This window comes from Engystomops pustulosus, chromosome 4 (assembly GCF_040894005.1).
Source record: "Engystomops pustulosus chromosome 4, aEngPut4.maternal, whole genome shotgun sequence".
Classification (NCBI taxonomy): domain Eukaryota; kingdom Metazoa; phylum Chordata; class Amphibia; order Anura; family Leptodactylidae; genus Engystomops; species Engystomops pustulosus.
Genome location: NC_092414.1, coordinates 200,467,865 through 200,606,254, shown reverse-complemented (window position 1 = coordinate 200,606,254; position 138,390 = coordinate 200,467,865). Strand labels below are relative to the sequence as shown.

The following is a 138,390-nucleotide window of genomic DNA, read 5'->3' as shown; positions in this document are numbered from 1 at the left end:
GGCTGCAATGCTTCTTGGGAGAAGGCCCACAGAGAAATCCTGGAACTACCCTTCTGGCCACTTCCCCCTCATTTCCTTGCTGGTACTAGCCTGGGCCTCCTGTCAGCTGCAGCTTCCTCATTTCCTCTCCCTACTCCTTCTTCATCTTTTTTTGTCACTGGAAATAAAGTCTCCTGAGAGACCATCAAAAATTGCCAATGCTGACTATATTTCAAGTCATCATGGCGGGGTATTGGGAAAAGTTTTCAACTAGCAATAACCGCGCCTCGGATAAAACCTCATGGGCTACAGTACTGCCACTGCGCAAAGCTAATTATGCAAAGCAAGGGGGTGACAACCTTAGTTGCAAGAGCTCTTTTGAAGCTAAGGCGACAAATACAGGGGCAACGCCCAGCCTTTCAGGCTGCAATGCTTCTTGGGAGAAGGCCCACAGAGAAATCCTGGAACTACCCTTCTGGCCACTTCCCCCTCATTTCCTTGCTGGTACTAGCCTGGGCCTCCTGTCAGCTGCAGCTTCCTCATTTCCTCTCCCTACTCCTTCTTCATCTTTTTTTGTCACTGGAAATAAAGTCTCCTGAGAGACCATCAAAAATTGCCAATGCTGACTATATTTCAAGTCATCATGGCGGGGTATTGGGAAAAGTTTTCAACTAGCAATAACCGCGCCTCGGATAAAACCTCATGGGCTACAGTACTGCCACTGCGCAAAGCTAATTATGCAAAGCAAGGGGGTGACAACCTTAGTTGCAAGAGCTCTTTTGAAGCTAAGGCGACAAATACAGGGGCAACGCCCAGCCTTTCAGGCTGCAATGCTTCTTGGGAGAAGGCCCACAGAGAAATCCTGGAACTACCCTTCTGGCCACTTCCCCCTCATTTCCTTGCTGGTACTAGCCTGGGCCTCCTGTCAGCTGCAGCTTCCTCATTTCCTCTCCCTACTCCTTCTTCATCTTTTTTTGTCACTGGAAATAAAGTCTCCTGAGAGACCATCAAAAATTGCCAATGCTGACTATATTTCAAGTCATCATGGCGGGGTATTGGGAAAAGTTTTCAACTAGCAATAACCGCGCCTCGGATAAAACCTCATGGGCTACAGTACTGCCACTGCGCAAAGCTAATTATGCAAAGCAAGGGGGTGACAACCTTAGTTGCAAGAGCTCTTTTGAAGCTAAGGCGACAAATACAGGGGCAACGCCCAGCCTTTCAGGCTGCAATGCTTCTTGGGAGAAGGCCCACAGAGAAATCCTGGAACTACCCTTCTGGCCACTTCCCCCTCATTTCCTTGCTGGTACTAGCCTGGGCCTCCTGTCAGCTGCAGCTTCCTCATTTCCTCTCCCTACTCCTTCTTCATCTTTTTTTGTCACTGGAAATAAAGTCTCCTGAGAGACCATCAAAAATTGCCAATGCTGACTATATTTCAAGTCATCATGGCGGGGTATTGGGAAAAGTTTTCAACTAGCAATAACCGCGCCTCGGATAAAACCTCATGGGCTACAGTACTGCCACTGCGCAAAGCTAATTATGCAAAGCAAGGGGGTGACAACCTTAGTTGCAAGAGCTCTTTTGAAGCTAAGGCGACAAATACAGGGGCAACGCCCAGCCTTTCAGGCTGCAATGCTTCTTGGGAGAAGGCCCACAGAGAAATCCTGGAACTACCCTTCTGGCCACTTCCCCCTCATTTCCTTGCTGGTACTAGCCTGGGCCTCCTGTCAGCTGCAGCTTCCTCATTTCCTCTCCCTACTCCTTCTTCATCTTTTTTTGTCACTGGAAATAAAGTCTCCTGAGAGACCATCAAAAATTGCCAATGCTGACTATATTTCAAGTCATCATGGCAGGGTATTGGGAAAAGTTTTCAACTAGCAATAACCGCGCCTCGGATAAAACCTCATGGGCTACAGTACTGCCACTGCGCAAAGCTAATTATGCAAAGCAAGGGGGTGACAACCTTAGTTGCAAGAGCTCTTTTGAAGCTAAGGCGACAAATACAGGGGCAACGCCCAGCCTTTCAGGCTGCAATGCTTCTTGGGAGAAGGCCCACAGAGAAATCCTGGAACTACCCTTCTGGCCACTTCCCCCTCATTTCCTTGCTGGTACTAGCCTGGGCCTCCTGTCAGCTGCAGCTTCCTCATTTCCTCTCCCTACTCCTTCTTCATCTTTTTTTGTCACTGGAAATAAAGTCTCCTGAGAGACCATCAAAAATTGCCAATGCTGACTATATTTCAAGTCATCATGGCGGGGTATTGGGAAAAGTTTTCAACTAGCAATAACCGCGCCTCGGATAAAACCTCATGGGCTACAGTACTGCCACTGCGCAAAGCTAATTATGCAAAGCAAGGGGGTGACAACCTTAGTTGCAAGAGCTCTTTTGAAGCTAAGGCGACAAATACAGGGGCAACGCCCAGCCTTTCAGGCTGCAATGCTTCTTGGGAGAAGGCCCACAGAGAAATCCTGGAACTACCCTTCTGGCCACTTCCCCCTCATTTCCTTGCTGGTACTAGCCTGGGCCTCCTGTCAGCTGCAGCTTCCTCATTTCCTCTCCCTACTCCTTCTTCATCTTTTTTTGTCACTGGAAATAAAGTCTCCTGAGAGACCATCAAAAATTGCCAATGCTGACTATATTTCAAGTCATCATGGCGGGGTATTGGGAAAAGTTTTCAACTAGCAATAACCGCGCCTCGGATAAAACCTCATGGGCTACAGTACTGCCACTGCGCAAAGCTAATTATGCAAAGCAAGGGGGTGACAACCTTAGTTGCAAGAGCTCTTTTGAAGCTAAGGCGACAAATACAGGGGCAACGCCCAGCCTTTCAGGCTGCAATGCTTCTTGGGAGAAGGCCCACAGAGAAATCCTGGAACTACCCTTCTGGCCACTTCCCCCTCATTTCCTTGCTGGTACTAGCCTGGGCCTCCTGTCAGCTGCAGCTTCCTCATTTCCTCTCCCTACTCCTTCTTCATCTTTTTTTGTCACTGGAAATAAAGTCTCCTGAGAGACCATCAAAAATTGCCAATGCTGACTATATTTCAAGTCATCATGGCGGGGTATTGGGAAAAGTTTTCAACTAGCAATAACCGCGCCTCGGATAAAACCTCATGGGCTACAGTACTGCCACTGCGCAAAGCTAATTATGCAAAGCAAGGGGGTGACAACCTTAGTTGCAAGAGCTCTTTTGAAGCTAAGGCGACAAATACAGGGGCAACGCCCAGCCTTTCAGGCTGCAATGCTTCTTGGGAGAAGGCCCACAGAGAAATCCTGGAACTACCCTTCTGGCCACTTCCCCCTCATTTCCTTGCTGGTACTAGCCTGGGCCTCCTGTCAGCTGCAGCTTCCTCATTTCCTCTCCCTACTCCTTCTTCATCTTTTTTTGTCACTGGAAATAAAGTCTCCTGAGAGACCATCAAAAATTGCCAATGCTGACTATATTTCAAGTCATCATGGCGGGGTATTGGGAAAAGTTTTCAACTAGCAATAACCGCGCCTCGGATAAAACCTCATGGGCTACAGTACTGCCACTGCGCAAAGCTAATTATGCAAAGCAAGGGGGTGACAACCTTAGTTGCAAGAGCTCTTTTGAAGCTAAGGCGACAAATACAGGGGCAACGCCCAGCCTTTCAGGCTGCAATGCTTCTTGGGAGAAGGCCCACAGAGAAATCCTGGAACTACCCTTCTGGCCACTTCCCCCTCATTTCCTTGCTGGTACTAGCCTGGGCCTCCTGTCAGCTGCAGCTTCCTCATTTCCTCTCCCTACTCCTTCTTCATCTTTTTTTGTCACTGGAAATAAAGTCTCCTGAGAGACCATCAAAAATTGCCAATGCTGACTATATTTCAAGTCATCATGGCGGGGTATTGGGAAAAGTTTTCAACTAGCAATAACCGCGCCTCGGATAAAACCTCATGGGCTACAGTACTGCCACTGCGCAAAGCTAATTATGCAAAGCAAGGGGGTGACAACCTTAGTTGCAAGAGCTCTTTTGAAGCTAAGGCGACAAATACAGGGGCAACGCCCAGCCTTTCAGGCTGCAATGCTTCTTGGGAGAAGGCCCACAGAGAAATCCTGGAACTACCCTTCTGGCCACTTCCCCCTCATTTCCTTGCTGGTACTAGCCTGGGCCTCCTGTCAGCTGCAGCTTCCTCATTTCCTCTCCCTACTCCTTCTTCATCTTTTTTTGTCACTGGAAATAAAGTCTCCTGAGAGACCATCAAAAATTGCCAATGCTGACTATATTTCAAGTCATCATGGCGGGGTATTGGGAAAAGTTTTCAACTAGCAATAACCGCGCCTCGGATAAAACCTCATGGGCTACAGTACTGCCACTGCGCAAAGCTAATTATGCAAAGCAAGGGGGTGACAACCTTAGTTGCAAGAGCTCTTTTGAAGCTAAGGCGACAAATACAGGGGCAACGCCCAGCCTTTCAGGCTGCAATGCTTCTTGGGAGAAGGCCCACAGAGAAATCCTGGAACTACCCTTCTGGCCACTTCCCCCTCATTTCCTTGCTGGTACTAGCCTGGGCCTCCTGTCAGCTGCAGCTTCCTCATTTCCTCTCCCTACTCCTTCTTCATCTTTTTTTTGTCACTGGAAATAAAGTCTCCTGAGAGACCATCAAAAATTGCCAATGCTGACTATATTTCAAGTCATCATGGCGGGGTATTGGGAAAAGTTTTCAACTAGCAATAACCGCGCCTCGGATAAAACCTCATGGGCTACAGTACTGCCACTGCGCAAAGCTAATTATGCAAAGCAAGGGGGTGACAACCTTAGTTGCAAGAGCTCTTTTGAAGCTAAGGCGACAAATACAGGGGCAACGCCCAGCCTTTCAGGCTGCAATGCTTCTTGGGAGAAGGCCCACAGAGAAATCCTGGAACTACCCTTCTGGCCACTTCCCCCTCATTTCCTTGCTGGTACTAGCCTGGGCCTCCTGTCAGCTGCAGCTTCCTCATTTCCTCTCCCTACTCCTTCTTCATCTTTTTTTGTCACTGGAAATAAAGTCTCCTGAGAGACCATCAAAAATTGCCAATGCTGACTATATTTCAAGTCATCATGGCGGGGTATTGGGAAAAGTTTTCAACTAGCAATAACCGCGCCTCGGATAAAACCTCATGGGCTACAGTACTGCCACTGCGCAAAGCTAATTATGCAAAGCAAGGGGGTGACAACCTTAGTTGCAAGAGCTCTTTTGAAGCTAAGGCGACAAATACAGGGGCAACGCCCAGCCTTTCAGGCTGCAATGCTTCTTGGGAGAAGGCCCACAGAGAAATCCTGGAACTACCCTTCTGGCCACTTCCCCCTCATTTCCTTGCTGGTACTAGCCTGGGCCTCCTGTCAGCTGCAGCTTCCTCATTTCCTCTCCCTACTCCTTCTTCATCTTTTTTTGTCACTGGAAATAAAGTCTCCTGAGAGACCATCAAAAATTGCCAATGCTGACTATATTTCAAGTCATCGTGGCGGGGTATTGGGAAAAGTTTTCAACTAGCAATAACCGCGCCTCGGATAAAACCTCATGGGCTACAGTACTGCCACTGCGCAAAGCTAATTATGCAAAGCAAGGGGGTGACAACCTTAGTTGCAAGAGCTCTTTTGAAGCTAAGGCGACAAATACAGGGGCAACGCCCAGCCTTTCAGGCTGCAATGCTTCTTGGGAGAAGGCCCACAGAGAAATCCTGGAACTACCCTTCTGGCCACTTCCCCCTCATTTCCTTGCTGGTACTAGCCTGGGCCTCCTGTCAGCTGCAGCTTCCTCATTTCCTCTCCCTACTCCTTCTTCATCTTTTTTTGTCACTGGAAATAAAGTCTCCTGAGAGACCATCAAAAATTGCCAATGCTGACTATATTTCAAGTCATCATGGCGGGGTATTGGGAAAAGTTTTCAACTAGCAATAACCGCGCCTCGGATAAAACCTCATGGGCTACAGTACTGCCACTGCGCAAAGCTAATTATGCAAAGCAAGGGGGTGACAACCTTAGTTGCAAGAGCTCTTTTGAAGCTAAGGCGACAAATACAGGGGCAACGCCCAGCCTTTCAGGCTGCAATGCTTCTTGGGAGAAGGCCCACAGAGAAATCCTGGAACTACACTTCTGGCCACTTCCCCCTCATTTCCTTGCTGGTACTAGCCTGGGCCTCCTGTCAGCTGCAGCTTCCTCATTTCCTCTCCCTACTCCTTCTTCATCTTTTTTTGTCACTGGAAATAAAGTCTCCTGAGAGACCATCAAAAATTGCCAATGCTGACTATATTTCAAGTCATCATGGCGGGGTATTGGGAAAAGTTTTCAACTAGCAATAACCGCGCCTCGGATAAAACCTCATGGGCTACAGTACTGCCACTGCGCAAAGCTAATTATGCAAAGCAAGGGGGTGACAACCTTAGTTGCAAGAGCTCTTTTGAAGCTAAGGCGACAAATACAGGGGCAACGCCCAGCCTTTCAGGCTGCAATGCTTCTTGGGAGAAGGCCCACAGAGAAATCCTGGAACTACCCTTCTGGCCACTTCCCCCTCATTTCCTTGCTGGTACTAGCCTGGGCCTCCTGTCAGCTGCAGCTTCCTCATTTCCTCTCCCTACTCCTTCTTCATCTTTTTTTGTCACTGGAAATAAAGTCTCCTGAGAGACCATCAAAAATTGCCAATGCTGACTATATTTCAAGTCATCATGGCGGGGTATTGGGAAAAGTTTTCAACTAGCAATAACCGCGCCTCGGATAAAACCTCATGGGCTACAGTACTGCCACTGCGCAAAGCTAATTATGCAAAGCAAGGGGGTGACAACCTTAGTTGCAAGAGCTCTTTTGAAGCTAAGGCGACAAATACAGGGGCAACGCCCAGCCTTTCAGGCTGCAATGCTTCTTGGGAGAAGGCCCACAGAGAAATCCTGGAACTACCCTTCTGGCCACTTCCCCCTCATTTCCTTGCTGGTACTAGCCTGGGCCTCCTGTCAGCTGCAGCTTCCTCATTTCCTCTCCCTACTCCTTCTTCATCTTTTTTTGTCACTGGAAATAAAGTCTCCTGAGAGACCATCAAAAATTGCCAATGCTGACTATATTTCAAGTCATCATGGCGGGGTATTGGGAAAAGTTTTCAACTAGCAATAACCGCGCCTCGGATAAAACCTCATGGGCTACAGTACTGCCACTGCGCAAAGCTAATTATGCAAAGCAAGGGGGTGACAACCTTAGTTGCAAGAGCTCTTTTGAAGCTAAGGCGACAAATACAGGGGCAACGCCCAGCCTTTCAGGCTGCAATGCTTCTTGGGAGAAGGCCCACAGAGAAATCCTGGAACTACCCTTCTGGCCACTTCCCCCTCATTTCCTTGCTGGTACTAGCCTGGGCCTCCTGTCAGCTGCAGCTTCCTCATTTCCTCTCCCTACTCCTTCTTCATCTTTTTTTGTCACTGGAAATAAAGTCTCCTGAGAGACCATCAAAAATTGCCAATGCTGACTATATTTCAAGTCATCATGGCGGGGTATTGGGAAAAGTTTTCAACTAGCAATAACCGCGCCTCGGATAAAACCTCATGGGCTACAGTACTGCCACTGCGCAAAGCTAATTATGCAAAGCAAGGGGGTGACAACCTTAGTTGCAAGAGCTCTTTTGAAGCTAAGGCGACAAATACAGGGGCAACGCCCAGCCTTTCAGGCTGCAATGCTTCTTGGGAGAAGGCCCACAGAGAAATCCTGGAACTACCCTTCTGGCCACTTCCCCCTCATTTCCTTGCTGGTACTAGCCTGGGCCTCCTGTCAGCTGCAGCTTCCTCATTTCCTCTCCCTACTCCTTCTTCATCTTTTTTTGTCACTGGAAATAAAGTCTCCTGAGAGACCATCAAAAATTGCCAATGCTGACTATATTTCAAGTCATCATGGCGGGGTATTGGGAAAAGTTTTCAACTAGCAATAACCGCGCCTCGGATAAAACCTCATGGGCTACAGTACTGCCACTGCGCAAAGCTAATTATGCAAAGCAAGGGGGTGACAACCTTAGTTGCAAGAGCTCTTTTGAAGCTAAGGCGACAAATACAGGGGCAACGCCCAGCCTTTCAGGCTGCAATGCTTCTTGGGAGAAGGCCCACAGAGAAATCCTGGAACTACCCTTCTGGCCACTTCCCCCTCATTTCCTTGCTGGTACTAGCCTGGGCCTCCTGTCAGCTGCAGCTTCCTCATTTCCTCTCCCTACTCCTTCTTCATCTTTTTTTGTCACTGGAAATAAAGTCTCCTGAGAGACCATCAAAAATTGCCAATGCTGACTATATTTCAAGTCATCATGGCGGGGTATTGGGAAAAGTTTTCAACTAGCAATAACCGCGCCTCGGATAAAACCTCATGGGCTACAGTACTGCCACTGCGCAAAGCTAATTATGCAAAGCAAGGGGGTGACAACCTTAGTTGCAAGAGCTCTTTTGAAGCTAAGGCGACAAATACAGGGGCAACGCCCAGCCTTTCAGGCTGCAATGCTTCTTGGGAGAAGGCCCACAGAGAAATCCTGGAACTACCCTTCTGGCCACTTCCCCCTCATTTCCTTGCTGGTACTAGCCTGGGCCTCCTGTCAGCTGCAGCTTCCTCATTTCCTCTCCCTACTCCTTCTTCATCTTTTTTTGTCACTGGAAATAAAGTCTCCTGAGAGACCATCAAAAATTGCCAATGCTGACTATATTTCAAGTCATCATGGCGGGGTATTGGGAAAAGTTTTCAACTAGCAATAACCGCGCCTCGGATAAAACCTCATGGGCTACAGTACTGCCACTGCGCAAAGCTAATTATGCAAAGCAAGGGGGTGACAACCTTAGTTGCAAGAGCTCTTTTGAAGCTAAGGCGACAAATACAGGGGCAACGCCCAGCCTTTCAGGCTGCAATGCTTCTTGGGAGAAGGCCCACAGAGAAATCCTGGAACTACCCTTCTGGCCACTTCCCCCTCATTTCCTTGCTGGTACTAGCCTGGGCCTCCTGTCAGCTGCAGCTTCCTCATTTCCTCTCCCTACTCCTTCTTCATCTTTTTTTGTCACTGGAAATAAAGTCTCCTGAGAGACCATCAAAAATTGCCAATGCTGACTATATTTCAAGTCATCATGGCGGGGTATTGGGAAAAGTTTTCAACTAGCAATAACCGCGCCTCGGATAAAACCTCATGGGCTACAGTACTGCCACTGCGCAAAGCTAATTATGCAAAGCAAGGGGGTGACAACCTTAGTTGCAAGAGCTCTTTTGAAGCTAAGGCGACAAATACAGGGGCAACGCCCAGCCTTTCAGGCTGCAATGCTTTTTGGGAGAAGGCCCACAGAGAAATCCTGGAACTACCCTTCTGGCCACTTCCCCCTCATTTCCTTGCTGGTACTAGCCTGGGCCTCCTGTCAGCTGCAGCTTCCTCATTTCCTCTCCCTACTCCTTCTTCATCTTTTTTTGTCACTGGAAATAAAGTCTCCTGAGAGACCATCAAAAATTGCCAATGCTGACTATATTTCAAGTCATCATGGCGGGGTATTGGGAAAAGTTTTCAACTAGCAATAACCGCGCCTCGGATAAAACCTCATGGGCTACAGTACTGCCACTGCGCAAAGCTAATTATGCAAAGCAAGGGGGTGACAACCTTAGTTGCAAGAGCTCTTTTGAAGCTAAGGCGACAAATACAGGGGCAACGCCCAGCCTTTCAGGCTGCAATGCTTCTTGGGAGAAGGCCCACAGAGAAATCCTGGAACTACCCTTCTGGCCACTTCCCCCTCATTTCCTTGCTGGTACTAGCCTGGGCCTCCTGTCAGCTGCAGCTTCCTCATTTCCTCTCCCTACTCCTTCTTCATCTTTTTTTGTCACTGGAAATAAAGTCTCCTGAGAGACCATCAAAAATTGCCAATGCTGACTATATTTCAAGTCATCATGGCGGGGTATTGGGAAAAGTTTTCAACTAGCAATAACCGCGCCTCGGATAAAACCTCATGGGCTACAGTACTGCCACTGCGCAAAGCTAATTATGCAAAGCAAGGGGGTGACAACCTTAGTTGCAAGAGCTCTTTTGAAGCTAAGGCGACAAATACAGGGGCAACGCCCAGCCTTTCAGGCTGCAATGCTTCTTGGGAGAAGGCCCACAGAGAAATCCTGGAACTACCCTTCTGGCCACTTCCCCCTCAATTCCTTGCTGGTACTAGCCTGGGCCTCCTGTCAGCTGCAGCTTCCTCATTTCCTCTCCCTACTCCTTCTTCATCTTTTTTTGTCACTGGAAATAAAGTCTCCTGAGAGACCATCAAATATTGCCAATGCTGACTATATTTCAAGTCATCATGGCGGGGTATTGGGAAAAGTTTTCAACTAGCAATAACCACGCCTCGGATAAAACCTCATGGGCTACAGTACTGCCACTGCGCAAAGCTAATTATGCAAAGCAAGGGGGTGACAACCTTAGTTGCAAGAGCTCTTTTGAAGCTAAGGCGACAAATACAGGGGCAACGCCCAGCCTTTCAGGCTGCAATGCTTCTTGGGAGAAGGCCCACAGAGAAATCCTGGAACTACCCTTCTGGCCACTTCCCCCTCATTTCCTTGCTGGTACTAGCCTGGGCCTCCTGTCAGCTGCAGCTTCCTCATTTCCTCTCCCTACTCCTTCTTCATCTTTTTTTGTCACTGGAAATAAAGTCTCCTGAGAGACCATCAAAAATTGCCAATGCTGACTATATTTCAAGTCATCATGGCGGGGTATTGGGAAAAGTTTTCAACTAGCAATAACCGCGCCTCGGATAAAACCTCATGGGCTACAGTACTGCCACTGCGCAAAGCTTATTATTAGAGATGAGCGAGCACTAAAATGCTCGGGTACTCGTTATTCGAGACGAACTTTTCCCGATGCTCGAGTGCTCGTCTCGAATAACGAACCCCATTGAAGTCAATGGGAGACTCGAGCATTTTTCAAGGGGACCAAGGCTCTGCACAGGGAAGCTTGGCCAAACACCTGGGAACCTCAGAAAAGGATGGAAACACCACGGAAATGGACAGGAAACAGCAGGGGCAGCATGCATGGATGCCTCTGAGGCTGCTTAATCGCACCATTATGCCAAAATTATGGGCAACAGCATGGCCATGACAGAGTGACAGAATGAAGCTAGATAGCATCTAAAACATGCAATAATTGACCCTGACACTATAGGGGACGGCATGCAGAGGCAGCGGCAGCAGGCTAGAGAGTGGCATGGCGACATACCCTAAATGGACTCAGGCTTCAAACCAATGGGTGGCAGAGAGGAACCAAAGGAGGTGAGCAAGAAGCGCTCAAATAATATCGGTACATGATAAAAGTTTGCCAGTATATTTTGTGGATTACACAGCAGGGTGGCGACAAAGTTAACATGGAAGCCATGAAAACAACCCAAAATTCTGCCAGACACAGCTCGTTTGATAAGGGGACCATGTATGGAGGCAGTGAACTAGTAGTAGATTAAAGGTTCTGCAGTTAAAACTATGTTAGTTGGATCTTGGCATGGAGTTGGCGCTCCGCTGCCAGGCGAGCTTTCGCCAATCCAAGCCCCTGTCTCTAGGCTACTCCCCAAACAGCACTTCTAAGAACCTTTTGTATAAGATCAAGTGTAGTAGCGTTCTTATAAGTTTAGGATATGGCGGGTGAGGGGAATGTAAACAGATGCGCAAGAAGCGCTGAAATAATATTGGTAAATGATAAAAGTTTATTAGTATATTTTGTGGATAACACAGCTGGGTGGCGACAAAGTTAACAACTTTGATGTGGAATCCATGAAAACAACCCAAATTTCTGCCTGACACACCTCGTTTGATAAAGGGACGATGTATGGAGGCAGCTATATGGACGACTTTTGGAGGTAGCAATGGAGACAACGTGTGGAGGCTGCTATGGAGACAATTTAATTTGGATAGTGCCTGTATGTGGCAGTCCCAAAAATTTTTCAAACCAGAGGAGCAGGTAGGTGGCCCTCCAGAAAAATAGAATAGATTGAGTGCCTGTATGTGGCAGTCCCAAAAAGTTTTCAAACCAGAGGAGCAGGTAGGTGGCCCTCCAGAAAAATTGAATAGATTGAGTGCCTGTATGTGGCAGTCCCAAAAAGTTTTCAAACCAGAGGAGCAGGTAGGTGGCCCTCCAGAAAAATTGAATAGATTGAGTGCCTGTATGTGGCAGTCCCAAAAAGTTTTCAAACCAGAGGAGCAGGTAGGTGGCCCTCCAGAAAAATTGAATAGATTGAGTGCCTGTATGTGGCAGTCCCAAAAAGTTTTCAAACCAGAGGAGCAGGTAGGTGGCCCTCCAGAAAAATTGAATAGATTGAGTGCCTGTATGTGGCAGTCCCAAAAAGTTTTCAAACCAGAGGAGCAGGTAGGTGGCCCTCCAGAAAAATAGAATAGATTGAGTGCCTGTATGTGGCAGTCCCAAAAAGTTTTCAAACCAGAGGAGCAGGTAGGTGGCCCTCCAGAAAAATGGAATCGATTGAGTGCCTGTATGTGGCAGTCCCAAAAAGTTTTCAAACCAGAGGAGCAGGTAGGTGGCCCTCCAGAAAAATAGAATAGATTGAGTGCCTGTATGTGGCACTCCCAAAAATTGTTTAAAACAGAGGAACGGGTCGGTGGCCCTCCAGAAAAATTGAATAGATTGAGTGCCTGTATGTGGCACTCCCAAAAATTGTTTAAAACAGAGGACCGGGTCGGTGGCCCTCCAGAAAAATTAAATGCATAAAGTACTATAGCAAGAGCCAGTGGGCCCTGTCAAAAAATAGCCAGTTTCCTCTGCTTTACTGTACAAAGAGGAGGAGAAGGAGGAAAATGAGGAGGAGGAGGAGTGGATCAATTATTCAGGTTGAGCTTCCTTCACCTGGTGGAGATTGGAAATTATGAGAAATCCAGGCTTTATTCATCTTAATAAGCGTCAGCCTGTCAGCGCTGTCAGTCGACAGGCGTGTACGCTTATCGGTGATGATGCCACCAGCTGCACTGAAAACCCGCTCGGACAAGACGCTAGCGGCAGGGCAGGCAAGAACCTCCAAGGCGTACAGCGCCAGTTCGTGCCACATGTCCAGCTTTGAAACCCAGTAGTTGTAGGGAGCTGTGTGATCATTTAGGACGATGGTATGGTCAGCTACGTACTCCCTCACCATCTTTCTGTAAAGATCAGCCCTACTCTGCCGAGACTGGGGACAGGTGACAGTGTCTTGCTGGGGTGACATAAAGCTGGCAAAAGCCTTGTAAAGCGTACCCTTGCCAGTGCTGGACAAGCTGCCTGCTCGCCTACTCTCCCTCGCTACTTGTCCCGCAGAACTACGCACTCTGCCGCTAGCGCTGTCAGAAGGGAAATACTGTTTCAGCTTGTGCACCAGGGCCTGCTGGTATTCATGCATTCTCACACTCCTTTCCTCTGCAGGGATGAGAGTGGAAAGATTTTGCTTGTACCGTGGGTCCAGGAGAGTGAACACCCAGTAATCGGTGCTGGAATAAATTCTTTGAACGCAAGGGTCACGGGATAGGCAGCCTAGCATGAAATCTGCCATATGCGCCAGAGTACCAACGCGTAAGAATTCACTCCCCTCACTGGCCTGACTGTCCATTTCCTCCTCCTCCAACTCCTCCAACTCCTCTTCTTCTGCCCATACACGCTGAACAGTAAAGGACTCAACAATGGTCCCCTCTTGTGTCTCACCAACATTCTCCTCCTCTTCCTCCTCATCCTCCTCCACCTCCTCCGATATGCGCTGAGAAACAGACCTAAGGGTGCTTTGGCTATTAACAAGGGAATCTTCTTCCCCCGTCTCTTGTGACGAGCGCAAAGCTTCCGACTTCATGCTGATCAGAGAGTTTTTCAACAGGCCAAGCAGCGGGATGGTGAGGCTGATGATGGCGGCATCGCCACTGACCATCTGTGTTGACTCCTCAAAGTTACTCAGCACCTGACAGATATCAGACATCCACGTCCACTCCTCATTGTAGACTTGAGGAAGCTGACTGACCTGACTACCAGTTCTGGTGGAAGTTGACATCTGGCAGTCTACAATGGCTCGGCGCTGCTGGTAAACTCTGGATAACATGGTCAGTGTTGAATTCCACCTCGTGGGCACGTCGCACAACAGTCGGTGAGCGGGCAGTTGGAGGCGGCGCTGCGCTGCCCTGAGAGTGGCAGCATCTGTGCTGGACTTCCTGAAATGCGCACAGATGCGGCGCACCTTCGTGAGCAAATCTGACAGATTGGGGTATGTCTTGAGGAAACGCTGAACTATCAGATTTAACACATGGGCCAGGCATGGCACATGTGTCAGTCTGCCGAGTTGCAGAGCCGCCACCAGGTTACGGCCGTTGTCACACACAACCATGCCTGGCTTCAGGTTCAGCGGTGCCAGCCACAGATCAGTCTGCGCCGTGATGCCCTGTAATAGCTCTTGGGCGGTGTGCCTTTTATCGCCTAGGCTCAGCAGTTTGAGCACCGCCTGCTGTCGCTTAGCAACGGCACTGCTGCTGTGCCTAGAGCTACCGACTGATGGCGCCGTGCCCACGGATGGTAGTTCGGAGGAGGAGGTGGAGGAGGGGTGGGAGGAGGAGGAGGCATAGTAGGCCTGAAACACCTGGACCGAGGTAGGCCCCGCAATCCTCGGCGTCGGCAGTATATGACCAGCCCCAGGGTCAGACTCGGTCCCAGCCTCCACCAAGTTAACCCAATGTGCCGTCAGCGATATATAGTGGCCCTGCCCGGCAGCACTCGTCCACGTGTCCGTGGTCAGGTGGACCTTGTCAGAAACGGCGTTGGTCAGGGCACGGGTGATGTTGTCTGACACGTGCTGGTGCAGGGCTGGGACGGCACATCGGGAAAAGTAGTGGCGGCTGGGGACCGAATACCGAGGGGCGGCCGCCGCCATGAGGTTGCGAAAGGCCTCGGTCTCTACTAGCCTATAGGGCAGCATCTCCAGGCTAAGCAATCTGGAGATGTGCACATTAAGGGCTTGGGCGTGCGGGTGGGTTGCACTATATTTGCGTTTCCGCTCCAGCGTCTGGGGTATGGAGAGCTGAACGCTGGTGGATGCTGTGGAGGATCGTGGAGGCGACGATGGGGTTTTTGTGGCAGGGTCCTGGGCAGGGGGCTGACTATCAGCTGACACAGGGGAAGGAGCAGTGGTGTGCACGGCCGGAGGTGAACGGGCTTGTTGCCACTGAGTGGGGTGTTTAGCATTCATATGCCTGCGCATACTGGTGGTAGTTAAGCTAGTAGTGGTGGAACCCCTGCTGAGCCTGGTTTGGCAAATGTTGCACACCACAGTCCGTCGGTCATCCGGTGTTTCCTTAAAGAACCTCCAGACTTCTGAAGATCTAGCCCTCGCCGCAAGAGCCCTCGCCACGGGAGCTTCACTAGTTGACACATTTGGCGCTGATGCACCAGCTCTGGCCCTGCCTCTCCGTCTGGCCCCACCACTGCCTCTTCCAACCTGTTCTGGTCGAGGACTCTCCTCCGTCTCAGAAGCACTGTGTTCACCCGGCCTCTCAACCCAGCTTGGGTCTGTCACCTCATCATCCTCCGATCCCTCAGTCTGCTCCCCCCTCGGACTTCCTGCCCTGACAACAACTTCCCCACTGTCTGACAACCGTGTCTCCTCATCGTCGGACACCTCTTTACACACTTCCACTACGTCAAGAAGGTCATCATCACCCACAGACTGTGACTGGTGGAAAACCTGGGCATCGGAAAATTGCTCAGCAGCAACCGGACAAGTGGTTTGTGACTGTGGGAAGGGTCCAGAAAACAGTTCCTCAGAGTATGCCGGTTCAAATGCCAAATTTTCCTGGGAGGGGGCAGACTGGGGGGGAGGAGGCTGAGGTGCAGGAGCTGGAGGAGTGGCGATTTCGGTGACATGGGTGGACTGCGTGGAAGACTGACTGGTGGACAAATTGCTCGAAGCATTGTCAGCAATCCACGACATCACCTGTTCGCACTGTTCTGGCCTCAACAGTGCTCTACCACGAGTCCCAGTAACTTCAGACATGAACCTAGGGAGTGTAGCTCTGCGGCGTTCCCCTGCTCCCTCATCAGCAGGTGGTGTCTCACCCGGGCCAGGACCACGGCCTCTGACCCCTGCAGTAGTTGGACGCCCACGTCCCCGCCCTCGTCCTCTACCCCTAGCCCTCGGGTTAAACATTTTTAAAATGAGAGTTATAGCTTTAATTTTTTTTTAACTTTTTTTTGTGTTTTTTTTTTTTTTTGTGTTTTTGAGTTTTTAAAACCAAACAATGCTATCCTATTGCTATTTTCTAGCCAAGTATGAAAGCACACTACTATGCCAGATGAGATGACACCGAGTTATTAAACAAAATAAACGTAAAATAAAAAAGGACAAATGGCAGACTGTGCCTAATTGAAATCCAACCCCTACTAAATTTTCCCACTTCGGTCTTTGCAATGGATATGTGCGTCACTAAGCGCAAAACACAGCGGTCGCAAGTCTCACTACAAATTGCTGACAATTGGCTAGTAGATGCACTGCAGCAAGTACAGCCACCAGCAGATCAACCAGAAATCAAATATATAACGCTACTGTAGGCGTAAGCCGTTTGGATTCTCCTATGGCTATTTTCTAGCCAAGTATGAAAGCACACTACTATGCCAGATGAGATGACGCTGAGTTATTAAACAAAATAAACGTAAAATAAAAAAGGACAAATGGCAGACTGTGCCTAATTGAAATCCAACCCCTACTAAATTTTCCCACTTCGGTCTTTGCAATGGATATGTGCGTCACTAAGCGCAAAACACAGCGGTCGCAAGTCTCACTACAAATTGCTCACAATTGGCTAGTAGATGCACTGCAGCAAGTACAGCCACCAGCAGATCAACCAGAAATCAAATATATAACGCTACTGTAGGCGTAAGCCGTTTGGATTCTCCTATGGCTATTTTCTAGCCAAGTATGAAAGCACACTACTATGCCAGATGAGATGACGCTGAGTTATTAAACAAAATAAACGTAAAATAAAAAAGGACAAATGGCAGACTGTGCCTAATTGAAATCCAACCCCTACTAAATTTTCCCACTTCGGTCTTTGCAATGGATATGTGCGTCACTAAGCGCAAAACACAGCGGTCGCAAGTCTCACTACAAATTGCTGACAATTGGCTAGTAGATGCACTGCAGCAAGTACAGCCACCAGCAGATCAACCAGAAATCAAATATATAACGCTACTGTAGGCGTAAGCCGTTTGGATTCTCCTATGGCTATTTTCTAGCCAAGTATGAAAGCACACTACTATGCCAGATGAGATGACGCTGAGTTATTAAACAAAATAAACGTAAAATAAAAAAGGACAAATGGCAGACTGTGCCTAATTGAAATCCAACCCCTACTAAATTTTCCCACTTTGGTGTTTGAGGTGGATATGTGTGCCACTAAGAGCTAAACACAACGGTAGCAAGTCCCCCTGCTAATTCCTCACAAAATGGTACTAGATGCAAATAAAAAAAAAAAAAAGTAGAACGTTATTGTAGCCCTGAGGGCACTGTCACACGTTGCGTTTGCAAACGCAGACGCAGACCAAACCGCGCCCACCGGGGCGGTCCGCGGTCCAATCGCATCAGCGTTTCTCTATGTTTCTATGGAAATCGCCGATGCGATCGGACCGCGGACCGCCCCAGTGGGCGTGGTTTGATCTGCGCCTGCGTCTGCAAACGCAACGTGGGACAGCGCCCTAAGAAGGGCTGTTGGGTTCTTGGAGAATCACTCCTGCCTAACAGTAAGCTAATAGAACACCCTAACGCTTTCCCTGACCAGCAGCAGCTCTCTCCCTAGCGGCATCCAGACACAGAATGATCCGAGCAGCGCGGGCAGCGGCTAGTCTATCCCAGGGTCACCTGATCTGGCCAGCCAACCACTGCTATCGACGTGTAAAGGTACCACGTCATGCTGGGTGGAGTGCAGAGTCTCCTGGCTTGTGATTGGCTCTGTTTCTGGCCGCCAAAAAGCAAAACGGCGGGAGCTGCCATTTTCTCGAGCAGGCGAAGTATTCGTCCGAGCAACGAGCAGTTTCGAGTACGCTAATGCTCGGACGAGCATCAAGCTCGGACGAGCATCAAGCTCGGACGAGCATCAAGCTCGGACGAGCATCAAGCTCGGACGAGCATGTTCGCTCATCTCTACTAATTATGCAAAGCAAGGGGGTGACAACCTTAGTTGCAAGAGCTCTTTTGAAGCTAAGGCGACAAATACAGGGGCAACGCCCAGCCTTTCAGGCTGCAATGCTTCTTGGGAGAAGGCCCACAGAGAAATCCTGGAACTACCCTTCTGGCCACTTCCCCCTCATTTCCTTGCTGGTACTAGCCTGGGCCTCCTGTCAGCTGCAGCTTTCTCATTTCCTCTCCCTACTCCTTCTTCATCTTTTTTTTGTCACTGGAAATAAAGTCTCCTGAGAGACCATCAAAAATTGCCAAAGCTGACTATATTTTAAGTCATCATGGCTTTATTGAATGAGCATAAGTCAAAGTTTCATACATTTGCACAGACATACAGCGTTTACTGTGTCACAGCACAGACCATGACACGACATTTACAACAAATTAAGATTCATACATAGTGTTGACAGCACACAGGAGTATAATCCTCAACCATGGCATGAAAACACTATACTTGCACACTGCTCTCTCAATTGACCTAACTAAACACGCATTGCATTTCAATTATGGCGACGACAAAGTGTAAAAACGGAAAAGGGTGCGGGGTGGAAGGGGAAGGGGTGGGGGTAACACTTGCCCGAAGCTTTATTGAAAGACAGACACAGAAGGGGAAAAACAAGGAAGGGAACCTAGCAAAAGTCCACTTCCTGGTTTGGGCCATTTGCATAATGTATGCGTGACCCAGAATCCCCTGTAAAAGTCCAAATCCAGTGGAAAGTGAGTGTTTTCTGGTATTTGCCAGATAAACACAGCCTGTAATTCCTAACACACCTAATCTAAGCAAAGTCCAGCATTTCATACAAAAGTCCTGAACTTGTGCGAAGCGTAGATGTCTTGCAAAGTCCAAAAAAGCGGCTTTCGCCTGGATTCTCCCTGAGGGAGGCGGTGGGCGCCTGGGGAGGCGATCCTAGCTCACAGCAGGGGGTCCAAATCCAGCTAGGCGTTAGCCTGTCTTGCTCTTACTGTGTCCTCACACAGATATGACATTGACTCCTGCTGAGGCACTGCAGCGTCGTTGTCGCCGCTCGGTATACCTCAGCAGAGGGGGGAGGAGCCTCTGGTAAAAGGGGGCTTCTCCTTCTTGTCATTGTCTCCCTGCTAGGGAGTAATCCAGCAGGCTGTTGAGGACAAGTCTGTAGCGATCTGGCGTCGTCAAGGCTGTCTTGTGCCAAGTGAGGAGTCACCTGGCGTACCAGATGGCGTCCTTATAGCAATTTATAAGGAGCCAGGCGGCCTGGATGTCCTCAATGGCATGAGTGCCCTGGAACAGCCCATAAAGCACTGCATGGTGCGTCATGGAGCTCCTTGGCACAGAGTCTTGGAAATGGGGCTCCAGGGTGTTCAACAGGCTCTGAGCAAAGGGGCACCCCCAAAACAGGTGCAGGGGAGTCTCTTCCTCCCAGGGGCATCTGGGGCAATAGGGGGTGTTGCTCAGTCTCCGGGCATAGGTGAAGGCCCGCAGGGGCAGCCCCCCTTGGATGGCCATCCATGAGATGTCCTTGTGCCTGTTGTGCTCTCGGGCCCAGGACACGTTGGCCCAGACCGCCTGGGCCGTGTCCTGGGTGACTCCTGGGACAAATTCCAACAAGTCTTTGGCTCGGATGAGCTTGTGCACGGTCTTTGGTTTCCACAGGTTGGGCTTGAGTCCCTCCAGTTGGTGCTCCCTCACAAAACGGACGGTCTGGCCATAGTACCAGGGCGCGTCCCAGTTGTAAGGGATGGAGCTGTCCCACTTGTCCCAGCCCAGCCCCCTCCAGAGGGGCAGGAGGAAAAAACGGGACATGGACTTTCTCGCGGACCTTGCAGAGTTCCTCAGGGTCCTGCGCACGCAGTCGCAAAGAAAGAAGATCCAGAGCAAAGTGGAGATGTCGGGGACACCTTTGCCCCCCCTTGCTTGGCTCCTTGAACATGACCGCTCGCTTGACCCGCTCCATCTTTGAGCCCCAAACAAAATGAAAAACGGTCCTGGTAACGGCCTTGCAGACAGGGGCCGGGCGCGGCCACGCCTGAGCTGCATACTGGAGTACGGGCAGCACCTCGTTACGCAGGACGAGCGTCTTCCCCTCCAAGGAGAGCTGTCTGAGGCTCCACAGGGTGACTCTGGTGTTGACTTTGGCCAAGCGTTCTTGCCAGGTCTTCAGGGCTGCGCCTTCCTTCCCGAACCAAGCTGCCAGGACCTTCATGAAGTCCCGCTGAATGGTGAAGGGGAAGGGGGCAGAAGAAGCAAGCTGCCAGTCTCCGAAAAGCATGGCCTCCGACTTCCCGCAGTTGACTTTTGCCCCCGAAGCCTGTCCGAACTCCTCGCAGGTCTGGACGAGCGCCGTCACCGAGCTCCGGTCGGAGCAGAAGACCGTCACGTCATCCATGTACAGTGAGCACTTGACCTCGTCGCGTCCGGGTCCCGGTGCAGTGATCCCTCTGATCCCTTTGTTCTACCGGATAAACTCTATAACGCAAACAAAAAGAAGGGGTGAGAGAGGAGAGCCTTGCCTGACCCCCTAAAGCACAGTGAAGGGGTCAGTCTTCCAGCCGTTCACCAACACCGAGCTGTGGATATCAAGGTACATTAGGTCAACGTACGAGCAGAACGTCTTACCCAACCCGAACCTGTGCAGGGCCTGGCTCATGAAGCGGTGAGAGACACGGTCGAAGGCCTTCTCCTGGTCCAGGCTGACCAGGGTGTCCCTCACCAGGGCCAGGTTGTCAGCGATCCGGCGGCCAGGGACGCCGCAGGTCTGGTTTGGGTGGACGATCTCTCCGATGACTCCCTTCAGCCTGTTGGCGAGCACCTTGGCCAGGATCTTGTAGTCCACGTTGAGCAGAGAGATGGGACGCCAGTTCTTCAGGTCACATCTCTCTCCCTTGTGCTTGTACAAGACCATGATCAGTCCCTGCCTCAGGGACGGCGGCATCCTGCCCTCCACCATCTACTCGTAGAGCTCCAGCAGGTCCGGGCAGATGAGGTCCCCCACCGCTACGTAGAACTCGGCCGGGAGACCGTCACTGCCCAGAGTCTTAAGGATTTAGCGGCAGAGAGCAGCTCGGCTGCCCTCAGAGGGGCATCCGTGGCCTCGGCACCTGCAGGATCGAGGGTGTTAGCGATACCTGACAGGAACCTCTCGGTGGCTTCGTCGTCCGTGGGCTTGTGGGAGTAGAGGTTGCCGTAGAAGTCGCTGATGACTCCCATGATGGCGCTCTTCCCCCTCTGCATGCATCTGCTTTCGTCTCGTAGTTCAGTCAGGGGCGTGTGGCCGGCGTGGACTTTCCTGAAAAAGAAAGAGTTACACTTCTCACTCTTCTCCAGGTTGTCCACTTTGGCACGAAAGATGATTCGCCTGGATTCCTCCTCAAAGTGCCTCTTCAGGCCCTTCTTGGTGTCCTCCAGCTCCTCTCTGACGTCCCAGAGGTCTCTGAGTCCTCTCTTGGCTGTGGCCGCCTGCCTTTGTCCTGAAAGAAGAACGGATTTCAACTTTAGCATATTCCCTCCGTTCGCTTACGGTTTCAAATAAACATTTGTCATTTCTCAAAAAACGGTTAAGTTAGCTATCATGAGGGAAGAAAAAGAGGGTTAGGTTGGGACGATACCGCCTTAGTTACCCGTCCGGTCGGGCGGCTTGCCTTCAGTTTCGTCCGGAATCTTTTTGAGGTTCTCCAGCACCTCGTCCAGATGCTGTTCTTCCGCGGTCAAGTCGATGGAGCTGGAGAGGGGGTCGTGTTCCCTGAAACCAGCTTCCAGCTCCTCGAAGAACTCCTCCTTTTTGTCCTTTTCCGCTGCCTGGGACAGCTCTGTCGCCTCCTCCAGCAGGCGGGGTATTGGGAAAAGTTTTCAACTAGCAATAACTGCTTTAAAAAAAAGAGCATATTCAAATTGGAGTCATCTGCACAATATTTACAAGGGAACATATGGCATATACTGTTGCCAGCATGGACTTTCCTCAAACAAGCATTTTTCATTCCTCAGAACTATGTAGATGTCTCTCAGCTCCACCTGAATTCCCTTATTCTCCAGGAGGGCGCACTGCAGCTTCCAGGAACCCTGACACAGCAGGGAGCAATCGCCAAAGGCACTCCAAACCTGCACAGCGCTGTGGTTGGATAAGATGTAGGGGACCATGGAAAACCTATACTGACTTGATTGCTCTAGAGATGAACACAAAGTCAATCTTAGAACAGGAAGCACCTTCCCCAAAGGCGTCTGTCAGGGATGCTTCCATTACCATGTTTAGGAGCATTTGGACGTGACATAAAGTTTGCACCACTCTTCCTCGATGACGGAATTGGAGTCTCTGGCCAATGCTACCTCCTTTGTGGTGGTGAGTTGTGGCCTGTTTCCCTTTCTGCTTGTGTAAGGGGTGACAACAACACTGTCCAAGAAGGAGTCTATGGGGGACATTAATCATAGTGTGTCTCAAGTTTGCCTATTTTTGCACTTAGTTCCTTTTCTTGGCTTGTTATTTATGTTAGTTGGTGTTTTGCCTTATCAAATGCGTTTTGAATTGTCGCACAGCCGATTCATTTGCGCCTAACATATTTTTTTTAAAAAAAATTCTTTCTCATGGAGTCTGATAACACTTTATCCAATGTCTTTTCCATCAATAAGTCTGTGACTTTTTTATTATAAAAAATGGAGTATAATAACATTTTTAGATCAACACATTAAGATTGACAATAATCCCACTCAAAAAGACAATTCTTTAGAAAATGATGAAGTCGTTACTTGAGAAATTTTACATGTTAAAACTGCGCTGAAGTATTTTATCATGTTGCATTCAGTTAATTTTTCATTTGGGATGCAAAAACTTTGTTTTTATTTAAGGTGCAAAATTGTGGTAGATGCAGTGCAAACATCTGCAGAACAGATATCTTCATGTTAGATAAGGTGCAGAGGCTCAAAAGTACTGAAAAAGTTGCAAATTAGAGACAAAATTAATAACTGTGCCAAAAAAATTGCACAAAAAATGGCAGAAACATTGATTATTATCAATGTCCCCCTATATCTTTACTTTAAGCAGTGAAACCCACCCCCTGCTGTGAGCAGGGACGACCCCCCCCCTGGAGCACAACACCTTCCTCGGGACGAATCCCGGCAGTGGTACCGTCCGACTCCCATCAAAAACCTCCATTTTGCACTTGTTTTGGACTGCTCCAGAGGATTGTGAATATCGCAGAAATCATGCAAACCAGAAAGCGGATTTTTGGCAACTTCCTATTTATCCCCCTTGTGTGTCTGTATTTCAATAAAGCTTTGGACCAGTGAATCCCCACCTTTCCCATTTTGACTTGGTCACCGATGTAATTGAAACGCCATGTGTTTTTAGTTAGGTGCATTAAGGACGCAGCCATTTTGTAGCTTAAAGGGGTATTCCAGGAATCAGCATAATTCATATACAAGTGGGCACTCAAAATATAAGCTAATGTGTAATTAGCTGTTATTTAAAAATTTGCTCCCCTTAGCAGAAAATGCTGGTGACATACACTGTAATGAAGAATTAAAATGCTACCGGCCCTTTAATCAGTCCGTTAATTTCCTCCGCGCGGTCCGTCGCAGAAAAGAAGATGGCCGCTGGTCACATGTCCACATCACATGTCCTGCACCTGCCTGGGCAGGTCATGTGATCACCACTACATTTGGCTGTAGTCGGTTGGTTGCAGTGCATCCAGTATGGTCAGTGTTGTGGTGATGGCAGTTACACATCATTACTATGGTAACAGAGCAAGAAAACCTGTTACATCATCACTGTTAGCAGAGCATCAGAGGGAGGAGGAGTTACTGAGAACTAAAGCATCATGGAACTTGTAGTTTCCAGTGGCGGCCATCTTAGTGATAACTCCACCTACTTTAGAGAGGCCATAAATTTTGTAAATCATAAAATCATATTATTTTAGCTCCGTTTTGTGACTAATGACATTGAGTATTGTTGTATTCATTTATTTATATCATCAAGGGTTTTTGTGTCAGACGTTCATATTCCCGGAATACCCCTTTAAGGCTCAGCCCCATTTTTTGGATTCTGACTTGCGTCGCTTTATATGGTTATAACTTTTTAGCACTGTTACTTATCAGAATGATTCTGAGATAGTTTTTTCCCCACATATTGTACTTCATTTTAGTGGTAAATTTTGGCTGATAAGTTTTGCGTTTATTAGCAAAAAAAAGAAAAAATGATGAATCTTTCGAAAAATTTGCCATTTTCGAAAATTTGAAATCATTGCGTTTCAGGCAGATAGATTTACCACCTAAATAAATTGCTGAATAACATTTCCCATGTGTCTAATTTACATTTTCATAATTTTTTAAATGTCTGGATAATTTATTTTGATGTCATGCGGCTTACAAAAAGAATATTGATTTTCCGGATTTTCAGAATTGACTATTTTGGGGATAAATACAGTTTTGAATGAAATTTTACATATTTAGCATCAAAACCCCCTATAAAATCAACCTATTTTCAAATCTTCACCCCTCAAACTATTAGAAACAGCTTTTAGGAAGATCTGGAGATCTTCATAGTAATTGAATTAAAATGGAGGTGAAATTTGGATTGGTCAAATTTTTACGGTTATACGTTCATTTAGCCCTAAAATTTACACATTTCCAAAAGATAAAAAGAGAAAACCCACCATACACTTTGTTCTACAATTTCTTCCGAGTACAGAGACCCCCCACATGTGGCTGTTACTTGTTTTATGGGCACACACCGAGGTACAGAAGGGAAGGAGCGCCCTGCAGCTGCCAGGATTTTAGTTTCCTCATTGGCCCCTTTTGTAGGCTATTAAATTTTAGCTTTTGCGTTATTGGGGCCATGTGATGCCATTTTTTTGCGGGATGAGATGCTTTTTGGAGTGTTTATAACAGTTCTTTTTAACGGCGTACATCGTGCGGGTTCAATTATTATTTACTGTTATTTTACAAGTCATTACGGACGCAGTAATACTATATATGTGGGGTTTGTGTTTTTTTGCATTATATGTCTCTTTATATGTTATGGGGCTTATGGGCATTTTTATTGATTTTTTTCTTTATTTTTTATTGAATAACCTTTTTTTTTTTTACTTTTTTACAGTACCCATTATAGGACATGAACAAGCAATCATCTGATTGCTTGTTCATGATTATACTCTGCAATACTGATGTATTGCAGGGTATTAGCTGTGTCAGCCTATGCACATGCATAGGCTGACACTGTGGGGCAGATTTAACACACAGTCTGAAAGTCAGAATATTTCTAGTTGCCCATGGCAACCAATCACAGCTTCCCTTTAAAATATTCATGAGCACTGGTAAAATGAAAGCTGAGCTGTGATTGGTTGCCATGGGCAACTAGAAATATTCTGACTTTCAGACAGCTTGATAAATCTGCCCCTGTGTCTGTAAGATGACGTCACAGACGACATCTTACAGGCAGTTCTTACAGGCAGCTCTGGGGTCCTGATCGGACCCGAGAGTTGCCAAAGCAACGATCGGCCCCCTCCGAAATTGGTGCGGGGGGGGGGGGGGAGCAATCGTGGGGGAAAGAGCACGGAAAGGCAGTTAAATGCCGCGGTCGCACTGACCGCGGCATTTAACGGGTTAAACACCCGCGATCAGAATTCACTGGGTTGCCAGCTATCAGTCACAGCCGCCACCCCGTGTTTCCCGATGCCGGTTCGGCTCAAATCTTGAGCTGAAACGGCATTGGCTCTGCGTCTGATATATTGGACGCAGAGCGGGAAGGGCTTAACTGAGCAGTGTGTTTGTTTAGCATTTGCATGGCAAACTGGAGGTATAAGCATCTGTGTGTTGTCAATGCTGCAGCTGGATGTAGTGCTGGAGCATCTCATCTCATAGTTTCGTTGTCAGACTGCACTTACTTACCTTGCCTCCCAGTTGTGCAATGTGTACATGTTATAGGGATGTGGTCTCCTCTAGGTCCTATGACCATCTGGCCAGGCAGTGGAGTCACCGTCCTTCCTACTGGAAGGGGGATTGACTTCATGCTTGATTTCGTCCAGGAGCTTGTCTGCAGCCGACTTCAGGCCGTAGACAGTTCCTGGAGGGCTGAGCGAGTGTGGTTAATCAGCGTGTACACTTCCCATGACATGGGTGAGCACCTGGAGCTTTTCCAGAACTTCAGACTGCAACTCGCCACCACTAGGACAGTGATGTTGGTCGGTGACTTCAACTGCATCATCGAGGAAGATTGGCGTAAGATGAATGTCACATCCAAACTACTCCTGTAGATAGTAATGGAAGCATTCCTGAGGGACGCCGTTGGAGCTTACTCTGTGAATTACACTTGGAACGGCCCCCATGGTGCCTCCTGTTCGGTCTACACCGGCCTCTGTTAGAGGTCCGGGTATTTTGGAGCTGTGGGAGCTGCTTAGACCAAACCATCCCTCTACTCCTGCTATTGGCTTCAATTAGCCATACGATTCGGAACCCCTCCCCGGGGTGGGCTACAAATTGCATTGTAAAAAGGTGCTTTCAGGTGAGCAGTACTCTCTTCTCTCACCAACCATTGATCCCAACAGTATTACACGAATGTTTGAATATTTGCAGCGGTATACATCAGGAGGCTTCTGGCCCTTCCCCTCATGGATTGGCGGTTGGGGCAAATAATCACAAGTGCTAACCATAAATAAATATACCCCACAGACTCTATGTCCAAGAGCACCATGACGTATCACGGGGTACTTTATGGACTGTTTCCGGGTATTCATACCATTGAGGACATTCAGGATGCCTGGCTATATATAAATTGCTTTAAGGATTCCATCCCGTACGCCAGGAGACTCCTCACTTGGTACAAGATGACCCTTTCTACATTGGACTGTTACAGGCTGGTCCTTAGCAACGTGCGGGACTGCACAATAGCAGGTAGACAGTGAGACAAAGAAGAGGAGGTGATCTATGGTGGGAGTCCTTCCCTCTCTGCTTGTGCAAGAGGCGGTGGCGACGGCCATGTTGCCCAAGCAGGTATCAGTCTATATCTGTGTGCTGTTAATGCTTAGTGTGAATCTTAATTTATTATGTTGCAGTTTGTACTACAACAAAATATACATCCCCACTGGGGTCTGGTGGGAGCTGGCTTATGTGGCCTTGGGCACAGTCCGAAAGACCTGGCAAGAACACTTAGGGCCTGTAGGGCCACAGACAACTCTCTATGGAGGGGAAGACTCTTGTCCTGCGTAGAAGTGCTGCCCGTACTCTAGTACGCGGCGCAGGTGTGGCCACCCCCGGCCCTTGTCTGCAGGGTGGTTACCAGAAATGTTTTCCACGTTTTGGGCTCCAAGATAGACAGAGTCAAGCAAGCGGTCATATTCAAAGAGCCAAGCAAGTGGGGAAAGGGAGTCCCAGACATCTTCACCGTGCTCTGGATTTCTTTTGTTTGCTCAAAGCTGAGGAACTTTGACAGATCTGCAGGAAATTCCATGGGGGTCATTTATCTTTTCTTTTTTTTCCTTGCCGTTGGTATTTTTGCGTTTTTTGCTGCGAAATGGCTGTTTTGTGTCTATTTTGCGCTTTTTTGGAATGTTATGCCTCATTTCGCTGTGTGTTTATGCGCCCTATTTGTCATTACATTGCGCTTCTTTACCAATGTTTCGGCTCGATTTATTATGCTATAATATATACGATACTATACTATGGCCGCAAATAATTGCGCAATAACACGTCAGTCATGACCATGCTTAGGATAGACATTGGTAAGCAAAAAAACCTGCATTTGACAAGGAGCCAAAATGACAAAGACAAATGAGGTGCAAAAAATAGACTCACTACAGTCACAAAAAGGGCACAGAGAAGGTGGAAATAATATGAATGAACCCCCATGTCTAGTATTTTTTCTCCTGTCCCTCTGGATGGTGCCCAGCTGGGACAGCTCCGTCCCCTTACAACTGGGACGCACCTTGGTACTATGCCCAGACTGTCCGTTTTGTGAGGGATCACCAACTGGAGGGACTGAGACCTGATCTGCATGTTGCCCAAGCAGGTATCAGTCTATATATGTGTGCTGTTAATGCTTAGTGTGAATCTTAATTTATTATGTTGCAGTTTGTACTACAACACAATATACATCCTGGAGGGAGCTGGCTTATGTGGCCTTGGGCACGCTATAGTCACAGTGCTTGGCATTGGGACCATAAGACAGGTCTACAGCCTGGCAGGTCTCCAGCAGGTGGTGTGTAAGAAAGATGGAGAGAGAGGCTGATGGAATAGGTTTCTCCCTGGGGCAACCCCTGAGTGATGAAGGATGGCCAGCCCATTATGGTGAAGCAGCCCTGATCCAGGGATCACACGGTGGCATTTTGTGCAAATCAACTCACTGTGCTTTATTTGAAATTGAACAGCAGGTTCAGCAGGCTGGAAAGCTGGTGGGAGATAGCTGATCCGCAGGAAAGGTTGCTCACAGCATGATAGTAGCTTCAGGCTGGGCTGGTAGATGGAGCCGAGTCCGGACAGTAGACCTCTGCTATAGCCTAGTCTCCTGGCTGGCTATCGGTGTCAGGCAGCTTGTCTGAGAGACCTCTGCTCCCTGGTAGTGTGACACTCTCCTCTGCTTCGACTGACTTTATCTGAAGACCCTGTGCTCCCACCCACATGGGGCTTTATACTCCCCTAGTGAAGTTGCAGCACTCTCCAATCAGCTTCCAGCTTGCTTTTTGATTGAAAGAGCCTTTATTCACAAGTACGCAGTAAAACTTACAGACAGTGTGTGCCATGACGCAGCAGGTACAAAGCACACAAAAAATTAAGATACACTCCTAGCACCTATCCTAACACTATGGCAGAATAAGTCTGCCTACTCTAGCATACTAGCTCAGGCATCAAAAAACACACATTTTTCAATTAAACCAACTACCTGCAACAGGGGATACAGATGGGAGGGGTGGGGACGGAGTAAGTTGTAACAGGCCTATAGCTTTATTGAAAAATCACAGGTACATGAGAGAGGTAGGGGGGGGGGGGACTAGAGGATGGTAAGTCTTCTTCTTCCTAAATGCCTCAATCTGTGAAGAAAGAGGCAAAGTCCCATAACTCCCTAAATAAACTCCATAATCACAATAAAACAAAATGCAAAGTCCACAAGAGAAAGATGAAGAAGAAGCTTGTTAGTCCTCTTCTTCCAAGTCCACCCTGCTGTCAAGGGAGGCGTAGTCTCCGAGCTGGCTCAGGACTAGCCGGTGACAGTCCTGGATGGACAAAGTTTCTCTGTGCATGGTGAGGCGTCTCCTGGAGTACCACAAGACGTCTTTGAAGCAGTTCATAAGATGCCAGGCATCCTGGATGGCCCCCTCCGTGTAGGTGCCTTGGAACAAACCATAAAGTGCAGCATTGCACGTCATGGTGTTCCTGGGCACAGAAAGAAGCAGTTCGTGATATAGGGCTTTCAACAGGCCCCGAGCAAAGGTGCATTCCCAGAACAAGTGCAATGATGTCTCCTCAACATAGGGACACCGGGGGCAGTAAGGGGTTTTGCTCAGGTTGCGGGCTGCCATAAATGACCGGGTGGGGAGGCCTTTCACACGACATTTTGGACCACACAGTGTCCATGGTGCTGGTGGTCAGCCCTGGAACACACTCCAGAATATCCTTGGCTCTGATGAGTTTGTGGATAGTTTTAGGCTTCCACAAATCCGGCTTGAGTCCCTCCAGATGTTGATCCCTCACAAATTTAACTGCCCTCGCATAGTAGCAGGGAGGATCCCAGTTGTAAGGGAAGGAATTGTTCCACTTGTCTCAACCAAGCCCCCGCCACAGGGGAAGAAGGAAAAAGCGGGACATGGACTTTCCAGCAGAGTCCCTTGGTGTTCGCAGAGTTCTTCGGACCACCTCACACAAGAAAGAAATCCAGAGCAGAGTGGGGATATCAGGGATGCTCTTACCCTCCTTGCGAGGCTCCTTGTACATGACTTACCTTTTGACTCCATCTTTGAACCCCAAACAAACTTAAACACGGTCCTGGTAGTGGCCTTGCTGACTTCAGCCGTGGACTGTAATGTGACTATTCTCTTTCAATAAAGCATTCTTTGATGCATTGGGTTCCTCATCACTTGTCCCTTCTTCGCCAAGGTCTGCAACATGTATCCAGCCTCCATCTCTTGTCTTCCAGCCTCCTCCTGTCCCCCAGCCTGGCCTGCTGGGGAGGGGGTGAGCACAATAACAGGGGGAGCTGCTGGTTGCATACAATAAGAATGGAAGCTGCCGGTGGCACATTAACAGGAGGGACTGCTGGGGGTTCATAATAAAGTGGTCACAATAAGATGGGCAACTGATGGGGGTTACAATAACAGGGGGAGCTGCTGAGGCTACAATGGCCAGTCTACAATGTGAGATCAAAAACACTATGTCCCAGATATATTATTCTGGCTGTGCCAGTTTTTTGTTTAACCCCCTACCGATGTGTGATGTCACACGTCAGCTGCCACTGTATGGAGAGGGCTCATGGGCTGAGCTCTGCTGTGGACATTTCATTTATAGGGGACTGTTCCTGCTGTGGCAGTTTCATTAAAGGGGGCATCTGTTGTGGCCATTTAATTAAAGGGGACATCTGCTGTGGGCATTTTAATAAATGGGCATCTGCTATGGGCATTTCTTTAAAGGAAAGCTCTGAAGTAGCCATTTCATTAAAGGGGGGCTCTGCAGTGGACATTTCATTAAAGGTGGGCTCTGCTGAGGATATTTTTTTAAAAGGGGCATCTACTGTTGCCATTTCATTAAAGGGGGCATCTGTTGTGGACATTTCATTAAATGTCTCTGCTGTGTTCATTTCATTAAATGGGGGCTCTGCAGTGGGTATTTCTTTAAAAGGGAGGTTGTACTGTAAACATTTAGTTAAAAGGGGGCTCTGCACTGGACATTTCTATAAAGGGGGGCTCTGCTGTGGACATTTCTGTAATGGACGGCTCTGCTGGGGACATTTCTGTAAAGGGTGGCTCTGCTGTGGACATTTCTGTAAATGGGGGCTCTGCTCTGGAAATTTCTGTAGAGGGGGTGCTCTGCTGTGGATATTTAATTTAAGGGGGCTATGCAGTGGACATTTCGTTAAAAGGGGGTATCTGCTGTGGCTATTTCCTTAAAGGGGGCATCTGCTGTGGCCATTTCATTTCAGGAGGCATCTGTTGTGGGCATTTCTTTAGAGGGGGCTCTGCTGCAGACATTTAAAGGAGAGCTCTGCAGTGGCCATTTCATTAAAGGGGACATCTGCAGTGGCCATTTCATTAAAGGGAGCCTCTGCAGTGGCCATTTCTTTACTGTGGACATTTCATAAAAGGGGGGCTCTGATGTTGTTATTTCCATAAAGGGGTGCTCTATTGGGGACATTTCATTAACAGGAGCCTCTGCTATGGAAATTTCATTAAATGTGGGGCTCTGCTGTGAACATTCTGTAAAGGGGGGCTCTTCTATAGAAATTTCTGTAAAGGGGGCAAGTATGAACTGTGGTAGTGTCATTGAGCGGAGGAGATTAGCCCACGGGGCACATGTTGGTTTGGTCACTGGGGGGACCTTAGCTGTGTGAACAGCCCAGGGCCCAAGGGACACTTAATCCACCACTGTTGACTTCTCTTACCTACATGTGATCCTTCCATCTACCATCTAGCCAGGGAGGCGTCGCATTGGTCAGTGGAATAACAAGGAAAGGCAGGGTCCAGTAGCAGACTTATGCATGGGGCCCCCTTCCGGCTTAAAAATATACATATTACACTCATTTATACACACATTTATATACTTATATAGATAAACATACAGTTCTTCACTCATACACACACATGTATACACTCTTACACATATACACACACTTACAGTGCCATATACAGCCGTAGAGCATATATACACCCATACAGTATATGCACACCATACACACATACAGCATATACATATCACAGATATACACACATATTCAGCATACATAATCACACATATGTTATATACATATTATGCAGTACAATGTTCACTATATAATGGTGCACATCCTCCATTCTTTAGTGTCAGGTCGGAGGACAGGGCCCTGTAACACTGTGGACCCCATAGCGGCAGATATGGCTAGTAGCCCTGTAGTTGCGTCCCTGACTTTTTCCCTCCGACAAAATTTGAAAAGTATGACCAGCCCATACACCAGTAATGAGGTTATGATCTATACATCTTTCACACATTGTTAAGGGGTTAAAACTTGATAAAACAATTTTGCCGCAGCTGGACTTGATCCATTTTAGGTTTCTCTTTTACTCTCCCCTTCTCTAGCTTTGCCCCTGCTATGACACTACATATTGGGCTGAGCACATTCCTAGCATGCTCCGCAGCAGTTACAGCACTGAAAGACGCCTCCCACCCCATGTGCATGCTGCAGGCGTTGGTGGTATAGTGGTGAGCATAGCTGCCTTCCAAGCAGTTGACCCGGGTTCGATTCCCGGCCAACGCAGCAATTTTTTTTTTTTTAATTATCTTTATAAAATCAAGTAAATGTAACTATTATCCTAATTTTCTTACTTTTTAAATTTTTTTTATATAAATTATGTTGTCATTTTCCGTCAACGTAACAGAATTCCCCCGACTTCCTTAAAGCACTTTAATATTATTACAGCTCAGAGGCAGCTGGAGGCTCGGGGGGAATATAAGGGGTTAAGTGAGCAGTCACTTCCTCTAAGATTCCCTGCTGTGCAGATCCTGGGCGTCGTCCATTAATCCGGCATCAAGGTGAATGAGCTTTATGTTTGTATCCTATTAACTACAATGTATCACAACCCTCCGATATGCAAGATGTCATTATATGTCATGCACTAAATCTGGAGCAAACTTTTCAGAATTTATATGTAGATTTGTTAAGATTTGATATTGCTGTAAATTTTGCTATTTTGTTCATTGCATAAAATGACATCCTATGGAAATCCACCTTTGTATATACACACTTGCTGGGTCACATATGTATCTTAATCTATGATGTCCATAAGGTTATGTTACATGGCGGGTTTTAGGTTTGTTTCAGTATTTTCCCTGGTAGGAATCCAAGGCTGATGCTCTGGTCTTTGATGGATCCACCTGTTGTTCGGCTGCTGCCATCATGGGGGTCTGTTCACATTATCGTTACCACCACCAGTGGTGTATACTATGGAACCAATGCTAAATCTGTGCCAGGCCCCGTTTTGTTATGTACAGGCGGTCCCCTACTTAAGAACACTCGACTTACATATGACCCCTAGTTACAAACGGACCTCTGGATATTGGTAATTTATTGTACGTTAGCCTTAGGCTACAATAATCAGCTGTAACAGTTATCACAGGCGTCTGTAATGAAGCCTTATTGTTAATATTGATTCTTATGACAACCCAACATTTTTAAAATCCAGTTGTCGCTGAGGTTACAATGATAAAATATACAGTTCCGACTTGCATACAAATTCAACTTAAGAACAAACCCAAAGACCCTATCTTGTATGTAACCCGGGGACTGCCTGTACTGGTTTCTATATATGTGGAAGACACATCAAATGGAGCCCCTCTTGGCTTCTGGGTCTGGGGGGCGATCACACCCTCTGCACACCCTGCTGTTGCCACATAATCTGATATTAATAACTCTGGTTAAAGATGCCTTATGGGTAGAGATGAGTTGACCCTGCCATCTAGTATACCTGACAGGAATACGTATCTTCCTTCTGGGTCACAACTTATATCTGAGGCTTGGAAGGCAACGGATCTGTGAATCAAGATAGAGACTCCTCTAGAGAATGATGAAAAGACAGAATTGTATATCTGACTGGCCCACCTCCTTTCTACCAGAGCCAAAGATTCCCTATCAAGATGTGTCTCCAATAAGATAACAATCGCAGGGAGTTGTTTAACTATGTAGTCAAAGATAATGCAGCGTTTCAAACGATCTTTAAGCCCTCTTATATTCCATACTATAAACCTAGTACCCATCTATTATATCTAGACAAAAAACACCAAAGGGCACAGCAGCATGCTCTAACCAGACAACATCCCCAGCATCGGCTTTTCCCACCCCCCCCAAATCCCACCACCTGTTCTACCATAGTACAACTCTTCCTGCTTCAGCCACTTTCCCGCCCCCCCTTCCCACCTACCCCCCATTGCTGACCCGAAATAGATGTAATGGCCTAAATATTCATATTCAAAGACCTTTTTGATCCAACCAATCTGAAACTTGTTCTGGGGTATTGAAAAACTGGGACTGGCCTTGAAAAATAATTTTTAATTTGGCCGGAAACATTAACGAATAAATGATACCCTTGTCTCTCAACCTTTTTTTTACCTCCAAAAAACTCTTCCTCCTCTGAAGAGTGTCCTTAGAAAAGTCCGGGTATATTGCTACTTTAGCCCCTTGTATTGTAAGGTCTTTTAGATCACGTGCTCGTTTCAGTATCATATCCCGATCTCTCGAGAGTAATGTTTTGCATATAAGGGTACGGGGAGTATTCCCCGGAATATAGGGGCCTGCCGGAATTCTATGGGCCCGCTCAATATCAAAATGCGGGGAAAGATGCTCCTTCCCTACTTCCTTCAAAAACCATTCTTTAATGTAGCTTACGGGGTTATCCCCCTCAGCTTTTTCTGGAACCCCTATTAATCTTAGATTCGCTCTTCTTGAGCGGTCCTCCATATCCGCTATTTTCCCTTTCAGGGCCTTGTTCTCTACCTCCAGACGCGAGGTGACTTTTTTGAGGGTACAGACCTCTTTCTCAATATTAGTAATTTTATCTTCTGCCATTTTTTGCTTATCTCTTAGCCGGTTCAGCTCTTCCCTCATAATGGAGACATCTCCTCTCAAGGCCCCGACCTGGTCTGTCAGCCCCAGTATTGCTGAATTACAGGATTTTATGGAGTCTAAGATCTCTTTTAGCATTTCGTTTTCACCTCCCATGTTTGCCTCGCCTCCGTCCCGATCCTCCTCCTCTGCCGGGCCCGACCTCGAGCCCTGCGGTTTGGGATCTACAGTTTCATTTTCCAAGTTTTTCTGACTCGATAATCCTGTCCTAGTTTTAACTGGGGGAGATTTCCATAATTTGTCCAACTTTGCGGAGTTCTCTCCTTTAGCCCCTCCTTTCTCTTTTTCTTTGGGGGATGCTGTTCCCAAGGACTTCCTTGCAGCATTTTTAGGAGGCATCTCTGCTACGATAAATATACCCCAAAGCACGGTGTTACACAGCTAGGAAAAAATACATATACCCAAATTGAGGCGCCTATAAACCGGACCAGGTGTGCTAACCCACTTGACAATAGCAATTGACAATGAGTAATATTAAGTTATTACAATACACAAATCACTTAAACAATAGGAGGAAAGATCGGAGATTGACACAGAAAACCGCAAACTATTCAGTAAGCCGGACGGGCTGATACTAAAACCGACACATAGGCAGAACCGGAACCAATTACCCTAGGGGAGGTAAAACAGTTTTAAGTCCAGAGATAGTATATTACGTATATTCCGTTGTAGCTCTCCTATAATCCTGTGGATATGATGCCCCCGAGGACACCGAGTAATAAAATTCCAACTTGCTCTGACAAAATTCAAATAGTTACATAATAAGTGTAGATATTTGAGATCGAACGATCAGATCAGAAACCAGTAGCAAGCAGATGTCCAACAGATGTTAGTGTAATTAGCAACAGAGCAGAGTTAGTAGCATATGCAAGCCAATGTCAAGCTAATGTTAGCACGATTAGCAATAAGTCAGAGTTATCACCATATACAGATGAATTAGTACACGGGTAAGGAAGATTGAGGCCAGGTACATCTCACCCATCTTGGCGAACCGCTACGCGCAGCAGGGGAATCAGTCCAGGTACAGGCACATCTCACCCGTCCACGGGAATTGTATCAGCACGGATTCGTCACCAGCTTGCCACCCAGGGACCAAACACGATGAACTGCTTACAGCCTTTATCTCCGGTCGCGCCGTCATCCAGGGAAACTCTCCAACCCCGCCGCCTCGGCAGCGGTCTCAGAATGCACCCCTCCAGGTCAGCGCGTTTCCGGGACCGGGCGTCTTCGTATCGTCTGTCCCTCGGTCGTCTTCATCTTGGAGCCATCTAGGAGCCAGCACACCCCAGGACCATAGGCTTTTCGGCGCTTGGATTTTCGGCGTTTTGGGCGCCCGTGCGCCACACTCCACAGCACGCGGGGGACCGCTGCAGCCACCGACTATGGCGCCCGGACCTGCGCCCGAGTCCTCCGCTCTCTCTCCTTGGGCCAGGACCGGGACCCGGAGCTTGAGTCAGGTCAGCGTGGGGAGCGGGGGTAGGGAGAACGGCGGTGCAGCGCGACGTGCTACGTGCTACGTCATGCCGTTACGCTCCAATCCCAATCCCAATAAATGCGTTTTTGCAGGAGTCTATATACCTCCCCCTTTTAGATATCAGGTCCTGATAAAGCTACTGCGGTTTATTGAAAGGGTGGGGGATTGCCCGGTCTTGATTATGGGCGATTTTAACGCTGTAATGTCTGAGGAGAAAGATCGTACAGGTGGGAAAAAAAACCTGGGAAGGATAGAGAATGGAGATACCCCCTTTGCTAGGTTCTGCCAGGAAGTGGGCTGGAGAGATGTCTGGAGAAGTTTAAAGGGGGAACTTCAGATTTTCTCATGCTACAACCGTTCCCATAACACTTTTTCCCGGATTGACCTAGCATTGGCTAATGATTTGGCCATTGATTGGGTAGGGAAAATGCGGTATGATAACCGTTCTATCTCCGATCATTCCCCAATGGTTCTCGAGTTGTTGGGATCAAGGAACCCGCCTCTCAAGTTCTGGAAGCTCAATGCGCATTGGTTAGTGTTATTGTCAGATGAGGATAAAATCAAGGGAGAGCTTCATAGATTTATTGTGTCAAACAGAGCCGGGGTTAACCATGGGCTAATGTGGGATGCCCTGAAATCCTTTATTAGAGGGATACTAAATTCAGAAATCATTTATTTGCGTAAGCAATGGGCCAGTAAGGAGAGGCTCTTAAACAAAGAGCTGAAAGAAAAAGAAAGGGCCTATTTGGAGAGTGGTTCGAGGGAGCGGCGTAATAGTTTTATTGGGGCACAAGAGGAATATAATAGATTCATGGCAGAGAAGGCGACACAAACTATTCTTTTTGGACCAAAGGGCACATTGTGAGAGTGGTATGCCGTCAAAGGGGCTCCTGCAGAAAGTTAAAAAACAACAAGAGGATAATAGAATAACAGCCATAAAAAACAACTTTGGGGAAACAACTACTAACGCTGAGGAGATTAGGGATACCTTTTTACAATTTTTTCAGGGTATATATACCTCAGATTTGGAGGTCTCATTAGATGATATAAGATCCTTTTTAGGTAAGGTTCAAATTCCCGCGATTTCGAGGGAAGGGGTAGAGGCGCTATCGCGCCCGATAACGATCGAAGAGCTGGAGGAGGCCCTTGCTTCCTCTAGACGTAAATCCGCCCCGGGTTTGGATGGGCTCCCTTTAGAAATTTATAGTAGATTTGGTGCCATTCTTTTACCCGTTTTGATGGAGACCTGGGAATTTTCGCAAAGGGAGGGTAGGCTACCTGACTCGTGGTATGAAGCCAGCATAGTCTTGATTCGGAAAAAAAATAAAGATCCTTTGGAGGCGGAATCTTATAGGCCGATTTCGCTTATTAACGCAGACGCCAAGCTGATGGCCAAGTTAATTTCAAATAGACTCAAAGAGCGCGCCCCATTATTGATACATGAAGACCAATGTGGCTTCTTGACTGGGCGACAGAGTAAGACCAATATAAGAAGGCTCTTTGCGGGTCTCCAGATGGGTCGGGGGGGGTCTCGCTCCATCCTGTCTTTGGATGCCTCTAAGGCCTTTGACAGGGTGGAGTGGGACTTCCTCTGGGAGGTATTGTCTAGATTCGGGTTGGGCGACCGGTTTTTGAGCTGGGTTAAACTCTTTTATAAATCCCCGAAGGTCTGCGTCAGGGTTAATAGTGATTTCTCCCCTTTCTTTACACTATCTAGAGGGACAAGGCAGGGTTGCCCCCTGTCCCCGCTCCTATTTGCGTTCTTTATAGAGCCCCTAGCAATAAAACTGAGGGCAGACAGTGTGATAGAAGGGGGAGGAATAGCTGGTGCTGAGGACAAGATAATGTTATATGCTGATGATGTCCTTCTCTTCCTCAAGGACTCTGATACATCGGCTCCAAGGGCCCTAAAGGTTATTCAGGAGTATGGTAGGTTTTCTGGTTTTGAGATAAATACCCATAAGTCAATCATGGTGCCTCTGGATGAGGACTCCCATCCTAACTATTTGTTGTTTGGACTTAAGATCTCCACTGCTTGTGAATATCTTGGCTTAAAGATCACTGCCAAGGTTGACGACTACATCTCCTTGAATCTAGTGCCCTTATTAATAAAAATTAAAAATAAGGTGAACACTTGGAATACGCTACCATTAAATCGTGCTGAGAGAGTAATACTTATAAAGAGCGTTCTGCTGCCCCAAATTTTATATGTTATAGCTAATGCTCCATGTTGGATAGGCAAGAAATGGTTCGGGTTTATCCGTGCTATTATAAACAAGTTACTGTGGGGGAGGAAAAGGGTCCGCATCAAGCAAGAAACCCTAATGCTGAATAAGGAAAGGGGTGGGCTGTCGCTTCCCTCTTTCTATCACTATTTCTTGGCAGCCCAGACCCAGTTCATTTTGGAAAACAGACAATCCAATATATTTTTGGCGCTCACCTTGTTGGTGGAACGTAGATTTGATTCAATGCTGGCACTATTAGAGTCAGGCCAACTGAAGCGTTTGAACGCTAAGAGATTCCCTTTGGCTCGGCTATTGCTGTATACTTGGAGAGATCTTAGGAGGTTATTTGGTATTACTGGAGGTTTTAAATTTACTCCGTTGTGGAGTAATCTCAACTTTGCGGAACTAGCTAAGATGGACGATGTCGGGTTCTGGGAAAGAAAGGGAATTACGTCCTTGGGACAGTTGGAGGAAGATGGGACCTTGCCCTCCTTTCAGGACTGGTGTATGAGGGACATGCTTGAGGAAAGGGATTTTCTTAGGTACCGTCAAATCGAACATGCGTATAGGAAAGAGACACAGCACGATAGGTTTAGGACGCACATAGGGGGTAAATTTATAGATTTATTAGATTTAGATGTAACTCGAATTAATTTAGCAAATATTTATAGGCTTCTTAGGTATACTATAGATCAGAAGTTTAGTCACGTATCTCAATTGAAATGGGCAAACCAGGTCGGGTTTATCACTGGGGCACAGTGGCGTGATATTTATAGGAATGTGGTAAGAGCAACAATTAATCTAAATCACAGATGCACACAATTATACATTTTATATAGAATTTATTTTTCACCAGATTTAATGTTTAAAATTGGTTTAAGGGAAAATGCGAATTGTAGGAGGTGTAATTGTTCACAAGCAGATATTTTACATGTTCTATGGGATTGTCCTAAGATCAATCCCTATTGGGAGGAGATATTTATGAGATTAGAGGCCCAGTTCCAATGCTCTTTCCCGCGAGTCCCCACCTTTGGGCTCCTGGGCTTGATACCGATCTCCTTAGATGACAGATTAAAAAGGGATCTGGCCCTGAAGACCATGTTTCTCGCAAGATTAGTATTAGTTAGACACTGGCTTGACGAAAAGCCTCCAGATGTGAATGAATGGAGCAACTTAGTTAAGCGTATAAAAGCATATGAATGTGCATTCGAGAAACGTTATAAGAAAGGCAACAGACTTAATGAGGTATGGAATCAGTGGAGGTTATAGAGGGTTCTCTGTAACCCATGGTGTATATATTGTGTCCATTCAGCGTCTCCGGCATCGGTAGAGGGTGGGGAGGGAGGGGGGCTTGGGGGGGGGGGGATCAAGACTGGGACATTTTGTGTTTTGCAATAGGATGGATGATCTTTGTAGATGGAGTAAATGCATAGGAGGTTATTAACAATTTTACATGTAATGTTTTAAATGGTATATGGTTTCTGTTGCAAACGATGTCTTGTATCATTATATGGAATAATAAAGCATTTAAAAAAAAAAAAAAAAAAAAGAGATGAGTTGACCCTGACTTTTGGGTTTGGTTGGGCCACCTAACCATATGACTAGTTGCCATAGGCTATGTCCATTAGCCGGCAATATGTTTTGGTCACATAGGCGAACCCAAATGGGAATTTCGGGAGTGCTCATTATGATTTATGACCTCCTAAATCTCATTTGCATCACAAACTTTGTGTTCTGATATCAGTTCATCCGATCAGCAGACATGTTTCCGTTCATACAATCCTTCATACTGACAGTCATCATCCCGTGTCCATGGGTCTTCTATAAGGACTGGTTGCTCACTTGTCTCTGTACTGTATCACTATTTTCAGGGACATCTGACTCTGACTCTGACCAAAGCTACGGTTGACCTTCCCAGGCTTAATGTGGAGCTGAATATAAGGATTTGTGGTCATTTCATGACGTAAGGTCACTTTAAGTATGTGAGAACAGTTGACCTGCCCCAACAGGGGTCTATGTATCTTATGGGAAGCTCCATAACGAAATAATGCCCTCTAAGAGTGGTTTCACATTGGCGTTTTTTTCACATCAGGGATTTCTCACTGAATTTTGGCTTATGGACACAAACAGATTGATTTTCTCTTCTATTCAGGTGGCTTTTTCACACTTCAGTTTTATGTCACTGATCAGTTTAGGGCCCATTCTTTTTGAGTTCACTGACAACTGATCAGTGAAAAAAGAACAATGAAAAGAATGGGTCAGTAACAAATAACTGAGGCTCAGAAGTGAAAAACAATCTGTACGTAACCATAAGCTAAAGTGGGTTCAGTGAGAAATCACCAAAGTAAAAAAAAAAAACACCCAAAAGCAATTTTTTTCTGCTAATTTTTTTCTATTTAGAACCCATATTTATATACCCAAGGATTTGGCAGTTTGGCTTTTAAAGGGGTATTCCAATAAGATTCTTAACCTATTAAGGATGCAGGGGTTTTTTATTCCATGCCATCCATACTTGAGTATAAGCCGAGTAAAATAAAGTCAAAGCTCACCCTTCAGGTGCCCCCTGTAAGCGTAAGCCAACCAGGCCATGTGATAAGACCTGTTGCTGAAGCAAGAAAGGTGAGTACTACGTTGTTTTTTTTTTTGTTTCTTTGGGTTTTTTTTTTTTCTGTGCTGGGCAAACTGGGGGCTTGATAGCTATATACACACTATATGCTAAAGGCGGCTGGCTGGCTATATACCACGGGGGGGGGGGGGACTGTTTGGCTATATACCACAGGGAGGGTGGGGGAGGCGACTGTTTGGCTATATACCACAGGGGGGGGGGGAAGCGGCTGTCCGGCTACATACCACAGGGAGGGCGGCGACTGTCCGGCTACATACCACAGGGAGGGGGGTGACTGTCCGGCTATATACCACTGAGAGGGGGAGGGGTGACTGTCTGGCTATATACCACAGACTTATACTTGAGTCAAGGTTTTCCCAGTTATACTCGAGTCAGCTTACATTCAAGTACATACAGGTAATTTTTTTTGTGAGATGAGCTGACTTTTTCATTGCTACCATTTTGAGGACTGCAACTTTTTTGATCACTTTTTAATAAATATTTTATGTAATGTACAAAAGTGTAAAAGTGGCATTTTGGACATTTTGCCATTATTTTCCGTCATGGGGTTCACCACTTGGAGGACAGTTTTGTTTTGTTTTTTGCCTGTTTTCTGTGCAACCCTACTGACTTTTTGTGAAGTTTAACATTGCATACATTTGTTATTTGATTTTTAAAGACTTCACAATCGATCGCCCAATTGGGTCACCGCCCGACTACATGCAGCACATTGAGGAAGATTATGGGGACAACCATGACACGCGGGAGAAAATCATCATTGATGGTAAGATATCAATCCTGTATGGCGCAGAGCAGTTCTCCACATAGACAATACCTACTGCCAGGCCACATTTCCTTAAAGAATAATGGCGTTCTCCATTATTATCTTTATTACATGTAATTTCTATCTTTTCCTTTCTTTCTGGATCGATTGATAAGGATTACGGGAGTTGTATCTGTCTGAAATCCTATGTGATGCCACTATTGTGACGACAGGGAAAAGGTTTCCTTGTCATAGGTAAGTCCTAATCTCTTGACTGGGTATCTAAAATTTTCATAAGCCATGGTTACTTTCATTCTAATTGTATTTCAAACAATATATAGAATGTATAGTAACTTGAGATGAGCGAGTATACTGCTCGGTCGAGTATTAGCATACTCGGACCGGCTCGTTACTCGGACGAGTATCTCGGCTGCTCGAAATCAAGCATTAAATTAATAAAATAAAGTGAAGAAAAGAAAAGTATTTTTATTGCAAAATAAAATATTCCACATGTTTCCAGATGTTTTAATTGTTAGAATACACTGAAAAAACACTATTCTTAACTTTCCAGGTGTTCGCGATTGTCTCCCGCTAAGTTCGGAGATGTTCGGAACATCTGGAATGTGAAGAATAGTGTTCTTTCCATGGCGTCCCCCATGACGGCCCCAACTGGAGGATGGCCCTTGACCTCTGTAGGGACAGGAAGCAGAGAGGTTAAATGACCCTCCCCCGCACCCACACTCCAGTGGCTTCCTGTCCCTACACAGGGCAGGGAGTAGAGAGAAGTTTCTCTCCTCGCTTCCCATTAGTTGGGACAGTGAGGGGGGACACCATGGCGCGGGACCTATCCCTTACCCAGCACAGTTACGGGCCTCGATCGGGTTGCGGCCCTTTCCTCTGCCCGCTGGGAACTGCGTTCTTTTCCGGCTCTGCCCGCAGCTCCTGGAGCCTAGGACACCCAGAACATGTGATCCTTGCGCTCCCGCGCACTTCTGGTCGACCCCGGTGTCAACTTCCGGTGGAGTGACGAAACCGGAAGTGACGTCAAAGCCGCGCGACCCGGAAGCAGGATCGCGGGGAGGTAAGTTTAAATTGCTCTAGCGTGGTAATCTCGTTGATCTGAGGTCTAATCTTCGTGCCGGAGCACACCTCTAACCTGGGCTTACGAGTTTAAAGGTTCCCTTTGGCGATTGTTCAGGTCAGGTCTTTGGCTTCAAACATCCTGATATGTACACCTGTGTATTATGTTGGCACATACTATGTTTTATTGCACTACGTTCTGACATGGGCCACGTTTACCTTATAGACCCTGGTGGATCTCTCCTGGCTTACCGGTACCAGGTAAAATCCTACCCTTTAACCATTGCAGTGCTGATCTACAGGCCTTCAATTGTTATTATTACATTCTAAGCTGACTGGTTACTCTAGTCCCTCGAGGAGCATGGAACCCTGCAATTTGGAGGCCTCAGGTCTGGACCTCATATCCCCACCTCCTGTGAGTAGGGGTTAAAGGGATAGGGTGGTGGGTCACCCGCACGTCCCGTTTATAGCACTTCCTTATCTGGGCTCTCCTTTCCTTGATAGGATCCCAAGGAAAAGGAAAAAGGCCGTGCTAAGGAGCAATCCTCCTCTGAGAGGAAGATAACGGCTCATAAAAAGTGCAACATGTGCTTTGAAAAATTACCTAGTGCATATAAAAAACCCCTGTGCAAAAAATGCCTGGATAATTTGAGTCGTGAGGAAAGGACCTCATTCATGGATGAGATGCGCAGCTTTATCCAGGAGGAAGTCCGTTCATCTGTGTCTTCATCCTTGGCTGCCTTTGCGCCCCAGGAACCACCTCAAAAGCGCCAGAGAATAGTGGATTCATCTTCTGACCCCGCTTCAGACTCTGAAGGTGCTACGGTCAAGGATTCTTTGGAGCTTGATACGTCCCCTTCCATCTCTGCAAATAGGATGGAATCAAGAGATCTGCTGGCCTCTGATGACCTGGAGCCCCTCTTAAAGGCGGTAAGAGATGCCCTGAAAATAGAGGAGGTAGAAGAGATGCAGTCCATTCAGGATGAACTCTTTGGTCTGCTCAAGGTCAAGAAGAGGTGCGTGTTCCCAGTCAACAATACACTCAGGGATCTGATTCTGGAAGAATGGAGGGATCCGGAAAATAAAATTTCTCTTTCAAAAGAATTCAGAAATCGCCTTTCTTTTGATGAAGAAGAAGCCAGGCTATGGAACTCGGCTCCTAAGATAGACATCCAGGTCACTAAAATGACCAAGAAGACCGACTTGCCTTTTGAGGATGCTACCCAGTTGAAAGATCCGCTGGATAGAAAGGCAGACAACTTATTAAAAAAGAGCCGGGAATGTTCCATGCTGAACCTTAAGTCCAACATTGCTACAACGTCCGTAGCTCGCACGCTGTTCCACTGGGTAATGCAGTTGGAAAAGCATGTAAGGGATGGAACCCCAAGGGAGCTGTTACTCAATACCTTCCCGACCCTGAAAGCAGCCACAGCTTTCATTGCAGATGCCTCGGCGGAAGGAGTGAGGATTAGTGCTAAAGAAGGGGCTCTTTCCAACTCCGTAAGAAGATCCCTCTGGTTGCGCCAGTGAAGCGGAGACTTCAGGTCGAAGTCTAAATTGTGCGGCATCCCGTTCGAGGGGGAGTATGTGTTTGGCCCGAATTGGACACCATCCTGGAGAAGGCGGCGGATAAGAAAAAGGGCTTCCCAGAATCCAGGACCCGTCTGAAGAAACCTTCCTTTCGTGACCCCAAAGACAGGAGACCGTCCTTTAGGGGTAAGGGTAAACAAGGAAGGTGGAGCTACCCTAAAGGTGGAAGAGGCAGGGGGTTTCTGCTCAACCCCAGTAACTCCACCCCGGGTTTCAGGAAGCAATGCCGCCAAGGTGGGAGGAAGACTGTTGAATTTTTATCAGCAATGGAGCTGGATAACATCAAACCCCTGGATTCTGTCCATCCTCCAGGACGGCTACAAGATAGAATTGACCGCTCTTCCTCCCACAAATTACGTCCTTGCCAGACAACCCTCTCGGGAGCTGTTGCTCCAACTCTGGACAGAAGTGCAGAAGTTGTTAGAGCTGGATGTGATTATCCCTGTACCCCTGGAACATCAAAGAAGAGGACATTACTCTCCATTGTTCCTCATAAAGAAACCGAACGGGAAGTCCAGGATGATCTGCAACCTGAAAGGGCTAAACAGGTTCGTCCTCTACAGACAATTCAAGATGGAGACCGTCTCTTCCGCTTCAGCTCTAATCCATCGTCAGGCGTTCATGTGCACAATAGACCTGAAGGACGCCTACTAGCACGTCCCAATATACCCCAACTCGCAGAAGTTTCTCAGGTTCGCAGTCCTGTCACCAGAAGGCGAGGAAGCTCACTTTCAATACAAAGCCCTTCCCTTTGGGATATCTTCTGCACCGAGAACCTTTTCAAAGATTGTGGTCGAGGTAGTAGCGTTTCTGAGAAAAGGAATATCCATCATTCCGTACCTGGACGACCTTCTGGTAGTAAGTGCCTCAAGTCAGGAGCTGATTCTTCACAGGGATATCACCATGAAGACTCTTCAACGGCTAGGCTGGATCATCATTACAGAAAAATCCAACCTAGACCCGAGCATGAACGTGGTATTCCTGGGAGTTCTAATAGACTCCACACAACAGATGTCTTTTCTTCCACCAGCAAAGAGAAAATTTAATTCTCCAGGTAAACACGTTCAAGAAGAAGTGCTGCTCCATAAGAGAAGCAATGAGGATCCTTGGGCTCATGACTGCATGCATCCAGTGCGTGCAATGGAGCCAAAGTCATACAAGGACACTACAGAACTGGGTGCTGTCCTCCTGGGACAAAGATCCTCGTCACCTAAACCAAAAGGTGGAAATTCCCCTCTCAGTCTTATGATCCATACACTGGTGGACAGATCCAGCAAGTCTGGAAAAAGGAGTACCCTGGCATCCATGGCCAGTGACAGCTAAACCTGGAACCTACATTCCCCTTCAACCAAGGGACGCATTCAGCCAGTCCTGGGGGGGGGCTGTTATTGTATGCCTTTCCTCCGATACCTCTTGTGTCCTGGGTCATACAAAAGATCAGGGAAGACCAGGCGGAAGTTATACTCGTAGTGCCTTGGTGGCCAAAAAGGAACTGGTTTCCTTGGCTAAAAAAGATGGCAATGGCGGATCCATTCCTGCTACCACCTCGTCCAGATCTCCTGTTCCAGGGTCTAGTCCTTCATCCCAATCCACAGGCTCTCCAGCTCGCTGCATGGATCCTGAAAGGAAGATACTGACAGCCCAGGGGCTATCCGACAAAGTAATCTCCACGATGAAGGCTAGTCGTAAGATGGTCACCCACAGAATTTACTCCAGAATATGAATGAAATTTGTGTATTTTTGTGGCTCAGTTCCTCCTAACCAGTTGTCTCCCAAATCTCGTAGATACTGGATTTCCTGCAAGCAGGTTTCGATAGAGCTGAAGACGAGTACACTCAAGGTCCAGGTATCAGCCCTTAGTGCCTTCTTTGATACTTCCTTGGTGGAGCAGAGGTTCGTAAAAGCTACCTCCAGATTGAGGCCTCACTTAAAACAAAACATCCCAAACTGGGATTTGTCTCTGGTGTTGAATCACCTGACAGGTCCTCCATTTGAGCCCTTAGAGACTACGGACCTTAGAAGCCTAACCCTTTAGCTGACCTTCCTTATAGCCATAACCTCAGCTAGACGGTTAGGGGAGATCCAGGCTCTCTCCCTTAGAGAACCTTACCTTAGAGTTCTGGAAGATAGAGTAATTCTAACTCTAGATAAGACCTTCGCTCCCAAAGTGTCTTCCAGTTTTCATCGCAATCAAGAAATTGTGTTACCTTCTTTTTGTCAGAACCCTAAGAACAGTAAGGAGTCAGCATGGCATACTCTGGATGTGAGGAGATGTCTTCTCCACTACCTGGACATCTCTAAACCTTGGAGAAAGGACGACAACATCCTGCTGCAGTACACAGGGAAGAACAAGGGGAAGAAAGCTTCCAAAGCATCTATTGCCCGTTGGATCCAAACTACCATCAAAGAGGCATATGATGCCGAAAATATGGTCATTCCTGGGACTGTCAGGGCCCACTCAACCAGGGGGGTGGCAGCCTCATGGGCTGAAAAACGTGGGGCCTCTCTAGTCGATATCTGTAAAGCAGCTACCTGGTCTAGTCAGTTAACATTCGGTAGACACTACAGATTAGATATCCAAAGCGCCAGGGACCAGGCCTTCGGTAGGAAGGTCTTGCAGGCAGTTGTCCCACCCTAGAAGTACTGGTAATCTGGTACATCTCCAGTTGGGGCCGTCATGGGGGATGCCATGGAAAAGGAGAATTATTCTCACCGTTAATTCGGTTTCCATTAGTCCACCATGACGGCCCATATATTTTCCCGTCCCCTTTTATTTTATAAGACAGAGTAGTCTTAGTTTTATTATTATTTAACCTGTTGTGACTGTGTGTGACTATAACATACAATAAATGGGTTGCATCCACAGCCGATGTAGTTATTTGGTAGCCACTGGAGTGTGGGTGCGGGGGAGGGGCATTTAACCTCTCTGCTTCCTGTCCCTACAGAGGTCAAGGGCCATCCTCCAGTTGGGGCCGTCATGGTGGACTAATGGAAACCGAATTAACGGTGAGAATAATTCTCCTTTTTAATGCGTTCTGCAATTAAATGCTCCTGTTTTCAGTTTTTATTCTATTCTTCACATTGCAGGTGTTCGCGTGTGTCTTCCGATTAATGTCGGAGATACGCGCGCACATCAGCAATGTGAAGAATAGAATAAAAACTTTTAAAAACTGTGAAAAAAAAACGAACATTTAAGTGCAGAACACATTTAAATAACACTATTCTTCACATTGCTGATGTGCGCACGTATCTCCGACATTATCGGAAGACACGCACTAACATCTGCAAAGTGAAGAATAGAATAAAAACCATTAAAACAGTGAACACAGGAGCATTTAAGTGCAGAACACATTGAGAGAACACTATTCTTCACATCCAGATGTTCGGCGCACATCTCCTAACTTAGCGGGAGACGCGCGAACACCTGGAAAGTGAAGAATGGTGTTTTTTCAATGTATTCTAACAATTAAAACATCTGGAAACATGTGGAATATTTTATTCTGCACTGTTATTTTAATGTTCTATTTTATTAAAAAAATGCTCGGGTCTCCCATTGACTTTAATGGGGCTCGTTATTCGGTACGAGCACTCGAGCATCGGGAAAAGTTCGTACCGAATAATGAGCACCCGAGCATTTTAGTGCTCGCTCATCTCTAATAGTAACAAGCCTACAAAATAAAATGTTGGTGAGGTTTTTAATTGAATTTGAATGGATTGTTAGGTGGAAAATATTTGGGGAAAGGGCTCAGAGTAGAAACATATAAGGCAGAGACCGTGGATGGTCAAAAAAATGTTGCTCATGATATTTTGGCCTCTACTTGTTCTTTGTCTCTTCTCCAGAGTTGTCCTATCGTCAGTCAGTCCTTACTTTCAAGTGCTTTTCACTTGTCCAATGAAGGAGTCACAAAGCTGCGAGGTCTCTCTTCTGGACATTCCTTCATCAGTCGTGAAGGTTATCCTGGACTTTATATATACTGGCGACGCTTTCCTCAGCATGGAGAACATAGAGGAGCTGTTTACGGTGTCCAGTCGCCTACAGATCAGGCCCATGCAGGATCTGTGTAGCAGGTAGGGGAGCATCATACACACAGGGTCGCCACTAGTAATTTTGGGGACCGCTGACTAGATATTTTTTTTGCCCTCCAAACACGAGTTTCCCACTATTTACAGAAATGAGTATATAATATTACTCTCCTTCCTGCACTCCCTGCAGCCTCCACCGCACTTCTGTGCTCATTTTCTTTCATATAGTACCTGGCATGCAGCGTTCTCCTTTGTATGACCCAGATGCCAATCACAATGATGTTGGCACCTGGGTCACACAAAGGGGGCAAACAGTGCCGATCACAATTGAGGGCCGGCGGTGTAGGGGGGGGAGGATTGTGGATACTGTGACTCCTACAGGCCCCCTTTTGAGTGCAAAAAGAGGGGGCAACCATGAACACAATCCCACTAAACCCCCTATAGTGGCTGCCATGCATGCACATACAAACTGTAAGCCTAGTCACATGTCCAGTCTAACAACCTCAAATGCTGATGAGACATGAGGCTCATAGTATATTAAATAGATTGTGTTGATCTTTCGGCTTACCACAATTTTCTACCCACAAAACTTAAGGATATATTTTAGAGCCCTAACAGGGTCATAACACAAAGCCTCCTTGTGGTTCTTCTACTTAAGTTTTTGGCAAGTTTAATAGTTTTTATTTTTGAACCGTAAAACGCCCACCAGTCCTTATCGATTGGTTTATTACAGCAAATAAGCCTTTAGGAATTTTGAACCTCTGTGATGGTCACATACACCAGATGCAAAGTTCATAACTTATTTACTCAATTTGCATTTCTGCAAGAAAAAGGTCTTTGGACCAAATTGGGGAAAAGAAAAATATATAAAAATTCACTTTTATTATATTCGTTTTAAAAAAAAAAAAAAAAACCAGAGTGAAGTCTGCGGGATAAAGATCTAGTAATACGTCTCCTAGAGTGTCCAACTAAACTATAGAGTTCATTAGTCTGATCCTAATCTGTGTCGCTGCAGTCTGACATATTTGGACCATAAAACATCAGGGCTGATACCCCCTGAGGACGCCAGTCTATCAGCCCTGATGTTTTATGGTCCAAATATGTCAGACTGCAGCGACACCGATTAGGATCAGACTAATGAACTCTATAGTTTAGTTGGACACTCTAGGAGACGTATTACTAGATCTTTATCCTGCAACCAATAGGGATTACAATAGTAGCAGGATTGGAGTTAGCTACTTGTTAGCAAGTTTACTAGTGTGTGCATGTGTACTCTGTACCACCTCCAATAATTGAGCATGTATGATTGCGAACTATAGAGAGGTTAAGCAATATATACTAACAACCATGTGACTGCTAATTATAGAGAGGACAAGTTATATATCTCATCAACTAGTGGTTCCCCCTGTGGATACCAAGGACCATTGGGATATTCATAGAGACGGAGAGGCCTCCCCCCTCCCTGGTAGTGGCAAAAGAGTTGTCACTAACACACTCTATGGTTACAAAATCGCACGTTCTCCCCATAAGAGTGCCAAAACGCCCATAATCACGAACCCACTACCACCACAAAAACTTTTAAATTTGTTTGGCTCTGCACATATATCCCAGATAAGTGATAGACACAGACTTCACTCTGGTTTTTTTTTTTTTTTTTAAAAACTAATATAATAAAAGTGAATTTTTATATATTTTTCTTTTCCCCAATTTGGTCCAAAGACCTTTTTCTTGCAGAAATGCAAATTGAGTAAATATGCTGATCTTTAACAGGTCTTGACCATAATTTCAAATCATTGATCTTTTCTATCAGGATTTGGTTTTTTAAAGTTCATAACTTAATTCCATCTCTGACTACTCCATTGTGAACTATTCAATTCTGTCCATCAAATGACCAGGGTAGATTTATGGTCGTTTTTGACCATGAAAGGTTGCATGAAAACTCAATATTCCAAGCGAATTTCCAATCCAAACCCAAATTCACCGACCTACTAGAAAAGCAGATGTTCTGGGAGGCAGGGACTCCCAGCACTGGAGATGTTCACGACATTCTGCCAGTAAAACTGTTTGACACAAAGACTAATTTTGTTGAAGCCAAATTTGGTTGTGTGATAATTAGAGGAATGGAAAATGAGCTACGGTAACCAGACACATAATGGGGGATGAAACTGTGCACTCGGATACACTCGGGGGTTTGTGTTGAATGCCTACAGACATGATTTTGCTTACCTCAAAAAAGGAAAACCCTTTACCGAAATAAAAACAAAAGGAAATACACTTCAGTCAATTATTTCTTGAAATCCCATCGGGGTGATATTTTATATTTAACCTGAGTATCTGGTTTTTATATTTCAGATTCCTTACCAAAAACATGAACCCAGAAAACTGCCTGTGGGTCTACAGACTGGCTCATGGTCACAATGACAAACGCCTACTGGACACAGCTATACATTGCATTAGCCAACATCTCACCAGTTTATCTGAAACGGAGGACTTCCTCCATCTTGAGCTTTCGGAGGTAACCAGAATCCTCTCCTCAGATCAGTTGATGGTCTCATCAGAGCTTACCATCCATAACCTTGCATGCCGATGGTGGAAATATCAATCTACTGAAGACAATCCTCTTCCTGAAGAGCTCCTTAAGGTTGTCAGATTCCCACTTATGACCCCAGAAGAGTTGGCAAATGTCAACCTTGACATAATTTCTAGAAACCCACCCCAAACCTCAACTGAATTCCACTTACGCCAAGGAATGTTTGACGACCTGATACTATGCACAGAAATGGAACAAATGATTGGTGATGAAAATCATTTTCACATCCACTCATATGATCCCGTTGCAGACTCTTGGGGAAAGCTTCCATTTATCAATCCTCTTTTTGGACATGGACTTGTAGTTGTTGGCACCAACTTGTATGTATCTGGTGGAATGAATGAAAAAAACTCTGCTTCCAGTTCGCTTCATGTGTATGACTCCATAAGGAATGGATGGAAGGAATTGCCATCAATGGCTCAGCCCAGATATTTACATGGATTCCTAAATCACAGAGATGCCTTATATGCATTGGGTGGAAGTGACTATAATGAAACTCTTAGTTCAGTAGAATGTTTCAATCTGATAGAGAATTGTTGGACTTCCACCTCCTCTCTGCCTTTACCATTGCGTGGTTTTGTTTCTGCACAGTTCAGAGGTAAGTTATTCCTCATAGGTGGACATACTGACTCGGTTAAAAAATCATTACAGTTTCCGGGGTTTCTTATATATGATATATCCTCTGACACATGGTCCCAGTTTCCACTCCATGCAGTGTTTTTAGCTGCAGGTGCTGTTGTTTTAGATGACAAGTTGTACGTCATCGGACATTATGACTCCAGACATGGACATTTTCAAGCATACCCAAACTACAATGAGTATCAGACTTATATGTTGTATGATGAGGAACAAGTTTCTACCACTAGAAGTTTTTGTATGGATCACTTAGGAAGAATGTCTCAATCGAATATACCACCTATCGAAGAAAGTCTTGAATTATCATCAGTGGTCGTTTGGAAACATAGGATCTACATTGTTGGAGGAAATGGTGAATCTTCTACTATAGAGATGTTCTACTGGAGTCCTGGTGAACCTAGATGGACCACGTGTCACAAGAAAATCCCTTTCTATTTTCTGGGTGAAGGAGAAGTTGCCATGCAAGTTCCTATGAAACGGTTCCATACTCTTATTCCTGGGAGAAAGTCAGATTATAATCTTTGGACAGAGGATGATGATAACAAGACAGAGAAAGGGTGTTGGTCTATTCAGAATAGACATGTTTTTTAGTAAAAAAAAAAATTTTTTAAGTGGTTAAGGAGTAATGTCTCATGTACTTGTGAGGATTTTAGATATTTCTTCATTAAAGGACTTAATGACCCTTCCACAAAGCTTCCGACACTTCCCCTTTTTATTAGACCTGGATTCTTAATTAATTTCCGAGACCCTCATCTCAGTGATGTATAGGAAAGGCAACACTGCTACAGGTCACCCTTCCTCGCTATTGTAAGCCTTCTCCTGTCATGGGTCGTGATGGTCTTGAGTGTGCATATTTTTGGCTTCCTTTCAGGTCCGTCCCCAATTATAACCCACATTGTTCTTTTTCTAGGTCGGGCTTGCGCTACTAACGACTTGAATTCCACTCACAAATTAGCTTAACCTATAGCTCCTTCAGGTCCACTTCACCTTTGTGGTTCTTCTTCAGGTACACTCATCTTAGATTTTGACAAAAGACCAAGTTCTCTTTCAGGTCCACTTTCTTTGTTATAGGTTTCTTAATCTGAAGTCCCATCTGAGGTCTTTCATTATAGTATATGCTGTTCTCCCCCAGGTCCACCCTATGTATTTTATACCAGTCACTAAGTTCCTTACTAAAATCCACAAGTCTCTTTCGGGTCCATATGACCTGGTAGTCGGAAGCATTTTTAAATTCTCCTTCAAGTCTGCTCTTTTGTTGAAGGGCCCGACGCCTTTTATCTTGCAACATGCAGTTTTCCATCACGTCTGCTTTGCATTTTTAATATCAATATAATGTCCTTTGCTGTTCTGTAGTGGATATTGTTTTATTTTATATGAAATGGAGTGTTTTTATATATAACTTTGAATATATTACATTGATGGGAAATTTGCATTGTGATGGGCACATAATTTTATAAGGCAATTTGGAAGAAATTGTTCTATGTGGCTTCATCATCCATGCAACGTTGTTACCTTGTTATCCTCATGATTTACCTATAATATGTTATTGGAGTATCTGTATGTTTTCTTGTATTGGGCAAACCTCTGTTATGTTTGAGCAATGTGTCTGATTTTATCACTTGTATGCCCCATTCGGACGGAAGTGATTCCCGACGAGGTATTAGTTAATTGATTGGTCACATATCCGCACTGGTGCAAAACTACTGGGTGGTTTGTTTTTTTTTTTTTTGTTTTGGTTTTTTTGTTACATGAACTTTGTTTGAAATGTTTTATTATACTACAACTTAAAGCCGTCTTGTTAAGGAAACCAGAAAACTAATCCTGTATTGTAGGATGGATTACAGAATAAAAACTTCACTTCATATTAACACAATGAAACCTCCTTTTTTTTTTTTTTTTTTTTTTTTTGCTCCATCTTGGACTCCTCTGCTATCCAGGCAGAAAAAAAAAGATATACAGGGCCGCATCTGCAATGAGGCGGGGGGAGGGGTTGTTTATACAGTGGGGGGGGGGGAAGGGTTGAGGTTGGATGGGCTGTGTATACATTGGGGGGGGGGAGGGTTGAGGTTGGAGGGGCTGTGTATACATTGGGGGGGGAGGGTTGAGGTTGGAGGGGCTGTGTATACATTGGGGGGGGGGTTGAGGTTGGAGGGGCTGTGTATACATTGGGGGGGGGAGGGTTGAGGTTGGAGAGGCTGTGTATACATTGGGGGGGGGGGGGAGGGTTGAGGTTGGAGGGGCTGTGTATACATTGGACAACCATGAAGACAGTCCCTCCCTGCGCCAAAGTGTGGGCATATGGTCTGGAGGGTAGGCCACTGGTTGTGCCACCCTATGTGTAAAAATGGGACGTCAGAAAGGCGCTGGTCATCGGGGGTAAAAGGTTTCCTTTTATTCAGAGCTATTTTGGACAACGCGTTTTGCACTCCAACGAGTGCGCACTCCAAAGTGTGGGCATGTTACAAGACAGCCAAACAAATAACACAAAGGGGAAGTTGACAATCCTGGTCACAACAGAGATGGCCTATATAGTACAGAAACGTATACAGAAAAAGAATAATCAAGAGCGTAAGCTAAATATTGAAAAACCCAGAAGTATAGACGTATAGCAAGCAGAGCTCAGACAAAGTTGGCAAGAAAATTGGTTACCACCAATAATGACAGTTGAGACTAAGAGTTTATTAGTGTGGGGAACCTACTCTGAGTGTGCATTCACATGTGTGAATTGTGTTAATGTGAGCGCTTTGTAAACTCCATGCTGATTAGGCGATTCTACTCTTCTTGGCTGTTGTTTCAAAGTGGATGCATTAATGCCTTGTTTGAGCAAACCCCGAGGTAACTCTTGCTGGTTCAAAACAAAGTTTAACACCTTCATTCTATGTTTTCAGTCTTCTCATATTTTATTTTCCTGGGCAATGAAGACTGATTAGGCAAATTTCACCGTCACAAGAAAAAGAACTCTGGAAGATTGAAACGGGTTCACTTTCTATGAAAGAAGTTGAGACTATCTCCATAGACGGTGCCCTTTGCTAGATTATTGGAGCCAACATGGGGGGGGGGGGTCAGTCCTAATGGGCTACAGTTATACAGTTGTACAGTTTTAGTACATTCAAGTAAGTAGAGTGAGAAGCAGGTTCAATGTGCATCTCCTGCAGAGCTGCTATCTAGCCACGCTACAGCGAAGTAGAGGTGTCTAACCCTGGACAAGTCGGTTTTGGGGACAAAAGAAAAGTGCAGCACATAAGTTGTCTGTGATCTCAACATGTGGCTGGAAGAAGAGAAATGGTGATGGTGGGCTTAATGGAGAATATTAAGAACAACTACTCTGGATTTATTGGATATAATATGTAGGACTTTCTACCGTGTTTTCTATATGAGTAACTCTTTGCTACCAAGTGAACAGAGGAATATTATGGTGTCAAAGTGGAACTTGCAGATGTCCAGTAAAGGAAATCTCCACTTTCCTCCAAAGATTCTGCAGAGTGGTGAAGGAGGAGCTCACAAAGACTGAACTGCGTTGGTCTCTGGTTGGGTATTTGGATGAAACTCATTGAGAGTCCCTAAGCTGCCTCCCTGCTAGTAAAGTCTGTAGAGGTTGCCATTGAAGGTACATCTGACCAAGTGAATCCTGCTTTACATGTGGGATAATACTACCTCGCTTCTCTGCCTTTTGGCTAAGATCAAGTGTGGTATCTGTTCTTGTCAGAACGGCAAGCTAATACTCGGACCAGAGAAAGAACTCTGGAAGACTGAAGAAGGAACCCTGAATTTTGGGAAAGACATGGAAGAGATGCTGCTTCTGCGAAAAGCCTTGGAAAATCTTCATGAATTTTTCTTCTTTCTTCAAAGACTTCTTTTCTTCTGGAAGGAATTTCTTCTAGTGGAACCTTGCTCCTGGTGATCAGCAAGGAACCCCCGGACCAAGCAGGAAAATCGACACAACTCCCTCCGCCTTGGGAAAAGCTTTGTTGAGGACCCTGCACCCCATCATCTTTTTCACTCTCCAAGCAAGCAGAAGCCATGGCTCCAGCAAATAAAGAGGCCAAGAAGAATAAGCAGAAGTCCCTCAAGACTTGAAGCTGAAGCACCAGATGTGCAAGCCCCAGGACCTTCAGCTGTCCCCAACCCTCAAGCCCCCACCACTTCTCGGGTTCAGAAGCCACCCAGGAGCCCCCAAAGCTCCCACCATACATGATGGACATGGTGGCCCTAAAACTGAAGGAGGTGGACGGAAGGGTAAAGGACATGTCCAAGTACGTCTTCTGTAACATGGTGGGAAGCGGTGAAAGCAGCAACAACTGATTCCCCCTTTTCCCAAGTTCTTGTGCAGCTGTCTGCTCCAGAGGGAAGAGAGGAGAATCCTTTATGTCAATTTGGAATCTGTGACATTCCTCCAAAGGTACTGCACAGTGGCAAAGGAACCTGAAAAGGTCCTGAACTGCTACAACCTGTGGTTGGGCAAGTGGGCTGTGACAGTCCTGCTGCAGAAGGACACTGCAGCTGAAGCCTGATTCATACACTTGCCCCAAGCATTCATGTTGGGCAACTCCCACGGCCTCCTCTATTTGCCGCGTACCTGCAGGAAATGTGGCAAGAAGAGTCATCAGATTAAGGACTTCAAGGAGGAAGCCTGCAAGAATTGCAGGGTAACAGGCCATGAATCCAAAAATTGTCCACATGCAACCTTTGTGGCCTAACTGGACACGTCTACAAGACCTTTCCACAAAGGAAGAAGACTTGGGCAAAGGCTTTGAAGCTCACTCCCCTGCTGAGACAACAAAGAAGCCCAAGGCAAAGGTGTCAGGGGGTCAGCCAGAGAAACAAGGTGTCAAAACTGCAGACAGGTAAGACAAAGAAGGTGACACCCTCCCAGGCCAAGTCCAAACCCTCCCCAGCCCCCACTGAGACTACCATCACCCCCCCGGGTCTCAGCAGTTCAGCCACCACCCCATAAGGCAACCCCCCCCCCCAGGAATCCACAATACTAACCCAAACCCCCACGGCAGAGGACTCCCCCCGCCCGTACCCCTGTTTTTTCTTCTGTTCCCACAGATATGGAGACAAGGAAGACTGTAAGTCTGCAGGCACCGCCATCCTTCTCAGGGGAAGAGCTTTCATGCTTGATTTTGTCGCCAACTTCTAGAGCAGCCTCTACGCCCTGAAAACCACAGATCCGGAGGTTCCTAGCAGGTATCACTGACCCCCTTGATCCCGCTGGTGACCACGGCAATGGATGTCCATTTTGACGGTGGATGAGCTGCTCTCTGCCACTAAATCATTTAGATCCAGCAGGACTCCAGGCAGTGACGGTCTCCCGGCGGAGCTCTATGTAGCAATGGGGGACCTCATCTGCCTGGATCTGCTGGAGCTCTTTGAGGAGATGGTGGTGGGGGGCAGGATGCCGCCATCATTGAGGTAAGGAATTATCACGATCCTGTACAAGCAGAAGGGGGAGAGAGGTGTGACCTGAAGAATTGGTATCCCATCTTGCTTCTCAACATGGACTAAAAGATCCTGGCCAAGGTGCTAGCAAACAGATTGAAGGTCGTCATCCGAAGCTGCCACATCCATGGAGCCCTGGTCAGCCTTGATCAGGAGAAGGCCTTAGAACGAGTCTCGCATGAATGTAAGGGTGAAGTACTGTGCAAGCTTGGTCTGGGGAAAATGTTTTGTGCCTATGTTAACCTGATGTATTCTGACATTTGCAGCACAGGGTTGGTGAACAGCTGGAAGACTAACCCCTTTCCTATCCTTTCAGGGGTTAGACAAGGCTGTCCTCTTTCACCTCTTCTCTTTGCTGGGTAGATTCTGCAAACAGCTCTATAACACAAACAGAGAGGAGAGATCAGAGGAATCATCGCACCGGGATTAGGACACGCTGAGGTCAAGTGCTCCCTCTACATGATGACGTGACGTTCTTCTGCGCTGACCAGCGTTCGGTGACAGAGCTCGCCCAGACCTGTTAGGTGTTCAGACAAGCTTCAGGGGCTAAAGTAAACTGCAAGAAGTCGGAAGTCATGCTATTTGGGGACTGGCCGCCTACTTTTTATGCACCTCTTCTTTTCACCATCCAGCAGGACTTCATCAAAGTTTTGGGGGTTTGGTTTGGTAAAGACCTAGCAGCCACAAAGTCTTGGCAAGGTAAACCAACTGATTGGACTGTGGGCCCTCAGACAGCTTACCCTCATGGGGAAAGCACTGGTCCTGCGTAGCAAGGTGCTGCCTGTGCTACACTACACGGTACAGGCTTGTCTGCCCATGGCTGAAGTCAGCAAGGCCATTACCAGGACCGTGTTCAAGTTTGTTTGGGGTTCAAAGATGGACAGAGTTAAAAGGTTAGTCCTGTACAAGGAGCCTCTCAAGGGTGGTAAGGGCATCCCCCCGACATCCCCACTCTGATATGGATTTATTTTGTTTGTGACTGCATCCAAAGAACTCTGAGAACACCAAGGGACTCAGCCGGAAAATCCATGTCCCACTTTTCCCTTCTTCCCCTGTTGCAGGGGCTTGGTTGGGACAAGTGGAACAACTCCTTCCCTTACAACCGGGATCCTCCCTGATACTATGGGCAGTGAAATTTGTGAGGGATAAACATCTGGAGGGACTCGAGCTGGATTTGTGGAAGCTCAAGACTATCCACAAACTCATCAGAGCCAAGGACATCGTGGTGTGTTCCGGGCCTGGCCTCCAGCACCATAGTCACCGTGTGGTCCAACATGTCATGTGAAAGGCTTAACAACTTGCACAAGGATCTGTCATGGATAGCCATCCCCACCCAGTCATTTATGGCAGCCCACAACCTGAACAAGTACCCAGTACTGCCCCAGGTATCCCCTTGCTAAGGAGACATCATTGCGCTTGTTCTGGGAATGCCCCTTTGCTCGAGGCCTGTTGAAAGCCCTGGATCATAAACTCTTTCTTTCTGTGCCTAGGAACACCATGACTTGCCACGCTGCTCTTTATGGTCTGTTCCAAGGCACCTACACTGTGGGGGCCATCCAGGATGCCTGGTGTCTTATAATTTGCTTCAAAGATGTCTTTTGGTTCGCCAGGAGGCGCCTCACCATGCACAGAGAAACTTGGTCCATTCAGTCAGCTCAGAGACTATGCCTTTTTTGACAGCAGGATGGACTCAGAAGAAGAAGACTGACAAGCTCACTTCTTCACTTTTCTCTTGTGGACTTTGCCTTTTTTGTGTTATTTGATTATGGACTTTTTATTTTGGGAGTTATGGGACTTTTCCTCTTTCCTCACAGATTGAGGCATCCAGGAAGTAGAAGACTCTTCATCCTCTCCCCCACCTCCCTCTTGTGTCTGGTGTTTTTAAATAAAGCTTCAGGTCTGTGGCAATTTACCCCCTACCCCCCCCCCCCCCCCCTTCCATCTTTTTTTTCTGGTTGCAGGTAGTTGCTTTATTTGAAAACGTATGTTTGTTTTTTTTTTTTTGTTTCCTGAGTTAGTATGCTAGAGTAGCACTTTATTCTGCCATCGTGTAAGGATAGGTGCTAGGAATGTATCTTAATTTACTGTGTGCTTTATCTTTGTTAAACGATTTGTCATTTTTGTTGGGTTTCGGATCACTTTACATGGTAGACTGTGGTGGATTTGGCAGACTAGATCAATGACCAGGACTTTTTAAGAGAATGGTTAACCAGGATATTTTGGGAGTTTTAAATTTTCATAAAATATTGAAAACAAATAAAATGTATGTTTTTGTTTTTTTTTTTTTTTTTTAATACTAACACTTCACTTTTCAATGGTACTGTCTTAGATGGAGCTTATTGGTAAGGCTTAGTCTTAGCCAATTATAAGGGTAACATTAACTACCTTACTTACCATTATCCTGGTACCTACCACCACTAATCGAGTATTCCAATACCCTATCGGCCATGGGGAGAAATGAGGGTCCAATGGAGCATTTTTATTCCACTGCATAAAAATGAGTTCTCCAGTTAATTTTGTCATGGGGCATGGTTACAGGAGATAAAGAGGAGCTTGGGGACAGCTATATCACTCCACGCCCCCTTGGTATAGAATTGGCATAAGGGGGGAGTCGCAATTCCTCACTTTTACAAGCCCTGGGTTTGGTGTGGCGGGCAAATTTGAAATCTTAAATACCATTAAAGATTTTAACCCCTTCCCGACGCGCGCCGTACTAGTACGGCGCGCGCCGGGTCCCGGTGCATGGAGAGGGCTCGCGGGCCGAGCCCTCTCCATAGCCGGTAAGTCTTTGCTGAATATTGCAGCAAAGGCTTACCGGTAACACCCGCAATCGGTGCTAGCACCGATCGCGGGTGTTCTCATCTCGATCGCCGCCGGCAATGCTGCCGGCGGCTTCAAAGAGATGGCGCTGCATGGGCGCCGCCATCTTGTTGTGGATCGCTGCTCCCCGATGATGTCACGGGGAGCGGCGATCCGTCGCCATGGTAACCTCGGGTGTTCCGAATACCCGAGGCTACTTCGTTTTAACCCATGCATTACAATGTGCTAATTGCACATTGTAATGCATGGGGAGTAAAATCCACATATACTGCCATACTGTAGTATGGCAGTATATGATAGGATCGATCAGACTACCTAGGGTTAGAGTACCCTAGGGAGTCTGAAAAATAGTAAAAGTAAAAATAAAAAAAAAAATTATAATAAAAAAACCTAAAAATTCAATCACCCCCCTTTCCCTAGAACTGATATAAAAATAAATAAACAGTAAAAATCATAAACACATTAGGTATCGCCGCATCCGAAAATGCCCGATCTATCAAAATATGATAATGTTTTTTCACTATGTTTAACCCCGTAACGGAAAATAGCGTCCAAAGTCAAAAATGGCATTTTTTTGCCATTTTGAAAAAAATAAAAAAATTAATAAAAAGTGATCAAAAGGTCGCACAGTCCCAAAAATTATAGTAATGAAAACGCCATCAAAATTCGCAAAAAATGACACTATCCACAGCTCTGTACACTAAAGTATGAAAAAGTTATTGGCCCCAGAAGATGGCAAAATTAAAAAAAAATATTTTGTACAGGAGGTTTTAATTTTTTTAAATGTATGAAAACATTATAAAACCTATACAAATTTGGTATCCACGTGATCGTACCGACCCAAAGAATAAAGTAGACATGTCATTTGGGACGCAGAGTGAAAGCTGTGAAATCCAAGCCCACAAGAAAACGTCACAAATGTGGTTTTTCACCATTTTCACTGCATTTGGAATTTTTTTCCCGCTTCCTAGTACATGCTATGGAATATTAAATACCGTCACTATGAAGTGCAATTTGTTACGCAGAAAATAAGCCATAACACAGCTCTTTATGTGGAAAAATAAAAAAGTTATAGATTTTTGAAGTTGGTGAGTGAAAAATGGAAGTGAAAAAACTAAAAAAGGTCGTTAAGGGGTTAAAGTTACCCCCACCCCAATTCCACCCGCATGGGATGGGGGTAAAGGCCAAGTTTTGGTATCATTATAAATAGGACATATGTAGATTTAGTTTTTCAATCCAATGTGTATTTCACAAGATAGTCTACTTTTTGTGTTTTATATATATATATTGTATATAAACATCCAAATCTATGTACACAGTATTGTGATACTGTATACTGTGCAGGAACTACCTAGAGCTGGCTCACTTAAGACTACAAAATAAAGTGAATAGGCTACAAAGGCCGGGAGGAGGGGGGGGGGGCTCTGGGGATGCACCCCGGGCACATTTGCATATATTTAATCGTTGTTTTCTTTGCCAAACGAAGGCATAACAAAGTAAAAGAAGATTGGATCCAGGCCAAGGGGGCACACACCAACATACAAGTGTCTTCTGTATAGAGACCTGGATCCTTCTTGTGGATTTCCTTTAATATTGAATGGTTACAGCACCGAATAAGTACTGCAATTTTTTGGCGATATGGGGGGGGGGGGGCATTTTTAATTAAATGTCACTGTCAGTCATAAATCTGCAGCCGAAATTCCACCTCCGCGTGTGTAGGGCATTCGGATAAATCCCATACACTCCACTGCTTCTGTTTTAGGCTGCAGATTTTCCAAATGGAAACTCCACAGAGCGCTTAATACAAAAAGGTGGAGAATTAGCAAACATTTTTCAATGTTAGACGGGCAGGGGGACATTTATCATTTGTAAATCGGTGGCTTTTTGGCGCTAAAATAGTTGTATAGCAGGATCTGCTCTTTTTTAGCTTCTTATGCCCCACTATTTTTTTTTTTTTTATTTTTTTTTTTTTACAAAAAAGGCTTTAAAAATTATGCAAATGAGTCAGAGAGGTTCCGGGTTCTATAGCTGTTAGATTGCAGTCACACGTTCAGTTTTTCAGATGCAGTTTTTGCAGCCAAAAGCAGGTGTGGAAGGATGATGGGTTGAGACAAATACTTGAAAGGTGCTGCTCCTCCTCCTACTTTTTACTCCATTCCTGGTTTAGGCATCAAAAACTGCATCTGAAAAACTGAACATGTGACCACACCCTTACATACACCAGTATGTGAGTATTCTTGGTTTACAATCCTCCATCTTCGTGTTTGCGTGGGTTTCCTCCGGGTCCTCCGCTTTCCTCCCACACTCCAAAAACATACTGGTAGGTTGTTTAGATTGTGTGCCCCACGGGGACAGGGACCAATTTGCCATGCTTTGTGCAGCGCTGCGTAATCTGTGTGCACTATATAAATAAAGAATTCTTATTATTATTCATACTAGTGCTAGATTTCCTTTAAACAGATGTCTGGACGGACACATTAATAGCAAAGAATCAATTCCAAATTCTGCTCAAATAAAGTAAAAAACAGATACCAATGGACACCTTTGCAGGATTATTTAAATCAAGGAAAGAAATCAAGGGCTCAACTACAGAGGGAGCAGCCAAAGGAGCCACAGTGTCAGGGGGCCCAGGCATCCAGCCTGAGCCCCCAAAGGAATAAGGAAGTGCATCGTTATATACATATTATGCTGCACATTGTACATCATAATATGTATATAACAGTGCACCTCTTCCACACTACACACCTGAGTCAGTCCAGATAAGAAATATTGCAGGAGGAGACAGAAGAACAACAAGACTGGAATCCCTCCTCTTTACTTGAACTGCTCTATATGTGTGTGTATATGTGATGTGTATATGCTCTATATGTGTGTATATGTGATGTGTATATGCTCTATATGTGTGTATATGTGATGTGTATATGCTCTATATGTGTGTATATGTGATGTGTATATGCTCTATATGTGTGTATATGTGATGTGTATATGCTCTATATGTGTGTATATGCTCTATATGTGTGTATATGTGATGTGTATATGCTCTATATGTGTATATGTGATGTGTATATGCTCTATATGTGTGTATATGTGATGTGTATATGCTCTATATGTGTGTATATGTGATGTGTATATGCTCTATATGTGTGTATATGTGATGTGTATATGCTCTATATGTGTGTATATGCTCTATATGTGTGTATATGTGATTTGTATATGCTCTATATGTGTGTGTATATGTGATGTGTATATGCTCTATATTCGTGTGTATATATGTCATATGTATATGCTTTATGTGTGTGTATATATTCTTTGTGTTTGTGGTATGTGTATATACTGTATGTGTGTGTATTTGCTGTGTGCCTGTATATGGTATTGTATGTAAGTGTGTATATGTGATGTGTATATGCTCTAAAAGTGTGTGCATATGTGATGGGAATACATTACAGTGTATTTGTATAAGTAATGTGTGTATACAGTGGTGTGTATAAGCCTAAATCCACACTACCGTTCCTTCCCTCTGTTAAAAAAGTGAAGAATGAAGGTTTAACGTATCAGTTAAAAGATCCCATTGACATCAATGTAAATTTTATGTCATCCGTTATCATAAGTTTTGGCAGGTATCCATTATCCATGTGCTTCTTTCAAGTGGAGGAAAAGTACCGCAGCCTGCATAATTATTCCACTCCAGAAAACGCATGGATAACGGATTCCTGCCTAAAAGGAACATAACTGATGCCATCAAATTTACACTGATGTTAATGGGATTTTTCATTAATATGTTAAACCTCCACCTCGGTTAATCCTCCATTCTTTACTTTTTTAATGGAGGAAAGGAACGAAAGTGTGAAATGACCCTAAGAATGATATACACTTTGTATAAGATGTGTATATAGGCCCCCTACTTAAGAACGCCTGACTTACAGACGACCCCTAGTTACAAAAGGACCTCTGGATGTTGGTAAGTTACTGTACTTTAGTCCTAGGCTACAATAAACAGCTAGAACAGTTATCACAGGTGTCTGTAATGAAGCTTTACTGTTAATCCTGATTCTTATGAAAACCCAACATTATTAAAATCCAATTGTCACAGAGACCAAAAAATTTCTGGCTGAGATTACAATGATAAAATATACAGTTCCGACAAACCTACCTACTGTGTAACCTGGGGAAGTGTATATAGGGTATCTGTGCATAAATGTGTGTGTATGAGTGTATAAATGTGTATGTGTATAACATTGTATAAAGGAATGAAGATCTGTATGTGTATAAGATGATATAATCCTTTATTAGTTGCACAGTGGGGGAATTCATGACCTCCCTGGACTAGTAAGGAGTAGAGAAACCAACACTAGAAAGGGACAATGATCTGAATATATGTATATAAGTATATAGATGTGTGCATATGAGTGTATAGTGTGAGATTTTAGCTTACATGTGAGCGTATACAAATATTTTTTTAGAGGGAAATATACAGGGGCGGAACTAGAAGTGACAGTCACTTCTAGTCCCGCCCCTAGAAGAAATGGATCCATTATTCAATCAGTTTTTTTGATGGAAACTGCAAAACAGAAGACAAAAAGCAGATGAAAACTGACCCTCAGACGAAGCAAGTAGCACAAAACCTTTAAAAAAAATAATAAAAAACTAGAGACTCTTTCCAGGCTTCAGATAAATGTCCCTCTTTGTGTCGTAAAAATGTGACGCACACAAAAGCGCTAGGAATCATTGCTGGCGCTCTCTGCACTCCCCCTTCTCAATGAGATGTCACTATGTTTATGATACACCTTTTTTTTAGAATTTGTGGCCCAAAGTCACTGCCGGCCTATGGAGCGAGCGGGGCGGTCCGGGGAAGAGGCAGCGCCCGGACCGCCCCCTCATGAATACATCGGACCGCTTTGCGCTGCATTGTACGCTGCCGCAGTTTTTGATAGCGTTACCGGAGGTTTCCGCTAATGCTATCACTCTAACACTGTGGTGTTTGTTCAAGCACTAGGAGCTGCTTACCGGGTGACAGGTCCTCTTTAAGGACACCCGACTTACAGACGACCCATAGTTAAAGACGGACCCCTCTGCCCACTGTGACCTCTGGTGAAGCTCTCTGGATGTTACTATAGTCCCAGGCTGCAATGATCAGCTGTAAGGTGTCTGTAATGAAGCTTTATTGATAATTATTGGTCCAATTACAACAAAAAATTTTGAAACTCCAATTGTCACTGGGGCAAAAAAATGTTTTGTCTGGATCTACCATTATAAAACATACAGTTTCGACTTACAAATTCAACTTAAGAACAAACCTACGGACCCTATTTTGTATGTAACCTGGGGACTGCCTGTATTTATGTAACTACATTGTGATAAATGGCTGAGCACGATCCTAGAATCCTCTGCAGCGGTTACAGAGCGCACTACAGTCACAGACCCCTCCCACCCCATGTGCATTCTGCAGGCGTTGGTGGTATAGTGGTGAGCATAGCTGCCTTCCAAGCAGTTGACCCGGGTTCGATTCCCGGCCAACGCAGTAAGTTTTTTTTTGTTTTAATTACCTTTATAAAATCAATTAAAATGTAACTATTATCCTAATTTTCTTACTTTTTTAAAACTTTACAAATTATGTTGTCATTTTCCATCAACATAACAGAATTCCCCCGACTTCCCTCAAGCACTTTACTATTATTACAGCACAGAGGCAGCTGGAGGCTCGGGGGGGAATATAAGGGGTTAAGTTACCACTTCCTCTGAGATTCCCTGCTGTGCAGATCCTGGGAGTTGTCCATTAATCCGGCATCAAGGTGAATGAGCTTTACCTTTATATGTTATGATGAGCACAAATCTGCTGCAAAATTTTCAGAACATTTTTGTAGATTTGTTAAGATTTATTTTTGCTACAAATTTGGGAGTAAAACTATACAAACCTTGCTTTAGAAAGCCTTGTATGTATATACATGCTTACATATGTGCTATAGGTATATAAAGAATCTATGATATGACCCGCTCAGAAAGGTTTTATTACATGGCAGATTTTAGGGTTGTTTAGTATTTTCCTTGGTAGGAATCAAAGGCTGATGGATTTGCTATTTGTAAGGCTGTGCTATGTACCCATAATGCCACCGGCCACCAGCACCGATGGTGTAATTTAGGGCGTCTGCACCTTGATGCAAAATCTGTACTGAGCCTTGTATCATTTATAGTACTGATCTCTGTATATGGGGAAAACTCTCTGCCATTGGATCCCCTAAGGGCGCGTTCACACGATCCGCTAGCGTCACGTTCGTAACGCCGCGGAACGTGTGAACGCGCCCTAAGGCTCCTGGTCTGGGGTGTGATTTAACCCTCTTCATGCCCTGCTGTTACCAAAGTATGTGCACCAGGTCCAGACAATGATGTATTATTTATAGTACTGGTAAAAGAAGCCTTATGGGCGCCAGTAGTGGATTATAATATAGGTGGTTTAGGCGTTAGCCAGAAACCAAGCCTCCTAGGGGGCCCATGGCCATCCAAACCACCCACCAAGTTTGATCCTGAGAAGGGCTTTCACCCATGAAATCCTCTTACACCTAACTGTTCCTGCTCTCAATACACATGTACACAAGAGCCATTAAAGGACCTTTTGAAGGGTCCTCAAACTGCAGATTGACAGCAGCAGAAGGGGAACATCCTCCATTCCCCAACAATATGATTCTAGTACCAGATGTAGGAAGTGATTGCAGACTTGTAGGCCCCATAATATTCATACAGCCCAGGCCCCATAATATTCATACAGCCCAGGCCCCATAATATTCATACAGCCCAGGCCCCATAATATTCATACAGCCCAGGGCCTATGGCAGTCATAATCCCCCCTCTAAATCTAATGTAAATCTCTGCCCCCCAAACTTTGTATTATGATGAATGATCAATGAACTTGTGGATCCTACATCTAGTTATACTGGGGTCACCATTTTATGAAAACGGGTCTATAAACTCATAGGAGGAGATCTATCAGAAGTGTCTGAGGTAAAACTGTTGAAGTGTCCCATGGAAACCAATCAGAGCTCAGCTTTCATTTTATAAACAGCTGTGGGAAAATGAAAACTGAGCTCTGATTGGTTGCCAGGGGCATATAGAACAGTTCTGCTCCCCATATTAGCCTTGTGATCAGGGCCCTCACTCCTGTTGTTCCATATGACTGTTTGTACTGTGTAATGTAATATTATATTTGTATGTCCTGCTATGATTTGTAAAGCGCTGCAGGATATATAAATATTATCATTATTATTATAAGCAGGACTGGCTGCTCGCTTGTCTTTACTATAGGGGACACATGACTCTTACCAAAGCTTCAGGCGACATTCCCAAACCCACTGTACAGCTAAATATAATGATGTGTGGTTATTTACTGCCCTAAGGTCATGACTAAGAATGTGACCTGCCCCGACAGATGTCCATGTAGCTTGAGGGTTGCTTCTTGAGGAAATACTGCCCTCTAATGGCAGTTATTAAAAGAAGTTCTATCCAAATATACTTTCCTGTTATACTCTTATTTATTTATTTATTTTTTTAATAAATTGGCATCAACAATTTTGCTCCTTTGATCTAACGAGCTGGGCAAGGCCCTGGCGGTTTCTGGAAACCACCTCTCAATTTCCTGTTTTGAGCAATCTCATACTATGTGGTTTTGTAGAGTGATCCTCAGCACAGGGATGTATTTTTGGGCAGTAAAAATATACTTGAGGGCCCGTTCACACGTTCCGCTAGTTGACGCGAGGCTAGCGCACATGGGGCGAGTCTCGGGACGATCGCATATGAGTTTCCCGGGAAACGCCTGTGATCGATAACCCGATCGCATGCGTTTCTCTGGATACGCATATGCAATCGTCCCAAGCTCCACCCCCTGTGTGCTAGCCTCGCGATATGAAGTAGCGGAATGTGTGAACGTGCCTTGAGGCCCATAACTTAACCATTATCAACTGTATGGTGTGTCTCCCGACACACAGGAAATAGTGGGAGATGGCCACTGTACCAATCCGTCTCCAAGGAGGGTCAACACTCTGCCTTGTGGTTGGTTGCATCGCCCCCACTAAGTATTTCCTGTGTGCCAGGAAGAGGAGATAGATTGGCCTCACTTTGTTATGTAATTAGACCCTAGGTTCTCCCATTTTGCATTGACTTTTATTCCCTCGGAAACTGAGATTGCTTCCCGCCTGATATTGTTGGCCCAGACAGTATTTTCGTACCTCCCCCCTAGAATCCCCCTTATGACTTGGGAACTTTAACATTGCATACATTTGTCCAACGCTGATCAGATTCTTCTGGAAATTAACGTTATTATGTGATTTCAAAGACTTCACGATCATTCCCCCCCTGGCTCACCACCCGGCTACATGCAGCACATTAAGGAGGACTATGGGGACAACCATGAAACACGGGGAAAGGCCATCATTGATGGTAAGATATCAATCCTGAATGACCCAGAGCAGTTCTAATATCTCCACGTGTAGAGTACATTTCTACCTGGCCATGTTTTCTTCTAGAACAGTGGTGGCGAACCTATGGCACTGGTGCCAGAGGTGGCACTCGGAGCCCTTTCTGTGGGCACTCAGGCCTTCACTCCAACATAGTTTGCCAGCTGGGACTCAAGGCTTTCTCCTGTGATCCAATACAGCCTAGGACGTTCCATGCTCAGAGCTATGTGGCTGCCAGGACTACATGAGGAGCGAGAAGGTGTGGATAGAGATAGATTGTCATTGGAGCTCCTGCTCCTGATTCTTCATCTTCAGGGGGCCCTGGAGGGAAGCTACAATCCAAATTTTTCCATCATCTTTCTATTGTATTGGTGAATTCAGGACGCCAATACGATTAAAACCTGTGATACAGCAGGGATCAATAAGTTACTGCTTAAATTGTCATGTTGGCACTTTGTGACATATAAGTGGGTTTTGGTTGTCACTTGGGCACTCTGTCTCCAAAAGGTTCGCCACCACTGTTCTAGAATGATGTTGGTCTTTTCATTTTATGTGAATTTATGTTTTCCTTTCTTTCTGGGTCTATTGATCAGGATTACGAGAGTTGTATGTGCATGAAATCCTATGTGATGCCACTATTGTGACGGCAGGTAAAAGGTTCCCTTGTCACCGGTAAGTCCTGATCACTACAGTATGTACATGGAGTGAAAATAATCACGGCTTATGGAAGTTTTAATTGTATTCCAAACAATATACTGTATAGAGGAACAAAGCCTAAAAAATGAGAACTATTGGTGAGTTTTTAATTGGATTTAAAGGGATTGTAAGGTGGGGGGTGGGGGAGGCTTAGTTGAAGAAACATACTGGACACAAACCATGACAGAAGTGCCACTGTTTCTAGTAAAAAAAAAAATTCTTCTTTAACTTTAAGGGATATTCAAACATTTATAGGTCATTCTATTTTGGCCCCAACTGATCCTTCGTCTCTTCTGCAGAGTTGTCCTATCGTCAGTCAGTCCTTACTTTCGAGCGCTTTTCACTTGTCCAATGAAGGAGTCACAAAGCTGTGAGGTTTCTCTTTTGGACATCCCGTCATCAGTCGTGAAGGTTATCCTGGTTTTTATATATACTGGTGAAGCTTTCCTCAGCATGGAGAACATAGAGGAGCTGTTTACTGTGTCCTGTCGCCTGCAGATTAGGCCCTTGCAGGATCTGTGCAACAGGTAGGGGGAGCATCGTACACCTAAAAACTGTAAACCTAGTTGTATGCCCGATCAAATGGCCTCAAATACTGTTGAGACATGAGGTCCATAGAACCTCCTGTGTACAGTGAGGAGATCATGTTGCGCTTTCCAGCTCACCATAGTAATGTAATCCATTTGGGCCACCAATTGGATCCACAAAAGTTGATGTTGTCCAGGAAGTTACTCATCTTCTCCAGTACTCCAGAAGTTACTTGTCTACTCTCCTACAGCACTTCCAGTCACTGGAAGCCTCTGTTAGTTTACAGAAGCCAGCACTCCCCTTTCCAACCCCTGCCACTGGAGAGCGAAACCACCGGTGGAGGTGTTTATAGGGGTGTATTTTTATGAGGATGCCAGAAAGCAAACACTCCTTGTGGTTATACTGCTTAAATCTATCAGGATATTTTTGGACAATAAACTACCGATTGACTGTTTGCTTATGACCACAAATAATCCTTTAGGAACTGTGTATCTTGCGTATGTGACCTTCAGAGGTTCATGACTCGATCCACCTCTGACCACTCTACTACAACCTATACTCTGGTCAAGTGACCATGATAGATTTATGGACATATTTTTCCAATTATAATGGTCACATGCAAACCCAATATTCTAAGCCAGTTTCCAATCCAAACCAAATTCATTGACCTTTTAGGGACAGTAGATGATCCGTGAGGCAGGGACTCCCAGCATTGGAGTTGTTTAGGTCTCTTCACAGCATTCCACCACACAGGCCCAATTTGGTTCGGTAATGGTTACGGGAAAGGAATCAACAGTAACTGGAGCTGTGCTGTGTGCTACTATCAGAGCTGCTGGTTTTATATTGATTTATTTTGCCACCCTTGTTAGAATTTATATTTAACCCTAGTCTAGTAATTGTATCTTTTCTATTTCAGGTTCCTTAGCAAAAATATGCACCATGAAAATTGCTTACGGATCTACAGACTGGCTCGTAGTCATAATGACCAAAGCCTACTGGACACAGCTATGAATTGCATTAGCCAACACATCGCCAGTTTATCTGAAAAAGAGGACTTCCTCCATCTTGAGCTTTCAGAGGTAACCAGAATCCTCTCTTCCGACCAGTTGATGGTCTCATCAGAACTAACCATCTATAACCTTGCATGCCGATGGTGGAAATACCAATCCACTGAAGACAATCCTCTTCCTGAAGAGCTCCTTAAGGTTGTCAGATTCCCACTTATGACCCCAGAAGAGTTAGCAGGTGTCAACGTTGATATACTTTCTGCAAACCCATCTCAAAACTCAACAGAATTCAATTTACGCCAAGGAATGTTTGACGAGCGGATAGTATGCACAGAAAGGGGTTACGTACTTGAGGAATATGATGAATATGATTATTACATGAATTCATATGATCCCATTACAAACACTTGGGAAAAACTTCCTTATATTGGTCCTTATGATGGAGCTGGACTTGTAGTTGTTGGTTCCAAATTGTATGTATCTGGTGGAATGGATGAAAGGTATTCTGTTTCCGAGGAATTTAATGTGTATGACTCAATAAAGAATGAATGGAAGGAATTGCCACCAATGTCTAGGCCCAGATATCTACATGGATTCCTACATTACAGAGATGTTTTATATGCGTTGGGTGGAAGTGACAAGGATAGAATACTTTATTCAGCAGAATGTTTCAATCTGATAGAGAACCGTTGGAGTTCCACCTCCTTTCTGCCTTTGCCGTTGCGTAGTTTTGTTTCGGCACAGTTCAGAGGTAGGTTGTTTCTCATAGGAGGGTACACTGGCTCGGATAAGACATCCTTACAGTATCAGGGGTTTCTTATATATGATATAGCCTCCGACACATGGTCCCAGTTTCCAGGCCATGTGGTGATTTCGACTGCAGGTGCTGTTGTTTTAGATGACAAGTTGTACGTCATCGCAAATTATGACTCCAGACTAGGACGTTTACATTCAGATCCACCCTATTATGAGCAAAATAGAAGTGTTTGTATGGATCACTTTGGAAGAATTTGTCACTTTAACATTCCACCCATCTGGAAAAGTCTTGAAGCAGTGGTTGTTTGGAGACGTAGGATCTACATTATTGGAGGTATCGAAAGTGATGAATCTCGTCCTGAAGAGATATTCTACTGGACCCCTGGAGAATCTGAATGGACAAAGTGTCTCACAAAAGTCCCTTTCTCTTTACTAGGTGATGGAGCGTTAACCATGCAAGTTCCTATGAGGCGTTTCCAAACTCTAATTCCTGGGAGAAAGTTGGAATATAATTTTTTTACTGGGGGTGAAGAAAATAAAGAACGAGGGGAACAGTGGTGGGAGTCAGACCATTCTGTATAGACAATTTTTTTCTATGAACCGTTTAGCTTTTAACTGAATAAGAAATAATAAAATGTTTCATGCACATGTGAAAATTTCAGGTTTTTTTTTTTTTTTCCTTTGGCACAACGTCTTTAATGGACTTGAATGGGTTCTTCTGTGACATACGAGTTAAGTTCCTAACATGTTAATTGGTGGTGTTTCAGTAATGGGGACCCCCATGGATCATGAGCATCCCTCCCATGGGACCTCAACAGAACAGCAGGTTAGTCCCAACTTCTTGTCACTTGAGACTGCCTTTAATGGCCTATACAGGGAGGGATGGCCCTAAACTTAAAAATAATGCTAGGATACAGTAGCAAACTCAGACTAGGACCCTGTCCCTAGTATCACCCAGAAAACTATACAAAAAAGCAGGGATGCCCATAATATATCACAAGCTATGAAAACTTTCTTGTAGGTAAGTATCAAACCACATACATTTAAAAAGCACTATCAGTGCTAGAACAAACCAGTAGACCCCATGCCTATAGAGTAATAGGTAAAACGCAACAGCAGTAAAAGAAGATATCGTCAAATAAATGTCAAGTCCACAAGTGTGGTATAGATGTAGGAGCTAGGCACCGGGAGCTAAAGAGGTACCCACGCGTTTCGCCTGCTTAACCAGGCTTCCTCAGGGGTGGTTTTACTGCTGTTGCGTTTTACCTTATTATAGCTATTACTCATTACTCTGATAGTGCTTTTTAAATGTATGCGTTTGATACTTGCCTACAATAAAGTTTTAATAGCTTGTGATATATTATGGGCATCCCTGCTTTTTTGTATAGTTTGAATGTTTCATTTGGATGCCGATAGGTTATTACTTTCAGACCCTACTCTACATATTTAATAGTATCACCCAGCACCAATCACGGGAGCTAACTTCCGGCAGCAATTAGATTGATGAGGCGCTTGAGTGCTGGTATTAAAGTGCTAGTGGCCAACACTTTAGGTAGAATTGGATCTCCCTCTCCATGAGCTCATTGTAGAGCACCAATGCTACCCAAGATGGCAGAAAAATCAATTTTGTCACCAATGACTTTCCCAGCGACATTTAAAACGGTTAACTCCCGCACAGTGCTGGCATTACCAGTGGGGGAGTCCAAGCCAGACCCAAATGTTGTCACTGGGGTCCACTCATCCATAGTCCCAGATCATAGCTATCAACTTTCTGAAGAGGGTAAGATGGACCAAGGATGCCACCTTGCCAATCTCCCCATTCCTAGAACAGTGCTGGGCCATCTCATTCAGATCCAAAGAGAAGGAAGGGACCGATTGTTGCATGTAGGGGGACCTCCTGTTCCATTAACAAGAAGGGAAAGGGCTGTATGGTAAATTTAAGTTAAAACTTCTCTGAGGGCCACATGTATTACAGTTTGTCCACCTGAAAACAGGAGTACAAGCCGTGATCTATTCACAAATTCCGGTGCAGAGCCGGTTGGGTGGGAAGAGGGTGGTGTCGGGTGCGCAGTGGGCTGGCATGGGGTGTTTTCCCATTGCCTATGGTGCAATTTTACACCAGGCCAGTGGTGGCGCCGTGCATTGCATCAGAGCCTCCTGATAGATCCGGCGAGGGAGCATCAGACACTAAAAAGTTTTGTCAGCCTATGATTAATGTGACCCAAAAATATACTTTGGTGATGTTTATATTGGCCGAACTCCTTTAGATCCTGCGCACTCAAAGGTTGTCGAACCGGTCGTCCCACCAATACTGGATTTGTGATAAAATTTAGCTAAAGTAAGTCCACTATCAAGGATTTTCTTTGCATTGATTTTTGGATACACAAACATAGGTTATACAATTTTCCTAAATATTTTTTGGTTCCTATGCCATTTATTTTTCTAAAACTCCACTCTATGAAAAATGAAAAAAAACACAAAACCCCCAAAATGCTTTTGGCATCAGAAATAAGGAAAATAATTTATTTAATAAAAGACAAGAATTCTTTAAATAAATAAATTTCCCCATTAAATCCAGTGCGCTGTGACACTGATGCTGAAGGAAACAGAACCAGTATCAAAGCAAAAAAGATTTTATTAGAAATGTAGCCTAAAACAACAAGACTCTACTTACATATTTGTTTATTTCATGTGTATATGTGTATATATATATATATATATATATATACTGTGATCTGAATTCTATAATAGTTTTTTCTGCAAAGAGCAAAATCTCTTTAATGATTAATATAAAAATGCAAAAAATAAAAATTCACATCTTCCCATACCGGGAGTCGAACCCGGGCCGCCTGGGTGAAAACCAGGAATCCTAACCGCTAGACCATATGGGAGCTGCTGGTAGTTGTGGCAGATAGCAGGGCAGGTATCCTGTACTATAGCAGAGATTCTCTCCATTCTGTCATGCTCTACTCTCTCAGGTTGGCACATCGGGGTCTGCACGGCTGTTCATAGACCTGATCCTCCTCCCATGTACAGGTCATACACCCTACACTAGCGCTGTGGATGCCTGGCCTCTCAGCTGCCTCGTTAGCGCAGTAGGTAGCGCGTCAGTCTCATAATCTGAAGGTCGTGAGTTCGATCCTCACACGGGGCACATGTTTTTGCAATTTAACCAATGAGTATTAGATGTGCTAAATAACCAGAAACAAATTACATAATTGATATTTTAGTCAATATATTTATAAGACCAAATAATTAGGAATAAAAAACAAAAATTTTCACATTCCCATACCGGGAGTCGAACCCGGGCCGCCTGGGTGAAAACCAGGAATCCTAACCGCTAGACCATATGGGACTGCATGCTACATAGCAGCAAATAGTGGAGGTGGAGAGTACGGAGCACACATGGTCATGTGACACGGCAGGCTGTCCTGTGAGCAGGTTTGCCGAGGAGAGCGGCTGCAGTGTAATACTGAGGCTATAGCTCAGGGGTCAGGAACCTTTGTGGCTGAGAGAGCCATAAGCGCCACATATCTGCGAGAGCCGTACAATATTTAAAGGGACACAGACAGAACAATGGCTCCAGCAGTTATTACTACAGCAAGGAGTGTTCCTCCCCCCTGTACTAAGCCTTGCTGTACTAATGACTGCTGGAGCCATTGTTCTGTCAGTGGCCCTTTAAAAGTGTCGGTCTTAACCCCTACATGACTCAGTCTCTTTTGGCCTTAAGGACGCGGTCCCATTTTTCAAATCTGGCCTGTGTCACTATAAGTGGTTATAGCTTTGGAACGCTATGAGATATCCAGGGGATTTTGAGATTGTTTTCTCGTGACACATTGTACTTCAAATTAGTTTAAAAATTTGGATGAAATCTTTTGTGTTTAGTTATGAAAAAAAACTAAATTTGGCAAAAATTTGGAAAAATTCTTTATTTTCAACGTTCTAAATTCTCTACTTTTGATGCAGATAGTCATAGCACCCAAATAAATTCATAACTTACATTTCCCAAATGTCTGCTTTATGTTGGCATGGTTTTTTAAGGTTCCACATATTTTACTAGAATTTAGGTATCATTTTTCGCATTTTTTGTAAAATCACCAAAACCCGCATTTAGATGTACCTGCTCAACTTCTAATTGACACTGAGAGGCCTAAATAATAGTGAGACTCGTAAATTACCCCATTGTGGAAACTACACACCTCAACGTATGAAAAACCACTTTTAAGAAGTTTTTTTTAACCCTTTAGGTGTTTAATAGGGGTTAAAACAAAATGGAGGTGCAATCTGCATATTGTAATATTTTTTCACAATACACTCATTTTGGGTGGAAAATTAAACATTTACAATGGATTAAATGAATAAAGGCTCCACAAAGTTTATTACCCAATCTCTCCCGAGTACACGGATACCCAATATGTGGTGGTAACCTGCTGTATGGGCGCACGGCCGGGCATAGAAGGGAAGGAGGCGCCATCCAGATCAGATTTTCTATGTCACATTGTACAGGCTATAATTTTTTTATTTTTTTTAATGTGGACCTATAGGATAAAAACCACCTAAACAACAACACAAAAGGGTGGTGGTCACCAGTACAAGACATTACATTCCACAGTGGGATATCAAAAACCAGGCACATAAGGAAAGTCACATGATGGGTAGTAAAAATGTTACCAATGCCCATAACAGGGCATAATATGGGCCACACGTGCCTACCAGTAAAGTTTGAAGTCACCTGACCACCACCACAGCACCCCGACGCACGTTTCGCCGTCGTTTCCTCAAGCCTGTGCTTAGTGGAGTAGCCGCGACTAGTAGCCTCATGTCCGGCTACTCCACGCCCCAGTAGCCGCATAAAAAAATTTGCATATACATGTAATAAAGTTTTGTAAAAGACACCCGGGACGTGAGGATTAGCCCAAAAAAGGGCTATCCTCACGTCCCATCCATCCACCTACCACCCCTTCTACCTTTATAGGTAGAATCGGGGTGGTAGGTGCCCTTTAAGGGCCAAGTGTGTGTAATAAGGGTGGGTGGGAAGAAAAAAATTCTCCTGGTGGGGAGAAATAAAGGCTGTTGATATGTAATAAAAGGCATGAAATTATGGCTTTTGTAATATAATAAGGGCTACTGGTGGCTACTGGTATGTAATATGGAGGTGGGGGTGGATAGTGGCTAGTAGGTGGTCAGAAACCAGTTAATACAAAGCAAATTACTGTGCAAAAGTAGTAAAACATACAATCACTTTGTAAAATTGCTTTTATTCTCATAATGACATGAAATGAACAGGTCATTTTTGATGCAGTGTATTCTGTAAAAGCCAAAAAAATCTTTGTTTGATAATGTTGTTTGTTTTCCATCCACTGTCCAATAACATTCCAAGAATGTGAGGTTGCACCACTAAAAGGGAACCTACCACCATCGATCTACCTATAATGGTAGATCGGGTGGTAGGTGGATCTATAGGACGTGAGGATGGCCCGCAAATTTTTAATAACTTTTATTCCCCTAATATGTAAATTTTGTAAAGAGGCTACGGGGGCGTGGAGTAAAAAGGCCTAACCGCACATATAGATCCACCTACCCCCGATCTACCTTTATAGGTAGATCTGTGGTGGTAGGTTCTCTTTAAGGAATTATCATACATTTTGAAATGTTATATTTTTCTACAAAATAATAAAATTTTCTGCCACATTTGAGACAAAAACTAAAAGTGCCGTGACCCGGATTCGAACCGGGGTTGCTGCGGCCACAACGCAGAGTACTAACCACTATACGATCCAACTGGTGGGGATGCTATGGTCTGGCAGTTGTCATCTAAGGTCACTGTGATGACCTCACACCGTGGACTCCTCCTTGTATTATCATCAGCTTTGGACTTCACCATAGAGTATGCTAGGTCCACACGCACCCCACTTGTCAGTTTCGGCACAGATGCTGAGAAGGCCTTTGATTGGGTCGGTTGGCTCTACATGTTTAAGACCTTAGAAAAATTTGGGATCCTAGACAGCTTCATAGGAGCCGGGAACTCTTTGTACAGACCCCCCAGCTCTAGAGTGCAGTCAACGACATCTTCTCTTCGGCCTTTATGATCGGAAATGGGACGCGTCAGGGCCGCCCCCTCTCCCCATACCTCTATATCTTAGTAATGGAAACTTTACTACAGCAAATACGACAGGACCCTGACATACCGGGACATAAGATACAACACACCAGACATAAAACAGCCGCCTTCTCGGACGATTTACCAGTTATAATTTCTAACCCAGCCCAAGCCCTAGAAGTTATCGCAACACTGTTTGCAGACTTTGGAGCCCCAATAAATTTCAACGTTAATTTTGATAAATCAGAATTTCTTAATATCACCCTCCCTACCAAAGTCGCGAGGCAATCACAAACATCCATCGCTTTCCAATAGTCCCCGTTTTCTCTGAAATACTTCTTCAGCTCCCCAAAAGAACAGCTGATCTTTTTCGTGTTAACTACGTTCCGTTATTAGAAGTCGTTGACTTACCCCTACAGTCGCTTTCCATACCATCTTTCCATATGGTATGGTTTACCATACCATAGCATCTCTGGGCACCCAGTTACAGCGATCCCTTACTACCCACTATGAACATTTACAGATTTGGGGTATACCACACTCACATCTTACCTCAAGTATCAGCTGCCTGTTAGCACCGGTACTTAAAGGGAACCTCTCATCAGAAATTGGCCTACTAAATTATTACCAGCATGTTGTCAACCAGATGAACAGCTTCACAATCCTGTTTCTTTTGTGGCCCAACTTGGTCGCCACATCAAGAAAATCCACTTCGAAATCAGGTGTAAATTGGTTGTATAAAGTCAGGGAGGCGGAGAGTTTAACACTAAAGTCAAGCTCTCCCCATCCCTGAATACATTCTACCCAGTGATTGATGTCATGAGCGGACTTTACGAGATCTGATTAATGATTTCCCTCGACACAGGAGCATCAATTACATTGAAGGGGGCATTCGGAGGCAGGGAGAGCTTTACTTCAGTGTTAAACTCTCCGCCTCCATGACTTCATAAAACCAATTTACACCTGGCTTCAAAGTTGATTTTCTGGATGAAGCCACCACACCAGACCATGGAAGAAACATGATCTAGAAGCTGCTCAGCTGCTTGATGGCATACAGGTAGTGGTTTATTTGGCCAATCTCTGATGACGGGTTCCCTTTAAAGTAGGGAGATACCTACAGAGCCAATGGAAATTCCTTCCTAAGGTCCCAGGAGGCATGACAGCCTCACTTTTAGGTAGATAGATGGAGCCCCTACGTATATAGAGAAAAGGCAAAGAGATTTAAAGGGGAATTTATTCCGAGAATATGAACGTCTGACACAAATACCCATGATGATATAAATAAATGAATACAACAATACTCAATGTCATTTGTCACAAAATGGAGCTTAAATAGTTTGATTTTATAATTTACTAAATTTATGGCCTCTCTTAAGTAGGTGGAGTTATCACCAAGATGGCCGCCACTGGAAACTACAAGTCCCAAGATCCTTTCGTTCTCAGTAACTCCTCCTACCACTTATGCTCTGCTAACAGTGATGATATAACAGACTTTCTTGCTCGGTTATCATAGTAATGATGTGTAACTGCCATCCCTGCACATCACCACTACACTGGCCATACTGAATGCACTGCAACCAACCGACTACAGCCAAACTTAGTGCTGATCACATGACCTGCCCAGGCAGCTGCAGGACATGTGATATGGACATGTGACCAGCGGCCATCTTCTGTCCTGTGGATGCTCTGCAACGGACCGCGCTGAGGAAATTCACGGACTTATTATTCATTACAGTCTATGTCACCAGCATTTTCTGCTAAGGGTGGTAAAATTTTGAATACCAACTAATTACATATTAGCTTCTATTTTGAGTGCTCATTTGTATATGAATTATGCTGATTCCTGGAATACCCCTTTAAACATCACTCTCAAACTGATGGAGACTAAGCAGATTCTCCAGAACGCCCCTGGGTGCTCCAAATGTATTAAAGTCCAAGAAAACTTGTATAAGTTACTCACAAGATGGTATATAGCTCCAGAGCTGTTACACCCTATTGATAGTACCATTCCTAGGGAGTGCTGGCGATGCGGGGTAGTAGAGAGGGGTATTTACCACTTATGGGAGCTCAGTGATATAATGGGTTAACAGTTTTTGTGCGACCACCATAGCCCTAGAACCAGCTGCAATGTTACTCTGGAAACCATCGAAGTTCTCCAAACCAAGAAAACATGATCTCCCTACCACCCTGATAACCACAGCGAAACTTCTAATCTCTAGGCAGAACCTCCGACCTCGCAAATTTAATGTTGCTTCATCAGGGCTAAAATGGGACACACACACCCTTAAGGAACTAACATAAATTTTGCACAAAAATAATACAATTTTCTGCCACATTTGAGACAAAAACTAAAAGTGCCGTGACCCGGATTCGAACCGGGGTTGCTGCGGCCACAACGCAGAGTACTAACCACTATACGATCACGGCTGGTGGGGATGCTGTGGTCTGGCAGTTGTCATCTAAGGTCACTCTGATGACCTCACACCATGGACTCCTCCTTGTATTATCATCAGCTTTGTACTTCTCCATTTTTCAGCAAAATTTAGGAATGGTTAGAGAAAAAAAATAAAAATTAATAAAAACTTTACATTTTCCAAAAAAAAAAATATTTTAGTGTAGAAGAGTGAAACCTCTCTAGGAGGGGTCCTAGAGATCCCGCACCATTTAGGTCTTTACCACCTACTATCAATGTCACTACCAAAAAATAAACTTCTGAATCTAGGAATTAGCTGGGAAGTGATTATTAACCCCTTCCCACTGCTGCCCTTTTTCGATTTTACAGTTCCATTTTTTACTCCCCTTCTTCACAAAATCCGTAGCTTTTTAAAAATTTTTGTACGAGAACTTGTTTTCTGCGTAACCCATTGTACTTCCTAGCGGCAGCATTTTTATTTTCCATGCCTGGAACATGTACTGTAAAGCGGGAAAAAAAATTTCAACCACTTATGCGCTATTTTCTTGTGGGCTCGGTTTTTACAGCTTTCACCCTGCACTCCCAATGACGCCGCCTCTTTATTCTTCGGGTCAGTGCGATGATGTGGAGACTAAATTTATATTGGTTCTAAAAAATGTAAATCTTTTGAAAAAAAAAAAAAAAAAAAAAGGTCTTCATTTTGCCATCTTCTGACGCTAATAACTTTTTTGCACTTTGGCGTCTGCGAGGGGTAATTTTTTGTGGGATATCATGACTTTTTATTGCTACCATTTTGCGGATTATGAGACATTTTGATCACCCTCTGTAAGGGTCCTGGCCGCCATAGCAACAGGCCAACACCCACCGATGACATCACATGGGGGCACCGACCGGATCCAATCAATTGCTTCTAATTTCAATAATAACTTTGTCATACTTTCGTGTACGCCCTTTAAATCACCTATCGATCACGGGTGTTGCTAGTGGATGTTTGCAGTAATCAGTCTCCAAGGAAAGGGCTCAACCATGTTCACACATTGGGTTTTCAGATGCAGCTTTCAAAGCCAAAATTAGCTGTGAATCACAATGGGTGAGAACGTGTCAATGAGAGAAGCTCCTCCTCTATTTTTCATGCCCCTCCTGGTTTGGGCACCGAAAACTGCATCTGAAGAAAGCAGTGGGTGAACGTTCATCTGATTAGACCAGCAGTCAGGATGGGATCAGCAGCCCCATAGTCATGTACTTATTACACATCCCTAAGTCAATGTACCGAATCCCTGATCCCCCATGCTCCTCCCATTTTATCGTTATTATTGGCAGTCCATAGAAAGGACTGCCGAGTGCATTGAGGTTGTAAGAAATTTCCAGTAAACCATCAGGGGGGGAATAACCAAAGCTTATAGAGCCAGAAGCAGTGGTGGTCCTGGTTCCTGGTCACTAGGGACAGCACCGGGGGCTTCTCCGAGTGCTACAAGGAATAAAGCAGCTGATCGGTATGGAGGCTCCATCAAAAAAAAGGGGTTGTCCCAAGTTTTCCCAGACACAGGCACACAAAGGCTGCAGCTGTCCCTGCTCCCGGGACTTACCACATGCTCCTGAAAGGGAGCCAGGTAATGTGAAATAAAGTTTTATAAAGTAGTGAAATGATTCAGAATGCTGACCAGGACATTTTTAAACTCATCATTGCCTATGCTGTTGGAACCCATCACCTGCTAAAAATGACATTCCTGGTGACAGGTTCGCTTTAAGTGCTGTGATCTGCAATTTCTGACTCTCTCATATAACTGAATGGCCCCCACCAATATACATATCGGTCCGTATTGACATCTATTGCACCCGGTCACGTTGCAGTAAGCACAGCAGGGCCGGTGGTGTCACACAACAAAATATAGTACAACAATATTTTGTTGTGTAGCACCGCAGGCCCTGCTCTATGGAGAGGGGAGGGGTGAGCAGCGCTGATGTGTGACCTCCCCGGCCTTTGTGTGAATGTAGCCTTATACTGTATCCCAATAACTTAAGACTCATACTGGTGAGAACATTCATAGTATCCAACAACTCCTTTATGTACAGAACTCCTTTATTACTTAAAAACAAACAAAAAGAAAGAAATGTATCCAAAATTAATGTAAGCCAAAATGGCGTCTGCAGTCTTTCAGATGGTCAGAATGTGATGTGGTGTAACCTTCCTCCATCCATACAAGTGGTCGGATTCCAGACTCCACCCTGGAGGAGGTTACTGGTAGTACAGCTCCAGGTTCATCCCGTCGTGGATTTCATCTGGAGAGAAGCGGTTAAGGAACTATAGCGGGTGATGGAGACACTCGTGTCCAGACTGCTTGGCGATGAGATGTTTGGCCCAATGGGGATTCAATAGAAATTTCATTACTCGAATATGTAGGACTGTGAGGCATAGGTGATACTTTGTGTGATACCGGGTGGATACCCCAAGGGGGCGCCACATGACACATATAAAGAACAATAGACAGTGCCCCTCATGCACCACCTGTTGCCCCTGACTTCTGTATATGTCATGTAACAAGGGCTACAGACTGGATCGCTGGGTCTTGCACAGAACGGGTGAGGACCGGAGAGAATATAAACACAACATTGTTTTATACTTTAAAAGGATACAGTCAGCGAGCGAAACGTGATCCTTAAATATCGTATACCTGGAAGCCAAAAATACACAGAAAATGTAGAACGTACAACAGCGTGGCATATAAATATCAGAGCAAGTCATACTGAAAACCATAATTCTACATACTCCAGAGCTGCACTCACTATTCTGCTGGTGGAGTCACTGTGTACATACATGACATTACTTATCCTGTACTGATCCTGAGTTACATCCTGTATTATACCCCAGAGCTGTACTCACTATTCTGCTGCTGGTGCAGTCACTGTGTACATACATGACATTACTTATCCTGTACTGATCCTGAGTTACATCCTGTATTATACCCCAGAGCTGCACTCACTATTCTGCTGCTGGTGCAGTCACTGTGTACATACATGACATTACTTATCCTGTACTGATCCTGAGTTACATCCTGTATTATACCCCAGAGCTGTACTCACTATTCTGCTGCTGGTGCAGTCACTGTGTACATACATGACATTACTTATCCTGTACTGATCCTGAGTTACATCCTGTATTATACCCCAGAGCTGCACTCACTATTCTGCTGCTGGTGCAGTCACTGTGTACATACATGACATTACTTATCCTGTACTGATCCTGAGTTACATCCTGTATTATACTCCAGAGCTGCACTCACTATTCTGCTGCTGGTGCAGTCACTGTGTACATACATGACATTACTTATCCTGTACTGATCCTGAGTTACATCCTGTATTATACTCCAGAGCTGCACTCACTATTCTGCTGCTGGTGCAGTCACTGTGTACATACATGACATTACTTATCCTGTACTGATCCTGAGTTACATCCTGTATTATACCCCAGAGCTGTACTCACTATTCTGCTGCTGGTGCAGTCACTGTGTACATACATGACATTACTTATCCTGTACTGATCCTGAGTTACATCCTGTATTATACTCCAGAGCTGCACTCACTATTCTGCTGCTGCTGCAGTCACTGTGTACATACATGACATTACTTATCCTGTACTGATCCTGAGTTACATCCTGTATTATACTCCAGAGCTGCACTCACTATTCTGCTGCTGGTGCAGTCACTGTGTACATACATGACATTACTTATCCTGTACTGATCCTGAGTTACATCCTGTATTATACTCCAGAGCTGCACTCACTATTCTGCTGCTGGTGCAGTCACTGTGTACATACATGACATTACTTATCCTGTACTGATCCTGAGTTACATCCTGTATTATACTCCAGAGCTGCACTCACTATTCTGCTGCTGCTGCAGTCACTGTGTACATACATGACATTACTTATCCTGTACTGATCCTGAGTTACATCCTGTATTATACTCCAGAGCTGCACTCACTATTCTGCTGCTGGTGCAGTCACTGTGTACATACATGACATTACTTATCCTGTACTGATCCTGAGTTACATCCTGTATTATACCCCAGAGCTGCACTCACTATTCTGCTGCTGGTGCAGTCACTGTGTACATACATGACATTACTTATCCTGTACTGATCCTGAGTTACATCCTGTATTATACTCCAGAGCTGCACTCACTATTCTGCTGCTGGTGCAGTCACTGTGTACATACATGACATTACTTATCCTGTACTGATCCTGAGTTACATCCTGTATTATACCCCAGAGCTGTACTCACTATTCTGCTGCTGGTGCAGTCACTGTGTACATACATGACATTACTTATCCTGTACTGATCCTGAGTTACATCCTGTATTATACTCCAGAGCTGCACTCACTATTCTGCTGCTGCTGCAGTCACTGTGTACATACATGACATTACTTATCCTGTACTGATCCTGAGTTACATCCTGTATTATACTCCAGAGCTGCACTCACTATTCTGCTGCTGGTGCAGTCACTGTGTACATACATGACATTACTTATCCTGTACTGATCCTGAGTTACATCCTGTATTATACTCCAGAGATGCACTCACTATTCTGCTGCTAGTGCAGTCACTGTGTACATACATGACATTACTTATCCTGTACTGATCCTGAGTTACATCCTGTATTATACCCCAGAGCTGCACTCACTATTCTGCTACTGGTGCGGTCACTGTGTACATACATGACATTACTTATCCTGTACTGATCCTGAGTTACATCCTGTATTATACCCCAGAGCTGCACTCACTATTCTGCTACTGGTGCGGTCACTGTGTACATACATGACATTACTTATCCTGTACTGATCCTGAGTTACATCCTGTATTATACTCCAGAGCTGCACTCACTATTCTGCTGCTGGTGCGGTCACTGTGTACATACATGACATTACTTATCCTGTACTGATCCTGAGTTACATCCTGTATTATACTCCAGAGATGCACTCACTATTCTGCTGCTAGTGCAGTCACTGTGTACATACATGACATTACTTATCCTGTACTGATCCTGAGTTACATCCTGTATTATACCCCAGAGCTGCACTCACTATTCTGCTACTGGTGCGGTCACTGTGTACATACATGACATTACTTATCCTGTACTGATCCTGAGTTACATCCTGTATTATACTCCAGAGCTGCACTCACTATTCTGCTGCTGGTGCGGTCACTGTGTACATACATGACATTACTTATCCTGTACTGATCCTGAGTTACATCCTGTATTATACTCCAGAGATGCACTCACTATTCTGCTGCTAGTGCAGTCACTGTGTACATACATGACATTACTTATCCTGTACTGATCCTGAGTTACATCCTGTATTATACCCCAGAGCTGCACTCACTATTCTGCTGGTGCAGTCACTGTGTACATACATGACATTACTTATCCTGTACTGATCCCGAGTTACATCCTGTATTATACTCCAGAGCTGCACTCACTATTCTGCTGCTGGTGCAGTCACTGTGTACATACATGACATTACTTATCCTGTACTGATCCTGAGTTACATCCTGTATTATACCCCAGAGCTGCGCTCACTATTCTGCTGCTGATGCAGTCACTGTGTACATACGTGACATTACTTATCCTGTACTGATCCCGAGTTACATTATGTATCCTACTCCAGAGCTGCACTCAGTATTGCACTATCCCCGATACTCACCACTTCTTCAGGACTATCTTATCCCACCGTGTTCCTGTCTGGGCAGCTATTAGTTTCTTCAGGTCCTTGATGGTGTCTTCTGAGCTGCACAATGTCCAGTTAAGGAAACACCGAGATGAAACAATCACCTGCAAGTAACATATGTGCTGCCGTGGAGGGTCACACACTGCACAGCAGGAGCAGCAGGTCTGTGAGATGGACAAAATAATGAACTTGAACAACTAGGAGTAACCGGCCTAATATATATTGAGTTATAAGAACTTACTGCACACAAATATGTGAATTTATTTTCCCAATGTCACCAACTAGTTTATACTATGTTTAGTTCAGCTGCACAAAAATGCAACATCCCAATATTTGTTTTGCCGAGAAAAAAGGAAAAAAAGACAGGCAAACGTGTTAAATATATTTAACTTGCACAAAAAAAATAACAAACATGTTAAAACCTACAGAGGGTAAATAAACCAAGTCTAAAAATTATAATAAACAATCATCCAGGATAACCAAATGGAGGGAGACACACAATATAATTCAAAGGGTGAGATGCATAGAGAATCCACTAGATGGCAGTGTTATACCCATATAACCCAGTGCAGAAGAAAACTTTTTCGGCTGCCACTTTTTCAGCTTTCCTGAAGTTGGATACTTAGGCTACATGCACACTGCCGCGAGCCCGCCGCACCGTAGCACGGCGGGCACACGGCGGCGTGGGGAGAGGAGGAGGTGAGCGCAGCTCACCCCCGCCCCTCTCCATAGCGATGTATGGCCGTGGCGCCGTAATACGGGAAAAGATAGGACATGTCCTATCTTTTCCCGGGCTACAGAGAGGTACGGTGCCGCACGTGTGCTGCACCGTACCGCTCCCATAGGGCGCCGTGAGCCCATAGAAGTGTATGGGGGACGTATATAGGCCGTATATACGTCCCCCATACTGTAGTGTGAATGTAGCCTTAATCAGTGCAATGTATGTTAAGTTTTTTGCCTTTGTGGTACATGTGATGAGTTGCCCCTTTAGTCTCACTTTTGTGACTTTTTGTGGTGTGCAACTTTTCAGTCCCAAATAGTAAGCCTGGGTCTAGCATGCTCTGTTTTGGGACTTTTTAGGTGTAAGAATGGGACAATTTCAGAGCCCAAAAGTCACACAAGTTGAACAAACATCTGGGCTACAAAGATACATATGGCCACGGCACTAAATCCTTGAGGCAGGTAACTTTGGCACGCCGCTTGATTCTGCACCTAAAGAGGCTAAAACTGCGAAAAAAAATTGCACAAAAAAGAAAAAGAAAGCAATAGGAGTGATACATGTCCCCATAGTGCAATAAATGAGTAGAAAAAGGAAAGATCAGCGCCACCCCCAGGCGATGACTGTGCCAAAACACAGGTGGCTGTTGAGGTTATCCTTGGTAACCGGAGGAATCCTCGCTATGGGTCAGTGTCATGTATGACCCAATTGGACAATCTGTCCTTTCCTTATTCTGACGCCAATAACTATTACATATTTTGCTGTACAGAGCTGTGTAAGCTGTTTGTTCATGTTTTCATTGCTTCCATACCGGGCACTGTACCACCTATCAGGGGTGTTTAGGTGTTATTTTCTGTTACGGGGTTCAGCGCTAGGAATATCCTTTTTCATATTTTGATAGAATAGCCATTTTGGGACATGGTGATACCTAACGGGTTTATGATTTTGTTTATTTTTATATCAGTACTAGGGAAAGGGGATGATAAGAATTTCTTTTAACTATTATTTATTTACATTTTAATAATGTTTAATTATTTGAACCCTAGGTGGTCTGATGGCTCCTACCATATACTGCAATACTAAGGGTGAAGACACACGTGGCGTTTTTAGGCCGTTTTTAGTGTGTTTTCAGATCGTTAAAAAACGCATCCGTTTTTCCGAATTTGCGCAATTAAAAACGGACAAAAACGCATGCGTTTTCGAAAAACGGATTCGTTTTTTAACGGTCTAAAAACGCACTAAGTAAAATCGGCCTAAAAATGCCACGTGTGTCTTCACCCTAAGGTATTGCAGTATATGGCGAATTTGCTATGGATCTGTAAGAGTCTGCCTCCAGCCCATGCTTATAGATCCTGCTGAATTAAAGGTTCTGACTGCATGCTGTCGTGAATCATCGCTGCCCATTGAGTGACAATCGGATCCAAAATGGCGGCACTCACTGGTTGCTGGCATTTAACTGCTGCTGACAGCATTGCCAGCAGCAGTTCAAGACGACCTGTCAAGTTGATTTGGGACCCTATACCAACTACAGGTCCTTATGGTGCTGTGGTTTAGAGTCCCAAATTGACATTTCTTACATAGATGCAAGTCCAATGAGGCTGGCGCCTATCTGCCAACATGACGAGTGAAGCCAGGATAATGCCCCGGCCTCACAGCACAGATGCAGTTGTACCTATGGTGCTTGCATAGTGAACCTGAGGTGTACTACGCCAACTTCACTTGCTCCATTGTGCAGCCACCACAGGAAGCGAGGCAGGTATAACTTTTTTTTTCTTCTTAAAAGATCGCTTAAAATACCAAGTGTCCCAAATGGTCCTAAAAAGTTCCTTTTAAATGGTTGACACCTGGCATGGCAAGTGTTTACTGCATAATGCAGCAGATGCCTACCACGCATGAAGAGGGCTCAGCCCATGAACTCTATTTAAACATCCTTAACAGCATTTTGATGCACATGTAGGTCAAAATGCAGTAAGGGGTTAAACTTGGTCTACTTACTCTCTGTAGCCATTCAACCTTTATTTTCTGCGTTCAAGCCTTGCATAATTACATATATCTGATGTGACATGTTTGGCTTCCCATCCTTTACCCTTTTTTATTATTGGGACAATACATCAGGGCACCCTGGCGCTGCCCCATTACAAGCAGCGATGGATCCTGGATACAGGGGACATGGGAAGGATACTTGCACTTTACTCGCACTTTCTTCCCCAAGCGGTCATTGCAGACAACCTCGATCATGATGAGGCCTGGAGGGGAAACACAAAGTAGTCAATCAGATGTCATCTCTCCACAGAGATAAAGTCACTTCTATGCCACTAGTCACTATGTAATTACTTGAGTATCCCGGGGCCCCACAAATGAAAGGCGCCCATGTGTGACTGCTATTAATCAGAAAGAAGGGGCCATTGGATTCTACCGGGGGTGGCTTTAGCCATGTTGAATGGGTTAAGGGGGTATTCTAGTGTCCACAGACAATGTAACTAGATTGTACACTAGAGAACAAGCCGCCCTCCTCCCTCCCCAAGTAGGGGATGAAATGTCCTTTCTAGAATCCCCTTTTTTATGAGAAAAAAAAAGTCATGTAACAACGAGAGGAGTCAAGCTTAGAGGCTGCAGGAGGAGAATCACTTCAGACACCCCTATCTTCGTCTCTCTAGTAGCAACATGGGGGTAATGGATGTTCTCCTATGTTCTTTGGCTCTTGCAGGAGGCAACACTCCACAGCCCAGCCTATAGACAAGGTTGGAAAAGATCCATTTCCTTTTTATTTAACTGTCGGTATGTCCAGTTCTGTACATCACAGAACCACAATTCGGAGGTGATCTGGAAGATCTTTAATATGACACCAGTAGTACGTTTCAAGGTGCTACAGAGTCAAATTGACACTCCCTTTGCAGCCTCTGAACCCGACTCATCTCAGGAAAGATATGACTCTTCTCGGCTCACTTAACTACTCTGTCACATGACTTTGGAGATTTTATTTAATAATTAAACAGGTGAGATTTCACATAAAAGCGGGAATTCTAGACATTTCATCCTCGAGCTGAGGGGGCTGCTAGTTTAATGGGGGTAAAAGCTGGGGACAGGTTCCCTTAAAGGGGGCAGGGGGCTGTTGCAACACATGTAAAGACATGTACAGCTTCCAGTCCAACTACCTCTTATTAATCTCTTGTACAACTATTCTTGTAATTAATGTGGACCCCAACAGATCAGACTCGTACCCCTCATTCTGTGGATCCACAACATCCCTTCCATGTGGTTCAGTGGGAGCTGTAGACGTCCATAGGCACCGAGCTCCCCCTAGTGGTGGCGCCTGACCTGTTGGGCTCCAAACTTTTGATTCCATTGCCCTCCCCTTCATTGAGGTGTAGCTATGAGTGTGTACATGGACCCCTTATCTTGTATTTTGGGGGCAGTAGGTCAATTAGAGGGGCTGTTAGTTTGTATAGACTCACTGCATGTCCCGGCATGCTTTGCAACACTCGTAGTCCAACTGCACAACATCCTATTACACAGACGCGTTTCTACATTTAAATCACAAAGACGGTAAGTACTGGAGAGCAGAAACCACTTACCGGTGCAGCAGTAGGTATCGCCGTACGGCTATCGCTCTTCTTGTGGACCCGTCCGCTAAACTTCCGGCGGAAGTGATACATCCGCTCCGCAGCGCGGCGCCGCTCTCTATGGTTTCTTTGCAGAAGACTCTCTGGACCGTTGGAGGTCTTCTCTATGGTGCGAGCCGTCGCTGAATTTCCCGTAGCTGCCGCTTGTTGATGAGAACGCAGGGGGCGCCCGCGTGCCGGGCAGGAGCTGTGTATGTATCCGGGAGCAGGGCGCATATATAATGTATATAGTGATAATACATGTATAATATGTACAGGGGGTTATAGGATGATATATGTGTATAATGGGGCAGTATATAGTGATAATACGTGTATAATATATATAGGGGGTTATAGGATGATATATGTGTATAATGGGGCAGTATATAGTGATAATACATGTATAATATGTACAGGGGGTTATAGGATGATATATGTGTATAATGGGGCAGTATATAGTGATAATACATGTATAATATGTACAGGAGTGTTATAGGATGATATATGTGTATAATGGGGCAGTATATAGTGATAATACATGTATAATATGTACAGGGGGTGATATAGGATGATATATGTGTATAATGGGGCAGTATATAGTGATAATACGTGTATAATATATATAGGGGGTTATAGGATGATATATGTGTTTAATGGGGCAGTATATAGTGATAATACGTGTATAATATATACAGGGGGCGTTAGAGGATGACATATGTGTATAATGGGGCAGTATATAGTGATAATACGTGTATAATATATACAAGGGGTTATAGGATGATATATGTGTTTAATTTGGCAGTATATAGTGATAATACATGTATACAGGCATTATATAACTATAATATATATATATATATATATATATATATATATATATATCACTATTTATAATATATACAGGACTATACACATCACAACGTGTTGGACCAGTGTGGGGCAGGGCTCAAATACCTTGTACCCAGTATTGGGGGAAGTTTGTGAATACCCCTGTGAATAATGCCCCTTACTCAGGGGCGCTATAGATTAGAAATAGGCACCTAATTCCTGATTGCTGGATTTATGAGCTTCCTGTTCCTATAGAAGCTATAGGTATCTAACCGACTGAGGCTCTCAGGGGATACGTTGATCTTGTTGGGATACCCCGGGCTAATACCCTACGTGATCACTGCCCCATGTCGGGGCTCCTCAGGTTATTAAAGGCTTTGTCCATTCACCCTTCATGTATACAAATATTTTTTTTAAAGTTGATGATTAAAAGTAAATTTTTAAGTGTTCGGATGAGTGTAAGAAATGACTGGGGATGAGTCTCCTGGTGCAGATGATGTATACAGGCGTTATATAACTATATATATACATGTGTGATATATACAGGCGTTATATAACTATATATATACATGTGTGATATATACAGGCGTTATATAACTATATATATATGTATACAGGAGGTCACACAGCGCTGGGCTTTAACTGTCACTTCCAACTGTCAGGTGAAGGATCCTGGGAGAATCCCCTTGTTATGGGGCTGAGCTGTCACTGTGTTTTACTAGCGGTATTATACAACGTGTACCCCCCCCCCTAGCGGTGTTATATACATTGTCCACATAGAGGTATAATATAGAGAGTCCCCATAGCGGTGTAATATACAGTGTACCCCCCCCCCCCTATAGCAGTGTTATATACAGTGTACCCCCCCATAGCAGTGTTATATACAGTTCACCCCCCCCCCTTCCCCCGTAGCAGTGTTATACACAATGTCGTTCCCCCATAGCGGTGTTATATATAGTGTCCCCCCATACACTATGGAGTATTGGGGTAGGTAGGTAGTTTGGTAGATGTGGGACACGGTGCAGTCTCGGGGGCAGTGACCTCTCTGTGTATTACACTGCAGCCATTGTCTGTATTCTCGGGATAATTATGTGTAATTTGCGTAGTTTCGTGTGCGGTGACTCAGGACAAGTCACTATTTCCTTACAATATCCCAAATCCGGTCACTTCCTCACTAATCTCTTGTGTTTCTTAAAGGGACGGGATCCGTGTGATTGTCTTATAAGTTCTGCAGTAAGAGGTGAGATGATTCTGCCTTGTACATGGCGACCCCTATACTTAACCCTTGTGCTGCCAGTACAGATGATCTGATCGCTAACCATCGCGGTTCTTGGTCATGTGACCTGAGGACAGTGAGAGGCGGCAGTGGTCTGTGACCCCGGACAATCCCTTTAATTTGTGTATTTTCATTTTGCTTAAGGTTTCCCGGTGTTTTGCTGCCATCGCTCTGAGAGTCTGTGGAGATCCGATTCTTCTCCGTCCATCAGGAAATGTTCAGTAAGTGGTTGACGGCTCGTCCGAAAAACCTGCAGCCGGCGGCACCCAGGAAGCGAGGTGAGCGCCATTGTACATTGTGTCACCGGGTTTTCCTCACTTTGTTCTTGTGATCCCAAGCATATCCCCGGTCTGGAGCACGGTCTGATGCAGGTTTCATGAGGAAGCAGAAGGGGCAATAACCTGTGTCCTGCCCCCACAGGGTGCAAAGCAACAACAACAGCAGCCGAGCCATATATACAGTGCGGCCACATTCCCCCCCACCCCCCACCCATGTACGATGCGGCCACAATTCCCCCCGCCCCCCCCCCCCCCCGCCATGTACAGTGTGGCCACATTGCCCCCCCCCTATCTACAGTGCAGCCACATTCCCCCCATGTACGGTGCAGCCACATTCCCCCCATGTACGGTGCAGCCACATTCCCTTCTTATTAGCAGAAGACAACCCAATTTGCAGGTTAATAGGTTTTTACTTTCTGGTGGGCCGTGGGAGCCCCAGTCTGGCACTTGATGTGAGGGTGGGGCTTTCTCCTGTCTCCCTGAAGATCCTAGAGGGGCTTCAGTGCAGGTGGATAACCATAGAGGGGGCTCATACTGACCTGTACTGTAAAGTTGTATTTTATTGAAGCACTTTTTATCTTTGGTCTTTTTTGCCTTGCAGATGAGCCCTACTGGGAGAGGTGGGAAGAATCCGGGGTGAGTATCGCAGTGAAATAAGGAGAGATACTTAGGACTCCGCCCATATGAGTGAGACCCCGCCCTTATTAAGTGGGTCTGCACAATGGTGCCAACATAGATAAGAGTCCAGAGAAAGGGAACCACCTCTGTTACCCCATTGGCTCCAAATTGACATTTTGAGGTTTGTATTTTGCAGGACAAGTTGTATTCTACAACCCAATGTAGAGCTGAATACATATTATATATTGTTTGACTTTTAGATGTCTAAACTCTTTGTGGTTGGGCAGGATGGAAAAAAATCCAGAAATCACTAAACCAATGTTTTCTTTGTGTCCTTACATTCAAGGACTGAAAAACAATTTTTTTTTTAATGGCTTTTTTTGCTGGATGTCTTGCATTTGCCATTGGCTAATTTTTATTTTTACTTAATTAGTCCACAAACTTTTTGTAAAGTGAAATTAAATGTAGAAAATCCTGCAAGATCGACAGGTCAATAGTCCCAAGTGAGCGCCCGTTCATGATTCGTCTTGTTCTGCTCAGGACGAGTGTTTCGCTTGTTGCGCCGAGGGTGAAGACTTCATCAAGTTAGAATACAATTCCTATGATGATCAACTCACAGAAGAGGCCCTGGGGGAGCGGCAGTGTGGGGATGGACAGGTAACATATACAAATTAATGCTGTGCCGGAATATTATTATAGCAGAGAGTATTGTGGGAAGGAGATATGAATTAACACACGGCCAGCTAATCTTCGTGAGATACTATCCTTCTCCCTAATGTGATATCCGGGTCCTGCCAGTGGTACCAGTCGGTGGAGAGAATGGGCTGTGGATCGAGCTGACTTAAAATGCCCACTTTCGACACCAGTGTAGACCCCTGCAGAATCAAATAATGGATAACCCAGGGGGTCACATAGTTCTCTACTACAAGTGATGACAAGAGTCACCAAGTTGCAGCCACCATTCATCCTACCATGCGGGTCCTAGTAGAGAGGACTCATTTCCAATTAAGTTGGCAATACATTTTCAGAAGCTCATGACCAGACCAGACTTGCCTCTCTTGAGAATGGAAAGTCAACCATGTACCATGACGTATGGTGAAAAAATATCAGTCAAACATCTGCCGCACATAAGATGGTAGGCCAATCCCACCTACAATTGGAAGACATTTAGGAGGTAGTTTGCCTGAAAGTGAGGAAACCATTTATCCCATGGGTCCTCATGAGATGATGTATATTTAGTTAGGTCATATACAGGATGGTAACCTGTGAGGGACACTAAGTATTAGGCTAAATTCACACTGCCGTGAGCCCGCCGCACCGTAGCACAGGGGGCACACGGCAGCACAGGGAGAGGAGGAGGAGGAGGTGAGCGCCGCTCACCCCCGCCCCTCTCCATAGCGATCTATGGCCGCGGCGCCGTAATACGGGAAAAGATAGGACATGTCCTATCTTTTCCCGGGCTACGGAGCGGTACGCTGCCGCACGTCGTGTGCTGCACCGTACCTCTCCCTTAGGGCGCCGCGAGCCCATAGAAGTGTATGGGGGACGTATATCGGCCGTGTATACGTCCCCCATACTGTAGTGTGAATGTAGCCTTAGTGTGTAAATTCCATTTATAGGAAAGCCCAGAGCCTGAGAAGATAAAAGCCATGAAGAAGTCTCCACAGCAAGTGGGTGATCTTGAAGACCCAAGGAATCCGACCTTCATCCCTCGGAATGGATCCTTCTTTCAGCATGACCTGCGGTGCACAAATGATGGAGTACTCAGGTGGGATGTTAAGGATAAAACAATATGGCCGGTGCTTATTAGCAGACCTCCTCCACCGGGTGTGAGGTCAGAAAGTCAATGATGTTGGACATGTATTGACTTGACGTATCTTGAGAGAGGACAAAAAACATTTTTTTTGCCAGACACATTCTAGGGGCACTGGAAACATGATCAAACACTCAAGAGTAAGGAAGAGTTCATGTATAGATTTGACTTCGTAGCTTAGGAAAATCGGAATGAGATTTCTCCATCAACAAATCAAAGGTTTGAGAGAAAACCCAACATTGTACATGGTACCAGTTTCAGGAAAAAATAAAGTCTCTCTCTTACTTTCTTGTTGTAGTTCTTCTCACTCTTGGCGACCAAGAATGTAGATTTAGGAGGGTTTACGTTTTACAGTACAAGATGTAGTTTGTATTGGTAATATTTTGGGGTCCATACAATTTTGGGGTCCATACAATTTAGGGGTTCATACAATTTTTTGCCTCTCAACTGCTCAAACCGAATCATCTAAACAATCAGGCCTTTCCTTTCACATTTACAGAAGCCATCGAAAGAAAAAATGGTCCAATGTCCAAAATAAAAGTCAGAGAAAATCTGTGAAACGCTTGCAAGGTTTTAGATCACATACTCCAAAAAGAGCCTACAAGAAGCTCTATGATCTACTCAATAGACAGTCTCCTTCTAAGAGTACGTATTCTGCTCCAATCCCAATGTGAAAGTTATGGGGGCAGTGGAGAAAGGGGAGCCATCTTCGGATGGTCCCATCAACATTTCCATCCTGTGCAGAACTTCCTTCTCCAGAAGAACCCCATTGCTAGCGCACAACGAGGTACAAGTTACCCCCAGAAAGTCATGGCACCTTAATGGAAGTTCTACTTTGATCTTTGCCATACAGATTATATTACAGAAATTCATACTTTATGTGTTTTGGCTTACAGATGCGACTTGCTGTGAGAACTGGGAGGAATCTGAGGTGAGTAGTGCAGTGAGAATAGGAGGACACCGCTACCTTGACTACTTTAATTATGCCACATCTTGTTCTTCCAAGGATGACTGCTACGCTTGTTGCGCAGAGGATGACTCTACAAATGTCGTAATAGAATTGGAATACAATTCCATTGACGCTCCAATCACAGTAGAGGAAGACTCTGATGTAGTTGTGCTAGCAATCAAGTGGGAGTGGAAATGTGGGGTTCAACAGGTAAAATATAAAATCATATATAGATACGGACAACATTATTATCATCCTAACATTCTTCATGTGTAGCGCACTATGAGGTTTACCCTCAGTCATGGAGGAAAGGGGTTAGAACCTAAGTAGACCCCAAACCCAATTACACTGTCAATAAGGAAAGACCTGAGCCACTCGTTTCTACTAGAACCGGAAAATGAGCAAATATGGATGAACTGACCCAATGGCCACCGAGTCACACCAGTGATGGGCCACTGGACAACCAGATATGAACCCTCTAGCTCCAATGTAGATCCTAGTGGAGTGAGCCACTGTCAACTCAAGGTGACCATACACCTTCAATAATTGTTTTGTGCTTAACTGAATAACTACACACATGCTCGGTCTGGTCAAGTGTGCACGTGTTCACAATGTAAAGATAGGAATAACTCCCCTACTAAACAGGTCTGCCGGTGTTTTACCACACTTGAGAACAAAGGATTGAGCATGTGAAAATTCAACATGCCCAATCCTTTTATTTCTCAGACTTGATTTGGTCCTTGAATGGTCAACTTGTCCCGATAAATTCAGGATCTACTACTTTGATCTACTTTTGATTGGCTTTGATGTAATGTGTAGATCCCATCTTTAGTAGCTCAGCCTTCTCTTGAGATGTTATATATTTGGTTGGGACCCTTCTCAGGTTATCTTCCTTTTTATGACTTGATTGTTGTGGATCTCGTTTCGATCACAGGAGAGACCTGAACCCGAGGGGATGAAAGCCAAGTCTCCAAAACAACTGGATGATTCTGAAGACCCGAGGAATCCGACAAACATCTCTCAGAACAGATCCTTCTTCCAACATGACCTACGACGCACAAATGATGGAGTACTCAGGTGAGATCATATGGTTAAGAACAACATGGCCGGTGTTTATCAGCAGACATCCTCCACCATGAGTGAGGCCAGAAGGTCAACACCGTTGGTGATGTCCATCTTTCTATCTGACAGGACAAGTAATTGTTCCAATAAAAAACGTAGAATGCATGATGGGCGCTGGAAACATGATAAATTTCGGAAGGACGAGCAAGGCCCCAAGTCTCGGGAGGAGATAATAGCTACGTATGGATATGACATCCGAGCTTGGAAGAACCCATATGAGAATCCCCAGCGGAGACTGAAAAAACAAAGGTATCTTCATCGGTCTGTGAGAATACCCAAGCTTCTATGCGGCAGTAGATGTCATGGTCTTCTTCACCACAAACCATAGAAATATTTTGCAATTGACAAACATTAGGGGCACTAATAGGTTTATTTATGGAAGAAGTCTAAGTGAAAAACCCTTTGGGATTGGCTGCGCTCTGACCGGGCGTGTCAACAAGGAAGAAGAACAGGGAGCCAGAGCAGGAGAACTTTTATTCCAAAAATCCCCTGGCCCCACACGCCCCAAACACTCTCCAGATTCTCTTATGTACAACAGGGTCTACCTCGGGATCTAACAGTTTTGATATCAATACATGGCCAGTTATCGGTGGCAAAAAAAACTTTACAGACAGAGCTTATCCATTGCATAATACATGGTGCAGGGCCTGGAGGGAGAAGCAGGACTCATCTTCATTGAATTCCTAGACCCTAGCTAGAATGAAGAGTCCTACTCCTAAATTCAGGCCCTGCACAAGGTATAATTCAATGAATCAGCTGTGACTGGAGTGTTCCTTTAAGCCATTGTAGAGGTTAAACCCCATCAAGTCTACCATGATGCTACAGAATTAGCCTTTCTCGAGTAGCAAGGAGCATTTTTAAGTACAAGAATGTAGTCATCTTTTTGAAGATGAAGTCTTTTCCTCTTTCAGAAGCCACCAATGTTGTCTTCGTGGAGCAGCTGAACTAGTCTACAAGGACTTTTGTGATCTTCACAACAGGCAGTGCCCCACTAAGAGTACATATTCTGAGCCTGTTGGATGCAAAGATGATCTTCCTGCTCAATCCACACAGAATGCGAGTGATGACCCCGGTGCTATGACAGAGCAAGTATATAAAATTGTTCAAGCTCAGACCAGAAACAACTCAAGAGAGGAAACTTCAGACGTTGAAAACGAAAACATAGCAAGGAGGGACCAAGTGGTAGATGATGGACATCGTTCTCAAAAAAGACCTTTGAGGAAGGTGTCCTACGCAAGAACTCCAAAGAATAGGGGTAAAAAAAGAAGGCATAGAGTTGGAGTTGCATATAGATAGTTTTTTTTAATGCATGAAAATCCAATTCCCATGTCCATGTGTTCCCCCTCCATCAATTAAAAGTGGTATCTGAGCCAAGGTCAAGGAGTATTCATTCATGGTAGAAACTAGAGGAGGCCACACATCTTCATTAGGCGTTGGCAAAATTCTTGATTTTTCCCATGAGCTATTCCCTTCTAAGCCTAAAAGTGACAACTTCTGGTGGCAATCCAATTCAGTATGCCCAGTCCTTCTAACAAATGACATCATCTGTCGGAGAGATTTGATGTGACCCCATCTGAACAAGAGAGGTGACCAGTAAAGCAAAAGGTCCAAGACAAGATATTGGGGCACATTTACTTACCCTTCCGAGTCGCGATCCCCTATCTGGACTGTCCGACGATGATGCACTGTGCTGCGATCCACGTAGGTCGTGTGCCCGATATCCTGCATGTGTCGCTCCCCGCTCAGGTCCGCCGGGTTACACCTTCTTCTCCCTGGTGTATGTAAGTGCATTCTCTTGCCAATGCACCAAAATCTGATTGCGTGCGCTAAAAAAACCCTTTTAAATCCGGCACAAGTTCGGAAATCGTCAGAATACCCTACGAAAGTGCGGCCCACGTGCCCTTAGTAAATGAGCCCCATGTCTAGGCATGATTATCCCATAATGACATGTGACTATCATGTCCTAATAGATAGTCGTAGTCCACTAGTAGTCCAGCCCATCAGACTAACAGCTCACTGCAGTCCTAGTGGTTGGACGGAATCCGTTTATATTGTTTGTCTACTACAGGGTCCTTGTCGAGTTCTAGACTAGTGCCGAAATACGAAAGGCACCACAGCTTGGACTGAAAGATACCGAAACATGGCCAGTCCAACCAGATGACGACCCTAGCTCCATGACACTGGCCAACCATCTCATGTGTTTGGAGGCCTCCCAGCTATGTGAAGGTATTGGAGGAATGGGAGCATTGGGTACATGGAATTCTGCATGCCCTATGCTTTTATTCTTACAGGTGTTGGTCAGTGGCTTCCTCTGCTCTGTCCGAGAGAACGGCGTTCTCATTCAAGCCCAGCACGCATGCTATGGTAAGGCTATGCAGACTATTGTATTGGGCCGCCGGCTATCTGACGAGCATGTCCAGCTTTCTTGTCTGCACCGATGGTCACGACCTCCTGATGGTTGTGTCTCCTGATGTAACGTGAGCTGCACAGCCTGGTCCTGGTTTGGTTTTAGCTCGCATACTCACCAAATGTTTATTTCCCGGAGTTCCTGGAATACACACATGTTGTTCCTGTTTGATATTTCATATCTGAGACTCCTGAGGCTTAAAGGGATTTTTCTTTTACTTAATAAGTATTAGTTATTCATTGCATAAAAAAACCAACAGAAAACTGATTTCTAAGATCTCTACTGAAGTCGTGTGAGCTGCAGGCCAATGCTGTACAACAACATGTATGAGGTGACTATGTATTACGTGACGAGGACCTCTATGACAAGTCTTTGACAAGTCAAGTATACGTTGTTACTACATGGTGAGGACACGTATGACATGACTATGTGTTTGGTTACTACATGGTGAGGACACGTATGACATGACTATGTGTTTTGTTACTACATGGTGAGGACACGTATGACATGACTATGTGTTTTGTTACTACATGGTGAGGACACGTATGACATGCCTATGTGTTTTGTTACTACATGGTGAGGACACGTATGACATGACTATGTGTTTTGTTACTACATGGTGAGGACACGTATGACATGACTATGTGTCTCGTTACTACATGGTGAGGACACCTATGACATGACTATGTGTTTGGTTACTACATGGTGAGGACACGTATGACATGACTATGTGTCTCGTTACTACATGGCGAGGACACGTATGACATGACTATGTGTTTGGTTACTACATGGTGAGGACACGTATGACATGACTATGTGTCTCGTTACTACATGGTGAGGACACCTATGACATGACTATGTGTTTGGTTACTACATGGTGAGGACACGTATGACATGACTATGTGTCTCGTTACTACATGGCGAGGACACGTATGACATGACTATGTGTTTGGTTACTACATGGTGAGGACACGTATGACATGACTATGTGTCTCGTTACTACATGGTGAGGACACCTATGACATGACTATGTGTTTGGTTACTACATGGTGAGGACACGTATGACATGACTATGTGTCTCGTTACTACATGGCGAGGACGTGTATGGCAAGACTATGTGTTTGGTTACTACATGGTGAGGACACGTATGACATGACTATGTGTTTGGTTACTACATGGTGAGGACACCTATGACATGACTATGTGTTTGGTTACTACATGGTGAGGACACGTATGACATGACTATGTGTTTGGTTACTACATGGTGAGGACACGTATGACATGACTATGTGTTTGGTTACTACATGGTGAGGACACGTATGACATGACTATGTGTCTCGTTACTACATGGTGAGGACACGTATGACATGACTATGTGTCTCGTTACTACATGGTGAGGACACGTATGACATGACTATGTGTCTCGTTACTACATGGTGAGGACACGTATGACATGACTATGTGTCTCGTTACTACATGGTGAGGACACGTATGACATGACTATGTGTCTCGTTACTACATGGTGAGGACACGTATGACATGACTATGTGTCTCGTTACTACATGGTGAGGACACGTATGACATGACTATACAGTTGCGACATGGAACCTCGCGTGATGTGACTGTACCAGAAAATCCACACTTGTTATGTTTTTCGTTTCTGGTTTCAAGCAACTTTTACTTGCCTAAGGGCTTTTTGCTGCCAGATCAAAGCTCCAGTCGCTGAGATATTTTTACTTAGATGACTTGTTTAGCCCATCTGTTATGGGGGCGGGGGTATCTCCTCCCTAATCACATTGTTGAGTCTGGAAGCAGGAAGTCACCTCATGGTCTACCCAGGGGTGAACCCAAATTCCCTGCTGCTTGAGACAAACTATAAAATCGCGCCCCCACCTATTATTTTTTATTTTTAGTAGGTAGGTTGTCCATACAGTATCTCATACCCATGTTGGCACCTTAAAATTTTTGATTGTCAAGTGGTGCTTTGTAGCAGGTGACTACACCACTGAAGATGCCCCCCAATTCCTCGTGGTGGTGCTGCCTGAGGTGAAAGGCTCAACCTGGTTCATAGCTGGATTTGCCTCCATCATCCTTTTAATTGTTCTGTGGGTGGAGTCTTTCTGTGACTAAGAATGTGAGGGTTGTTGACTGGGACTTAGGATTTATTATTTCCGGTTAGTTATAGCTTGGGGGCCTCCTAATGAATAGCTTTGCTGCAGTCTATTGGGCCATTCTCTGCCATAGCTTTGCACTGTTTCGGCCTCCTAAGGAAGTCAGTGCGAGGTCCTCTTTCCTTATGGGTTGCATAATGGGTAAAGTCACCTCTGACTGGGACTGGAATTGTTGTCGGTGGGTGTGGATAAGCTTTACTTGTAGTGGTCCAGGCCTCAGTGATGGATACACGGTGTTCTGCATAGAGCACTAGGCATATAACAAGCACCTTCACAGTAGTCGGCATCTCAGCAGACAACGGTGACATCACACCATATAGAAGAAAACTACACATTTATACAGCAAAAATATAATATCCAACAATATATAAAAATAAAAGCGTTTTTTTATTAAAGCAAACATGATGGAATTTACAATGCAGGCCAACGAGGCACATGCCTCAGGCGGCGCGACTCAGGGGGGCGGCAAAACAATGAGCTTCCTTTATACAAAATGTGGGTGTTACTGAGAGAAACCAATCAGAGATCACGTTACATATCAAAGTTTAAATCCGTCTGGATGATACGAAGACCAATACATGAGTTTCTTTGTATGAAATGACCCCAAGGATAGACATTTTTGTTTTTTTTTTAAATTCCGTATAAATATTTCTTAAAGTTGTATTAAATAAAAGGAGGAGACATCATAAAAAATTCTATAAAGACAAAATACATGTTTCTATACAGATGTATGTAATTTTTTACATATAATCGGGATTTTATATTTGCGGGATCTATAAACATTGCTTCCCTTTCGTCCACGTAGGATGTTAGATAAAATTGCGCTACAATGGAGCCATCTTTCGGCTTCTTTGGTGTTGCAAGTCATTTTTACCTGATCCCAGATGTAATACCGGACACGACCTGTAAACAAGAGTGGTGCTATTTCTTGAAACCTTGTAATACCCTTTTAATATGGATATGCCACATATGCTCCCAGCTTTCAAACATGCTGATCACTTTCTGTCAACATTTCAATGATTTTTCTTTGGGGGTCTTCACCTCCAGGACTCCCACCAATCAGTATGATAGAAGAAGAGCAGCTCATGTACGCATTCACTCGTACATACTACAGGTAACCCAATTTTATTAAAGGGGATTTGTACCAAGTAATCAGAAGAACAAGGGGCTGAGTTTCATGGCACTCCATTGACTTCTATAGGGCTATTCACATGCACAGGGGTCCGAGCCATCAGATACTTATCTCCCATTCTGTGGATAAGGCAGACGTACCAGGCAAGGCCTTTTACACCCAGTGAGGATCCTGCTGCTCACGGCTTGAGCTGCACCCGGACCACCAATATTTCATAGTAAGTAAGAATCACACCAATTAAACCAGGGTCTCAGTAACAACTTTATGCTACATAACCCGCGTTACCTCACCTTTAAAGGGCACCTGTCAGGCTATTTGGCACCACCTAAAACCTAAAAACCAGTGGAAAGTTGCCGGTCCCCATCTGAGCCATCTGGCGCATGAACATTTGCATACCCTGGCGGCAACTTTCACCTTGGTTATCTCCAAATCTGAGGTTTAGTGTTCCCAAGTAAGACAAGATTGGACAGCTTTGCAATAAGATCCTCAATGCCCCTTTAAGCAGACCGAATGGAAATGTTCTTAAAAAAAAGAGCTGTGAATTGTAACAACCTTCCATTTTTGGCCATTCAACCGGTTGCCAACAATGTTTTGGGCTATTCTGTGCTACTCTTTTTCTCTAACACACTTTCCTTCGAATGAAGTTTATTTGCTGCATCCATAAATGGGTCATGTGACCGTATCTAACCGAGGACGCCAGGTTACTATGGCCTACATTGAGCTGATCCCGTACCTTGCTGTATATGGTTTATAACGAAGCTTCTAGTAACCCTTCAGACTCCACTTGTGCACACGAAGCCGCGCTTTGGCCATGGTCATGCCCGTGAGCACCAAAACACAAAGGATAGGAGCACCAAGATATGTCCCAAAGTGGTGTAGAAGCCTCATCTAACTTTACAAGTGTCCACTATCATGTTGTCTTGCCTCTGAAGAAGACTCGTAAGGAACCTTCAACCATGATCCAATCCAATTGTGAATTCTCCATATTCACTTCAAGTGAGACAAATTATATTCCCTCCATCCAGTTTATTCCCCTGTGTAGGAATCTCTGTTGCTTCTCCAGCTTTAGACAGTCCCAACTTCCGAAAACATCAGTATACTCTCATACATTTTACGTTCCTCGATACACTTGGCTTAGGCATCTCCTCGGATCGAAGACGTTGACCCATTGTTAAAGAAATGATGGGAAACGTCAAGGAGAATTGCGCTGTCCTCAAAACCTACTCAGTTCGATATCCGGGTCTCCAACATGGGATACAAGCTCAATCATACTGATATTAATGGTGCCCATGGGAGCTCCATGGCACACATCCCATTGGACGAAGTCTTGGTGCCCAAAAGGAGTAAATACCAAACCAGGACACAAAGGTCATCTATAACGTGGAGTCTTTAACCAGATGTCCATTGTCGGACAACATTCTCCTCTCGGTATTCGTTGACTTGACTGAAGGCGAGTACTTGGACCCTCGATTGCAGCAGAAGCAGAGGATCTGCTTAAAGGTGGCCCTCATCTCATTGTCCCTGTAAGAGTACACAATGGGATTGATGACAGAGTTAAACTCGGCGAGGAGCAGGAAGTATTTCTCTACGGCCAGGACGTTGCACTTTTCGCAGCCCAAGCCGTCCAGGAGAAGAACAACTTGGCCTGGAGTCCAGCAGATGACAAAGGCACCTAGAAGAAATGGTGAAGACACAGACATGAGAAGGGGAGGTTGTGGCGGCACGGAAGACAATTTACAGTGGTTCTAGTGGCTTAATTACATTTCCATACGGTATTTATTGTGAGGTCTCGTGTAGCCATTTGTTCTCTATGGTTTCCATTGCTCTTAGAAACATGTACCTTGTGACCACCAGTCTGATTTCAATGACTAAACCAAAGAGAAGTGAATATGCATGGCCATTGACTAGCCTGACATGTACATGGCACGAATTTTGGGAAAGAACATTCATATGTTCTACTGTTTGGGTGATTATCAAACCATGTAACAAGATAAGTGCTAATGGCACGGAGATGTCACCTTCACCCACACGAAGGACTATGGTGCCTTCTTATGCCTTGGTGTCACTAAATAATACAAAGACACGGCGTGAAGGCAACATGGTGAACGGTGGGTAATATCTCTGCCGTGTACTGTTTTTGTAATAGCTCGTGCTAGCCAAAACGGAGACACCCATCTGTAGACTATTTTGGTTACGGTGCACGTGATGGAACAGATCTTCAAACTTGAAAACCACAGGAAGCCAAGCAGAATATATCTGAATGTGAATTGCAGAGCTTCATCTGGATTTCGAGGTCAGCTATCTGTACTGTATTGTGCAAACCAGTTACCCTAGTCACTAAACAGAGCTGTCTATAGATGTGTGCCCCTAGATTGGTGGGCACAAGCTAATTTTACACCATGCACCCTATGGGTTAGGATTCTTCATCTTTTATAAGTGAATATCGGCTTAATCCAATCTCCCTTTGTCTCTACTAGCAATTTTTTTTTAATATTTATATTTCGGATCAGATTTGGACATATCCCAGCACTCGAAATGTGGTTCTGGAGCCCAGATGTTAATGTTATTTCTTATTCCTTGGGTATCGGAGGGATCAGACTGGCTCCAGAAGTCTCCGTCCACCACTAGGATGGTGCCATGACCTGCATATGCCCATTTATGACCCTTCCAATGACAGATCGGACATGTGACGCCTAAATATCACTGTGGTCCCACGTGGGGTGACACCATGGACATTGTTTATGGCAGCCAGGCATTGTTACACCATGTACCGATAGCTTTTTTTTTCTACTAATTAATATATCTTTTTTTTTTTCTCTTTCCATTGCATAACTCATATGGAAATTATTACTGTGGGGGTCACGCCGCCTCTAATATCCTGGAATATTATTGTCAGCATTATCAGCGGATAAATCCAGGGCTCAGTACTTTATTCTCCTCTCTGACCCTCGCTCCTCAATCCTCCAACATCTAAACCTGTTTATTAGTTACACCCCGATGACTTATCCTCGAACGACAAACCCTGTCGTATAATATGGGTGAGCCCGAGTCCAGCAAACCAGGAGTTAAATGTAATTAATCCGCCCATGGTGGATAAAATGGAAAAATGCCTCCTCCCCGGCAGAGACGCGGTAATTACAGTGTCCTTGATCTTGTGCTGAATGTCCTAAATGTAGACTCCAGACGGCCGGCCCCGAGCGCTCCAGCCCAGGCACCAGACGTGGTGCCATGACACTGCAAATCAGATTCCTGTACCTGACCATGTGACTATGCTACTTACCTACTGACTAACACATTGGTGACACTGGTTAAAGCGTTTATTCGAGGAGTTTTTCGACCATCAACAATTTCTATTCTTGGGCGATTCCCAAGCAGTTGCAGATGTTTTTGAGGTGGTGATCCTTAAAATCTGCTACAAAGGCACCCAAGGGGTCCTCTGCACCAAGTTCAGGTTGACCCTCCACTTTCTGTTGTGGTTTCAGACCCTGGTGGGCCTCATACAGTGGGACTTATCCGCATGCTGTCCCCGCCCATGGTTTGAAATTGTGTTTAAAATAAAGGGGTGTCTTTTGAGCGCCTACAATTTGATCAGTGATTATCCGACTTCTCACGAGAAACGACCTCCGGCGGTGGAGCATGCTTCCTGCCACTCTGATCAATACTATGGTAGCGTCGGAAATTGCCGAGATGGCACTATGCTTGGCAATTTCCCACACTTGTAGAGGACCTGTCCACTCAATTTGGGACTGTAAACCAACTACAGGTCATGAACCTATGTTTTAGGGTTCCAAATCGACCAGTATATATAATCTTTATGTGGCATCAACACTTATACTCGCCTGGCATATCGGATACTCATCACCAGATCCCGCCCTGATGCCTCATCATGTGTTAGTGAAAGTAAAGCCAGGATAATACTTTGGCTTTACTGCACATGTACTGGACCTACGGTGCTTGCGCAATGAAGCTAGGGTGTACTACATCGGCTTCACTACACATGTTCTAGACCTACGGTGCTTGCGCAATGAAGCTAGGGTGTACTACATCGGCTTCACTACACATGTTCTAGACCTACGGTGCTTGCGCAATGAAGCTAGGGTGTACTGCATCGGCTTCACTGCACATGTTCTAGACCTACGGTGCTTGCGCAATGAAGCCAGGGTGTACTACATCGGCTTCACTAGCCACAACGCGTAGGCACCGAAGGGAAGTATTAATGTTTGGGTTTTTTTTTAATGCAACTGTGTAGGGGGCAAGTTGGGACACAAAACCACTAGTCCATTAGGACCTGTGGATGGTATAGTGTCCCAAATCATCCTGATAGGTTCTCTTTAATGCTGTGTCACTCTATCAAATCGTGAGAACTGGACCCCTATTCTTGTGACTCATAGGGGTCCCCGCAGTCAGACCCCCTACAAACAGATTATTACCTTTCCCATCTCCTAGCATCTATCCTCGCTGAAAGTTGCAGTTTTGAAATAGCTGTGGAGCCAACACTTTGCAGACAAATTGGACTAAAGACAGGGCTAACATCTGATGTAGGGTCACTCCACCATCTATGTCTAGTATAGATGGAGCTGCATATACATAGGTGCTATATCCTCCTTTTCTGCTGACTATATTGCTTGTGGTGTGTGGAGCTGTCTTCAGATGTTGCTGGTGGTGTCACTGCCCGCGCCTCGCGTGCTGAGCGTCGTCCCCATGTGTCACCGCTTTGTGACTCTGAGTCACTCTTATATAAAGGCTGAGAGGATCCTGTCTCCGGCTGTGCAAACAGATCGCTCATTTATTCCCCCTCGTTGTTGCAGAACTGTTCCTAAAATCCAGATGTTTCAACTTATTCCCTCTCTGCATGCCTGGCGTCCGCTCATAGCAGGCGCCACACAGACACCCAGGGACGGTGCAGCGCTGCCCTCCATGTACACCGTCTCCTGCACCCCTGGGTGTATTGTAGGGGAGAACTCCTCTGTACTAGAGTATCAAGACACTTACTTACATATATACCTCACCTTCTCCTTCTCCATGTCATACATCTGACTATGAGACATATGACTGCAGCAGGAGCCTCTCCCCTGTCCTGACTGCAGCAGGAGCCTCTCCCCTGTCCTGACTGCAGCAGGAGCCTCTCCCCTTGTCCTGACTGCAGCAGGAGCCTCTCCCCTTGTCCTGACTGCAGCAGGAGCCTCTCCCCTTGTCCTGACTGCAGCAGGAGCCTCTCCCCTTGTCCTGGCTGCAGCAGGAGCCTCTCCCCTTGTCCTGGCTGCAGCAGGAGCCTCTCCCCTTGTCCTGACTGCAGCAGGAGCCTCTCCCCATGTCCTGACTGCAGCAGGAGCCTCTCCCCATGTCCTGACTGCAGCAGGAGCCTCTCCCCCTGTCCTGACTGCAGCAGGAGCCTCTCCCCTTGTCCTGACTGCAGCAGGAGCCTCTCCCCTTGTCCTGACTGCAGCAGGAGCCTCTCCCCTTGTCCTGACTGCAGCAGGAGCCTCTCCCCTTGTCCTGACTGCAGCAGGAGCCTCTCCCCTTGTCCTGACTGCAGCAGGAGCCTCTCCCCTTGTCCTGACTGCAGCAGGAGCCTCTCCCCTTGTCCTGGCTGCAGCAGGAGCCTCTCCCCTTGTCCTGGCTGCAGCAGGAGCCTCTCCCCTTGTCCTGACTGCAGCAGGAGCCTCTCCCCATGTCCTGACTGCAGCAGGAGCCTCTCCCCATGTCCTGACTGCAGCAGGAGCCTCTCCCCCTGTCCTGACTGCAGCAGGAGCCTCTCCCCTTGTCCTGACTGCAGCAGGAGCCTCTCCCCTTGTCCTGACTGCAGCAGGAGCCTCTCCCCTTGTCCTGACTGCAGCAGGAGCCTCTCCCCTTGTCCTGACTGCAGCAGGAGCCTCTCCCCTTGTCCTGACTGCAGCAGGAGCCTCTCCCCTTGTCCTGACTGCAGCAGGAGCCTCTCCCCTTGTCCTGACTGCAGCAGGAGCCTCTCCCCTTGTCCTGACTGCAGCAGGAGCCTCTCCCCTTGTCCTGGCTGCAGCAGGAGCCTCTCCCCTTGTCCTGACTGCAGCAGTAGCCTCTCCCCTTGTCCTGACTGCAGCAGGAGCCTCTCCCCTTGTCCTGACTGCAGCAGGAGCCTCTCCCCTTGTCCTGACTGCAGCAGGAGCCTCTCCCCTTGTCCTGACTGCAGCAGGAGCCTCTCCCCTTGTTCTGACTGCAGCAGGAGCCTCTCCCCTTGTCCTGACTGCAGCAGTAGCTTGTTCCTACTCCGGCATGTGGACAAGATTAATACAAATCCCATTCACATGCTGCGATAAAGCGAGATTCTAGTTGTGAAATCCAACACTTGCTTTTCCATCCTATAATGGGACATAACGTCCATAGTGACATCACACTACAACCACTTACCGGCCTTGCGCGGGGGGTGCAGAGGTGAAATCGGTAAGCACAGTATATGACGCAGGTCACTTTGGAAATTTAACCCCATGCATTGCTTACATTTTTGAAAGGGCACAAACTCTTGACTGTTACCAGCCGAGTGTGCATGTATCTATAAACCTTGGTGGATCTAACCTTATACAGAACCCCAATCTGTGGGATTTCCATGCCAGAGGCGGTTGTGGCGAGGGTCAGGCATGAATAGTACATGAAGGGAGACATCTGTGGGGATACATAATGCACACAAGCACAGCTGGAGAGGAGGACGTCTCCACAATCTGCCGCGATAAGGGAAGAATGCCGCTTCAGGGAAAAGTTCACGCTTTGTCCATTCAGCGTTATGTGCCGCTCCTGGCTCCGGATGGGAAGAGCTTGTTCCAATCTGATGTTCCCTCCTGCATGAAATCTTACGGGTCCCAGAGTTTTTCATTATTGACATCCAGCAGTGAGTTTTAGTGAAAGTCGCTCCATATCGGGTGACACGGGGTCTTCACTGGTTTAAGCTTTGTAAAATTAAAGGGATTTGGTGACCTCTGACTAATTACATTTGGAAATCTAAGCAAAGGCCCATCCAGTATGGAGTCTCTGGGTCATCAGTATCAAAAACTGTGAACAGGCCACACCTGCAGTACCAGGAGCGGCCTGTGCATTAGAGTGGCGCTGTTTATACATCATACTAATATCCAAGGACTAACCTGGATTGTTTAGGTGCCGGTGTACTGACCGGTTCTATAAGTCTATCACTAGTGAGACATCTAAGGTGCGGCCACCTACGGTAAACAGTGTAACGCTCTGTAAACACTCAGTAATAGGGAGGCGTCATACCACGAGGCATCTGGATATAGCTATATGTTCCTGGTAGTGGGAGCCCTTCAGACATATCCACAACTGCAAATAGTAGTATGGAGAAAAGTGCTCTTATCTGCTATGCAAATGAAGATGCAAGTGCCCAGGGGGCGGTCCTGAGTCACACTTGTAAGTCCAACACCCAATGACTTTGCAGAAGGGTGAAACTATCAATCGGGGGCGAAAGGAAGGTGATGGACAGAGTTTACTTACAAGAGCACTTGCTGGACTTGGGACCGCCCTCAGTGCACTTGCAATATCATTTGCATATCAGATAACATTCCTTATCTCTAGATGTAAGCTGGATATAGCTGAGTACAACATTGAGCTACCTTTAGGGGTCCCATGATAGATCGGGCCCCCCCCCTCCCCCATTATCTTGATTTGTAAAGCTAAGACCCTAACTAATCAGTATTGATCTAAATAGGGGACAACATCTCAGTCCGGCCCCTTTAAGCCCCTCTCCTGCCCAGCCATAAAGCATTGGACAGACTCCCCTTACAAAGCTCATGTCACACAACAAGGAACTTGCTGATAACAGAGAACAATAGACCGAATCCTTTTTAAGCCTTTTTGTAAACTGATGAGTACGAGGATCAGTCTGTAAACTTTTCGGTCAGTGCCAGGAAGGGGTAGAGGGGGGTAGTCAGACCTGTGTGTGGCTATAAATAGTAACAAGTCGTGTTTTTAGTCACTTCCCTCTTGTTTGCTTTGGGCGCAGAAAAATAATAGTAAAATGTATTGAAGCCTGGACAATAGATAGCGGCCGGTGCCTGGCGGGGGCAGAACGCGGCGCTCCCCGGCCCCTCCGATAGAGACCTTACAGCTGCCTGACCACAGTCCTTAAAGGTCATTGCAATTGTAATAGCAATGGGAACATAGGAGCGGCATTCCCCCCCGCCAATCAAAATCGCTCCTTCCGGACAGTAAAGGGTTACATGGCCGTATCATGATGATGATGATGATGGTGACCAGAACTGGCTATAAGTCTTAAGGGGATGACACGGAGGATGACACAGGAATGTAACCGGGGATTTATACACCACATTCTCCTGTAAAAGCGTTTTATGGGATGAATAACTTCCCGTTCCCGGGATTTTCTTCTCATCTTTCCAAAGCTCAGAACTTGTTATAGGGAGCGGAGGAGAAGAAGAAGAAGTCGTCTCTTCAGGACATGGGTTGGGTCTGTCCTTGTGCAGGTGGATGGTGTAATACCAGGGGGGAACCTTTGTACCCACTAAAGGGATCATAAAGATAAATAATATCCATAGTCTTGTGCTGGTTACACATGGCAGACGTCCCCCACCCCTATACCTGACACGACTGCAGCAGGACCCCTCCCCCCACCCTATACCTGACACGACTGCAGCAGGACCCCTCCCCCCACCCTATACCTGACACGACTGCAGCAGGAGCCCCTCCCCCCACCCTATACCTGACACGACTGCAGCAGGACCCCTCCCCCCACCCTATACCTGACACGACTGCAGCAGGAGCCCCTCCCCCCACCCTATACCTGACACGACTGCAGCAGGAGCCCCTCCCCCCACCCTATACCTGACACGACTGCAGCAGGAGCCCCTCCCCCCACCCTATACCTGACACGACTGCAGCAGGACCCCTCCCCCCACCCTATACCTGACACGACTGCAGCAGGAGCCCCTCCCCCCACCCTATACCTGACACGACTGCAGCAGGAGCCCCTCCCCCCACCCTATACCTGACACGACTGCAGCAGGAGCCCCTCCCCCCACCCTATACCTGACACGACTGCAGCAGGAGCCCCTCCCCCCACCCTATACCTGACACGACTGCAGCAGGAGCCCCTCCCCCCACCCTATACCTGACATGACTGCAGCAGGACCCCTCCCCCCACCCAATGCCCTGAATGACACAAAGATTCCCATCGTGACACTGCGGATCCAAAATGTTCTAATTCATAAATCCCACACGCTACAATGTCCCTGGCTGACCACACAGAACGGGGACGGATACCATAGAACGTTAGTATGTGGAGCAGCGGACAGATCATCTTATCTCTCCCTCTCCGTGATGTCTATCCTGAAATTTGATCCTGTGATCCAATCGGCAGAGGATCGTGTACCCCCCCCCCCCCTCATACCTGCGGGAACCACGACAAGTCTCACCATGCAAGAGGAAAAACATGGTCCTTGGTTCTTCTGGCACTGACGTAAAAAAGTTGGGAATTCTTGGAATTATTTCTTTGTCTTATGGAACACAGGAAACAAGTGACCCTAACTTTACTGTCACAAATATTTAGGTCATTATGAGAGGATCTGTGGGGTCGGGACACACGGCATGATGGCCAATCAGGATAGCCGATAGACTACGGATGGAGCCGTCTGCTGATAGGTTCCCTTATGCCCTGACCTAGATGTCCCGAGTCATGGAGCAACCCCAACGACCTCTTCTGTTACATCACATAGTCATTAGAGAAGGAAGAAGTCTGCAGTGATACATACCTCTACTATGGGTATATGCATGGAGCATGGAGGAGGCATGACTACGCCTCGGTGATCTCAGAAGACAACATCCCCGGGCACCCACCACACCTTCTATGACTTGGGATGATAAAGAACGGCTCTTACTGACGTTTTACACAGGTTGAAGGAACTTATAGGAAGCTCTTTGGTTACAATACATTTCTTTAGGCATGACTCTTTTCAGGTCTGCATGTTGGGTTTGGGCCGGTAAACAAACAGAACTGTTTCCAGTATGTTTCCCGACCTCAAGTCTTAAAGGAAATCTACCATTTGCTTTTATGCATTATGAACCAAACATAATGCTGTAGCTACACTGATGCAGGAACATATCTTGTTTAATCCTTGAAACGAGTGGTTTTGCTGAAAAAACAATCACAAAATGATGATAATGAGGCTCGGTCGCTCCTGTGGCTGCCCCGGCGCTTCTCCTCTCACCCTAATTATGCACTGCTCCAGAGAAAGCTGTATTCACTGTGTTGTCTCTGACAGGCAGAAGTAATCAATCGTTGCACCATCCCCCCGGCTGATGTGTATAAGTCATCCAGCTCAGTTTGATTAGTCCTGTGTGGACAGTTCAGGAATCACCATGTAATGTGTTTATGTAGGCACCCAGCTTTCCTAAGGTCCCGAATTTTATAATTGTTTTATCAGCAAAACCACTCGGATTAGGGATTAAACAAGATATGTTTCTGCATCAGTGTCGCTACAGCATTCTCATGGTATGTTTGGTTCACAATACAAAAAACCGAGGGTAGATTTCCTTGAAGCAGACCATATACATTAGATGTTTGTTGACCAAACCCACCGAAAAAGGTCAGGGATGTTGGATTTGGACATATCCACCTCTTCTTATGGAGATAGGATCTTACTATAGGTGTTCCCATATTTTCATCTCCGTCTTCAGCTTATTGAGTGTGCAAGAGTATGGTGGGATCAGGAGAGGAAGATATTGGCCTACGCCCAACTCTAGAGCTAAAATATAAGCTACTGCTGTCTAATCTGTCTACACCTCCTCCTGAAGAGAGATATCATGGGACAGTCAATCTCAGAATGACAATGCTCTTTCTTGCATATCCAATGGGTCAATATGGCCACCAACAAGAGCATCCACCAAAGACAAGTTATCAGTAACGTCTTCTGTATCTAGAACTCATCCCCATCGCTTGAGAACCACCCAGAACAAATTTTACCAAACAAATATTGGATATGGATCTCAAATAAGGAGAATCATCTCTTAACAATAAGATGATCCCGAAATGTCCCTTAGGTGGGACCACCAGTGATAAGTTGTATTATGTTGTAAAATGTGGTAGTAAGTGTGAATTTTCTCTACTACTCTCCGTTCTAACCAACAGATGAGGGCACTGGATAGAGAACCTACCTCTATTAACTCAAAATTCCAGAATATGATGGTATTCCGCACAAAATGTGTAAACTTTATCACCGATTACTTACTCAATATGATAAACACAGTCTTCATCAAGTTGATCATTGTCTCCCGATACTTGGGATGGAAAGACGTGTGCCGGGACATCCTGACCATCCTCCTCTTGACGTAGATAAAAATATGCAAGTAGACCACCATCATAATCAAAAAGGCCACCAAGTTGGATACCGCCCAGAAGATCAGGTAACTCCGGCTGTACAGTGGGGCCATTCGCGAACAGGATTTGATGTTACAAATACAATGCCACCCGAAAGACGGGATGAGACCCAACAACAGAGCCGATAGCCAGATGCAGGCGATGAGGATGCAGACACGTTGGTTGGACATCTTGCTGTGAAGCTGCATTGCAAAGACCGTCTGGTGCCGCTCTACGGCTATGGCCAGGAGATTGGCCACCGAGGCTGTGAGGCTGGTGTCTAGTAAACTTTGTCGGAGGAGCCAGGTTTTCACAGTGAGACTAGCAGTCCGTGGACCAGTATGGAACATGAGATAAGTGTAGGCTACACCGGCGAATAGATCCGCAGCCGCTAAGTTCCCCAATAGATAGTAGATGGGATAGTGGAACCTCCGGTTTATTATGATGGCTGTAATGACCATTATGTTGGTCAAAAGTACAAAGACGCACACGGTAAGTCCCAAGCCGACCACCAGACTGTCCTTCGGTCTCCATTCTGTCGTTAAGTCTTTGCCACTGTTGTTGTAGAAGAAGCCGATGCTTTTGTTAAAGTAGCATTGCTCCATCTTAAGGGGGTCGGTAAACCCTGAAAGGAAAAGAAAAAATAATTAAATTTGCGAATAAAATAGACATGGAGACCACCTAGAAGAAAACACTACCTTTGTTCTATTCTCAGGCATTGATTAAGATTGTCTGTGAAGCCACTTGTTATGGATCTATCCAACCATCTAATGTGTATGGGGCTTCCCCCGGCCGATCTGTCCTATGATAGCAGACTGTCTCATCGACCCACAAGAGGAACGGAGAATCTCCCAGTGGGCACAAGCTCTAACACATTAAAACTGGCCTCAAAAGTCTAGCAAAAGATGAACCAATTCGGAAGCCATTGGAGCAATAACTCGACATTGTTGTCTGTTACAGACAGGACTATTCACAAATATGGATCGTTAGATTTTAACAATCCTACCTGGGAATTTTATGCATGGCGAGCGGGCCCTCTAGATCAGTGGTCCCCAACCTTTTTTTGCCCAGGGACCGGCTGTAAACATATATTTTCTCCAGGGACCAGTAGGTGGGGGGGGGGATACAGTCTGGTTTCTGTTTCATAGCCAAAAATGTAAGTTTGCATGACCCACAAAACTCCCTGTGTGCCTAGCTTATATTGTCCAATTTCCTTAAAAAGCCCCCCCCCCCACCTTCTACTATCCCAGCTGAACTAAAAAAAAAAAAAATACTCACCTTCCCTGTTCCCCTGCAGCAGTCTTCTCTTCGCTCACCGTCAATAGAACAGTGCATTTACATGGAAATTAAGTAATGGGAGAGAAGACTGCTGCAGGGGAACGGGGAAGGTGAGTATATTTTCTTTTGTTTGTTTTTACAGAGGTCCAGCGCGGCCTGGAACAAGGTGTTCCATGGCCCGGTCTTGGGCCATAGACCGGTGGTTGGGGAACACTGCTCTAGATCACAACATTTGGTAGACCCATCGTACCCCAGTCAGAACCTGATGGCAGATATGGGTGGAGATTGGGCGATTTGGAAATGAATTGGTCAATCCTTCTGTTGAAGACTCTCAACATTCAATATGAGAACAAGCGAGTGAGAAGAGGAGATTTTGGATGAATAGTGGTTTATGAAAAGTCTTTTGATTGGTCCACTAAAATAAGCTAAATAAGGTCCATCACACAGGACCAATGACAGCCCAAGAGCAAAATGACCATTAATGGAAACTCTCTTAGCCTTTGCCCAATGAAATACAGAGATAACATCACCTGCACCATCCCCCTCCTCTGCTCTGAACAATACAACAGTCCAGTTTTGCAGGTTAATTAAGAAGAAGTTTAGAGATGCAAATAGGTGGAACAACAAGTCAACTACAAAGCACTCAATGCACAGCTAAAATACCAAAAAGCTGGAGAGGAGACCGGTGGAAAGGATATTATACCAGACTGATGGTCATAAAGAGAAAACCCTGACTATACCTGTGATATCACTATGGTATCTGATGTTACCTAGCCATGCTAATCATTCCATAAGATATATGGTGGCCAACAATAATCCCTCCCGACCCCCTTCTGCCGTAGAGAAAATTGGTGGCAACTTCTATCCCCAAGTATAGGACATCATTGAAATCCAAAATGCTAAACTCTAAAATATCTGCCATCATCATATAGATGTCAGAAGGCCCCAAAAACATTAGATGATCTACCAGGTCACACCAAAATAATCAATTTTGGTGGCATATATCTAATATCAATGAACATTGGAATACATTAATAAAAGAAGGATTGTAAAGGCCAACTGGTAACACACTGTCATCCTCCGGAGAGTACTCGGCCATGTTTACCATCTACATCTGATAGGCCTATTTTTACTGGCGTAGAACCTTTCAATGAGAATTCACCGCCCATTACACTGTCTTCTTTCCAATGTATATGGCTAACGTTACTGATTTCTAGACTCGTCGTTCATGGTTGTACTGTGAAGGTCAGCAACCTGGTTGAAATGTTTAAAGTCAAAGATGCTAAGGGATCTCCTCCATGATCTGAGGCCCAGTCCGGACTTCCTCTGATGGGATGTAGATAGTGTTTTGTCATCTTGTAACGAAAGCCGCTGACAATAACCATATGGTAGAACAACTTTTATAAAGTGCCATTGGTCGTTACCCGTTACCCTTGGTCACGTCAAGTATCAATGGTTGGCAAAATATGGTCAGCTTTTCGGCCATCCAATATCCGTAGGGTTTGGCCACCTTCACACATAGCTTAGTTGCCTATCTTTGTTGCTGTCAGGACTTGGAGTAGATGTTTCCTAACAGATGGTTAGCCGCAGGTGTGAGACCTCCGGTGGCTTCTCCACAGATCTAGAGAAGTAGATGCACTCTACTCTTCCAAGCGGAACCCCATTCACTTTGTCCCAGTAAATTCGGCGTGGTACAACAGAACATAACTGAGCCTTCTGGATGACATGTAAGGGATTGCCCCAGTGATCCCCATGGTTCTTAATCACCAATGGATTGTACAGACAAGAACTTGCTTGAAGGCACCCCCCCCCCCCCCCCCGAGTCCTCTCAATTCTTCAAAAAACTTCATCCAAAACCATAAACCCAACTTCAGAGCCAAGAAGAGATTTATCACCATAAAAGTCTTACTAATGAAGTAGATGGAAGTGTTTTCCAGGAATTTGTCACTAATGACTTCTCCTTACGATAGGTCAGCAGACCGGGTCAAACACCTGGCACCCCGGGTGTAGTCTCCTCTTTCTCCAGTGTCGCTTTGACCATCTGGATCTCAAGTGATGAAGGTCACAGGTCACAATGCAGCCAATCGCTTGGCTTGGGGGTCCCAGTGAAATCCCTTGTTCTACATCAACCGATCCCACCGGGTGAACACTCCCGGCCAGCAGCCACAATGCTGAATGTACCGGCCCGGTTGATGACCGATCCTTTTAAGCATGGGGGCCTATACTTTTCAAATTATTTTTTTTTTTATATATACTATATATACTCGAGTATAAGCCTAGTTTTTCAGCACAAAAAAAAGTGCTGAAACCCCAAACTTGGCTTATACTCGAGTAAAAAAAAAAATACCATGTTTTTGTGGTAAAATGAGGGAAATCGACGTATACTTGGGTCGGCTTATACTCGAGTATACACGGTAGACGCTGACTGCCGTCCATGGCTACCGAAATCGACATCTGTAGATGTAAAACTACTATAGTTGTAGGCTTTTCTCAGGAGTCTCTTATTTAAGGGCAACCTATCACCAGATTTGACCCCATTAAAAGCCCCCTCAGGCATGGGATGTCCTTTCTAGACTTCGCTCTGTTATGTGACATCTCAATAGTTGACCTATAAGAGAAATCTACCCAAAAAGGACACTTGAAAATGAGCTGAGAAGAGTTACATTTTCCAGGGATGAGTCAAGTTTGGGGGCTGTGGTGGGAGAGCTTCCCTAACTTTAGTTCTATAGGACCTAGAAACATGATTCTGGTGTCCTATCAAATGTCATCTCTCAGACTGTATCAGGCCTGGGGCTCTGTGAGAACCGGAGGTACAGGCAGGTAAAGACATAGTTGGAAATGTGAGATCTAGACAAAAATCCAGTTTTTTAAGTTTGTATCGGTATCTCTGTTGCTGTAGCTCACAGAACACCTGAAGACATTTTTTTTCTTAAAGATTTGAAAGTTGAGATTCTTATCTTTAATATGACATCATGTTTCTAATCCATCTGAAATGACTCCCCCCCCCCCCCCCCACCCTTACATGGTAGATAGAGGCATGGTTTTCCTTCTCCCATCCTGGAAAACTTTGCATATTTTCCCATGACTCTTCCCCTGCAGCCTCTAAACTTCACTCATCTCAAGGAAAATATGACTCTTCTCTGCTTATTTTCAAATGACTTTGGAGAATTTTTTTTTTATAGGAAAACAGGAAATTCTAGAAAGGACATTTCATCCTCCTTCCGGAGGGAGTTGGTAGTCTAATGGTCTAATGGGATAAAATCCTCTAAAGGGAACCTGTCACCAGGGACCTCATTTTCACTAAAGACAGGTTGCAGAAGCTCATTACAGCTCTTTATATTGCATTACACTATAATTGTTATAATTACACTATACACTTATAACTATAATTGTTATAATTGTGTGTTATAACTTACCTTGCACCCTGACCATATCCTCCGTGTAGTCCCAGGGGTTGGGCTTTGGTTTGGATGCATTTCAAAAAAACAACTTGTGACTTGTCTGTGCTGCTCACTCCTCAGCTCTCAGCCTTTGTGCTCCCGTACAGCTCCTCCCTCCCTCCCATTGACAGAGCTCACAGCCTGGTGATATGACATCCGTGGGGGATGGAGGAGCTGTACAGGTGCATAGAGGTGGGGGCTGAGAGCTGAGGAGTGAGCAACACAGACAAATCACATGTTGCTTTTTGAAATGCATCCAAACCAAAGCCCAACCCCTGGGACTACACACATGATTCTGTCATGATGTAAGTTATAACACACAATTATATTGTAATGCAAATGCTTAGAAAATGCAGAAAGACAGATGTGCACTGCAGCTGTAATGGGCTCCTACAACCTGTCTGTAGTGAAAAATGAGGTCCCCGGTGTCAGGTTCTCTTTAAGGTTCTGAATCCATTCATGGACTGTCAGTGCCCAGCTGCTGCCCATACTGTATACTTGTTTGCTATGATCATCCTGAGTGGTGACAATGAGAGGACGTGACCTTGGTGAACACACAGGAGATAAGACTGCTGGTGTATTGTGTCTGCACAGTTATCAGCCATGTGTAATCTCCTTTACAAGACACTTCAGTGATATCGGGGGGGAGATAAGGGTCCGGCAGTTCATCTGCTGACAGAAGTGTCTCTCCTTAAGCATGCTGGGAGTTGTAGTCCCCATCCCACATACTCACACATTCATAAAGAGATGATATGTGGTAGGTACTCTACTACCTCCGTGTACATAAAGGAAATCTACCAATCCACCCGGATAAAACAGGGACACTTACTAATAGACCCAGGACCATAACTGTGGTAATCTTCTTATATTTGTTATCCATGGCCTCCTTCCTTCTAACATCAACTTTTTAAATTATGTTAATGGGCCTGAAGCATTCTGGTGGGGCGTTTTCCACAGCCCCTCCGTGCTGTAGCTTTACAAGCTGTTACACTGTACAGGTGCACCTCACCCCCTACCTGCTCCCTCGTCACTTCCCCCCTTCCTCTGCCTGCTGTAATATTACACAGTGGGGGTGAAGGGAGAAGTGCTCCTGCACAGGGTAAGAGCCTGTGAAGCTACAACATAGACAGGCTCTGCTAATGTCCCCAGGACCCCTTCTGATTCATTAGCATAATTATAAAAGTTGATTTTAGGTGGAGGGAGGCCCTGGATAACAGATATAAGAAGATCACCACAGTCCCGGTGCCTGGATCTAGGAGTAAGTGTCCCTGGTTTATCAGGATGGAAATTGATGGGAGATTTCCTTTGACTACAAGCCCCATCAAGCCTTGCAAATCCAACTGGACCAAAACTGGATACGACAGCTGAGACTTTCACTATAATGTACGTGTCTATAGTGAGACATACTCGGACCCATTCACCAAACATAGAAAAGTTTTAACCCTTTACTAAAGAAACCAGATTAAAAGTGTCCTCCAAGGCCACACATAGTGCGAGGATATCCTATGGAGGGGGAGGTATATTAAGTAGATGTGGCCCCAAAACTTGTATAATAAGGGGACAAGCTTTGTTCTAGAGGGCCTGACCCTGGTTTGTGTGGGTGTCGCCTAATCTGCACTACTGTACCCCAAAAATGCTCCAGATTTGCAGCACAACTAAACTAGTCGGAGGTGTAAAGTTACAATAGACATCGGCAGACGCTGAGAAATCTGCTGCATTATATTTTACACTCATTTATATGCCCGCAGCAGAAGCTGACACCCCCGCAGCGATTCTACTCTTTCATACAGCAGAATAGTGAGTGTGTAGGAAGTGGTGACTATATAAGTCATGTGACATTTACAGGAAAGTACATGTACAGCCTCGGTGTAGCTTCATACAGGCCCAAACTCACTCACGTATAGACACGCCTAACTACGAGACACCACAACCACGAAACAGAACTCTTCTAGGTATCTTCTAGGTATCACTCATGCCTAAAACCCACCAGACACCCCCCCCCCCCATACCTCGAGGTTGGGTTCTCTTTCACCTTTTGTCTTATTGCCCCTCCCAACATACTGGGATATCACATCCTAGAGACTGTCCACCTTCCCCCGTCCACAACAAGATCTTCCATAAGCATCCAGGCCTTCTCCTACCTTTACTTATAGTTGTAGTAGTCATCCTGTGGTTGTCCTCAGCTCCTCGATAGCTTCCATTAGGTCCCAGCAAGCAGCGTCTCCTCCCCCCATGAGGCGCACAACATAACTCCTGATATACAAGCCACTGCCTGCCGGTACAACCCCGGACTATTTCCAAATACCAGCTACCTGTAAGGTGTGACACAAGGGAGGGCCCCGCCTCTACAGAGGAGCACACCTCTCAGGTCTTGGCTCAGGTTACACTTAACACACTCCTGTCGGGAGAAGACAACAGGAAGACGACGGGCAAAACTGTGAGACCGTACTCATGGAAGATGTCCCTCTACATGGGCATGGTCCCTCATCTTACCTTATGGCAAAGTCCATCACGCAACTCAACAATGGGCTGAAAAAGTGGCGTTTTATTGGTTGGGTTGGACTTTCTATAGGTTGATTTTGATAGTTCCTCAGCTTACCTTATGGCAAAGTCTACCATGAAAGACGGCAACGTCCTACTGCTCTCAGACCACCGCATGGCAAGGGACAACGTGTAGTAAAGCAGTGGCCTACAAGAGTATGGTCCTTCAGATCACTGTGGTCAACATCCACCAGGAAGTATAGCAATGGACTACAAGACAGTCCCATACATGGTCTCACAGCCCTTTGATTGATCCAATACAGCCAAGTGCTACAAGACTGCCCCCTACGGTACATGAAGATGTCCCACTACATGGGCATGGTCCCTCATCTTACCTTATGGCAAGGTCCACCATGCAACTCAATAATGGGCTGAAAAAGTGGTCCCTCAGCCAACTACACGAGCTTGGTCCCTCAGCTTTCCATATGACAAAGTCCATCATACATCACAACAACGGGCTACAAGATTGTCCCATAAATGGTAAGAGAAACCATTCAGAAGAGCCTCCAGCTCAGTGCAGACAAAATCCACCATGTGGTATAGACATGGACAACAAAACTTCTCAACATATGGTCCCTCAGACCACCACATGGCAAAACAGAAAAAACTCACAGACCAGGAGAACGTCTAGGTAAGTGACAACTCAAATTTGTATCAACGCAGCCATCACGGCAAGTGAAGAAGTCTTTGCTCTTCCACCATGCATGGTCCCTCAACCCACTGGATGGCAAAGTCTACCATGCAATATGGACGTGGTCTAGATGAAACACCGATGATACAGTTTGCTTCATGACACGCAACACCTTGTGGAATAGTAGTGGACAACTAAATTGCACCACACATGGTCCCTCAGCCTAAAGAGTAGCAAAAGCCCCAGAAGCAACAATCCTGGGATATTAATCCATATTTCACAGTCCTGCTTCTACTAACTCAAAAATTTGCACTTCTCTCCAGGGTCAATACTTAACACTGTCTGATGTCTGTATGGTACACCTTACAAATTTCCCTCGAAAGACATGAGCATCCCCACAGAATAATCGGGAGCCGCTAATAATCCCCTGTTTTACGTTCCTGTGAGATTTGCACATAACCCCGGGAGGATAAGACTGGGTAAATGTTGGTGATTGAGTCTTTTAAGGTCCTTCTGAGTAATCCATGACCCCGCACTGGGATCACATTACAGTAACCAGACCCAGAAGAGGAGAAGACCCTGAGATGTTTATGTAAGTGACCACCGCTGATCTCTACAATAACAAAGCCTGGCCTATACTAACAATCTTATCTGATGGCCCTCACACTCGCAAAGCCCTTCCCCAAACAGCTCGACAAAAGGCCGGAGATAAGCGGGGAGGGGAGGGGGGTCCTGTGTATATAAAGTGAATCTAGGCCAATGACTCGTGGGTCAAGGATTGTCTCATCAGGGTGAGGGGACAAAAACACACACTTATTACAATCTGCTCTGCTAACCCCAGGAGATAAAGATTAGCACTGACTACATCGGGGGAGGGGGAGACTGTAATAAAGGGGGCACCAGACACAATCCCAACAATTCCAGCAATTCCTCCTTTCTTCTCCTCCTCTTCTATGGTCACGTTGTGTCTCTTTTGCAACTTAAAGTTTTAAAACCGAAACACGTTAAAAAAAATCTTCTCTGCGTTGAATGATATCAGTAGTAGTAATGATATCTGACTAAAGTAGAAGCTCCCCCCCTCTCTACTCTGACTACAGTAGGACCGCCCCCCCCCCCTCTACTCTGTCTGACTACAGTAGAAGCCCCCCCCCTCTACTCTGTCTGACTACAGTAGAAGCTCCCCCCCTCTACTCTGACTACAGTAGCACCCCTCCCCCCTCTACTCTGTCTGACTACAGTAGGAGCTCCCCCCCCCCTACTCTGTCTGACTACATTAGGAACTCCCTCCCCCCTCTACTCTGTCTGACTACAGTAGGAGCTCTCCCCCCCCTCTACTCTGTCTGACTACAGTAAGAGCCTTCCCCTCTACTCTGTCTGACTACAGTAGGAGCTCTCCCCCCCTCTACTCTGTCTGACTACAGTAGGAGCTCCCCCCTCTACTCTGTCTGACTACAGTAGGAGCTCCCCCCTACTCTGTCTGACTACAGTAGGAGCTCCCCCCTACTCTGTGTGACTACAGTAGGAGCTCTCCCCCCCTCTACTCTGTCTGACTACAGTAGGAGCCTTCCCCTCTACTCTGTCTGACTACATTAGGAGCTCCCTCCCCCCTCTACTCTGTCTGACTACAGTAGGAGCTCTCCCCCCCTCTACTCTGTCTGACTACAGTAGGAGCCCCCCCCCCTACTCTGTCTGACTACAGTAAGAGCCTTCCCCTCTACTCTGTCTGACTACAGTAGGAGCTCTCCCCCCCTCTACTCTGTCTGACTACAGTAGGAGCTCCCCCCTCTACTCTGTCTGACTACAGTAGGAGCTCCCTCCCCCCTCTACTCTGTCTGACTACAGTAGGAGCTCCCCCCCTCTACTCTGTCTGACTACAGTAGGAGCTCCCTCCCCCCTCTACTCTGTCTGACTACATTAGGAGCGCCCCCCCCTCTACTCTGTCTGACTACAGTAGGAGCCCCCCCCTCCCCTCTACTCTGTCTGACTACATTAGGAGCTCCCTCCCCCCTCTACTCTGTCTGACTACAGTAGGAGCTCTCTCCCCCCTCTACTCTGTCTGACTACATTAGGAGCGCCCCCCCCCCCCTCTACTCTGTCTGACTACAGTAGGAGCCCCCCCCCCTCCCCTCTACTCTGTCTGACTACATTAGGAGCTCCCTCCCCCCTCTACTCTGTCTGACTACAGTAGGAGCTCTCTCCCCCCTCTACTCTGTCTGACTACATTAGGAGCGCCCCCCCCCTCTACTCTGTCTGACTACAGTAGGATCCCCCCCCCTCCCCTCTACTCTGTCTGACTACATTAGGAGCTCCCTCCCCCCTCTACTCTGTCTGACTACAGTAGGAGCTCTCTCCCCCCTCTACTCTGTCTGACTACATTAGGAGCGCCCCCCCCCCTCTACTCTGTCTGACTACAGTAGGAGCCCCCCCCCTCCCCTCTACTCTGTCTGACTACAGTAGGAGCTCCCCCCTCTACTCTGTCTGACTACATTAGGAGCGCCCCCCCCCTCTACTCTGTCTGACTACAGTAGGAGCCCCCCCCCCTCCCCTCTACTCTGTCTGACTACAATAGGAGCCTTCCCCTCTACTCTATGATAGCAGCAGGAGCCTCTCCCTCTATTCTGCATGTCTCCATCTGGTGCCCCCCTCTGTTCGGTTTTAAGGGGGTGTAGAATATGATAAAATCTTGGTTGCTTTTTTCCCCAACACAGCTGTCTAGAGATTGTGTATTGTACTGCAGGCCAGGAAAAATAGAGAGATGAAGCGGCACTGTGAAATGGGAAGGGTGCAAGCTTGTGGAGGTCCGACTCACGGATCCCGAAGTATCAATAAGCCAAGGTAGGGAAGCAGCACTCCGTAACAAACAAGTGGGAAATACAACGTTTCAGCTATCTCAATGTAGCCATTCTCAAGTAAATGTAGCTATTTTCATGTAATTTTAGTTTACGCCTCGCTGTCCTAGCTATTCACATAACTCTCCAATGCCCCAGCAGAAGGTGCGCCCAGGGGATGTGCGGACCCCTCACAGTAGAGGCGATACTTGGCAGGAAGAGGTTAACTGGTGATGATCCCCCCAGGCGCTGAGCTGCGGTGGGTATGGAGATGTATGTGTGTGATTTGTATATCCACAGACTCTATACATACAAACCCTGTTTACATTTTTACATTGATGCGGAGCAGATGTTCTGCCTAGCACCTACCTCATACACTGCTAATGTCACGGTGTCACCCGCTCCACTCCCGACTACAACCCCCAGGGTGTCCTGAGACCCTGCAGCTGTCCGGGTGCATGCTGGGAGCCGTCATTATACAACAGCTGTGGTCTCACCAATCACCATCTTACGCCCCTCTTGTCATAGCTGTATTTGTATCGCTCCCTAGAATTTGTGTGCCCGTTGTAAGTAACAGCAGGACTATGAAAAATGCCTTTATATTCCAAGATTGTACTAGGTGCATATCCTCACACTGCTGTTCTCTTAGCACTGTGCACTGAGTTGCTCCATAGCCCCTCCCCTCTACGGAGTGGCCGCTGTAGTATTCAACTAGAAGCCTGCTAAGGCTTAAAGCATAGGGGATGTAGAGATGTGGACCACTGTCTGCGGAGAGCACAGAGCACTGCAGTGTGAGGACACACCCCAGAGGCACTTGGAAAATGTGGAATAGTAATCCATATTTCACAGTACTGCTGCTATTAACAACATGTATAATATACAACAGATATAATTACACAGCTCTTCAGAGACAATAACTAACACTGTGTGAAAAGAGCACAGCAGTGTGAGGCATCGTCCCTCCCCACTGCACTTGAAGTATCTACAATCCTGGAATACTTCTTAATATTTAACAGTCCTGCTGCTACTAACAACACGTATAATATACAACAGATATAATAACACAGCTCTTCAGAGACAATAACTAACACTGTGTGAAAAGAGCACAGCAGTGTGAGGCCTCGTCCCTCCCCGATGCACTTGAAGTATCTACAATCCTAGAATACTTCTTAATATTTCACAGTCCTGCTGCTACTAACAACTTACAGAGAGCACAGGGCACAGAAATGTGAGGACATGTACCCCCCCCCCCCCCCCAGTGCTCTTGGAGAATCTACAATCCTGGAATACATGTACATATTTCATAATCCTGCTGCTACTAACACAAGCAAAAGTATGATAAACCAACTCTCTGGGGCTTCTACCTGTCTGCACAGAGCACAAAAGTGTGAGGACAGGTCCCAAAGCACTTGCAGAAGCTACAACCCTAGAATATGAATGCTTACGTCACAGTCCTGCAGCTACTAAAGTCAGATTACACAGATCTCCAGCAATGAGACCTTACACATACATACACAGAGCTATGATTACACAGATCTCCAGGGGCTAGCTGCAACCTGCTGACAGTTTCCCTATAAATGCGGCAGCCCCTCTCCCCTGCCGGGCCGGCTTGTCCCTGTAGTAATTGGGGATGTGATGGAGGAACGTGCGCCTCTTATCAGCAGTGTGAGGACGGTGATATCGTGACCCCCCTCATTGTGGGATTGTGGCGACAGAACATGTTCTTGGCTGCTCCCCGGATGATGTCATTGGGTCACTGGGTTTTGGTCGAGTCATTCAGAGAGAGCGGGAAGACGTCTTGTTCTTTGGTTATTAAGACACGTCAGGAGAGTTACAGCCAAGATCTCGTGTAAGAAGAACGAAACAAGACACGACCCCAAACCTCCAGCCGAGGAGGATCCATCCAAGGACATCAACAAGACATCCGGACGCCAAACATCAGCATCCCAATCACATAACACTGCAACGCTGTCCGTACCGCCACACCGACTGTACCCCACACCACCGCCACACCGACTGTACCGCCACACCACCGCCACGCTGACTGTACCGCCACACCACCGCCACACTGACTGCACCTCCACACCACCGCCACGCTGACTGTACCGCCACACCACCGCCACACTCACTGTACCGCCACACTGACTGCACCTCCACACCACCGCCACGCTGACTGTACCGCCACACCACCGCCACACTGACTGCACCTCCACACCACCGCCACACCGACTGTACCGCCACACCACCGCCACGCTGACTGTACCGCCACACCACCGCCACACTGACTGCACCTCCACACCACCGCCACGCTGACTGTACCGCCACACCACCGCCACACTCACTGTACCGCCACACTGACTGCACCTCCACACCACCGCCACGCTGACTGTACCGCCACACCACCGCCACACTGACTGCACCTCCACACCACCGCCACGCTGACTGTACCGCCACACCACCGCCACACTGACTGTACCGCCACACCACCGCCACGCTGACTGTACCGCCACACCACCGCCACACTCACTGTACCGCCACACTGACTGTACCCCACACCACCGCCACACTGACTGTACTGCCACACCACCGCCACGCTGACTGTACCTCCACACCACCGCCACACCGACTGTACCCCACACCACCGCCACGCTGACTGTACCGCCACACCACCGCCACACTGACTGTACCGCCACGCTGACTGTACTGCCACACCACCGCCACACTGACTGCACCTCCACACCACCGCCACACTGACTGTACCCCACACCACCGCCACACTGACTGTACAGCCACACTGACTGTACCGCCACACCACCGCCACACTGACTGTAATGACCACTCCACCGCCACACTGACTGTACCCCCACACCACCGCCACACTGACTGTACCGCCACACCACCGCCACACTGACTGTACTGCCACACCACCGCCACACTGACTGTACTGCCACACCACCGCCACACTGACTGTACCGCCACACCACCGCCACACTGACTGTACCGCCACACCACCGCCACACTGACTGTACCGCCACACCACCGCCACACTGACTGTACTGCCACACCACCGCCACACTGACTGTACCGCCACACCACCGCCACACTGACTGTAATTACCACTCCACCGCCACACTGACTGTACCCCCACACCACCGCCACACTGACTGTACCGCCACACCACCGCCACACTGACTGTACCGCCACACCACCGCCACACTGACTGTACTGCCACACCACCGCCACACTGACTGTACCGCCACACCACCGCCACACTGACTGTACCGCCACACCACCGCCACACTGACTGTACCGCCACACCACCGCCACACTGACTGTACCGCCACACCACCGCCACACTGACTGTAATGACCACACCACCGCCACACTGACTGTACCGCCACACCACCACCACACTGACTGTACCGCCACACCACCGCCACACTGACTGTAATGACCACACCACCGCCACACTGACTGTACTGCCACACCACCGCCACACTGACTGTACCCCAACAGCACCGCCACACTGACTGTACCCCAACAGCACCGCCACACTGACTATAATGACCACACCACCGCCACACTGACTGTACCCCCACACCACCGCCACACTGACTGGACCGCCACACCACCGCCACACTGACTGGACCGCCACACCACCGCCACACTGACTGTACTGCCACACCACCGCCACACTGACTGTACTGCCACACCACCGCCACACTGACTGTACCCCAACAGCACCGCCACACTGACTATAATGACCACACCACCGCCACACTGACTGTACCGCCACACCACCGCCACACTGACTGTACCGCCACACCACCGCCACACTGACTGTACCCCCACACCACCGCCACACTGACTATAATGACCACACCACCGCCACACCACCGCCACACTGACTGTACCGCCACACCGACTGTACCGCCACACCACCGCCACACTGACTGTACCGCCACACCACCGCCACACTGACTGTACCCCAACAGCACCGCCACACTGACTATAATGACCACACCACCGCCACACTGACTGTACTGCCACACCACCGCCACACTGACTGTACTGCCACACCATCGCCACACTGACTGTACCCCAACAGCACCGCCACACTGACTATAATGACCACACCACCGCCACACTGACTGTACCGCCACACCACCGCCACACTGACTGTACCGCCACACTGACTGTACCCCCACACCACCGCCACACTGACTATAATGACCACACCACCGCCACACTGACTGTAATGACCACACCACCGCCACACTGACTATAATGACCACACCACCGCCACACTGACTGGTATGTTGTATGTAACATGCAAATACACAAATCATAACTCTAAACATAGAATACAGGCGGTCCCCTACTTAACGACACCCGACTTACAGACAACCCATAATTACAGACAGACCCCTGTGACCTCTGGTGAAGCTTTCTGAATGCTTTACTATAGTCCTGGCTGCAATGATCAGCTGTAAGGTGTCTGTAATGAAGTTATATTGATAATTCTTGGTCCCATTACAGCAAAAAATGTTTAAACTCCAATTGTCACTGGGGCCAAATTTTTTTTTTTGCCTGGATCTACAATTATAAAACATACAGTTTCGACTTACATACAAATTCAACTTAAGAACAAACCTCCGGACCCTATCTTGTACGTAACCCGGGGACTGCCTGTATACACAATACACATAAACATGTAGAACACTAGTGAAGATGAATACAATAAATACACACACACCAATACGGGAATACAAATCATAACTATATACACAAAATACACACAGATAGTGAGATATAAAACATACCTAATACAAAACACGGAGAAGCAAACATACCAACACATAGAAAACTATACACATACAATGAGTACAGACATATGCAATCATTGCAGAGGGTTCAATCAGTCACTCAGCGGTCACATTTCTGGCGTACAAGCCCTGGAACACATGAAAACGGACAGGAATTGCCCCTATTTCCCCCCTTACGCCACTTCCACTCCAAATGGACGTGGAGGGTGAGAAGGCGCAGGGAGGGCTGTGTCAGGGCGACTCTACTCATTCAGATTTGGGCTATCGGTCAATTCTTCTCCAGGCCGGACCTGCTATAGAAGTTCCCCGGCAGCGCAGTGCGGTACATGTATCACTGCCCCATAGGGGGAGATGCATCCGAATCCAGATGGCATCCAATCACAGCTCAGCTTTCATTTTCCCACAGCTGTTTCCATGGGCAACTAGGACATTTATCTCAGACAGTTCTGAGAGTATAGAGCACTTCTAGAGATTAGACACTTATGTCACGTAGCCCTGTGACCATGTCAGAGATAGACAGATACACATGAGATAGACAGTAGTCATATGTCAGTCGCGAAGGAGCCGGCTCTTGTTCGTGAACAATGGGAGCCGGCTTCCCTACCGGCTCACCACGCCTCCTTTAACCTGATACAATCAGGTTAAATTTGGAGTGGTGTGGGGTGACTGACTGTCCTGCGGCTCCCTATTATATATTTAATAAGGAGCAGTTCAGGAGCCAGAAGAGCCGGCTCTTCTTAGTGAGCAGAGCCTAATGAGCCGGCTCACTAAGAAGAGCCGGAATTCCCATCACTAATAGACAGACAGTTAGATATGAGACACAAGAGACACAGATAGAGAGACAGATAGATATGAGACACAAGAGACACAGATAGAGAGACAGATAGATATGAGACACAAGAGACATAGATATAGAGACAGATAGATATGAGATAGATAGATAATGGGGGGGATTTATCTCCCCTTGTACGCTGATAAGAGGTGTACAAGATGTAACTTAGCAGCAATTCTCAATGCAGAGCCGGATAACATGATTACTCCGCCCGATAAGCCACTGCCGGGATACATTCACACGACCGTCATGGGGATGTATATACAGCCACAAGCTTGTGGCTGTATATATGCCCCCATAGACAGTAATAGGGATACACTGGCGCATACATTAACCCTTTGGCACTACTTTTCCCCATTTGCACTGCATTCATCCTTGTTAAACAGATGTTTCGCTACGACTGCGCTGGATTCATTTGTTACCACAATGATAAATGCCCCCCACAGATATAGGAGATAGATGTGGAGGGAAGGTGTTGGCCCCTGTCAGGTCCTGGCCCCTGTGTTACAGATGACCCCTTGCAGGACCCCATGTAAGCAGCAGGTCCGGACCTCCGAGCGATCGCTGCGGATGGTTCCGATGAAAGAAAATCATCCGGAGCCAAAGACCACAAACTTCTCTTCCAAGATTAAGAAGGAAAAGAAGAATTCCCGAGCGCAGCACAAATCCCAGCGCACACCTCCGGCTCTCCACAAGAAACAACACACTATGTTATTCTTGGAGATTGTTATGAGACGCAGGGAGCCGGGTTCACTGCTGGAGAGGTCAGAGGGCAGGGACCAACCTCACCCTGACTCTACACAACTATGAAGGGTTAAATAGGGCCAGAGATGGAGGTGACACCCATGTGCACCCAGAAATCACTGGATAAATACACTGCAACCACAGATTGTTCTCATCCAATTGTAGCTGTTATTGTGATGTCATAGTATTGTTATAGTGATGTCATAGTGATGTCATAGCATTGTTATAGTGATGTCATAGTATTGTTATAGTTATGTCATAGCATTGTTAGAGTGATGTCATAGTATTGTCATAGTGATGTCATAGCATTGTTATAGTGATGTCATAGTATTGTTATAGTGATGTCATAGCATTGTTAGAGTGATGTCATAGTATTGTTATAGTGATGTCATAGTATTGTTATAGTGATGTCATAGCATTGTTATAGTGATGTCATAGTATTGTTATAGTGATGTCATAGTATTGTTATAGTGATGTCATAGCATTGTTAGAGTGATGTCATAGCATTGTTATAGTGATGTCATAGTATTGTTATAGTGATGTCATAGTATTGTTTATAGTGATGTCATAGCATTGTTATAGTGATGTCATAGTATTGTTATTGTGATGTCATAGTATTGTTATAGTGATGTCATAGTATTGTTATAGTGATGTCATAGTATTGTTATAGTGATGTCATAGCATTGTTATAGTGATGTCATAGTATTGTTATAGTGGTGTCATAGTATTGTTATAGTTATGTCATAGCATTGTTATAGTGATGTCATAGCATTGTTATAGTGGTGTCATAGTATTGTTATAGTGATGTCATAGCATTGTTATAGTGATGTCATAGTATTGTTATAGTGATGTCATAGCATTGTTATAGTGATGTCATAGTATTGTTATAGTGATGTCATAGCATTGTTAGAGTGATGTCATAGTATTGTTATAGTGATGTCATAGCATTGTTATAGTGATGTCATAGTATTGTTATAGTGATGTCATAGCATTGTTATAGTGATGTCATAGTATTGTTATAGTGATGTCATAGCATTGTTAGAGTGATGTCATAGTATTGTTATAGTGATGTCATAGTGATGTCATAGTATTGTTATAGTGGTGTCATAGTATTGTTATAGTGATGTCATAGTGATGTCATAGCATTGTTATAGTGACGTCATAGTGATGTCATAGTTCTGCTATATAGATGTTATAGTGATGTCACAATGATGTCATAGTTTTCTTATAGTGATGTAATGATTTAGGATGGATTTCTGCATATTTCAGCAGCAGATTTATCACTTCCACATTTTAAAATTGCACAAAATCTCTCCGCTCCCCGGGTGACAGACAGACGTGTGGTCTGTGACCGAGACTTTCATGTGAATTGTGCAAATTTTATCAGCAGCCTAAATAATATAAGACAAGATGTTATATGTCTCCCATACACTCACACTGTACTTACAGAAGAGACACGGTGCAAAGAATGATAGATAGACATGAGATGGAGAGATAGATAGATATGTGATAGATAGATAGATATGTGATAGATAGATAGATAGATAGATAGATAGATAGATAGATAGATAGATAGATAGATATGAGATAGATAGATATGAGATAGATAGATATGAGATAGATAGATAGATAGATAGATATGAGATCGATAGATAGATAGATAGATAGATAGATAGATAGACAGATAGATAGATATGTGATAGATAGATAGATAGATAGATAGATAGATAGATAGAAAGATAGATAGATATGAGATAGATAGATAGATATGAGATAGATAGATAGATATGAGATAGATAGATAGATAGATATGAGATAGATAGATATGAGATAGATAGATTGACAGATAAGATAGATATGAGATAGATAGATAGATGGATAGATAGATAGATAGATAGATATGAGATCGATAGATAGATAGATATGAGATAGATAGATAGATAGATAGATAGATAGATAGGAGATAGATAGATATGAGATAGATAGATATGAGATAGATAGATAGATAGATAGATATATAGATATGAGATAGATAGATAGATATGAGATAGATAGATAGATAGATAGATAGATATGAGATAGATAGATAGATAGATAGATAGATAGATAGATAGATAGATAGGAGATAGATAGATATGAGATGGAGAGATATATGATAGATAGATAGATAGATAGATAGATAGATAGATGATAGATAGATGATAGATAGATGATAGATAGATATGTGATAGATAGATAGATAGATAGATATGTGATAGATAGATAGATAGATATAAGATAGATAGATAGATATGAGATAGATAGATAGATAGATAGATAGATATGAGATAGATAGGAGATAGATATATGATAGATAGATGCAGGTTATAGATCACATCTTGTACTCACCAAACATAGTGATCTCCGCTGTGTATTGGTTCTGGTGCCGGTGCTGTTCTCTCCCGCCAGTTACTGCTGCGCTGCCGGTCCGGGTCCCGCACTATCTCCCGGTACCTCCCTGTGCTGGCTGTACTGTATAGACCTCTATATGTCCCCGGTGCTGGCTGTACTGTCCTGGTATAGTCCTCTATAGTGTCCCGGTGTAGTCCTTTATAGTGTCCTGGTATAGTCCTCTATATGCCCCGGTGTAGTCCTCTATAGTGTCCCGGTGTACTCCTCTATAGTGTCCCGGTGTACTCCTCTATAGTGTCCCGGTGTAGTCCTCTATGCTATGTCCCGGAGCAGAGGTCCCGGCCGCCGCCTCCGCTCCTGTGCTCTGCCTGTTGCACACAGAGAGGAGGGGGCGGGTGCTCGGCAGGGGGCGCCCTCCCGGCCATACATCACACACTCAGGTTACAATGGGGGCTGCAGGGGGCCGGCAGTGTACACACTATTATCCCCTCACCTACCACAGGGGGGCATTCCTCCTCTATGTACCCATAGCAACCAATCACAGCGCAGCTACCATCCGATGCTCTGCCCTTGGAAAATTAGAGCTGCATCCTCATTGGCTTCTGTGGGCAAGTGAGAGGCCTCTGTGTTCTATGGGCGCTAATATATATATATATATATATATATATATATATATATATATATATATATATATATATATATATCCTAATCACTATTTCTTGTCTCTTTCTGGAAAAGTTGAAAGCCTCTACAGCTCACATCCAGCTTTCCTGGGCTCCTGAATGACATATCTGATCAGACATATAATTATCCATTAGTCAGTTGTGGAACTCCAACTCCCAGCATTCACTCTATTCTGGATTTTAGTAAAACTTCCTTAAACGAGACAGTACTATGCTGGGAGTTGTAGTTCCACGCCACATGTAAGCTGAAGGATGACGACCCCTGACTCATCCGATTGGATTTTGGGCTCTTTTACAAAATACACAAATCATACATATTTACCTACTGTACCAGATTATTCGGGAAACTCTCCAAAAACCAAGACTAAAGTATTCGCCTCTACTCATTCATTCCTCGTCGATCTTTGGCAGATATTGATGACATTTGTAGAACAAGAGTTGCAGGAATAAGAGACAAGTATCTGAATATTCTGCTCCGGGGGCTAAAAGTCCTGAGACGGTTGGAGAGTTGTATGGGATGGAGCATACCCTTTTTTGGGACCTGTCACGCCTTTTAGTGATGTGGGAACTCAGCGGATGGTAGAGTATTCCCCGGGGAAAAGAATATTTGACAAATCTCCTGCGCTTGTACCAGGTCCTTTCTTCAAGAGCCTCCTGGGGTAATTAAGAAGTATGGTCTGGGATCTGTTCACTGCCCGGAATACATGCATGCTCAGTTTGTGTACTGCAGGGGGTGCATAAAATGTCTGCTAAAGATGACAAAAATTTGCGCAATTCACTAGATGCATGAACCTCAATGTTTTGCATTTATTAGTTTATTGGGTTTGGGTCTTCATTTCTTTAGAGGGTCTTTCCATATTCTGTTGTTTTTAGGTGCTTGGGTTCATATTTGATTAGGGATAGGTTGTCCGGACTGTATTAGAAAGTCATTGGGCCCATTTACTTACCGGATCCTGTCGCCATCCCCCATCTGGACGGTTCGACGAGGATGAAGTCCGGCGCGATTCACCAAGATCGTGCGCCCGAGATGCTGCATTTGTCGCTTCCCCTGATCGGGTCCGCCGGAGTTCACCTTCTTCTTCCCGGTGTATGTGAGTGCATGTCTTGCGACACAATTAGAATTTTAAATCCCGCGCTTAGTCTGAATCTGTCAGGTTGTCCGACGGCCACGCCCCCCGATTTGTGTTGCATGAAAGTCGGCGCAATTGCGGCAAAATGTGATCGTGTGTGCCAAAAACCCCTGTTAAATGCGGCGCAAATCGAAAATATCGAAAATAGTCGGGAAACCCGCCTGAAGTGCGGTCAGTGGACTCTTTGTAAATCTGCCCCTATAACTATGTTCTACTAATGCACAGGTAATGGTTTTTTTTTATATATATATATAATTGTATTTTTATTATCATTTTTCGAAAAAGACATAACAGAAAATTGTCAAGTACATATTATGCATTAAAATTCTTCAGCAATAATACAACTGTAAGACAAGGTTTGTCCCGTAGGATATTAACAGATTAAACTTTCCATTAGCGTACCAGGAGGCCAGGCCTGACAGTATGATATATACATAATATTAAAACAATAACCAAGGGAGGCATCAACAATATGCCTAACCGGTCTAGGGGGGTGGGGGGGGGGGGGTACAGACAAAAGACAGCCATACATACTCACCATGACAACAATTAACACAAAAGGGGTGACCATATAATTCTCCCTCTCCTGCCGGCTCTTCTATCCAGAAGCGATCCCATCGTTCCCAAGTTTTATCAAATACAGGTAATGGTTTTAATTGTGCGATTATTGTGAGATCCGGTTTGCGGTGCCCCATTTATATAACACAAGTTTTTACAAGTCTATAAAAAAGGCGGCATTGCGGTTACATGATGCAAACACATGGCAGCACGGCTCATGCCCTCCTTCTCGGTGGGATGCCATCGCCCGTGCTCATACAGCCCCGGGCCATGGATGACGCTGTCACGCGTCTATGATAAATGATGGTTTTGTGGACAAGATCGAGCCTGCATCCGCTTAACAAAACCGAACTCCATCAGGACGTATATGGCCTCTCAGATGTGGAGACAGTCCCTAATTTTCAGTAAATTCCTGGAAAATTTTTAATTTTGCAGTCCAAAAAACGGTGGAAGGGGGAAAAACAAGTCCAAGGGTCAACATCTGCAAAGAGTTTGTATGTTCTCTCCGTGTTTGCGTGGGTTTCCTCCAGGTCCTCCAGTTTCCTCCCACACTCCAAAGCATACGGGTAGGTTGATTAGATTGTGAGCCTCATTGGGGACAGGGACTGATCTGGAAAGCTCTGTGCAGCGCTGCAGAATCTGTGTGCGCTATATAAATAAAGGAATTATTAAAACGCCACCCCAAAATCAGTAATGGGCAATCAGGACTTAAAAGTCATAAATATGATGATCTCATGTTATAAATTCAGAATTCTTCTAACCCCACTAATGTTCATAGAAGTTCCAGCTATGTAAATGGATGTAGATTTATAGGGTTAGGGCCCCCATATATCTTCTTGGCATATTTTACTGACAGTTAGATGTACAGAAGATGCATAAATCTTGTAGGAATTACAAGGAAAGTTGTTTTCTGTAAACAGACCCCCTCTTCCTCGCTGGTCTCAGAGATGTGTCTGTATACATGGCTCTTGCCTCTATACCCATATCATAGATGAATAGTATATAATCATGGCTTTATCAGGCTCCACAAATCTGAGGTCACTATCCCAGTGCTTCCTGCCCCCGACATAACACTATGACATACCATAGATATATATCTACATATACTGCACATACCAGGAGAACAGAATCTTTGCTAGTTAAAGGGGTTTGCCTGGGATTATCAAGCACTTTCTAAGCTTCCCGAACATACATTTCCTGTTTCCCAATGATTTGGCACTTTAGAAAAAAAATGACACGTTAATCAATATGTAAATGAATTTCTAGGTGCACCAGAGGCGGGGCCAGGTCTACTTGTGCACCAGGGGCGGAGCCATGTCTACATTTGCGTTTTTTTCTTTCTGTACTTCCTAAAATAAACTATCAAGTTTCTACTTTACACGATAACCAACATCCCTTGAAGAAAGATGGTGTAGAAAGAGAAAAAATTAGGCTGCCATGGCAAGGGCACAACTGAACCATCAACATGGGGCACTTATTGGCACTTACTGATGACTGAGAGTCCCAGGTATGAAACACTTATCTCACTATACTATGGATGGGGAATTAGCATGAGAAATCCCTATACTATATGTATAGTCATGGCACAGGATACATTTCCTATAAGGAACTATGTGATACACAATGGGGAATGGTTGTTGATAGAAGCGAATACGCAGGGTGCCAATCATTCTATGTATCTAACCCGAATGTTTATTAAAGGAGAACATTAGACATAAAACCTATATTTACTGCAAAATAAAAAATCCCTTTAAGGTAAAGTCCCCACAATTGTCCCTATTCCCCACTATTATAATGTATAAATAAGAATACACAGCGCCCTGAGTGTATATTACACCTGCTGTGTGTCCTGCATACAATTACCAAACATCAGAGTCTCACCTTCGCTTCCTGCCTGTGCATTACAATAACAAAGCTGCAGGATGGCGCTTCTACCTATTACCATAGTAGAGGAGGAATATCTGGTCACAGCACAATGGACATGTGATATATAACATATATGTAACATATACGGCGTAGAGAGAGAGGAAGAAAGAGAGACAGTGTAAGATGTCTTTATTACAAAAATGAACAAAGTAGTCAGAGGGTTCTAGAACCTTAGTGACATACAATATTCTCTCCATTCACGCAGGTCTGCATTTGCACAGTCTAGTAGGCAGACTTGCCTCTGCCCTGGCACACTCTTACTTGGCACGAGGCATCATTCTTGCAGCTGGCACCAAAATTTTTTCCGGAGCCCTGTGATTGATGTGAAATTTCATACCATACTTGCCAAATCTCCTGGAGGAAGTGGAAACCTCATGGAACCTGTGAAGTGTGTGTATATTTTATGAACCCAGCAAAATGCTCCTGTGTACACTGGACTCTGGGCATGTGATATGTACACTCTATGTACTAGTAATTGACAAAAAATGGGTCATGCACCAATTTGGGGCAAATATAGTAGGTCAATCTTCATG

General features: G+C 45.5%; 5 protein-coding genes, 31 non-coding genes and 1 pseudogene across 39 annotated transcripts; 7 read left to right on the top strand and 30 right to left on the bottom strand.

The window, feature by feature from the left end:
• Positions 1-169: 169 nt before the first annotated feature.
• Positions 170-311, bottom strand: LOC140129357 (U4 spliceosomal RNA). The gene has a single exon (XR_011855550.1). It is a non-coding gene; the product is annotated as a U4 spliceosomal RNA (small nuclear RNA).
• A 259-nt stretch (positions 312-570) lies between these two features.
• Positions 571-712, bottom strand: LOC140129356 (U4 spliceosomal RNA). The gene has a single exon (XR_011855549.1). It is a non-coding gene; the product is annotated as a U4 spliceosomal RNA (small nuclear RNA).
• A 259-nt stretch (positions 713-971) lies between these two features.
• LOC140129352 (U4 spliceosomal RNA) lies at positions 972-1,113 on the bottom strand. Its single transcript, XR_011855545.1, has one exon. It is a non-coding gene; the product is annotated as a U4 spliceosomal RNA (small nuclear RNA).
• Positions 1,114-1,372: 259 nt separating this feature from the next.
• On the bottom strand, positions 1,373-1,514 carry LOC140129341 (U4 spliceosomal RNA). Its single transcript, XR_011855534.1, has one exon. It is a non-coding gene; the product is annotated as a U4 spliceosomal RNA (small nuclear RNA).
• Positions 1,515-1,773: 259 nt separating this feature from the next.
• LOC140129151 (U4 spliceosomal RNA) lies at positions 1,774-1,915 on the bottom strand. Its single transcript, XR_011855360.1, has one exon. It is a non-coding gene; the product is annotated as a U4 spliceosomal RNA (small nuclear RNA).
• A 259-nt stretch (positions 1,916-2,174) lies between these two features.
• LOC140129330 (U4 spliceosomal RNA) lies at positions 2,175-2,316 on the bottom strand. Its single transcript, XR_011855523.1, has one exon. It is a non-coding gene; the product is annotated as a U4 spliceosomal RNA (small nuclear RNA).
• A 259-nt stretch (positions 2,317-2,575) lies between these two features.
• On the bottom strand, positions 2,576-2,717 carry LOC140129319 (U4 spliceosomal RNA). Its single transcript, XR_011855513.1, has one exon. It is a non-coding gene; the product is annotated as a U4 spliceosomal RNA (small nuclear RNA).
• Positions 2,718-2,976: 259 nt separating this feature from the next.
• Positions 2,977-3,118, bottom strand: LOC140129308 (U4 spliceosomal RNA). The gene has a single exon (XR_011855502.1). It is a non-coding gene; the product is annotated as a U4 spliceosomal RNA (small nuclear RNA).
• Positions 3,119-3,377: 259 nt separating this feature from the next.
• LOC140129296 (U4 spliceosomal RNA) lies at positions 3,378-3,519 on the bottom strand. The gene has a single exon (XR_011855491.1). It is a non-coding gene; the product is annotated as a U4 spliceosomal RNA (small nuclear RNA).
• A 259-nt stretch (positions 3,520-3,778) lies between these two features.
• Positions 3,779-3,920, bottom strand: LOC140129285 (U4 spliceosomal RNA). Its single transcript, XR_011855480.1, has one exon. It is a non-coding gene; the product is annotated as a U4 spliceosomal RNA (small nuclear RNA).
• A 259-nt stretch (positions 3,921-4,179) lies between these two features.
• On the bottom strand, positions 4,180-4,321 carry LOC140129272 (U4 spliceosomal RNA). The gene has a single exon (XR_011855470.1). It is a non-coding gene; the product is annotated as a U4 spliceosomal RNA (small nuclear RNA).
• A 260-nt stretch (positions 4,322-4,581) lies between these two features.
• Positions 4,582-4,723, bottom strand: LOC140129260 (U4 spliceosomal RNA). Its single transcript, XR_011855463.1, has one exon. It is a non-coding gene; the product is annotated as a U4 spliceosomal RNA (small nuclear RNA).
• A 259-nt stretch (positions 4,724-4,982) lies between these two features.
• LOC140129249 (U4 spliceosomal RNA) lies at positions 4,983-5,124 on the bottom strand. The gene has a single exon (XR_011855454.1). It is a non-coding gene; the product is annotated as a U4 spliceosomal RNA (small nuclear RNA).
• Positions 5,125-5,383: 259 nt separating this feature from the next.
• Positions 5,384-5,525, bottom strand: LOC140129152 (U4 spliceosomal RNA). The gene has a single exon (XR_011855361.1). It is a non-coding gene; the product is annotated as a U4 spliceosomal RNA (small nuclear RNA).
• Positions 5,526-5,784: 259 nt separating this feature from the next.
• LOC140129238 (U4 spliceosomal RNA) lies at positions 5,785-5,926 on the bottom strand. The gene has a single exon (XR_011855443.1). It is a non-coding gene; the product is annotated as a U4 spliceosomal RNA (small nuclear RNA).
• A 259-nt stretch (positions 5,927-6,185) lies between these two features.
• LOC140129227 (U4 spliceosomal RNA) lies at positions 6,186-6,327 on the bottom strand. Its single transcript, XR_011855432.1, has one exon. It is a non-coding gene; the product is annotated as a U4 spliceosomal RNA (small nuclear RNA).
• Positions 6,328-6,586: 259 nt separating this feature from the next.
• LOC140129216 (U4 spliceosomal RNA) lies at positions 6,587-6,728 on the bottom strand. Its single transcript, XR_011855421.1, has one exon. It is a non-coding gene; the product is annotated as a U4 spliceosomal RNA (small nuclear RNA).
• A 259-nt stretch (positions 6,729-6,987) lies between these two features.
• Positions 6,988-7,129, bottom strand: LOC140129205 (U4 spliceosomal RNA). Its single transcript, XR_011855410.1, has one exon. It is a non-coding gene; the product is annotated as a U4 spliceosomal RNA (small nuclear RNA).
• Positions 7,130-7,388: 259 nt separating this feature from the next.
• Positions 7,389-7,530, bottom strand: LOC140129193 (U4 spliceosomal RNA). Its single transcript, XR_011855399.1, has one exon. It is a non-coding gene; the product is annotated as a U4 spliceosomal RNA (small nuclear RNA).
• Positions 7,531-7,789: 259 nt separating this feature from the next.
• On the bottom strand, positions 7,790-7,931 carry LOC140129181 (U4 spliceosomal RNA). The gene has a single exon (XR_011855388.1). It is a non-coding gene; the product is annotated as a U4 spliceosomal RNA (small nuclear RNA).
• Positions 7,932-8,190: 259 nt separating this feature from the next.
• On the bottom strand, positions 8,191-8,332 carry LOC140129170 (U4 spliceosomal RNA). Its single transcript, XR_011855377.1, has one exon. It is a non-coding gene; the product is annotated as a U4 spliceosomal RNA (small nuclear RNA).
• Positions 8,333-8,591: 259 nt separating this feature from the next.
• On the bottom strand, positions 8,592-8,733 carry LOC140129158 (U4 spliceosomal RNA). Its single transcript, XR_011855367.1, has one exon. It is a non-coding gene; the product is annotated as a U4 spliceosomal RNA (small nuclear RNA).
• A 259-nt stretch (positions 8,734-8,992) lies between these two features.
• Positions 8,993-9,134, bottom strand: LOC140129147 (U4 spliceosomal RNA). Its single transcript, XR_011855356.1, has one exon. It is a non-coding gene; the product is annotated as a U4 spliceosomal RNA (small nuclear RNA).
• A 259-nt stretch (positions 9,135-9,393) lies between these two features.
• Positions 9,394-9,535, bottom strand: LOC140129136 (U4 spliceosomal RNA). Its single transcript, XR_011855345.1, has one exon. It is a non-coding gene; the product is annotated as a U4 spliceosomal RNA (small nuclear RNA).
• A 259-nt stretch (positions 9,536-9,794) lies between these two features.
• On the bottom strand, positions 9,795-9,936 carry LOC140129123 (U4 spliceosomal RNA). The gene has a single exon (XR_011855334.1). It is a non-coding gene; the product is annotated as a U4 spliceosomal RNA (small nuclear RNA).
• A 259-nt stretch (positions 9,937-10,195) lies between these two features.
• LOC140129156 (U4 spliceosomal RNA) lies at positions 10,196-10,337 on the bottom strand. The gene has a single exon (XR_011855365.1). It is a non-coding gene; the product is annotated as a U4 spliceosomal RNA (small nuclear RNA).
• Positions 10,338-10,596: 259 nt separating this feature from the next.
• On the bottom strand, positions 10,597-10,738 carry LOC140129111 (U4 spliceosomal RNA). Its single transcript, XR_011855323.1, has one exon. It is a non-coding gene; the product is annotated as a U4 spliceosomal RNA (small nuclear RNA).
• Positions 10,739-32,440: 21,702 nt separating this feature from the next.
• TRNAG-UCC (transfer RNA glycine (anticodon UCC)) lies at positions 32,441-32,512 on the top strand. Its single transcript has one exon. It is a non-coding gene; the product is annotated as a tRNA-Gly (tRNA).
• A 193-nt stretch (positions 32,513-32,705) lies between these two features.
• On the top strand, positions 32,706-53,714 carry LOC140128056 (kelch repeat and BTB domain-containing protein 8-like). The gene is made up of 5 exons (XM_072149421.1): positions 32,706-32,787; positions 41,857-41,961; positions 42,117-42,195; positions 48,451-48,678; positions 50,986-53,714. Exons 2-5 carry the CDS (start codon positions 41,898-41,900, stop codon positions 52,448-52,450), a joined length of 1,836 nt encoding a protein of 611 aa, XP_072005522.1. The 5' UTR covers positions 32,706-32,787; positions 41,857-41,897; the 3' UTR covers positions 52,451-53,714.
• A 1,799-nt stretch (positions 53,715-55,513) lies between these two features.
• On the top strand, positions 55,514-55,719 carry LOC140129099 (U2 spliceosomal RNA; annotated as a pseudogene).
• A 9,848-nt stretch (positions 55,720-65,567) lies between these two features.
• On the top strand, positions 65,568-65,639 carry TRNAG-UCC (transfer RNA glycine (anticodon UCC)). The gene has a single exon. It is a non-coding gene; the product is annotated as a tRNA-Gly (tRNA).
• Positions 65,640-65,806: 167 nt separating this feature from the next.
• On the top strand, positions 65,807-72,205 carry LOC140128055 (kelch repeat and BTB domain-containing protein 8-like). The gene is made up of 5 exons (XM_072149420.1): positions 65,807-65,910; positions 68,442-68,545; positions 69,156-69,234; positions 69,558-69,785; positions 70,703-72,205. Exons 2-5 carry the CDS (start codon positions 68,482-68,484, stop codon positions 72,129-72,131), a joined length of 1,800 nt encoding a protein of 599 aa, XP_072005521.1. The 5' UTR covers positions 65,807-65,910; positions 68,442-68,481; the 3' UTR covers positions 72,132-72,205.
• A 2,425-nt stretch (positions 72,206-74,630) lies between these two features.
• TRNAM-CAU (transfer RNA methionine (anticodon CAU)) lies at positions 74,631-74,703 on the top strand. Its single transcript has one exon. It is a non-coding gene; the product is annotated as a tRNA-Met (tRNA).
• A 5,301-nt stretch (positions 74,704-80,004) lies between these two features.
• TRNAH-GUG (transfer RNA histidin (anticodon GUG)) lies at positions 80,005-80,076 on the bottom strand. The gene has a single exon. It is a non-coding gene; the product is annotated as a tRNA-His (tRNA).
• A 2,048-nt stretch (positions 80,077-82,124) lies between these two features.
• On the bottom strand, positions 82,125-90,224 carry UBL5 (ubiquitin like 5). The gene is made up of 5 exons (XM_072149419.1): positions 90,082-90,224; positions 88,689-88,752; positions 85,765-85,848; positions 82,697-82,734; positions 82,125-82,342 (listed from the first exon to the last, which is right to left on the bottom strand). The coding sequence occupies exons 2-5, from the start codon at positions 88,742-88,744 to the stop codon at positions 82,299-82,301; spliced, it is 222 nt and encodes a 73-aa protein (XP_072005520.1). The 5' UTR covers positions 88,745-88,752; positions 90,082-90,224; the 3' UTR covers positions 82,125-82,298.
• Positions 90,216-98,367, top strand: LOC140128053 (uncharacterized). Of its 3 annotated transcripts, none has more exons than XM_072149417.1 (12): positions 90,216-90,320; positions 92,134-92,176; positions 92,357-92,490; positions 93,092-93,126; positions 93,649-93,765; positions 94,728-94,876; positions 95,421-95,566; positions 95,818-95,852; positions 95,928-96,080; positions 96,805-96,947; positions 97,062-97,241; positions 97,904-98,367. In XM_072149417.1, exons 3-12 carry the CDS (start codon positions 92,427-92,429, stop codon positions 98,286-98,288), a joined length of 1,407 nt encoding a protein of 468 aa, XP_072005518.1. In that variant the 5' UTR covers positions 90,216-90,320; positions 92,134-92,176; positions 92,357-92,426; the 3' UTR covers positions 98,289-98,367. The 3 variants fall into 3 exon arrangements, with proteins under 3 accessions (XP_072005518.1, XP_072005517.1, XP_072005519.1); XM_072149416.1 differs by lacking the exon at positions 90,216-90,320 and adding an exon at positions 91,592-91,660; XM_072149418.1 differs by lacking the exon at positions 90,216-90,320 and adding an exon at positions 91,697-91,718.
• A 3,571-nt stretch (positions 98,368-101,938) lies between these two features.
• Positions 101,939-134,084, bottom strand: LPAR2 (lysophosphatidic acid receptor 2). 2 transcript variants are annotated; one of them, XM_072149414.1, is made up of 3 exons: positions 133,558-134,084; positions 113,922-114,674; positions 101,939-104,374 (listed from the first exon to the last, which is right to left on the bottom strand). In XM_072149414.1, exons 1-3 carry the CDS (start codon positions 133,562-133,564, stop codon positions 104,076-104,078), a joined length of 1,059 nt encoding a protein of 352 aa, XP_072005515.1. In that variant the 5' UTR covers positions 133,565-134,084; the 3' UTR covers positions 101,939-104,075. The 2 variants fall into 2 exon arrangements, with proteins under 2 accessions (XP_072005515.1, XP_072005514.1); XM_072149413.1 differs by lacking the exon at positions 133,558-134,084 and adding an exon at positions 120,909-121,072.
• Positions 134,085-138,390: the final 4,306 nt, after the last annotated feature.

Bases quoted from the DNA above. Each gene is read 5' to 3' on its own strand.
- LOC140128056 (XM_072149421.1), top strand. From the start codon at position 41,898: ATGCAGCACATTGAGGAAGATTATGGGGACAACCATGACACGCGGGAG. The intron at 41,962-42,116 runs GTAAGATATCAA...TCGATTGATAAG, and splicing joins GGAGAAAATCATCATTGATG to GATTACGGGAGTTGTATCTG. The intron at 42,196-48,450 runs GTAAGTCCTAAT...TCTCTTCTCCAG, and splicing joins AAAAGGTTTCCTTGTCATAG to AGTTGTCCTATCGTCAGTCA.
- LOC140128055 (XM_072149420.1), top strand. From the start codon at position 68,482: ATGCAGCACATTAAGGAGGACTATGGGGACAACCATGAAACACGGGGA. The intron at 69,235-69,557 runs GTAAGTCCTGAT...TCTCTTCTGCAG, and splicing joins AAAAGGTTCCCTTGTCACCG to AGTTGTCCTATCGTCAGTCA. The intron at 69,786-70,702 runs GTAGGGGGAGCA...TTTCTATTTCAG, and splicing joins TTGCAGGATCTGTGCAACAG to GTTCCTTAGCAAAAATATGC.
- UBL5 (XM_072149419.1), bottom strand. From the start codon at position 88,744: ATGATCGAGGTTGTCTGCAATGACCGCTTGGGGAAGAAAGTGCGAGTA. The intron at 82,735-85,764 runs GTGAGTATCGGG...TTTGGCTTCCAG, and splicing joins AAGATAGTCCTGAAGAAGTG to GTATACGATATTTAAGGATC. The intron at 82,343-82,696 runs GTATCCTTTTAA...GCTTCTCTCCAG, and splicing joins TCACGTTTCGCTCGCTGACT to ATGAAATCCACGACGGGATG.
- LOC140128053 (XM_072149417.1), top strand. From the start codon at position 92,427: ATGTTCAGTAAGTGGTTGACGGCTCGTCCGAAAAACCTGCAGCCGGCG. The intron at 93,127-93,648 runs GTGAGTATCGCA...TGTTCTGCTCAG, and splicing joins AGAGGTGGGAAGAATCCGGG to GACGAGTGTTTCGCTTGTTG. The intron at 95,853-95,927 runs GTGAGTAGTGCA...TGTTCTTCCAAG, and splicing joins AGAACTGGGAGGAATCTGAG to GATGACTGCTACGCTTGTTG.
- LPAR2 (XM_072149413.1), bottom strand. From the start codon at position 120,933: ATGACTACTACAACTATAAGTAAAG. The intron at 114,675-120,908 runs GTAGGAGAAGGC...TTTTCCTTTCAG, and splicing joins TACTACAACTATAAGTAAAG to GGTTTACCGACCCCCTTAAG. The intron at 104,375-113,921 runs GTAAGTAATCGG...CATTTCTTCTAG, and splicing joins GACTGTGTTTATCATATTGA to GTGCCTTTGTCATCTGCTGG.